This window comes from Dermacentor silvarum, chromosome 7 (assembly GCF_013339745.2).
Source record: "Dermacentor silvarum isolate Dsil-2018 chromosome 7, BIME_Dsil_1.4, whole genome shotgun sequence".
NCBI lineage: Eukaryota > Metazoa > Arthropoda > Arachnida > Ixodida > Ixodidae > Dermacentor > Dermacentor silvarum.
In genome coordinates, this window is record NC_051160.1 from 10,957,390 (window position 1) to 11,099,738 (window position 142,349).

At 44.2% G+C, this 142,349-nt stretch overlaps 8 protein-coding genes across 48 annotated transcripts in view; 4 read left to right on the top strand and 4 right to left on the bottom strand.

Moving 5' to 3' along the window:
* Positions 1 to 5,979: 5,979 nt before the first annotated feature.
* LOC119457543 (microtubule-associated proteins 1A/1B light chain 3A-like) lies at positions 5,980 to 48,456 on the top strand. Its single transcript, XM_037719150.2, has 6 exons — positions 5,980 to 6,251; positions 9,205 to 9,470; positions 14,329 to 14,445; positions 43,916 to 43,971; positions 45,321 to 45,427; positions 47,950 to 48,456. The coding sequence occupies exons 2-6, from the start codon at positions 9,347 to 9,349 to the stop codon at positions 48,110 to 48,112; spliced, it is 567 nt and encodes a 188-aa protein (XP_037575078.1). The 5' UTR covers positions 5,980 to 6,251; positions 9,205 to 9,346; the 3' UTR covers positions 48,113 to 48,456.
* Positions 48,457 to 50,660: 2,204 nt separating this feature from the next.
* Positions 50,661 to 55,111, bottom strand: LOC119457548 (mediator of RNA polymerase II transcription subunit 29). The gene is made up of 4 exons (XM_037719155.2): positions 54,873 to 55,111; positions 54,182 to 54,240; positions 53,990 to 54,083; positions 50,661 to 51,008 (listed from the first exon to the last, which is right to left on the bottom strand). Exons 1-4 carry the CDS (start codon positions 55,065 to 55,067, stop codon positions 50,796 to 50,798), a joined length of 561 nt encoding a protein of 186 aa, XP_037575083.1. The 5' UTR covers positions 55,068 to 55,111; the 3' UTR covers positions 50,661 to 50,795.
* A 202-nt stretch (positions 55,112 to 55,313) lies between these two features.
* LOC119457546 (proteoglycan 4) lies at positions 55,314 to 77,854 on the top strand. Of its 40 annotated transcripts, none has more exons than XM_049670203.1 (15): positions 55,314 to 55,561; positions 55,922 to 56,002; positions 58,623 to 58,725; positions 61,696 to 61,836; positions 61,955 to 62,046; positions 64,555 to 64,670; positions 64,917 to 64,989; positions 65,205 to 65,558; positions 65,664 to 65,693; positions 65,739 to 66,767; positions 68,095 to 68,411; positions 72,428 to 72,512; positions 74,744 to 74,792; positions 74,872 to 74,969; positions 76,824 to 77,854. In XM_049670203.1, exons 1-15 carry the CDS (start codon positions 55,535 to 55,537, stop codon positions 76,959 to 76,961), a joined length of 2,733 nt encoding a protein of 910 aa, XP_049526160.1. In that variant the 5' UTR covers positions 55,314 to 55,534; the 3' UTR covers positions 76,962 to 77,854. The 40 variants fall into 40 exon arrangements, with proteins under 40 accessions (XP_049526160.1, XP_049526161.1, XP_049526144.1 ...); XM_049670204.1 differs by having other exon boundaries at positions 65,205 to 65,543; positions 65,724 to 66,767; XM_049670187.1 differs by having other exon boundaries at positions 65,205 to 65,487; positions 65,548 to 65,618; positions 65,664 to 66,767.
* Positions 77,855 to 78,461: 607 nt separating this feature from the next.
* LOC119457547 (spermatogenesis-defective protein 39 homolog) lies at positions 78,462 to 93,920 on the bottom strand. 2 transcript variants are annotated; one of them, XR_007467717.1, is made up of 19 exons: positions 93,434 to 93,920; positions 92,738 to 92,853; positions 92,595 to 92,667; positions 92,399 to 92,510; positions 90,612 to 90,706; positions 90,465 to 90,533; positions 89,323 to 89,415; positions 87,527 to 87,663; positions 85,509 to 85,536; positions 85,354 to 85,427; positions 85,176 to 85,266; positions 84,946 to 85,080; positions 84,782 to 84,823; positions 83,571 to 83,660; positions 83,339 to 83,425; positions 82,073 to 82,162; positions 81,930 to 81,962; positions 80,073 to 80,177; positions 78,462 to 78,497 (listed from the first exon to the last, which is right to left on the bottom strand). XR_007467717.1 is itself a non-coding variant. In XM_037719152.2 (18 exons), exons 1-18 carry the CDS (start codon positions 93,491 to 93,493, stop codon positions 78,477 to 78,479), a joined length of 1,518 nt encoding a protein of 505 aa, XP_037575080.1. In that variant the 5' UTR covers positions 93,494 to 93,919; the 3' UTR covers positions 78,462 to 78,476. The 2 variants fall into 2 exon arrangements, 1 of the variants encoding a protein (XP_037575080.1); XM_037719152.2 differs by lacking the exon at positions 81,930 to 81,962 and having other exon boundaries at positions 93,434 to 93,919.
* A 2,509-nt stretch (positions 93,921 to 96,429) lies between these two features.
* Positions 96,430 to 103,117, bottom strand: LOC119457549 (barrier-to-autointegration factor). The gene is made up of 3 exons (XM_037719156.2): positions 102,915 to 103,117; positions 99,319 to 99,452; positions 96,430 to 96,728 (listed from the first exon to the last, which is right to left on the bottom strand). The coding sequence occupies exons 2-3, from the start codon at positions 99,442 to 99,444 to the stop codon at positions 96,582 to 96,584; spliced, it is 273 nt and encodes a 90-aa protein (XP_037575084.1). The 5' UTR covers positions 99,445 to 99,452; positions 102,915 to 103,117; the 3' UTR covers positions 96,430 to 96,581.
* A 166-nt stretch (positions 103,118 to 103,283) lies between these two features.
* On the top strand, positions 103,284 to 112,516 carry LOC119457553 (probable RNA-binding protein EIF1AD). Its single transcript, XM_037719162.2, has 4 exons — positions 103,284 to 103,745; positions 104,818 to 104,926; positions 109,673 to 109,781; positions 112,328 to 112,516. The coding sequence occupies exons 1-4, from the start codon at positions 103,659 to 103,661 to the stop codon at positions 112,488 to 112,490; spliced, it is 468 nt and encodes a 155-aa protein (XP_037575090.1). The 5' UTR covers positions 103,284 to 103,658; the 3' UTR covers positions 112,491 to 112,516.
* A 4,260-nt stretch (positions 112,517 to 116,776) lies between these two features.
* On the bottom strand, positions 116,777 to 123,635 carry LOC119457551 (uncharacterized). The gene is made up of 2 exons (XM_037719159.2): positions 123,319 to 123,635; positions 116,777 to 122,656 (listed from the first exon to the last, which is right to left on the bottom strand). Exons 1-2 carry the CDS (start codon positions 123,505 to 123,507, stop codon positions 121,757 to 121,759), a joined length of 1,089 nt encoding a protein of 362 aa, XP_037575087.1. The 5' UTR covers positions 123,508 to 123,635; the 3' UTR covers positions 116,777 to 121,756.
* Positions 123,636 to 123,836: 201 nt separating this feature from the next.
* The window catches only part of LOC119457550 (probable methyltransferase TARBP1), a 50,262-nt gene continuing 31,749 nt past the window's right edge, over positions 123,837 to 142,349 (top strand). The window contains exons 1-10 of the mRNA XM_037719157.2: positions 123,837 to 125,230; positions 127,598 to 127,804; positions 127,886 to 127,938; positions 128,374 to 128,474; positions 129,732 to 129,867; positions 129,942 to 130,038; positions 131,227 to 131,434; positions 139,299 to 139,532; positions 141,124 to 141,218; positions 142,163 to 142,300. Of these exons, the coding sequence (XP_037575085.1) occupies positions 124,157 to 125,230; positions 127,598 to 127,804; positions 127,886 to 127,938; positions 128,374 to 128,474; positions 129,732 to 129,867; positions 129,942 to 130,038; positions 131,227 to 131,434; positions 139,299 to 139,532; positions 141,124 to 141,218; positions 142,163 to 142,300 (2,343 nt within the window). The 5' untranslated portion in view covers positions 123,837 to 124,156. The remainder of the gene's footprint in view (positions 125,231 to 127,597; positions 127,805 to 127,885; positions 127,939 to 128,373; positions 128,475 to 129,731; positions 129,868 to 129,941; positions 130,039 to 131,226; positions 131,435 to 139,298; positions 139,533 to 141,123; positions 141,219 to 142,162; positions 142,301 to 142,349) is intronic.

The window sequence follows — 142,349 nt, forward strand, 5'->3', positions numbered from 1 at the left end:
TCACCAAAACTAGAATCGTCTCCTTGCTGATCTTCACCTGTATAATAGTTAACGCCTCCATAAGCTTTGAGCCCCAGCACATCTAAAAGGCGCACAGGTCATCTTGGCAGCGCCGTCTCTCGATTGGAGCGGTTACTACGCTTTAATGACACCCTCCATAGCGATTCCAGGGCAAATATTTTGTAACCAAATGCTCTCGGTGTCCAATCGAATGCACTGGAGTGAAGGCGTTTTTCTTAAGCAGCTTCTCATCGCACGAATTACCGAGAAACATTACTGAAGTGTAATGTCTTCCTCAGCCGACGTGCGGAGCTGTGCTCGACTCGACCCTAAAGCCTCTGTTTTACTCTACCCGTAAGGAACGTCCATCTTCAATAATGAGCGCTGGGATTCAAAGCGGGTGGAAGCATTAACTAGTCAGCAGCGGAGGTGAGCAAGAAACGTTTAGAGTATTGGTGGGGGGGGGGGGGGGGGGGGGAAGCAGGGAAGAGAATGATAGAACCGGAGTCGTTACAGGCACAGGTATAAATATCGAGGTTTTAATGAAGGCATAAAAGATCAAGGAGAGATAGGCAAAATGCTATACTGCTATGCATGCATTTACTGATTAGCCCAAGCAGGTCGGATGACTATTTGTCGCCGCCCCGTTTCGAAAGGGAATGCTAACAGCAATCATCATCATCATCATCATCATCATGAAACCAAGGAAGAGCTTCAAGTTGATGGCCGTTTGGTTAACACGGGGATAAAAGGCAATGTCATGTCTGCTTTGCGAACGAGTTTTGTATGAATAAAGAACATTAAAAAAATCACCAGCCCTTCCCCTGTCGCGAAAAATGGGGGTATGCGAAGCGTCTCGTGTGTATCTGACCTTCGTGGTGATCTTTCTTTCTCTCTCTCTCTCTCTCTCTATTTATCTTTCTCTCTCTCTTTCTTTCTCTCTCTTTCTCCCTTTCTCTCTCTATCTTCCTTTTTTGTCCATGGTATGTACCATTGAGCTTGGACCCTTTCTGCACTATCGCCAGGATCGGCCCACTTTTCAGCGTTGAAAAAAAAAAAAAATCAGCTGCGCTGATTTTTTTCTTTCCTTTTTTTTCTCACTCCTTGAAAGACACTCAGCTTCCTTTCATCAAAATTCGCCAATCACACGCACGCAGCAATTATAACAGCACCACTTCAATTCAACTACCCAACCAGCTTTGTTGACGACAGCGCAAGTAGCTGATTGCAGCCATTTATCGTGCGTCAGCGCTTGCAGTGCGCATGTGCAAGGATGAAATGTGCACTGCGAGCGTTCTCCTATGCTATGACGTCACAAAACATGTTTTCGCGTCAGCTTATTCCTTATCCCGCTTAGGATACCTGTTTCTCTCTCTGTCTCCCTCTGTGCAAAATAACCCTCACTTCAAAAAGAACCCGCCAATCAAACGCGGTAGCTAGGAGAACGCTATCCCATCAAAAAAGAGATAAAGAGAGAGAGAGAGAGAGAGAGAGAACTCACACAGAAAACGAAAGAGAAAAGACATTTACGCAACTTATGACCGCCAATTTCGTACGATAATAAACTTCATGGCAGGGTGACACTCTATTGTGTGTCTACACAAAGTGCCAGCGATTTCAGCAATAGCCTGAAATCGATGTACCAGCGAGGAAACAATGAGCCTCTCATCTCTAGAGATCCACTCTTATCGCCGTGAATAAAACAAAACATTCCACGCGCGCCGTGCCTGATGAGGACGTTGAAGAAAACGCGGGAAGTCCCACGCAGGAGGAAATGTCTCGTTGAAAATAAATATTCCCGCAGTAGCTGCGATTCTGTGCAGCCGGCCACACATCACGCCGAAAGTGCTGTGCATGACACTGAAAAGATGGTACAGGCATTCTTCCAAGACCTTTGAGTTGGCTCGCTCGCATAGCTGGAGGCCCAAAATTTTGTGGCGAGGCGCATCATTAAAACGTTATCCACGTGTTAAATTCACGTTTTTATTGCACGCGAGGCAGTTTCAGTGCGTTCCACATGAATATTTTATTAATAAAGTCGCAATAACAGCAAACACGCATGCCTAAAGTCGCAATAGCAGCAAACACGTATGCCGGATAGACAATGTTGAGCGGTAAATGTTTTGAGGACGAGGTATTATAGAAATATTCCCTTGCAGTTTATGAAACGGGCCTATTGTCTCAGCTCCAATTCCAAACTGAGAACAAAATAAGTATTGCAGTGGCGAAGACTTGCTACGTAAGTCTCTGGCGAAGACTCTGGCGAAGACTTGCTACGTAAGTCTCTGGCGAAGACTCTGGCGAAGACTTGCTATACGTAAGAAACACTGCCGTTGGTTATGCACTGCTTATTGCACTATTGCTGCGCTCCCACTATACTCTCGCGCTCTGAAGTGGAAACTACTGCAAGCAAATTATCCCGTTGTCTTGTAAGAACAGGAACTGCCACTGCGAAGCTGAAGGTCAATGAACTGTGCCTGCCTCACAATCGTGAGGGGCCGAGGTTTTTCATGGCTGAAGCAGCGTTGGTTTATTTTTATACGTGAGTATGCAGTTACTGCTGTCTTTATAAGTCTCTGGTTTAGCGGAAGTCCACTAATACTTCCAATGTGCGGATTAACACCCATAAAACAAAGAGAGCCCTGTAAGCGGCCTTTTCTTCACCAGGAAACTCATTGCAGAAAAGCCAACTTTAACGAGTGTTCCTCTCTGTTTATATGCGCCAAAGTTCGCACATACACAGGCTAAACCCTCAAATGAGGACCTTGTGCATGCGTATTTCAAAGCGTCACCGTATAAAGGCAGCTGTAATATGCGCATGTACAGTGTGCAGTCACCGCCATATTTAACCCGCACATTTTATAAGCACCTTCTTGCGTCTCCTGCGGAAAGTGCTGGATATTTCTGGCAGGGGCGCCTTCAATCGCGTAAGCTCGCTATTTGGGCCTGTTGGTGTTCCATTGCTACAGATTACGTAACGCGTTACGAACGAGGACACCAGAAATAAACAAATGATATACACACGACACTACTAGTAGCCCCGCACGTGTATCATTTGTTTCTTTCTGAAGTCCTCGTCCGTAACGCACTACGTAATCTGTATCAATAGCTTAATGCGGGCTTCTTCCATAGAATTCTACGTTTTCTGCCTTACAGCACGTGTTTGTTACGCGTTTTCATCTTTCGGCTTAAGTTTGACGGTATCTGTACATAGCAATATATACAGTGCGCTTCAGAAAATGTGCCTGATATTTCTTTAAAACTAGATTGCGGCGTCAAACCTGAAGTAGCAGGACTGCTCTTCAATCATGACCCGGCACGATCCAGCTTGATTGAGCGAAGTTTACTCATGTTTTCACGATAACTTCGTGGTAGAAGCTTCCCAAAGGCCACAACGTTTATTGAGTCGTCATTTCACCCATTCAGTTAACCCCACCGCTGCCACCAAGATTGTTACGGTGACAACCTTTATGTCGTCGCCACGGTATAGCTAGCTTCTCTTCATCCTCTTATCTTCCTCGGTTCTCTGTTCTACTTGAATATATGTATGCATAGATGGCCGCTTGTATACAAATGGCCACGAAAGCTTACGCGGGAGCCGAGTTTCACGGTAAATGTGAATCTCCACTATGTTAAGCGTGGCGCTTCTAACTTGATGAATCAATGACGACGTCGCAAGAACTGCTACAGATTGAAGCTGTGAATTCGAGCCTATTAGCCAAGACTTCGCGGGTATTCAGACTTTTCTCAAATTCCGTATGCCCCCAAACTTTTGTGGCATGCCGTACACCATCATCTTCGGTTGACTTAATAACCCGCAATAATACGTATATACGTAGCTGACTCTCTCCAAAAAAGCGGGTATCTACGATGCGGACCATAAATACACCGATGGCAGTCCGGTGGGCATAAATAAATGCATTAAAAGATCATGCACCATTCCACAGCTGTGAAGGTGTATTAGCGGCGAAGCAATTTAGCACACGACATAGAGGTGACACATAATTTAGATCAAAGGTATGAGCAAATTTTATCTGTTGAGCGGCGACGGCGGTCACTGCGAGGAAAGGCACACGCATACGCACTTTTATTTTGATGGGCAGTCTTGATCGGCGGCATACATTCGCGTGGAAGACTACCGCCACCTCGGGGAGCCGGAGGAAAGTACATACGCGCGACGGGACCGCCACGGCGGGAGAGCGGAAGGAAACTAGGCACGCAAGCGCTTGGAACGACGACAAAGAGAGGGCGATGCGAGCGTACACATGGCCGACGCGGGTCGCACAGCGGCAAATCTTTGAGAAACCCTTATTTTCTACCTGAGAGTCTACTGATCTTGAAAAATGGTGCCTATTGATAACTAATCTACTGAAAATGCATATCCAAGTGATGAGACGTATAAGCTTTTGCAGAGATTGAAGCGATTTTGCATCAAATTCGGGAGCTGAGTTCTTGCACATGCAGATTTGTTGACGGACACGAAAAATACATAGAACCTAGACAGCTTCGCTGTAAAAAATTTAAGCCAGTTCCACGCTTGTGAAATCTGATGAAACAGCGGAGCTCTGCAAGTGTGGGTGTATAGCGTAGTGGGTATGACGCTCGCCTTCGGACCATGAGTACCCGGATTGAAATCCCGCCTCTCTCTATTTCTTTCTCTCTCGCTCTTTCTCTCTGTGTTTCTCTTTATTTCTCTCTCTCTCTCTCTCTCTATATATATATATATATATATATATATATATCTTTCTCTCTTTCTTTCTGTCTTTTTTTTCTCTCTCTGTGTGTCTCTCTCGCTCTCATTTTCTCTCTCTCGCCCATAGCAAATTGTGTTACAATCGTCGGTACAACGCAATCATATGGTTCCCATAAATGCATGTTCTGCAAGCGTGGACGTGTATCTATACATTGAATGGCCAGGCCACGATGTACTAAAGCGAGTTCGTAAAATGCATATATCCGCATGCTGCAAAACATTATTTTATAAACTTCATAGTGAAACCTTACCGGTAAAAATATGGCTACAGAAAAAGGGTATCTTTGTGTCTTCTTTTAATTGTCGTCTTTGTGATGTGCCAGAGACAATTGAACACTGTTTTATTGGATGCAAAGACGCCATTCTATTTTGGGATATCCTCCAACGGACTCTAAAGAAGGAATTTTAAATCAACCCCCATACAGTGCGATACCTGCTGCCGACCTCCGATGACAATGTACCTTTCGACATGTTTTTTTCCCATGGGAATGCTCAGTTTGTGGAAGGCGCGAATGATGTACCGCAACGTCGAACCGGTTGTACCTACAAGGGCAAATTTCATCCAGATGACCGCGCACGTAAAACATGTTTATGATATACTTGATGTTCAACCGGACTGGTACCCCCCTTTCGGTGAGGTGCTTAGCCTTACCACCCTTTTAAAGCGGAACAGTGCCTCTTCTGTTTTTCTGTGTGTGACTCATAGTGCGCGCCATTCTATATGACTATGCACAATTGGTGTTTTATTGGACTACATGTTAATGTAATAAATAGCACCACGAAATTGAAAAACAAAAAACAAAGTGGGTGTATAGCCTATAGTGGTTATGAAGCTCGCCTTCAGACCGTGGGCACCCGGGCTCGAATCCCGCCTCGCCAAGAAAGTTTATTTTATTTATTTCTCTCGTCGTCCTCTCCACTCACCTCTCCCCTCGCCACACTCTCTTCCCTCTCCCGACATAGCTATGCTGCCAATATCGCTGCGCACGGACCAAGGTCGACTTTAACAGCTCCGCTGTAAAAATATCCCATTTTCCTTGGTTTGGCTTACGCGCTGAACGAACTGCTCGTGGCGGCCCGCGGTTCGGTTCGCGCAGGGGTCGACGCGGCCGCGCACACAACCGTGGCGGGGACGGGCCAGTCCCGCTTGTATCTGTGCAGGAAGTTTACCGCTACAATCCATTGAGAACGAGCTCGACGCGACGAGCGCGTGCCGGCGGTGATTAGACGTAAACCGCAGCAGCAACGAGCGTGTTGCGGCCCTGTTTCCTGCCTCGGCGCACACTCGGAAAGAACGAAACGCAGCGGTAAAACAGGGCACAATCACCGTGCGAGCGAGAGGGCCTCTCAGGACCGTTTATCGACTTCCACGCTCTCTGCAAAAGACACACACCGACCGATTCCGGGAGCACAGCTTACAGAGACGTCGTCGAGACGCCACTAGTGTCGAAGGAAGAATAACCGGAGCAACCCACTCACAGGTGGCCCATTGTTACAGGTAACCATTTGACTTAGTACAGGTGCATAGGCTTCAGCTGTTCATTTGTGTGCACGCGTGAAACTGATTAATTCTATACCGTAGCGCGTACCGTATAATTGCATTATAGAAGACAGATGTCTCGTCTAACATTCTTCCATAAAACCTAACACCCCCTCCCCACCCCAACTATTCGGCAGCTCTAATTTCACATGCCATTGGTTTATTTGGCCGTTTTGATCGTATACATACAAGGTATAGAATCAGTATATGCACGCACAGACTCCCTCCAATCCCTCCTTCCAGTATTTAGCCATTAAGGAGTGGAACAAAATTCCTAAACATTATGCTGAAATTACTGACCACACAACGTTTACTTCACTTCAAACCATAGATATCTGAATTAGATCTTGATGAGATTGAGTCGGGGTGAGCCCGGATGAGTCGTATTTTTGGCAAGTTTGAGTCTGACCGAGTGAGCCCACAGGAAAGGGGTGCAGCTTGTGTGCCTGGATGAGTTCTGTCAGTTCTGCCGACATATGTATATCAGCTAACGCAGCAACATATTTGCCGTGTCTTCTAGCTACCTTCCAATTTCTTGTCTTCTTAACTGATGTATCATCCTTGTATCTCGTTTCCTCCGAGCAGGTGGGCGCATCCTTAGAGATAATAACTTGGTCCATATACTGTATACAGGTACCGTATACCGTGTGTCCCAGCTAACGATAACCAAGCTGTTGAATGAAAAAGAAAATGAAAGAACACGGTGCAAGATTCAGTTATCAACACGGTGTTCAGTCGTTACATGTGGCCGCGGCGGCTGCATTTCGATGGAGGCGAAATGCGAAAACGCCCGTGTGCTTGCGTTGTAGTGCACGTTAAAGAACCCCAGGTGGTCAAAATTAATCAGGAGCCCTCCACTACGGCGTGCCTCATAATCAGAATTGGTTTTGGCACGTAAAACCCCAGAAAGAAGTCGTTACAGGTCTGACGACCGAACACTGTAAATTTTTAAATCGTATCTTGCAAAATGTCATTTAAATGATTTTTTTCCGTTGGACAAGTTGGCTAAAGCTAGCTGGGACACTCTATACAATGCCAGGTTTCTTATAGACCTATATTTACTAAATAGTCTACAGACAATCTATAAAATTAAGATGTTAACAAGTGAACTTTTGTGGTTTAACCCCGCAAAGCTCAAAGTATAATGTTTGATAGGCTGAGTTCAATACCTTGAAATGCTGATAATTTACGGACGGGAAACTGAACACGAAGTAGCGTTTTCGACACGCTGCAGCGAAGTTTCAATGGTGGATAACTCAGCATTCAGTTGTGGATAGTTCACTAATTATTTTACTATACTAATTATCTTTAACTACAGTAACGTTTTATTGTTGTTAGTACGAATGTGCTCTCCGTGGCCAGAAAAAGGTGGTTTCTTCGTTGTAGAATGGTATTTGGACCTCCTCGCCCGTTAATTGAATCGTATGACCTTCCAGGCAGCTTGTTCGCAAAAAGTGTACCAGAGCGCACTCATTAAACGGGCAACTCCATAAGCCCGCAGCCTATACAGAAACAAATCCGCGGCCATTCATCCGTTATTGTAGCCGTTACATTATGTTCCGTGAAGGATAGTAACCCTGTCCCACGTCAGCTGGCTCCATCTATAGGCCTGCAAACTTGCTAACCTGGGTACACCACCCAGTTCTCGATCTGCCGTACTCGAGGGCGTCTCTCTACCCTTGGCTCCCATTTTATATACTCTGATAGACTACCGTTTGTCTGCTCTACGCCTTACATGAGCTGACCAACTCCAGTTCTCCCTCTTAACCTTTAAATTTAAAGGAACATTAAACAAAAAACATATTTCAGCTGTATTAGTAAATGACCCTCCTACAGCACCAAAAAAAGCTACTCTGCCATCATACTCTGCCAGCTACTCTGCCATCATACAATACGCTCTACCTTCAGAGAGGTTACCATCATGGAGCCAGAAAAGCCAATCTATATGGTCAAACTAGGCCTGATAAGCAAGAAAATACGCTCTACCTTCAGGGAGGTTACCATCGGGGAGCCAGAAAAGCCACTCTATCATCAAACTATAGGCCTGATAAGCAAGAAAATACGCTAAAACAAAAGGTGAGTGGCAACGCTAGGGCAATTCGATTCGCCCCGCACTTCGGGAACTAGTTCCCGCCAGTTCAATGCAATTTCTTCTTGCTCGTGCGAAACCGGCACCGCACCTCCTGCACAAACGCTGCACTACCTCTCTGACGAGTGCAGGGGAGTGCATGTGAACCAGTCCTGCACGAATCCTGCACTGAGTGAAACGAATGGCGACGTGCAGAAGCTGCCATGTTGAAATGGTGAAACGAATAGCGAAGCGAAGTGGAGGCGAATTAAATGGACCGGCTATCGCGAAGTTCGCCGTGACCTCACGGGTTTTTACACCGTCTGCTCGGGCCTATAGATCTTGTTGTAAATACGGACAACGTTGTATTCTCAAGGAGTCAAATACTGAACGTGGCAAGTTTCGTGAACTTTAGGGCGCCACAAGTGCCCAAGTACGAAAAAACAAAACACACACACACACGCGCACAAGAAACTTCGAAATCCGTGACGTCATACTGACGTGCAGGGCTTTTCGTTTCCATATATGTATACCTATATGGATCGGTATCCAACACAGCACAATTTCACATTCCTTATATTTGGACATTCTGCTGAGATGTGTTGCACAACACTATATTTATTCTTATAGAGCATATAATACTTGCAGTGCTCTCAGGTAATCAGTAAATCTTATGGATCGAGTAATTTTATGACGTTTTATGAATTTCACTGTCGATAGTACGGCGTGAACCTCAAAACCGGTCCAATCTTTCGCTCCTGCTTTTTCCATTTCACAACAATACCACGGATAATACTGCAAGTGAGCAATCTGCATATAACGGCGTAAATGGCTGGTGCGCAGGTCTCACCGCTGTCTTGCGCGCGCCTACACACGCCGGTCCCAGCCGGACCGAAGGCCGAGTCCAAGAGGGCCACAGTCGACCGGAGGAGAGGGTGGCTGGCGGTGGCGCGCTCGGCCGAAGTCGACGATAAGCCCGAGTACGATGGCCGGCCACTATCAACGCCTCGAGGCGGCTATCGCAGACGCGCTCCTGGCACCCAGCTGCCGGCCATTCAAGACGGCTCCCTCAAGCGTCAGGCGCGAACGGAACGTCAAGTTCTACACAGGTGAGCGCAACCTTGCGCAGGTGCGTGGGCGCGGTACGCGCCTGACGTCGGTTTGCGCGCTGAGGGCACCAGTGTTCGAAATGTGTTGAAACCGGCGCACTCGTTTAATTGCTTGTTTGGCCGGAGGAACATCTATAGCCAGGTCTTGCAGTACACGTCGAGGTCACTTGACGTATACGCGCGCAGCTGTAGTGCTCTTTCATTCCGTTCTTTCTTTCTTTTTTCTTTGAAATTTTAGGTTTCATCTTTCTCGGTCGAGGGCACTCCGTGGTGAAGAATAAGCATACCTGAAGTGTATAGCACACCTGATTAAATCAAGCAGGCTTGGTGACTTATTTGTCACCGCCCTGTTTCAAAGGGGATGTCATTAAATCATCATCATAAGCTGGTTGCCTAAGGACAAAAACATGCCGGAGCAAATATTCGCTACAAGACGAGGCATGCGTATGCTGCAGCAAAATCAGGAGACCACTCAGCACATCCTTATGGAATGCGAAGGCATTCACCCAGTGAGACCCCCGTAGGTAACGTACACCTTCCCGAAGCGCTTGGACTTAAAGTGGACGGAAGCATCAGCCGGTCAGCAGTCGAAATAAGCAAGAGACGTTTAGAGTATTGGCGGGAAAAAAGCAGGGAAGAGATTGATACGATCGGATCTGTTAGAGGCATAGGTAACCGTACAAGGTAAATAGAGAGGCAGAAAAAAAAAAGATGATCAAGGAGACGTACAAAAATGCTAGAATGAAAAACATGCATAGCATACGCGTGATTGAATCCAGCAGATTATTTCTAACCGCCCCGTTTCAAAGGGGATGCAATAAATCATCATCATCATAACAAGCCGGGCGTGCGTCTAATTAACTTTCCTGCCTTCTCTTATCTATCTCTGAGGCTGTTGTTGTTTATGATGATGACAATGAATTTAAAATGTTTAATTAAATTCTGGGGTTTTACGTGTCAGAGCCACGATATGATTAGAGGTACACCGTAGTGGGGGACTCCAGATTAATTTTGACCATCTGGAGTTCTTAACGTGCACCCAATGCACGGTACATGGGCGTTTTTGCATTCCACCCACCCGTCGAAATGCGACCGGCGCGGTCGGGATTTGACCCCGCGCCCGGGCTTAGCATCGCAACGCAAAAGCCACTACGCCATCACGGCGGGTGTTGTTGACGATGATGACGATGACGATGATGCTGTCGTTGCATGTTGTTATTGCTAGCTGTAACGATTTCGGAAATGTGGCTATCGAACCGCCTGCTATCCCAAAATCCCAACTCTAGAAGATGAGATCTAAACGCGAAGTGAAAGAAAGCATTAAACCAAACGCTCCACCGTGGCTGATAAAAAAACATACACAGCGTGATCCAAAAGCAACAGAAAAAACACGAATTGAATAATTCGAACAGTATGCGCAGTAGTAAACGCGGTTTTAACAGAAACACTCAGAAATGCGTTGAATTTGTTTTACTCGTGAGAAAGATTTTACTGCCTGATGAGGCACAATTTTCTTGAACAGGTAACTTAGTAACGCTTTTTGCTACTGTGCTACAACTGTACAAACTACTCACAATTACTAAAGTGGCACTTGTTTGTGGCAAATGGAGCTGTTTTTGCAAAATATTTTTTATTCATAAAGTACCACGCCATTCTGTGCCTTTCTGTTACAACTGCATCGTGGTATTGTGTATGCTTTTCGAATGATCTAATATTTCATTTTTCTGTAACTTTTGGATAGCCCTGTATATGCATGATCACCCTATAGCTAGCTGTAACGTGTAAGAAGCGAGCTCGGGATCAGCCAAACGAGTTCTTCGGAAATGTACAGTGCAAGGGGTTTTCAGAAACGCGAGGCTCCTCCACATGGCTTTAGTAGAACGCTACAAAAATGAAAGTCGATTCGGGTTCCTCTGAAACCGAACTTCGTATTATCATCGTGCGATTCGTTATATATTATAATGCACATTTGCTGCGATCCTTTTCAAAGTTTATTCGCAAGCGAATTCCTCAAATATTAATCCAGGATATAAAGTCAGACGCATGCAGAACTGTATGGAAGAGGTTTAAGCATATATTCTTCCCGCCAGCTTTCGTGAAAATTTCCGTAATTTCGAGAGTTGTTATTTGATTTCGACCGCTGTGCTGTCACAGATGACCAAAAGCAGCCGTGAAGCGCGCTTCAAACATAAATATTCAGGATTTAGCATGGCAATGTCTACTTACCGTATACGCTAGCTGTTACACATTCATTGCTGTGTTTAGGCAAAGAAAAACGGCTTTTGCGACAGCAAAATATGAGGATACGGTTACCATTTTCACGTACATGCAGATACTTTCAGCATCTAATACCTGTGTCACACGGGCACATTTGGAAGGCCTTCGAGTCGACGGCCTTCGAAATGCCACAACTCTATCGACTCAAAGGAGTTATCGCGCTGCTACGCGGCACTTTTGAAATGCCGTTGAGTGGTTCAGGAGTTTCTCGCAAAATTGTGTGGCGCTCCGGATCTTTATTTTCGTTTTCGTGTCACCAAAAGTTAAACAACATTAAAACCACTTAAAAGCACTATAATTTCTTTTATATTCGTTTATACGGCGAAATGGCGGCGATATGACGGCAGCCGGCAGCACATGGAGTAGAGGGAGAGTGCACGAACACAAGCACGTCGCTGTTGTCGAGAGTATGTGCAGTTCGCACATATCAAGTGGCAAAAATACTTGATTGAATAATTAATAACACTCACATATAGTATTTTAAAGCATTTTGGTTTGATGTGTTCTTTCTAACCGTGAGTACGAGTACACTGTGAACGAGAGGGCATGTTCGCGCTGTTTCCGCTTCCGTTGCTCAAAGGCCATCGAGATTTCGATAGAGTTGTAGGGTGCTCCCTTGACTCAATAGACTGACTCGGTGGCCTTCGAAACCGCCCGTGTAGCAGCTCTAACTTGACCTTTGAGTCAACTGACTATCGGTTGGAAGGCCTTCCAAACGCCCGTGTGACACGGGTATAACCCTCGTAATGTTTACGAGGATAACATTTCTCTCTCTCTCTCTCTCTCTCTCTTTTTTTTTTTTTTTCTGGTTCGTATCATACCAGCCGGTAATGAGAACCAACTTGAAAAGCGATTACGTCTCTGAGCAGCATTCCGGTCTGAGGACGTTATACCTGACTAAATTTAGGTAACCGAACCCCAGACCATCTCCAGTACAGTCGCTCTACAAAATGGGTTAATCGGAAGGCTACGAAAAACAGCAGTGCGACCCTGTGGTGCCTTCTCATTTGGTTAATGCAACTTCATTAACATTCATGGTTCCGCTTCCTGATCCCCTCGTGTTGTCATTTATTCTCGCCTGCGAAGGGAAACTTGTAGGCATTTCATTTCAAAGTATTCCGCTATGCGCAACTGGATAGCACTTTTAGCTTTGAATGAATGAATTAGTGAATCGCAACAATGCAATCCAGTCGTAGATCATTAGCAGACATCGTCTCCCTCTGCAGCACAGAAACGCCACCACAAATGAATGAATGAATGAATGAATGAATGAATGAATGAATGAAATAAGCGAGAAAACAATGAGTCAGGCCGTCCGGCTACATGCTAAAGAACGCTAAAATGCAACGTTTCACCAGTTTGCACTGATAAAGTCATCTTTAGAAACTCTACTTCCATGCTTTAGGCTATAAAAATATGATTACTAATGGTGAAAATGAAGGCCAACCTTCCCTTCTGAATTAAACCTGAGTGCGCCGTAACGTCAGCGTTACGTCACAAATTTCAAAGTACTACGTCACAAATTTCGAAGTGTTACGTCACAAAATGCAATGTACTGTCTCGTATTTGAGTAATTTTGGCACAGGAAATGTGCTCTAAACTTGCAAGGTTGATCGTTGGTTCTTTAGAAATGCAATGTTACTAATAAATAATTTAACTATAAGACCCGAGAAGACGCTGTCAAAGTCCATGACGTCACAGCGATGCGGGAAGTTGGGGGCAGTGTCGCTACCCATTATTCATTTTTTTCGTTCTTTTCTTTCTTTTTTTTTCTCTTTTTTGTGGCTCTTGCTAAGCCTCATCTCAGAAGTGACCGTTCTGGTATTGCCGTAGTGCAATCTACTAACGCAGCTTAACTTAATATTCCTTTTTAGTGTCCCCTTACGAACTGTATGCCTTAATTCAGGCCTAAAATCACGTTTGCAATCTTTGCCAAAAGTTTTGAAACCATTGCGCGAGTGCGAAGTCAAAATCGCTTCACTTTCTTGTCTGCGCTGTGGCGTATATACATGCAGAATTTTATTTCGAATGTTTCGCTGATGCTACACAATGATTGTTTTGAAAATTGTAATCCCCCACCGATGTATGTATGTATGTACGTATGTATGTGTATATGTGTGTGTATGTATGTCTGTATATATGTATGTATGTATGTATGTATGTATGTATGTATGTATGTATGTATGTATGTATGTATGTATGATGCATGCATGATGCATGCATGCATGTATGTATGTATGTATGTATGTATGTATGTATGTATGTATGTATGTATGTATGTATGTATGCATGTATGTATGTATGTATGTATGTATGTATGTATGTATGTATGTATGTATGTATGTATGTATGTATGTATGTATGTATGTATGTATGTATGAAGGTCACGGTACAATTCAGCTTAGTTTCATTCTATTCAAACATATTTACATACATGATGCTCGGGACACAGATACAATTAGAAAATAATTAATGGCTTGCAAAAGTCTGCACCCGCAGTTCAACCTTGCTGTTCCTCTTACGTTTTCTGTTGTTGTTTTTTCCTCCCTGTGATGCGAAAAACAAATAACAAATCGAACAGGCTGGAGCCCATGGGTGTACTCCAACTTCCTGTCACCGAACGAATTAGACGACTCCGGATACCACAGCCTGTCTCGCAAGCCCTTCGGGGAGACACCAGCCAAGGCTCCACAAGCGGGTAAGTGCATCACACTATACGGGTAAATGGGGGCGAGCCGCCCAGTTCTCATTATGGGTACACTAAATACGGTAAGTATTTACTGGACTGATAGATAAGAATATATTTCTAGAGTTGAGAATACGTCGCTCGCCGTCCGCACAAGCTTGGCTAGCCAGAAAGAACGCGAGAACGAAAGACGCATGACGACGTTGTTTTGAATTTACTGCACTATAATAGCTCCACGTGACGTCGGACAATTTTGTCAGCGCCTTGTCGGAGCTAGATAAACGTTTGTCAGTAAAAATGTTTCCCCTGATGCATTCGGAGGGGGGTAATCAAAGAGTCAACCTGCGAACTATTAATTAGTAGCGTAACTGATTGGGCTATAGTTGGAGTGGATACATATTGTGCGTAAAGCGCTCCGCTATACACACAATGTGCTGCCGAATGTTCTTGTATAAAAAAGGCCTAGATAAAAGGAGACCCGCATAAAAGACGAACATGGCGCAACATGGGTGACGTCATAAACCCCCGCCCCGCAAACGACTTCCTGAAATTGATGTCTCGGTTTTCTTTATGAACCACGCGAACGGCTCGAAACACTCAAGCGAAGTCAGCAATTTGTGGCTTTCTTTTTTTTTTTATGCGAAAGCGTCAAATGGCCCTTTGAGCGAACAAGCCGTCGGCGTCTGTAGCAGCGAAACTTCCCATTGGCTCCAACGCCACGTCACGAGCGCGTTCGTGACGCTGTCACGGTGGCTCGAGCCTCGACTGAGTAGAGCGGGCGAAAGGGGACACCTGCTGCCGCGATATTGCGTGAGGGAGGAGGGCATCGCCGCGACGCCACGTCACCTTCGCTCTCGGAAGCCTGCGTTATCCGCGCGTTCCTTGTGATCGCCTGCGTTCCAACTGCGCCTCGGTCCAAATCAAAACGCGCCAAGCGTCTCAACGCGCTCGCTTGCCCGCGAGAGTTCATATAACTCGAAGGACCGCTCAACGACGTTCAAGTGAACATTAATACTTTCGCATTCACGACTCATAAGAAGTGCTTAGGTGTCCTCAGATTTTATATTTCTAAAGATGTGTTGTAGCTGTTGTTGTGTTCAGAGTTGGGCTCAGACTGGTGCATACCACTGACGGACCATAGTTGCTTCGCGACAAAAGCACTATCGCTGGACTGTATAGAACGCTGAGAGATTACCGTAACAGCTACGCAGGAAGTAGGACGATCAGAAATAAGCACTCTTTTCTGGCGCACCGTCCTCATCCCCTTTGGCATAAAACATAGGAGAGCCGATGAGACCAGACCAGCCGGAGGCAGTTCTTGTATCGCCAGTAACGCGAGAACTCTGACAGCCCGCCGGTCAGAAAGAAAGGACGAGAGAAAAGAAAAAAAAAAGGAAAGAAGCAAAAAAAGGGGGAGGGGGCGAGCATCTCCAGAGTGAATGAAGACATGCAAGCTGACCAGCAGCGGCGAGATAGCTGATAAGTACGCCACCAAACACGACCGAGCGTTACGAGGGCGCTGCTCAAACAATGAGCCGGAAATGCAGGACCAAAGTCCGGTGATCTGCGAGGGCAGAGGTTTCGAATGGACAACGAACCCGCAGTGACCGGTCGCGGAGCTGGTTCAAACAATCGACTTCGGGATGCGCATACGTTTGCGTGTGTTTAGTACTACGCGAGAAAGTAGGAGAGGAAAGGGGAAGCAGACGACACGGACGGCTGTGTGTCGCCTGCTCCGACTGTTCATGTCGTGTTGCATAAGTAGTGCGTGCGCAAGTCATGTTGCTTGACGCTAATGAATGAGTGAAGTAAGAGGACCGAGCGATAAGAACTTTGTCACAGTCAGAGACGCAAACAAGGGAAAACACTAACAAGGACTCCGGTTAAACAAACTTCCGGTGATGATAAAAACGCAGCACACTCGCCAAATCTCTAACCATTGCTACATGATGACGCGAAAGTTCCCATTTGTTGTATGTAACTACCAAGATATACTCCTCTCTCCATGTGTACCCCCCCCCCCCCTTTATTTTAGGGAGCGTGTAGATAATTTATAAACTGTCAAAGTTTTTTTTTTTCAGTAGAGATGAATTTTGACATTTCATATATACATTATTTCTACACAGTGCTCAGTCACTATGAGGGTAACGCACGTGCATACATCCTTATATCAGGCGGGTGCTACATTGCCAAGCCTATCGTGCGGGTCCGGAGGTCTTAGCTGGAAATTAAGTAATACATCCACAGCCTTGAACGAGGATGAAATAAGTGTAAGCTGAATTATGGCAATGTTTGAGCAAACTAGCTGGGCTGATAATCATCGCAGACTCTCTTATAGCCCCTGTGTTGCGTTGTGACGTCAAACCGAATCAACTAATCATGACAGGTGGCGCAAATAGACAAGACTACAAAACTTGGCAGTTTCACCCGAAGGGCGAAGCATTGACAGCGATACCAAGGTATAGCGTCGCGCTCAAACTCCTCGGAATGTGTTCTGTAAGTATATACGCTGGTGCGACTTGTTGACGCGACGCAGCACGCAAGGAAACCGCTGCTGGGCAGAAGGAACATCGCCCTGGCAACTACCAGGCGCCCCACAACGCTGGGAGATAAGGAGCGCCGACAGATGGCGTTGGACGCATGGCACCTATAAAGCTCAATGATAATTCGAAAGTAGCGACACTCTCCTCCCCGCGGAGTTTTCCTCCTCGATTCTCCTCACGCGCCGGCTGCGCGCGCTGCGCACGGCACGCTTTTTCTCCTTGGCTCCCGCGGATGGGCCGCAGCATTCGACGGAGGCGCATGATGTTGGGGCAGTTGCGCGCCCCAGTGGTGTAGAAAATTTTGAAAAATGGTGATAACTGCATCGAGAATGCTGAATGTATAACGCTGATGAGGAGGTTGGCTTCTGAGGAGGCGAATCGAATGCACCTTACGCGTTAATTACCATACTGTAATCTAGCATTCTGCCTATCTCTGTTTTGTCTCGTAAAGAGCCAACATAGGCGCCCGTGCCAAGCGTCGCCCAGAGAGGGAGACAAAAGAGGGATTGGCTAAAATCAATGCGCGCATGCCTTGTTATTCAGCACGCGTTGGCACACTCTGATGTGTGCTTAGAGAAAAGACCTCCTACCGTATCCCTTTCGTATCTACTGCGTACACAACCGACATGTTTACCGCTGATACGTTTGTGAGCGCCTTCGGTAACCTTTCGCCCGGCTGCATCGCATCCGCCTTTTCCTCCTCCGCACAAGCCGCTCCACTGCGCATCGAAGCACGAAATGGAACATGGGCGAACGATAAGCGGCTACAAATGTAAAGTAGGGAAAGGACAGCTTGGCCTATAGCTGGCGGTCACGGGCCCATCGTGTCCCCGTTCCAATATGCATGCTGGGGACGGATCTCGGACGCACAGAGCGGTAGCACACATCACCCCTATTTAGCTACAGCGCTGTCACCGAGATTGTCAGTTTAACGACGGAGCCCGAAGGCAGTAGCGGAAGCCCCTATGCCCTATATATTTACTACTTAAAGCAGCCCTCGCCAGCTAGGCTCAATTGTAAATGTTGGTTACACAGGGGAACTTGTAAAGTGTTTGACCACAAAAATTCGTCAAACTGCTTCATTATTAGAGAAGATAGGGTAAGTTGAAATGTCGCGTCGCCCTGCTGCCAGCAAGCGACGTTCCTTCCCTGCCTTCTGCCACACCGGAGCCAAGAGACCGCGTCACATGATACAAGTCACGAGCCCCGCCTCCTTTCCATTTCTCAATCTTCCTTTCTTGTGGCGCGGCTCATTCCAATGAGTGGCGGTTGCGAGCGTTCCGCATTGGGTGATTTACCGAAGTCACGTGCCGTAAGGGGTGACGTAGCAGACAGCAAGTCTGGCGTAGAGGCGTTTGTGCGTGTGACCTTGAATCTTCGGCAGGAAATGGGGCTTCCTCGAGAGGAAGGGCGGAGGGGCTTTCATTTGAAATTTGCGATGTTCTCGCATCGTGCATGATACTTTGTAGACAGGATCACCAGCGCGTGATCTACGAATTGCGTTTTGTCTGCTTGCAATACCAAAAGGTGGTAATTGCTCTACACATCAAACCAATTCAATATGCCTGACCAAGAATCCCACACCGCCACCATGGTGAGTCACCAATCTATTGTGTCAGGCTATACATAGCGATACGTTCTGCAATAATGACAATAGTCATAAACAATCACCCGATTGCGGTATCACTGGGCAGGTATTGGCTATATCATTAAATAATATTGCATTCAACTTAATTACATATTTTCAAATATAAAGGGAACAGCTATTCGCGCTATTGAATGATGGTAACCGCCGTGTAGATTTTGATGATTAGGTTATCTTACACTAGGTCGAAATAAAGCATAAGGAAACCATTTATTGCTTATTGCGATGTCATACGTCATGTAACGGCTAAAAGATGCACCAAGCTGTAACAGGCTGTAATTTGAAAACGAGCGCTGCTTTTCTTTTCTTTTCTTTTTTTTTGTATGCATGCATGAATATATTAATGATATGAGCATCCCTTTTGACATGGGCGGTTAGTGCCCGTAAGTTCGTTCTTTTTTTTTTCCGAGCAGCGACGCCATCTGTCACTGATAACGTGAAATACACACGAGGCGAAGCGCGTAAGATAACGAACGTTCCGCTTTTAGCTCGACAGATGGCAAACCAATCGCTGTCGGCTCAAAATGCGCCGTGAAATGAAGAGCTGTTCCAGTTAATATTTTTCGGTAGTGCATTTTCCCGCAGTGTCGGACGTGTTAACTGGAATAACTAACGCCTGTGTATTTCACGGCGTATTTCGAGTCCGTGTTTCTCTAAACTAAAGTGCACAGGTTTTCTGCCAAATTAAAATGCTTTCAATACTCACTGACCAATCCTGCAATTACATGTATCCTAAAGTCTTTATTTTAAATGTAATTAGTCAGAAATTGGTGATTACTTAATTTTTGCACTGGCGATTACGGTGCAAAATTCTGATGTCAGCCATTGTATATGAAACTCGGTTGGTAAGAATCTGCGTTTTATCTCGACCCACACGTATTATTCTCAATAATCAGAGACAGTCGTCGGGGAAACATACGATACGCGTGGGTGCATCCTTATCGGACAACCGCGCCGAATTCTATCGCACGATAAGACACGCCAGACAGGAGAAGCTATTGTGGACACTATCACCAATAATTCTGCGAAAATAAATAAATAAAGTGGCCTGAAGTCGGCGCAAGAGTTGCTATATATACATACAGACTCTCCTAAATTCCAAATACACGCTGACTTTCAGACAGGGTACAGCACTCCCATATATGACCGTTAGCAGTGTGACAAACATTTCCCGAGTGCTTCCAATAGGTGGCGTCCAAAACCCAACATCTATTACGTGTTACTGGTACCCCGAAATTGCTTCCGCCGCATTCAACCAGCAAAAGCATAGCCTTTAAGATCCGCGTTTTAACGGCCTGGATTTGGACACCACCTATACATTGTGCTTTCCTATGACTTAAATGGACACCAAAAAGAAATGTTATTTGAGTTGTTATTTGAGCTTAACTGGACACCCAAAAAGCCACGCTTACCATTTGAAGCGGATTGGTAAGACAGAAAATACGCAAGTACGAAAGACGAGTGGCGACACCGCTTTCGAATTCCCGCACCATCTCGCCGTGACGTCATGGATTTCGATGCCGTCTGCTCGGGTCTAGTTAATTTTTTTTTTCTTTTTTTTTATCGGTGAACATGCACCGTATACATTACGTTCTAAAGGAGCCAAACGCGGAACTTTGCAAGTTTCAGGAACTCTTACCGAGTCACAACGTCTGTCAAATATCTAGGACTAACTATCACAAGCAACTTAAAATGGGACAAGCATTTGAAGAACGTTTGTACAACAGCCTTCAATAAACTATGCTTTTTGCGCAGGAAATTAAAAGACTCACCGTCAAGTGTTAAACTCGAGGCGTACCGCACTTTGGTTCGACCAGTCCTTGAGTACGCTTCCGCAGTATGGGACCCATACTACGTTAAATATATTGCACAAGTAGAACGAATTCAGCGCCTCGCGGCTAGATTTATTGTATCTGACTATCGGTCTTCTTCATCTGTTTCTGACATTTTGCAGCGACTGAATTTGGAACCCCTCCGTGCCCGACGATAGATTGCGCGACTAAAAATGCTTTATTTGATCAATCAGAACAGAATCGGTCTGCCGCGCGAAACTTATCTTTCCCGCGCACAACACAGGTCTTCTAGAATTAATCACTTGAATGTTATCCGGCCGTACTTTGCGAGAACGAAGATGTTTCAGAAATCTTTTTTCCACTCACAATTGAAGAGTGGAATTGTCTGCCAGCGTCTGCTGTGGATTAATTGTACAAATGTAAATTCCTTTGTGAAATCTTTGTCATTGCACTTGATGTAAACCTCTCCTGCTTGGGCAGCATTGCTGCCTGCAGTATTTTGAAATAAATAATAAATAAATAAATAAATAAATAAATATAAATAAATAAATAACAACAACCCAATCACGCAAGTATAATTGAAATCCATGACGCCACACTGACGTATCGGCGCTGGCTTTCCGGCGCGAAATTTAAAAAAAAACTGAAATTTTATGTTTATTCTTTCTTTTAATAGTCAACCTATTACTGTGAGATTAACGAAAATACTGTTTTTTAAGAAATAGTTTATCAGTCTAAACTGTTAAATTGTTTCTCTTTAGTGTCCCTTAACCACCACCCAGCGCGAGCACTTTCCGAGCAAGATGTAGCAGCGTAGCAGACGGCCGAGCGAGCCGGAGCGAGTGTCGAAACATCAGGATATTCCATATACCACGTGACCACAATCTGCGTCACGTCACCTAAACTCGTTCGTAGAAAAACTACCAGCATCCCATACAGTAAATTATTTAGGGCTCTCCGAAGCTTGCCAGTCGCAAAAGTCATGTCAATTCTCCTCTAATGACCCAGCCCTCAAAAAATCGCATTGCGACGCGTGCGATCGCACCGATTTCTTTTCGCTCCAGCCGCAGCATGTGAAACGGCCTTCACGCGGGCAGGTTATTATTCCGTTTGAGCATGTGAAAGGGAATCTGCCGAAATAACAATGAGACGGGCGATATATAGGAAAGTCAAACAAGGCACCAGCGCAGTAACTTTAGTCACTGTTGTATGGTGCAGTGCGCAGCTCCCCGTGAGTAATTTTGAAGAAAGGTGCAGAACGTTTGCGACCATACACCGTCAATAACCAGCGCAGTAACTTAGTCACTGTTGTATGGTGCAGTGCGCAGCTCCCCGTGAGGAATTTTGAAGAAAGGTGCAGAACGTTTGCGACCATACACCGTCAATTTATTCGTTAGTCTGAAGTGGGCTGGAAAGATAAAAGTTCACCGCGTATATATATGAACTAACCTTGTCCGCGACTTAAACCCGTTAGGCAACTTTTCAATGCGTGCTAACACACTGTCGACGCATGCGCATATAGTCGAGGCCATCTCGAAGGAAAGCCATGAGAGCATGGCCTTCGAGATCAGAAGGCGCCCAATTGCGGAGGCCTATGATTAGCATATCGCCTCCCAAAGCACTGATATGGTATATAACAGTGATTCAGCCTAAATTGCCGTTTCCTTGAACAAGACGTCACTTACGGTTAGCCGCACTTGACAGACTATGAACAAAAGTTCATTTCCTCGCCGCGCTAACTTCAAAGCTCGCTACGAGCGTCACCTGGGTGTAAAGGCTGTTTCACATGGTGCGATTTTGCACTGCGATTTTCGCAGCTGCGATTTTCGCAGATGCGAAATTCGCAACGGCCATTTCACATGGTGCGATGTCAACAATGCGATTATGCGACGCCCAGGGTTGCTTGCTGCCAAATTTTGTCGCACACGTCGCATAAATTCGTTTAATGTAATGAAAAAGACGTGCGCGTTATAATATAATTGACCTCTCTTTATTAGGATCAAATAATACGTGCGTTTTGTAATTTAGAAACGCTTCAAAGTTTAGTTTGTTTTGGAGTGCGCAACAGCGGTTTGTGAAGTTCAATACGAGGAGAAATGGCGGACGTAAACAGCTGTTCGCAGGTCGTCGTTCAGCGTTGTGTGCTGTCTCGTGTGTGTTTTATGCCTGTGTCGTTCTACCTGCGGTTAAACAAATTACAAGAGGACCTATCAACAAGCCCCTGTAGCTGTTGTCATCGCATATGCAGTATTCGGGATTCGGCGGAGTCGTCATGTCAACGCAGAGACCCTCGCGCTACCCGTGATTAACGTCAGCTTCTGAAAAACGGATGTGTGTGTGTGTGTATTGCTCGTGATTGCGCATTAGTGGTTCCTGCTCCTAGCAATATTCTTGCACAAAACTTAGCAGCAAGCACCAACCCAAAAGCTCACGTCTGCCCCTAAACAAAGCCGCAAATGATCTGTGTGTAATTACTGAACGTGCAATGGAATTTGTGTTGTGAACGTTTATCTTAGCGCCAGCCTGGCTCGTCCGTCTCGGCGCCTGTGCTGTAATTATTCATACAAGTGCTCTCTGAATATTTCGAAAGGAGTAAAAGCCGACACCACATTTTTTTTAGGAGCTGCAGTCACTTGTGTACGTAGAATCGTATCATGCTGGCACACATGGGCGTCGTCTATTTTCTCGTCCTGTTTCTTGCGCTGTTAGTGTGCTGTGAATCTGTATCAAGAAGCTTAAGTTAATATGCTGCAGTACGTAGCGCAGCCGCGTAGCCACACGGCTAACATTAAAATACCTTGTTAGGACTACGTTTGTTTGTTTAATAACAAAATCGAACGCTAAAATTTTGTATTCATGGTGGCAAGTGTAAGGTAAGAAGCTATCGAAACTATCCGCTAATGGCATGCGTGTGCTTCTACCTGCTTCAGCACGTTATCCTTGATAACCCTGATACCCCTGATAATGATAACCCTGATACCCTGATATCCCTGAATACCCCTGATAACCAAAAACATATGCAACTGGAGCAGGTGCTATGATTCCTTTCCTGGAAATGAAAGCCAGCATCCCAGTCTGTTAAGCTGGTCATGTTCTTAACCTATATTAGACCAATGTTAGAGCATGCTAACTGGAGCCATTTCAAACTGGGTTATTTGACCAAAATAAGAAAGTGCAAGGAAAGTGTCAAGGTACAGTCTAATCTGGTATTCCCGAACCTATTGTATTAGCAAAACTTTATGCCTCCCTGAAGTGCCTGCATTAACCCAATGCTGAAAACAGGGGAAGCTGATTCCCTTTCTTGCTATTGAAAAGCTGCTAGTATCTCAATAACAGACCACTTATGTTCTGAGAGAAAGTGAGGGGCACTGACAATATCTCTAATCTTTTGTATGAGCCTTCACCTTGAACGAAAATGGAATAAAAATATTTACCTTTGCAAGCCTCAGAATCCAAACATTCTCAAAATTTTGAGGAGCCACATTAAATTTTTGAGATACAGACAATAAAAAGTGTGCCTAAGTACAAGTGCACACTGAACACACTTGAGTGGTTGAGTGGCCAGCTGCGAATGCAAAAGCGTCCATAGCTACTACCTCGAGGTAACTGCTAGGTTGCACGTGTGTTTCTCCTATAGCCCATGTACCTGGCAAGGGGAATGGTTATACGTAGTCCTGTGCTTTTTTTTTTTTCAATAGGTGGTGGCTAACTGATTTCATCTGTTTATGTATTTATTGTTTGTGTGTATCTTATGTGCATGTGTTTGTGTCATGTTCTGATTGTTATACGTGCAGTGATGCAAGAATCTTTTTTTTAATATATTGCACTACAGTCATTTATTAAACTTTGTGTTGAAATGTACAAAATGTGGCCACCCAGTAATGGTTAGGACAGACAGCAGGATTGGCAAAAAATATGATGCAGATCCAATGCACTTGCTTGAATCGACATAAGGCGAAGCTTTCACGCAACGGTCAGTTGAACTCTAGAAAACTAACTGCAGTGTTTACAGTTGTCCTTATTTCACCCGATGCAACACATACTCATAGACAATGTTTGCTTATTCACCGCACAGGTCACATAATGTAATGTATACATAGCACGGTGAAGTCACTCAAACGTCGGCTCACTAAGACTTCGAACTAACCGTGAGTCTGAGTTCGTTTCAGCCTGACTGAGTCGAATTTTGGTGAATACGAGTAAGAGCAAGCTCAGTTGAGTAAACTTTCAGTGAATATTGTCATGTGGTAGTCGGGGAAAGCTGATCCAAGTATAATTTTAGTGAATATGAGTCAAAGCAAGCTCGGCAAGTAGATTTTGGTGAATATGACTCAGTGCAAGCTCACCTGAGTAGAATTTTGATGAATATAAGTCGGAGCAAGCTTGGCTAAGTAGATATTTGGTGAATATGACTCGGTGCAAGCTTGCCCGAGTAGCATCTTTGTGAATATTAGTCAGATCAAGCTCGGCCAAGTACAATTTTGGTGAATATGAGTCGGAGCAAGCTCGGATAAGTAGAATTTTGGTGAATATGACTGAGCAAGCTCGATTGAGTAATGATGGGATATGGTTATACGAGTTTATGCAGTAATACATGTAAGTGCAGACTCATTAGCAACATTGCCTCCATCTTGATGGGCTATACCTACGCCTCACTTTATGAGCTGTGGACATGCAAGACCCACCCACACTTGAAAAGATACTATCATTCATACGAAGGAATGCAACCGGCTGACTTCACTGCACAATTTTGATCTGCTTTTGTTTAATGAGTTATCTACTGCTTATAAAAACAAGGTGTTCGCCTGCTTTTCGCATTATTGCATGTGTTTTACAGGAAGTAGAGACAGAGAAGCAAGAAAAGGCAAGGATGTTTATGGCTAAGTAGTTTCTTAGAGTACTGCGATATGTTACAACCAGCATAAACAAAAGTAATTCAATGCACTGAAGTAAGCGAAATGTGCAATTACCTTTTAATGTGAGGGTTAATACAGATGCAGTAAGGATACAAAGTCTGCAACACACTGAATGTTTATTGGTTTTTTTATTCAGGAGAAAAATGATGCATCAGAAAAATTAGAAAAAAACTGTTTAAATATTGCTTCGAAAATAAATTGGCAATACTGCTTATTCCCAGTCAAAGCGTGAAATATGCTATTGTAGAACATTCATTACGATATCCAGTTTGCACGTTCGCTTTGCGTCTCGCAGCGGAAGTAACAGAACCTTGAAATGAGATAATTCATTGGGGAAAATGCGCATGAAAGCCCTAACCAACCAACTGCAACTAAATGGTCGCGCGTATAGCGTGACCAAGCATTTGGTCACGCTATACGCGCGACCACAGCATTTGTCCGTAGTTGCATATTCTTTAAATTGTTCCGCCCGTAAAAGCATACGGCGATAAAACTGTGGCGTTTTCGTACATCGCGAGTTGTCTCCAGAACCAGAAAATTGGGACGACATCCGAAGGCCATGCCTTCCCGTGAGGGACACCTCGTAGTATTTACGAACTCGCAGCGCATGTGAATAACGGAAAATCACGCAAAAGTACGTACTATCAGCACCCGAAGCCAACCTAAAAAACAGCGTCGCCAGATTAGCAACGTAGCGTGTCAACAAACTCGTAGAAATCACAGAACCGAATCTGACCTACGAGTTTTTATCTGCACTATTCGCGTGTCGGTGCTGATGTTACGTACCGATTGCGTAATCCAAGGCTCCACTCAATTAGTTGCACTGTTCGAGGCTCGTTGATCCAATATTTATAGACAAAAAAGTATCTATAAACGTTGCGTTGAGCGACCGCCGCCATTTTCCAAAACAGACCGCGAAATACCTCTCGGTGCAATTTCGACGGAAAAATCGCAGCGATTGCTGCGACGTTGCGACGCTGCGACCAACCGGTTGGTCGCAGCCGAAAATCGCAGAAACGGCCCTGCGACTGCGATTTTCGTCGCATGCGACGGAAATCGCACTTCCGGTGCGATAATCGCAGTGCAAAATCGCACCATGTGAAACGGCCTTAATTAGAACTCATGCAATGACCAACCGCCGCTGAACCGCGGCTAATGACTGCGGCTTTATCAGTCTGGTGTATTAACACCTAAATTAAGAGATTAGCAAGCCCGATACTTCCAGGTCACGAACGGCACGCGCGTAATCAGAGTGACGTAGCATTCTCGACAGGAAATTAGCGAGCGCAGATTTCTCAAGGAAGTAAACGCAAGCAAAGCAGATGACGATTATCGTTGTGGGACAAGATAAGCCCAAATGGGTGCAAACTTTTTGAAAAGTGTATACCCCGCCATTTGTTCCTAAGCAGATGCCTGCCACGACTAACTCCACTCGAGAAAGCTGGCAACGAACATTCCAGCGCCAAGCAACACTCTGAACAATGAACGCGGCACAGTAACAGTTCGTCGAGGGCGTCACGCGGATGTGATTAGAGCCGGATCGGCGGCGCGTAGATTAGATACAAAAACTGCAGCAGCAGACGGGCGTGCCTCGGCCTCCATAGATTCCAGCCAATCGAGGCACAAAGCAAGAGTGGGTGCGACGTGGGCCTTGCGGTGTTATACACCTAGCGACAAAGAAAAGCGCTCACGCATCTGTTGCGAGCAGACGAGACGGCGCGGTCTTCCCGTGGCAAAATACAGCATTCGCACGTGTAGTAATATGCACGTGCGCTTTCGGCGTGTGCCCTCGTCTTGTGCGACCAAGAGGAGACAACGCGAGTGATTGACCTGCACGTGTGACCTATACCACCGGTGGTGCACATCACGGCCACATGTCGACTGCGGAAGCTGCGCGGAGCTTCAAGGAGCAAAGAAGCCTGGGTAATTTGGTTGAACTACTATACAATATAGCCGTTTCGAGCGGAAGATATTCTGGAACAGTGCAGACGACAGAAAAAAAAAAAAAAAAGCGTACGACGCTGGCGCTATATATATATGACACGCTTCCTGTGTCGTCTGCAGTCTGTCGGTTGTCCCGCCGTCTGCACTGTTCCAGAACGTCGGCGTCGAACCAAACAGCTTGATTTCGTACTCTTTAGGTGCAAGATTTGCCTTTACCCCGTCATATATCCACCATCCGTCTCGAAAAGGTGCACAGGTGCTATTTTTACCCAGAAAGGTTTCACTTGTGTGCCAAGATCAGGCGTCTATAGACCAGCGTGCAACAGCCGGCAGCATTCCAATGATTACGAGCTGTGTAGTTTCGCCTGTACGACACGGCAAGGTGGTGGCACGCATGAAGCGAAGTAAACTTCGATGCGCTGCCGGTATAATTTCTCAAACGAATTTCTCCCGACACTCACCTCCAATTGGCACTCGGAAGTCACGTGACAAATTGCCGGGAAAAACTGCCTGTAGGTGTGCCCTAACCTAACCTTCCGAGAGCCTATAGGAGGAGAGTGCCGGCAGAAATTCGTTTCAGAAATTCTCCCGGCTGCCGAGAGAATAGACACATGCCTATACCATATATAATGTCTCGCAGTAATGTATAAGATGCCCATGTAATAGGCTTAGCACACGACGCTCTGATGAGGAGGATCACGCGGTGCAGCGATCAATGCATTCGCATTGTTGCGCTCTTGGTTGGAGGAGGCCTACCCTCCGGCTAGGCTGCTGGCTCGTCCGCGCGCAAATTTAGTACAAATGATGCACTGCGCGGTGTATGTTGCTTAGCACCACGACTGAGTGCAATATTTGACTGTTTATTCCAAAATATATCAGTAGTATATGCGCCATCTGCTGCGACACCGGACGAAAATTGTACCATTCCGCAAGAACCATAGCAGAAACGGAGCTGTGGCGATAAATCGGCGCGCGTCGCGTTTTTATCACGTCTCTCTATCTCTTCGGTTCCTCCGAGTCACAAGAAACGTCACATGGTCACATCTGCTGAGTAGCCATATCCAAACGCCTTGCTACATACACAAGGCGATAAATTTGTCCACCATATAGAAAGGTGAACGCTGGCAGCGTAAGCACCCAGTCTTCAGTAGCGCTATAGTGTCTAGAATAGTAGCGCGGCTATGTTGGCAGCGTGGCCAAGAATAGTATAGCGTGGCGACTCACGTCAATGACAGACATGCACGTCAATTGCTGCGTGATGAGTGACGAAATGCCCCACGTTTTGTTACGAAAACAGCCGGCATATAGCTGTGCCTTAGAGTGGTTATTCAAAATTAAGAGTTCCGTGGCAGGTAATACTGCATTCCTTCATACAGTGGACTCGTACAGCCAGCCCTAAATGTTTACGGGACACGGCCGGGTTCCAGAATGAAAATTCGAGACTATGTACAGACTTCACTGGAATTTAGCTTCTGCACGAATGATGTGTCCCGTAAACTTTTGTGACCAACTGCGCATATCTGTCGGAGTCGAGCGTTTACGAAGTCGCGGTTAAGTTCCTCAGCAGCATGTGCCCGCAGCAGGTATAAAGGAGTGAAGCCGTACCACGTTGGTCGCATATACTATTTGAGGTTGCAAACCTTCGTTACCGTGTCGTGTACTTTAACAGCGGAGCTGTTTCAGCCGGGCGTAATGTGTCTGCTGAATCCAAAAATGTGGGCCGATCCTGGCGGTAGTGCAGAAAGGTTCCAAGCGCAATGGCACATACTTCTGTGAACTAGCGAAGCTGACCCTGGCCAAGTCTAGCTAAGCATGGTTGGGAATACTTAGTAATGTGTATTTTAACAGCGGAGCTGTTTCAGCCGGGCGTAATGTCACTATGTGTCTGCTGAATGCAAAAATGTGGGCCGATCCTGGCGGTAGTGCAGAAAGGTTCCAAGCGCAATGGCACATACTTCTGTGAACTAGCGAAGCTGACCCTGGCCAAGTCTAGCTAAGCATGGTTGGGAATACTTAGTAATGTGTATTTTAACAGCGGAGCTGTTTCAGCCGGGCGTAATGTGTCTGCTGAATGCAAAAATGTGGGCCGATCCTGGCGGTAGTGCAGAAAGGTTCCAAGCGCAATGGCACATACTTCTGTGAACTAGCGAAGCTGACCCTGGCCAAGTCTAGATAAGCATGGTTGGAACTACTTATCATCGATAACCTATCAATAGCCAATCAATTCCGGAAAATGATGGGGATGACTTGGTATTGCTTAGCCTAGCCCAAATACGTGGAATACCTGCGATAGCCAATCAATGGCTAATCGATAATCGATCAATATTAAATAAATTCCGGAAAATGCTGGGGATGACTTGGTAGTGCTTGGTAGTTTGCCAATACCATCTAAACAGCACTAATTTCAATTTCTTCACGGGAAATTGTCAAAAAATGCGCTTTTTGCGAGTGCGCAGACGATTGCGCGTCTTACATCTTAGTTGCAGTACTCAAATGCGCAAGGAAAGAAAAGTGGGTAAACAAAATGGGGGGGGGGGGGGTTAAGTCGGCCTCAGGGGGGGGGGGGGGAGGTTACAACCCCCGAATCCCCCCGTCGGTGCGCCACTGGCGCGTCGTGTAATGAGTAAAATTAAGTCTCGTCCTTCTACGCCGTGAAGCATGACGTATTTATTACATGGAAGGCGTCGGCGATCTAAAGCTATTTACCACCATGCGAGCGGAGTAACACGTTTCTGCGTCCAGCAGCCACAGCGCATTACTTCCGCCGCGAGCAAAACATAGTACGTCGCCTCCTAGAAGCAGAAATATGCACAAGTATTGTGTGGTTTGACGTAAACCTCCGTCCACAAGTAGTAGTTGGAATATATATGTGACGTAGTTATTTCGTAGGAAACGTTGCAGATCAAGAACAAATGCGCTTCAAAGCGCGCGGAATGAGACCTCTATGCCTGCACTGCTTGCGTAGCTTCCGCAGCGTTGCAGCTGATGCATGTATGAAACGAAGTATAGTACTATATAGTGCCTAGAATATACTAGGCACTATATTCTAGGCACTATAATAGTACCATCACAGGCATTACTGCTCGACCGTTCGAGCTGTCGCATCGTACGTGTGATGGGAATGCGACAGATAGCGACGACTCTGGTCCCGAGGCTGTGTGAAGTGCAGTTGGGTTGCGTCGGCGAGTGCACAAGCAGCAGACAAGGTTTTCCTCCGGCGTATCTCCGCTGAGCGGCGGCCTTCCTATATAAGCATGAGGCACGTGCTGTTTGTCTAGAATAGTTTGAACGGTGATAACTCCCCCAAAGAAAACAATACCTTCTGGAATGCAGCATTGGTTACTGCATTCCACCCGATACCCGCTTGTCAGCTGTGCGTCTGCGCTTTTTTTTCTTTTGGGGGGAGGGAGTTCAATACGACCGTAACAATTATTGTTTATGCGTCTCATGGAGTAGCGGATGAACCCAGCGGGCCTATAGCTATTTTTCTATCGTCATTTTGTCACTACACAAAACTCGATTCAACGAAACCTAATTTTACACAACTTTCGGTTTAACGAAGTGCTTCTGATTCCTCGACACATATTCAAAAAGCGTAATGTGTCGAAAACCTCGAAGCAGTGAAGTTCCGGCACTGACCTGTTAAAATGGTTTGCCACTCCAATGAAAGAACACAGGGCTGGAGGTTCGCTCAAAAATAAATATGTTATATTTGCTCTTCAATAAATATGTTATTCGCATGAGCCATTTCGGTGTTTTCGATTTAACGAAATAATTTTCGGGTCCATGCGCGGATCCAGTGGGGACATCTGGGTGTCCTGACCTCCCACTTAACATTTAAACGCGCAGTGCCAGCGTATATACGGCATATTACAAACTCATGAAGTTCTTCCCAGCTGGCACTGTTTATTTGCTCTGGGTGGGCAACAAAGGTTTAACTATTATTGATGACAACCCGCCAGCACGTAAACAAACTCATCATCAATCACCATCTCAAAGTTGTCAATTACCATCTTATGATGCACGCCGTAGTGAGAGACTCCGGGTTAATTTTGACCCCGTGGGGTTCTTTAACGTGCACCCAACGCACAGTACACGGGCAATCTTGCATTTCTCCCCCATCGAAATGCGACCGCCGCGGCTGGAATTTTATCCCGCGACCTCGTGCTCAGCAGCACACTGCCACAGCCAATGAACCACCACGGCGGGTTTATTCTCAGTTTATCATTGTAAGTAGAGGGGCCAGTATGGTTATTACACAGAAAAACATTAGGCTCTCAGCGCACACGTTAACCCGAAAATTTAATTTGAAATCGCTGCCTCTAAGCCCCTCGCAGCGATGGCGGCCACCAATATGGCGGGGCTTGCGTGACGAGGCTACCGCTGTGTCGTCTGCTCCGAAACATTCCGAAACCACGTGTGCGCCATGCTGGACTCTTTCCTCTGGCACCCAATGACGCATCAAGGACGTCGCCGTTGCATTGTGACCATAATTTCATTCGCGCGATAAAAATAGCACAAGCCAGAGAACGCCTGCAGTAACTATCTCGGCGTGACCGCCGAGGCGCACGTTCGAAAGCGAAACCATGCGTATATATACCTCGCACATTGACCACGCAGAGCGCACTTCTTTTAGTCACCCGTTTGTGTTTACATACATACTGCTGCACGGTTCAACTGCAACATTTAAAAAATACATCATTTTTTCTACCGTACCTAATGCGCTCAAATTTTGTCAGCTTGCTGAGATGAGTACAATTTTTTAACACGCAATGCGTAATACGAGCTAGATCTAGTCGGTGAGGACGGAAAACCTCCGGCTGTATAATCGGATATGCTTTCGAGCACCCGAACCGAAGAAGCCGATAAAGAAAACCTGCGAAACGAATGCCACCGCTTGTCGCCTGAATTGTTCCCGCCATCAAAAACAAGTTTCGTTGTAATGTATATAGATAGCCTCGTCTACTGGACACACGTTATCGCACCGTTCATAAACATGTCCTCGTGTTGCTCCTATCTACGAGCTCTTCACAGGTAAACCAGACAGCGGGCGTGTGCGCGAAGGCATTTCGGTGCACCTGTAACAAGATTGCGTACCTTGGAAGGGTGCAGTACGCAAAATTGTTAACTGTAACGGCAATGCATTTGAAAGCACATTTTGAGGGTAGCCTCCCGCGGTTTAATAAACGATAGCAATTATATGGACACTCCAGGCGCGTTTCTGCCGTCGGCGTCGCCTACATGTAGGCGATAACATCGTCGCCGCGCGCCGTATGCTGTATGTGCGAATGAAATCGTGCGAGGGTGGGCCGACGACGGCGGCTCAATCTCGCGCACGCAAGGGAGGAAAGCGGGGTGGAAGCGCGCCGTCTTCCGTCGCGTGCAAGGCACCGGGGGGGAGGGGGGGGGGGGCGTTCTACTCCGGCGGTTGCTGAGTATGTCGCGGCCCCTTTCTTGAAAGTAGAGTGTACAAGACTTGAAAGCCATCTGCGATGGGGACAGAGTGCGCCGAGTGCTGATAGCTTCGCGTGCGCTGTGTTTTCGCCGCTTAGTTCGCGTTGAAGCGAGAGGCAGCACGAAGGTCAGTTCGCTCGCTGTTGCTGCCGCGCTTCCTCATTCCACCGTTTTGACAGCGAGTTTCCGCGGTCACCGAGTGAGATGTGTTCATGTTTGCTTGTGCGAGCGTGACAACATGCTTGTTAATTTAGTTACTAAGCGAATGTTTAAAAGTTTACATGGCCATAGAACTATCTTTAAATCGTCTACTAATTTGCTATCCGTGATCGATGCTTCGCCTTTCGGGCGAAACTGCGACCTTTTAACAGCGGAGCGGTTTAAGCCGGCCGTAAGTCCGTGGCGCGTAAACAGAAAATGTGGGCCGATCCTGGCGGTAGTGCAGAAAGGGTCCAAACGCAATGGCACATATCCCTGTGAACTAACGAAGCTGAGCCTGGATAAGTATAGCTAAGCATGGTTGGGACTACTTAAGCTTAGTCAGTCATCAATAGCCAATCAATAGCTAATGTATAATCGATCAATAATCAATAAATTCCGGAAAATTTTCTTCAGGACAACGCATTCCTTACCGAAGCAGAAGTTTCTTGACGTCACTATCTATGACGACGCTCGCACTGGAAAGCATAGTGTCGGAACAGAACGAAACAAAACAATATTTTTGACCGGAACGAAAACGTAGCCGAAACGTCATTTATTACTTTGTTTCGGAGTGAAACCGAAATATTCTTATCGATGTTCGGTTCAAGGTAGAGTGTACTAGACAATGGTCGAGTGGGCCGAACGGCGCTCTGGCGCTGAGGCGCCGCGTGTGGAAAAATAGTGCGAGGGCGCTGCGAGCGAACTGGATTGGGGCGGAGACGCGCTCCGCGGCATATTCAACGTACTTTCATTGCGAGCGGCGAGGTCGATTGCGCATAGTGCGCTCATAAAATAGTGCTTTATTTCAACTGTAAATGTATGTTTACACCATTTTGCCAAACATATATACTTGAGGCATGGATTATACAACGCGACGTCTTCAATTTTGCTGTCGTTGCCAAGCGCGTCGTCTGCTAGCGAGCGCGCGTTCGCTACGCGGACGCTGGCGGACGCCCAGTTTTTTTCGCAGAACCTCTGCGCAGTACATTTTTTTTATGTCTTAGTTGCTTCGGTGCGCCCATGACCCCTTACGGCATGTACCATGTGTAGTTTTAGCCAGGTGAACTGCTGTTTTTACCACTGTCTTCCAAAAGTAACTGGTATCTGTGCAACATGAAGCTACGTAAGAAAATTTTATTATTGATATCGTGTCATTTTACATGCGCTTCTTGTTGGTGGATATTGATCTGGGACAATAATCGAAGACAACAATATTGGAGTGAAATAAACCAGGTTTATTAACTACGTGGCGCGAAGAATGATCAATGTATTTCTAGGTAATTAAATCAAAGGGTACAGAGACATATATATTTACGATATATATATATATGTAGGGGAAAAATAACAAATATTATAAATGCAATAATTGAAAAAGTGAGAACTCCCGGCCGGAATAAGCGAACGTGTTTGCAGTAACAAACACACTTATTAGTGAATACTAGAAAGAAAACTCTCATTCGTAGAAACAATATTCATAGCAGGCAAAACCATCTTGGGTGCGTGCGTGCGTGCGTGCGTGCGTGTTTGTTCGAGCATAATTTTACGCTCGAAATTAGAGTGGAAGCGTCAATAAGGGCTCGCAAAAGTAGACATTATTACATACAGACTGAAACAAAGAAAAAAGGAAAATCCTGCAAAAGCTATCACATGATAAATGCGTCGATATTAATGCGATCAAGTATTGAATAAACGTATCGACGCGCCGTATTGCAACGGCTCAAACGCGTCAGGTACGAGTACGAAGCGTAAATTCCCCCCGGCTATACGCTCCAGCGCTTCCCTTCGAGATTTACAAGTTCACCACGCGGTGGTGGCGCATTTGTAAATGTCAGTTCAGACAAGAGTGCCGAGTTTATATGACGGGTGTTCGACAACGCCCACCAACAGAGAAATTAAAATGATTTAGTCATTGAAGAGCAGTAGATGCCCAGTTAGACATAGCTAGTATCCCAAGTTAGTGTTAAAGAGGTTCATTGCCGAACGGCACATTACCAAGTTGCACCTACCCAGTGAACCAAACTGGCATCAAAGAGGTTCATTAAAGTGTGGCCCTCAGAGCGGCCAATAAAAAAAATTATGGGGTTTTACGTGCCAAAACCACGATCTGATTATGAGGTACGCCGTGGTGGGGGACTCCGGAAATTTGGCCCACCTGGGGTTCTTTAGCGACGTGCACCTAAATCTAAGTACACGGGTGTTTTCGCATTTCGAACCCATAGAAATGCGGCCGCCGTGGCCGGGATTCGATCCCGCGACCTCGTGCTCAGCAGCCCAACACCATAGCCACAGAGCAACCACGGCGGGTAGCCGTGTGTGTGTGTGTGTGTGTGTGTGTGTGTGTGTGTGTGTGTGTGTGTGTGTGTGTGTGTGTGTGTGTGTGTGTGTGTGTGTGTGTGTGTGTGTGTGTGTGTGTGTGTGTGTGTGTGTGTGTGTGTGTGTGTGTGTGTGTGTGTGTGTGTGTGTGTGTGTGTGTGTGTGTGTGTGTGTGTGTGTGTGTGTGTGTGTGTGTGTGTGTGTGTGTGTGTGCGTGTGCGTGCGTGTGTGTATGTGTGTGTGTTATTGATACACTGTACGACGCCGAATAGTCATTTCCGTTCGAATGTAACGCATGCCAGCACTATTGAAATCTCAAAGGTGAGTGACTGCATGCAAGTGAGGACTGTTATTCCGAATGATTTTGCTGCCGGAGAGTTTGCTGCCGTGGCTGTTGCGCAGATGCGCAGTTCCTGAGAAAATTAACGGACAGGAGGTCCAGTCTCACAATGTTTGCAGCCCATTAAAACTGAGTGCCCCATGTGGTACCACACTTATCTTCTTCAACGAACGCAACAGATCTGCACATATCTCTACGTATATGTGAGACATGCCGTTCCTTTGTTTCATTATGGTCGTTATGATAGTGCACGGGATAACTGAACGCAGCCGTTTATAATATACAAGCTGCAGAGTTGAGCGGTCATACATTTGGGAATGGCATTACATTTACGCATGAAATATAGGGTGAGCGTAACATGTTTTTCTGTGAAATCAGGCTCGAGAATAATTTATGTTGCTTACACCCCCAGAAATAAGCCGAAGAACGCAGCCACCTGCTTCTTTCTTTTTCTTTAATATAAGCAAATTCTTGGGTTTTGAGCTCCCGAATTAGCAGCGCAACGCCGTATCCACGATATAGGCACTAATTAGGCTACCGCGCAGGCTTTCTTTCTTTTTTATTTTTTGAATTATCGACTGGAAAAAAAATTCCACGTATGGCTTACGGCCAAAGATTAGCATATAGAATGGCTAACTAAAACCGTTTTCGGCGCACGAGGTCCGACTGCAATAAATTTATGATCCCGTACCAATTACTCCGCATTCTGTTACGCGAGAAAGGCGGAAACTTGATTGGAATGTTGCACTGCAGTTTACTTTTTTTTTTTTAAATCTATACCAATGAGTCCCGTGAATCTAAGTACAAGGCGCGGGATGGGGCAGATATGCTTTACTTGTTTGAAGCGGCAAGCAGGAAGGCTACATATGTTACAATTGCTTTGTCTGCTTTTCGCAAGACCTACTGATAGAAAACTATATGCGCAACAATACACACGAGAGATACATGCTGCTTGAAGAACGAGAAAAGTATTTTTTCTCCAAAGGGAGAAAAAATACAATACTATACAATAATATAGTAGAATGAAAGCCGACACTGCGGCCGCAATGCACGCGCAATCACCGAGCGGCATTAGAAAATAATAAAAAATAAATAAAGAAGAGAAAGGAAAGGAATTTATTCTTAAGGCATAAATACATGTCATATGCATTTATGAACCCCATTTGATCGGTCTGAACGCAAATACCAGCGCGCGAAGTAGTACGAATGACCCTGCCGAGCAGTATCGCCAGCAGTTTCCAACGGCGCGACCTTGATGCGGCCCAATCCACTTCGACCGCAGCGCCGCCCCAATATTTTTCCACGTCGGGCGCCTCACTGCAAAGCATGCGCCGCCCCAGCCGCTCGTCCCACTCGACCATATTCTAGTACACTCTAGTTCAAGGGGAAAGTCCGCAATCCGAAACAAGCGACGTCAGGCAACGTCAGAATCTATGGCAGGCATAGTGTCGAGCGCTCCACTAATCTAAGCCTGCCGCTCGGTGCACTAGCAGATCGGCATCGTAGCAAAACCCAGGGTTTGCGCGCTAAGAGCTTATCGTTTCGTTTTCTACGGGTACAACACTTTGTTACCGAAGTTTTATCCTTCGTTCGTGCTGGTTTAAGTTCGTTTTATAGCGAAAGCTCTACTACGCCATGCCTCGCTAGGTCATTCGTCGCGTCGCAATGACCTTGAGCCGCCGGAGCGCAAGTGTGGCAGGTGTGACGTGTGGCAGCGCATCACGTGACGTCACGCCACGTGATCCGCTGCGGAGAGGCGTCGCAGCTGCGCTCGCTAGGAGTATTCTAGTACACTGTAGCTAGGAGCCTCGCTGCTGTGGTACATGTCTAGGCGAGGGATAACGGCCGGCGCTTGGTCGCTCAATCTCGCCATCTGTGCGTGCGCTTCACCGCAAGCGATAGGCTGAATCCAATCTATAGACCTTTTCACAAACCGACGTTTGAGTAGCGCCGATGATGATGATGATGATTTATTGGCATCCCCTTTGAAACGGGGCGGCGACAAATAGTCACCTAGCCTGCTTGATTTAATCAGGTATACTATACATGTTCTTTATCTTGCATTTTTGTATACCTATCATTATTTTTCTTTTTCAAAAATTTACCTTGTACCGCTGCCTATGATTTTAAGAGATCAGGTCGCATCCATCTTTTCCCTACTTTTTTTCCACCAGTACTCTAATCGTCTCTTGCTGATCTCTACGGTTGATCTGTTTATGTTTCCTTCCACTTTAAACCCAAGCGCTTCTGGGAGTTGCACGTTACCTACGGTTCTCGCTGGGTGGATCCCGTCGCATTCCATTAGGATGTGCTGAGTGGTCTCTGGATCTTTACTGCAGCATACACATGTCTCATCTAATTCCGAATATTTGTTCCGATATGTTTTCGTCCTTAGGCAACCGGCTCGAGCCTCAAATAGCAAGGCACTGCCCTTTGTGTTATCGTACAGAGTTTCCCTTCTAATTTCTTTCTTCTCATTCTTGTAAATCTCCATTGTCCTTTTCGTTTCCATTCTTTGCATCCAATTCACGGTCTCTATTTCTCTCACTTTCTTTCTGATGACCCCTGGTTGTCTATTTACAGTTTCGATTATCCTGTACTTGGTTGCCAACTTCCTTGACCTCTTCCTCCATTCTGTGTCCACGCTTTTCATGTAGAGATACTTGTGCACTTTAGCTGCCCATTTATTTTCATCCATGTTCCTGAGCCTTTCTTCAAAACTAATTTTGCTTTGTGCTTCTCTGACTTCAAAAGAGGCCCAACCAATGTCTCCATGCACTGCCTCATTTGTCGTATTACCGTGTGCTCCCAAAGCCAACCGGCCTACTGATCTTTGGTTAACTTCCAAACCCGCCAATATATCCGATTTTAAGCATATAATGGCATTTGCGAATGTTAGCGCTGGCACCATAACTCCTTTCCAGATTCCACGCACCACCTCATACTTATTGTGGCCCCACAGTGCTCTGTGTTTCATTAATGCTGCATTCCGCTTCCCCTTTATTTTCAGATTATTTCAGACACGAGCGACGTCTAGCGTCACAACATGTTATGCCGCCATTTTGCACTGTGAGCATTGCGAGAGCAGGCTGGCCGCACTTCGGTTGTGTGATCTTCGCCTAGCATTATTTCGATTGTTTTCTTCCGCTTCGCTTGTCTTGTGCCGCTTGACTTGTTACATGTCTCACGTGCTCGCGTGAGCGCTCAGTGTGAAGTGCAATGGAAATAGAAAGCCCAGGCAGTGGATCATGGCTGTGGCGTTTCGTCGTCGGTAGCGGCGGCAGCCGCGTCTGCTTTGTCGAGACTTGGCGTGCTAATCAGCGGTATTTTAAGTGCGAAGCATTTTAGGGGCCCGAGCTGTCGGCGCCCGTCGCGCTTGATCACGCCCGGGCTGTAGCGCTATTCCAGCACCGGCGCATCACTGCTTCGCACTTCCCCAGGTTTTACGTTAGTGGAGCTGCATTTCTTACCCCGTTCTTTGCTGCCTCTCGAATGTAATAATTTTTTTTTCATTGCTATTGCTGGGAACATGCGATTGTAGTCGTCGATCGAATCTGATCACCATTACGTTTGCAGTTGAGGGTTACCTCATTTAGCGAAAGCAGGCGCGTACGTAGCTGTCGGGCAATGCTTAGAACCAGGCGCCGGCGGCCCGCCGACGCGTGTCAGCGGTTGGTAGATATGCGGTAGCTACTCCATGCGCTTCTCAACAGCTCAGTCATGCAAAATTTATTGAATCTGGTGCAGCGCATGGTGCTTATAACCAAATGTCAAAACAGAAGCGTGGCGCTCGAGCATCGCAGTACCTGCGGTGAACTGATACAGCCCAGGTGCTAGATTTCGAAATTACCTTTATGTTCAGGGCCGCGCAGGGCGCGTGTGAACGCAGAGACAATGTTTTGGCGGGCACGGGGGCTGCGTACATCTTCCATAGGACACGATTTTTCCAGATCGTCGCGAAGTGTATTTACCGACTAGTTCTCTTGCAGAATGCTTCAATTTGTCCCATACCGGTGTCACACGGCCACTTTTGATCGCGATCGAGCCCGACCAGGATCGGAATGTTCGATCACGATTGGCTCCCTTTCGCAGATTGAGCAAAGACGCCAATCGCGACCGAGAAATTTGATCCAGATTGGGCTCGAACACGATCAAAAGTGCGCCGTGTGACCCCCGTATTAAGCACTGGAATGAAGTCGTGTTTGAAAGAATAACAAATGTAGCCTCTACCACTACATATAGGGGAAAATATTGCATCGAAAAGTTGACAATTCTCGCAATCTATTGGAAATGTGCCGAAAAGGGTTTACCAAAATGCGTTATTTAACTGGTTATTTAACTGGCAATGGTTCATATTAGACTGAAATATATTAGTCCTCAGGTGATGCAGGAAACCGATGAAGCGTGAACATACCACATCGGCAGTGGTCTCTCGGAGTGCTGTGTTGTGGGCACACTATATATAGTCCCCAAAATCTTTATTTTCCTCTGGTTGTTTGCGCACCCATAAACTGCACAGTACTGGTGTGTAGCTTTTGATATATATATATATATATATATATATATATATATATATATATATATATATATATATATATATATATATATATACCATTATTCACGAGCGTAAGTCAGTCGTGACAAAAATAAACGGAAACATAAAACGAAAGCTACCACTCCGCAACGCACAGTCCAGACCTAACAGGCAACACTGACATACTCTCCACACCAGACCGCCGGAAGCGCCCTCGTCAAAACGTCTAACGGCAGGCTGCCAAATCTCAAGCAAAGACAAAGTTGGCTGCTGGAACACTGGAGCAAAGGGAGACCAGATTAGCACGTTATAAAGAAGCTTACGAAGCGCTGTGCGTAGTCTTTGCAAAGCCAAGCCAAACGGACCTTTCGCCCGTGATAACTAGGTTTACAAGAGTTAAATCTCAGCCAATTTTATCGGAACAGCGGTCTCGAATTACGGCGAGTGCATCGATGACGTGCTGCTTCCGAGATCATGCTCAGTGCCTTGACTCAAGGCACTGAGCGTGATCTCAGAGTTCAGAATAGACATATTGAGAACATTTAGTACTACGTTTTTATCGTTACTCTGGTTCGAAAATTTTTGCATGCGAACCAAAACCGTTATGAACCGTTACCGAACTTTTTTCAGTGGAACGAAACTAAAAGAACGAAAAACGTGTCGTTCCGACACCCTGCTGGAGAGTGCTTCGTACGCCTACGCGTACTACTGCCAGTCTCGCAGATCATCACCGTCGTAAGGCGCTGACCCGCTGATGTAGCGTGTGGTCTAAAGCCCCTTGATAATTTGAAAGTAGCGATACACTCTCCTCCCCGCGGCGCTTTCCTCCTCGATTCTACTCGCGCGTGCTGCGCACGGCACGCTTTTTCTCCTTGGCTCCCGCGGACATCCCGCAGCTACCACAGCATTCGATGAAGGCGCATGATTTAGGGTTAGTTGCGCGCCCCAGTGGGGTAGAAAATTTTGAAAAATGGTAACAGCATCGAGTATGCTGAAGGTAACGTTTATGAGGAGGTTTGTTTCTTCTTAAATCCGTATGAATGGGGCATACTGATGTAAAAGGAGCTTTGAGGCGAGTTCTATACTCCAGACATGTTTTCTGCCACGTAAGATGCTTTCTTTTGTGCATCTGATCTAATGTTGCTTGTGGCACATCCCTCTGCTTTTTTTTTTCCTTTCCTTTACGCGCAATTGCACCACAGGTATTCAGCGAGCCTCCTTATAATGAATTAGTCGCGAGTGCATCGTCCGTCCATGTGTTTGTCTTCTCACTGTGAAAGTAGTTTATGCGCTGTGGTCTATGAAGCTGAATAGGACGGTAGCGCAATTTCAGTGCGAGAAAGCGTGCGCGATCATGTGAACAACCCCTCCACATTGCCTGTATCCGTGAGAAAACCAAATAGACAGTTTTAGCAGAGCGCCGCTTACGCTCCGCTCAGATTTGACGCTGAGATACTGCAGGGAACTGCGTAGATTTCGCATTTGATAAGCCCGTCTTGCCGAGACACGAGCGACGCGCTATCAACTCGGCTGCAAAACGACGAAGAGGCCAAGTATACACGCTGTCACGGTTCGCTCAGTCGGCTTTGTAGCGGAGCGAGGGATGCGGTCTTTGTTCCGCCGCCGGTATGAGCGTTGTGCACAAGGCAATAGCCAAATTCAAAGCAAATCCAAGAACTGAAAAATACGCAATGTGGACTAGCTAGCGCTCATCACCCGCGGGCAATCACCGGTATACATGCCATTAATTTTTTCAGGACCTGCATTCATTGTATCTTAGTGACTGACGCACACATCGAAGTAAGCTTGAAAGAATACTCCTCTACGAGCCGCTATTTTGATTTTCAGTAAAAGAGGCAACGGATACTAACAATCGGGAAAAGTGCGATCGAGAGGCTCTGTCTTCGCACATAATTGTTCACAGCAGAACCTGTAGTGCTGCATTTCCTACTGAACAGTTGACAACGTGCGAGGTGATGGAGTTCCAGCAGAATATTCAGCATACTGAGGGCAACCCCACTTTTATGCAACGTGCAAATCGTCGCAGCAAAAAAAGCTGATGAGCAGGCCGGAAGAATTCACAAAATGCAGCATTAGAGGATGCTTTGATACGAGCAATAAGTAAGACGCCTTACCTCGCAAACACCACTGTTTTTTGTAGGAACAAAGTTCCTTCGGCCAACGTTGTACAGCCACTGCTTCTTGCGCAAGCCGTCACGCTTTTCTTGTGGTATCATAAAAACTGCAGGACCATCTTCAGGCTTCTTGCTGCAGTTACATGCGCTACAGCACGACATAGCGCTAGCCCAACACCGCAGGAAACACAGCGCGCAACGTTCGCTGCGCCGAGCCAGCGTAGAAAAAAAGGCGCCAACGCAAAAGAAAAACACAAGCAAAACGCAAGATCCGTGCGTTTCCAAGGGCAACGGCAGGGAGACCAATCGTCGTGCAGAAAAACGGGCGCGAAACCCCGGTTCCCGCGGAGGGGACGCAAGGGCGAGGAGGAAGCGCGGCGGCGGCAGAGTTCGAAGAGTGGCGGTACTTTCAAATCATTAATGTGGTCGACGCTCGTGCGACATAGTTAAAAATGCGGGAGGCTATACCTCTCGAAACTACAGCAAGATGCAGGGTTTCTATAGCAAAAGGTATTGGCTTTGAGTATTGACTGACTGCAATTCAGCAAAATGACATGTCCCGTAAATGTATTACAAAAGTTAATAAAATTGTGCAAATTTCATTGGCAACTATTGCATTAAATTTTTTCTACCACTCCTGTGTAGCTTGGTCAGAGAAATTTCATTTTACCTTGAATCCTGCAATTTTTTTATATAATCAGAGATTGACTTCGATAAAACACACACTAGACTTTGTTGTAGAGTTACCAGAATTTTAAAAAATTGCCTGTGGCATGCAGTGCAAATCTCATTTACCTTGCGATAACTCTAGAGACAGACATTGTTCGCATGAAAAATTGAAATGCATGACTAACAAGTTACCAAATTTTCACTAATTCACTTTTAAGGTATTTGCTTTGCAACACAAGTTGCAATTTACGAATTGTTTTGTAGCCAGTAAAATTTCAAGGCATATCCACTTGAAACTAATTCTGAAGATCACACCAGTTTTGAGATACTGCATTCTCAAGTATGCCAGAAAATGCATTACAATGTTCCAGTTATGCGTTTTGTTAAAGAAAGCAAGTGGAACAGCAGTGCATTCTACCTATAATTTTGATGGCGGTTATATCAAGACAGGTCCTAGTTCCAAAATCTGTTCCAAATGAATTTACCTGGACTCATTGCATAGGCTGCTCCAAGAGCAAGAAAAGACTCCTTCCCTAACACAATACTAACACGCGCAGCTGGGCTTAGTTGGTTTGTTTTGGCAAAAAACAAAGAAGTGCTAACTTAAAGTAAATTAGAAGGATACGAGACCAACACTAACTAGTGTGTTATCAACCAAATGACTTATTTGCTTCAACTGCATCGTATTCGAGCATGCCTTAACTCTTCATTGAAACACCTTGTTGCGAATCACGCTCGCATGATGCATCTAGTTGCTGATGTTAGGCTGAGAACATTGTGTTTGCCATGTTTGCACAGCTTAGCACTCTATGCCCATAACCCTTGTAGAAGGCACTTTTCCCACACACCTCGTGCGTGTTTTGAAAGCGAAAGCTGTAGCTATCGTATGAAGACGAGACATTCTGAAATGACAATACATGTTACCAAGCCTTGAAATAGAATGACGAACAGCTTATTTCTGGCAAAAAAAGTTTTATTTATTTTTGCGTTCACAGGTTCAAGAAAAGAGGAAGTCAGAGGCATCAGGCAACGGTTCCCATCTAAGATACCGGTAAGTTGCAAACTACGGTTTATTATTAGTGGTATATTTATCAGATTTTTGAACATGACGACAATGCTAAATAACTTACTTGCCTCGAGTGCATACATAGAAAAAGTTACGCGACGACCCACGCGGGCGTATCATTAAAAAAAAAATTAAAAGAATTTTTTTGCAGGACTAACACCTACAAGCATTCTTTCTTTCCGCGAACTATACGTGAGTGGAACGGTCTCCCGAGCGATGTTGTGGATGCAGCAACGGTGCCTTCTTTTTTAGCGCAGCTGAAACAATTGCAACAATTTTTTGTCAACTTATCTGTTCTAATCCTTTTTGTTGTTCTGACGTTAGCACATCTTTCAGTATACGTTATGCATTGTGTAATTTATTCGTATTCTCTAAGTATGTTCCCAATTGTGTGTTCACAGTGTTTTTTTTCTGTTCAACACTTTTGTGTAGCATTATAGTGTGCTATACTGTATTTTGTTCAACCAGAGAGACATTGTCTCACTGCCCACTCCTGCTTACAGCCTTATTCTAAGGCCAGCAGAAACCTTGTAAATAAATAAATAAATAAATAAATAAATAAATAAATAAATAAATAAATAAATAAATAAATAAATAAATAACAAATACCCTAATGAACAAAATGTTATCCATCCCTCTGGTGCAGCCAAAGGGAGAGAGATGGAGAACATTTTTAATGCAATCTCTCGTCTTTTGATTTCTTGTTATATATTAAACCTGCAGTAATATATATGCAAAAGCTTTTGCTCAGCTAACCTCCCCACTTATTAAAGTTTCCTTCACCAGCACGCGTGTATTTTCACTACTGGTTGATATTATATTTCTTTATAGTACATCCTTGGCATAAGCAAATTCTGTGCACGGTGGGTGGGCTGAGGGGTGAATAAAGATGGCAGTGCATGTTCAAGAGATTATTTCCCTAGGCTAGCGATGTGGCCTAACGTAGCACCAACATTCTGAGCAGTTTAGCTCACAGGACCCAAATGCAAAACAATATATCTTTTTGTTCACTTTCACTACTGTAATGAAGAAAATATAAAATGCTTCTCACCAATATCTGTGTGTAACAAACATGCACTTTTAACCGAGTGTCGGTTATAATGAAGGCTTTCTTATGTTGCATGCTGCGTAACAATGTTTGGCTTTAACTACTAGTGTCAAAACATAACCAATGTAACCTTGATGCAGCTTAACATCAAGAAACCAAGCACAAGAATAGTCTTGTGAAAATTAGTGAGACTGCACAGTGCACTGCTGTGCCCATTGCAGTTGCGAAATCCATTCGAGTCATCTGAAGAGATTTTACTTGAACTGTGGCGTGGTAATCGTTGCAGGTGATTGTGGAACGCTATGCCAAAGAAAAAAACCTTCCACTTCTAGACAAGACAAAGTTCCTGGTTCCTCAGGAGCTTACCATGTCCCAGTTCGTGTCCATTGTGAGGTAAGCTCCGCTGCAAAATGTCACCACTGCACAAATGTTCAGTTGCAGTTCAGTTAACTCCAGTTGCAGATATACCGCATTGGTCAAGAGTTCTCAAATTTCTGTGTGTGTACCTGCCATGGTGGCTCAGAACATATGTTGATGTGCTTCTGAGAGCTAGGTCAAGGGTTTTGAATTCAACTACAGAAGCTGCATTCCAATAGGGGATTAAATGGAAGAACACCTGTGTACCAAAAGTTTTGGAGCATGGTCCATGAACTGGTGGTGTTAAAATAAAAAAAAATAAAAATTCAGGAGTTTCAAGTGCCAAACCACGATCTGATCATGAGGCATGCCATAATGAGAGACTGAATTAATTTTGACCACCTGGGTTACTTTAATGCATGGTACACAAGTGTTCTTGGATTTCGTCCCCATTAAAATGCGGCCACTATGACTGGGAACGAAACGCGTGACCTCTTGCTTGGCAGCGCAATGCCATTGCCACTAAGCCATCACGGGGGGTTGGACTGCAGGTAATAAATATGTTCCAAGGCTGTCTTTCATAAACCAGGTGTATCACTAGGAACTTAAAACACCCAAATGAAACCAGTGCACACAAAACAGTGGGTGTGGGGCTCGAGAACTTTCATGCACTACCTAGGTATAAAATGTAAAACTCGCAGACAGCTCTCATCACACACATAAACACACACATACAGACAGACAGAGAGAGCAACCTGGGAATGTGGACAATACATAATGTGTTCAGCAATGCTATAAACATGTCTAGTTGGTGCGCATTCGTAGTTGTACCACTTCTTGCACGAAAGAAAGGAAGGCACAACACTAATGAAGTACGAAAGCACAAACTACCAACTGTTTTATGCATGGCCATGAACATGTCCTATATGTGGTGATAATTTAGTGTGACAGAAGCATTGTGAGCATTAGATCTGGCAAGTGCTTATGATAACAAGTACATGTAAGCTTTCTGTTATACTGCTCACACATGTCATAGTACAGCTTGCAAAAAATGTGTTCTTACGAGCTACCCAAGACACACTTTTTGTTGGTCAAGTGATGTCTCCCACCTTTATTTTGCAAGGTATTTTGTTGGTTTTCTTTTTCCCACCACCACAAATTCTTCACGAAGCCCCCACTGATTTGTAACGTTTACGAAGCTACTGACATCACCCACTTACGATCATGCAGTATAAAAGATGCTCTTCGCCATGAATAATACTTTTGGTAATTTGTGCTGTCATACCTTTGTTTGTGTCGTTCCTACAATTTTTTCGTGTAACATTGAGCACACAACAATTATGATGTGTTCCTGCTGTTAGCATCAACATGCAGGTAACCCTGCTAATGTTTTAGACACTGAATTGGTGACGTCACATGTGCTGTAAGCTGATTCTGTTAGCTGGCTACTGCAAGTATAGCTAGAAGTGACTCAAGCATGAGTCTGAGATAGAAGGGTAATACTGCCGAAACTAAAAACTCTCACGTCCACATAGTATTTCAGCCAAGTTTTAGTGGCCTGCTCTGCTGAGACACTAAGCATGAATGCAAACATGCATGTGGTGTGGAATGTTTAGCAATGATGTAAAAAAAAAATGTGTAAGTTGGTAATCCTTCTTGAAGTGACTACAGCGCAGAAATGGACAAATAAAAGGCACAGACACAAGTGCTTGTCTGTCTGTCCTTCGTCTGTTTCTGCACTGTACCAGTTGTTCCCTTAGCAGCAAGTGGCCCAGCAGTGCAAGAGCCATGCTAGTCTGCTCAGAGGACACAGCAACACCAGTCAAAGACTAGTTCACTTCGCTATAGAATTGCTACTGATCCTGAACTGTGGTGATAGATCGGAACAATAGAAAACTAAATTCTGCAGTGTGCAGGCATTTGTTTTCTCTAACCTTACCTCTGCAACTAAGTTTATGTGCAAAAATGAATACATAGCAACACTGAACATGCTAAATCTAGTTGCAAGTGTAAGTGACAATGCACCGCTGTGGACAAGTGACTTCAAAGCAAACGCAGCCTTCAAATACAGCTGAACTAAATGAGTATTATTTAGTATGTTGTATCTTCTACTTAAAATCTTTTACATCTGGAAATGCAAAGGTGATAAAGAGCATGATACTAGTATATAAAGTAATGAAAACACTTATTCACTAGTTCCACACTTCACTGCTATTCAATACAGCCAGTGGTGCAGGTCAGCTCACTGAACACATTCTGCTCTGCTACTGCTGAGGACAGATTAGTGTAGCGAGTTTAACAAACTCAGTTAAACTTTTTTTAATCACCACTTTAATATAGGCCTGACATTGTAGTTGTTTTTTATCAATGTAAGAGAAAATGCCTAGTACAGCACAATGTTCAGTTCATACTGCACATTTTCTAAAGCTGTTAAATATTGAGCAACCCATTCATAAGCTACTGCATTTTTTTTTTTTTTAATCTTGGGCCCTGTACTATTTCACAAGGAAGCGTGTGTCACTAAGAATGAAATTGTTTTTTTGTTTTTTCCCCCCAAGAAACAGACTTCAAATCAGCGCCTGCCAATCATTCTACCTGCTTGTCAACAACAGAAGTATGGCCAACCTGTCCAAGACCCTGTCTGACGTTTACGCAGAGTTCCATGACGAAGATGGCTTCCTCTACATCACATATGCCTCCCAAGAAATGTTCGGCCTTTAGAAGTAGGACCACGAATAATTACGTGCATTTTTCCCCCATACTCATTGTTCAAGGCACTTCAGTTTATTTACAAACCTCACCAACATTATCAACCTGCTCCATGCTACTTTGCGAAACCTAGCAACAGGTACGCTTTGCATAGTACGACTATCTGCACCTGTTTGAACCTTTGCCAGTGCAGCCCAGCGAGGAGACACTTCACATTTCCTGCTTGCAGAATCTCACATTCAGATAACAAGTACAACAGCCACTCTGCCTTCTGAATGTTTCACCACATCTCTTCATCACCCTGTGTTTTACTTGCTGCGTGCGTACAACAAATAAAGAGATATTATAATGTTTGCTTTACTGACTTCATTTTTAAATTTCTGCTGCCACTTAGTTGGTTCGAAAAATGCCAACATTGACCACACACAGTCAGTTCTTGCACAAGAGCATAACGAGTCCACAACAAAATGTACTGGGTTCTCTCTTTTCATCATCTCACACTTTGGCACATGAATTAGTGTGCACAATCTCTGCAGTTTAATGGGGAACTCAAAAAGCACATGCACCTTTTGAACAAATCTTTTCTTCAAAGCAAGTGTTCTTTTCAAAGCAAGTGTCCTGTAGGCAAACTGGGAGAGCCAACTACATGTTCAATGGCAGATTAAAGGGGTACTAAAATGATATTTTTGACTAGTCATTTTTTCGCATTACGTGAATGACCTCTTAGCCCTAGAAAAAAAAAGTGACAAGCCTCAGAGCACCGTAATTAATTTAATACAATAGCTTTTCTACAGCCAGTTTCATTTTCGTTTTCCAGGAGGATACTGTATCGCGACATCACAATGTTTTGACTCTCAATCCGGCTCGCTCAGTCGCCTCGTGTACTGCTACTCGTGAGGGCTGATGTAGCAGTATAGCGAACGACCATGACAGTCAAAGCATCGCAATGTCTTGCTCCTACATACCGTGTTGCGACGCCGTGACACAGTATCCTCCTGGAAACGAAACCTTAACTGGCTGCAAAACTGCCATCATATCAAGTTATTGACGGTGTCCTGAAGACTGTCACTAATTTTTCAAAGATTTAGAGGTCTAGGACATGCATTTAACGCAAGAAATGAATAGTAAAAAATAGCACGTCAGTACCTGTCCAGTCAAGATTGCCTTGTGGAGCGTACGGGATTGTTCTACCAAAACTGGCATAGTGCACTGGAAATTTGAGATCCTTAGCAACTCAAGACCGGTCTAGCACACGTTCTCTCGCCTCCTTGCTTTGGTGACAGCGCTTGCGTTCTGGCCGAAAACTTTGAGGCATGGCTCAGCACTGAAATCAGGTGCCAAAATAGTGAAGTTGCCCACTCTGAATCTGCCACTGGAATTTGACCTAACTGCACAATTAGCTTTTACAGACAAACTCCAGATCATTGAAGCACGTTACTTAAGCTGCTCATACAAGCTGCACTTGTTGCACCATGCTATTCAGATGCAGCAGTATCTTAGATCGAAAATCTGGAAAGGCTACCGTAAAAAACGGAATATAGGTCGAACTTTTTTTGAAAAAACCATTGCAAAAAAGTCGACCCTCGTCTTATATACCGAACATTGGCGGAAAAAAGACGGAAGTCTTGCAACAATGGGCAGATGAAGTAAACAGCTGCCATCGCATTCAGGCTGCTTTTTCACATTTTGTTTCAAAATGAGCGGAAGCCGACGGCAATTCACCGTCGCCTTCAAGAAAAAGGCGACTGAGTACACGGAAGCCCATGGCAACCCGCCAGTTTTCCGTGGGCTTCGTATCGTGCGACCATCCACCCGCGTGTTTGTCAGCACCTTATCATCACGGCACGGAGCAGCATTTAAATAAATACTGTCACCATTGTGCAATCGGCTCAGTCGCATTTGTTTAAAGGTAAGGGTGTCTTTCGGTACTTTTGCCATTGAAAAGGATTTTTTTCATTTTTAGAATTGGTTAGTTGGGGGGTCGACCTATACTAGGGTTCGACCTACAGTCCGGTTTTTATGGTACCTGTTTTCAAGGGTACCACGGCAGCCTACTCCCGGCACATTGTAAAGAAATGTGCATGGCCAACAGCACCACATTACTTTATCAAACTGCAGCGAATCCTGGAATATCGGGATGCAGGAAATGTGCTACAGCTTTACTGATACTTTCGCTGACACCTGTTGGAATGACTACAAGCCACATGTTAGCTAGGACAGCCGCTGCAGTAGCTCAATGGTAGAGCACAGCACGCGTAATGCCGGAGATGTAGATTTGGCTCCCCCCAACTGCAGCAAGCTGTCTTTTCATGCACTTTCATTTCCCATATTACTTTGACATTTCAACTGAACATAACAATTTTCCCTATGCTACGGCTTCATCTTCTGTTTGTTTCATGTGGTCTTAAATTACAAAACATTGAGCCCCTAGCTTCATTTTATTCTACTCGCTCAAGCTAAAGCTGAAGTAACTTTTGTTTCCTGTTTAGGTAATAAATCTTCAAAGCAATTGATATTGCAATTATCAGACAGGCTAAAGAAATGAAGCGTATAAAAGAAATTTGATGTATGAAAATGACCGGGTTTTATTAAGGATCGGGTTATAGGGTAGGAGTACTGAGGACACTTTATACACATACATGTTGTGCAATGAGTTCCACTTTGAATGCCTTACATGCAATCACCTCGAGGCGGCCTATTCTGGCTGGTTGATTCTTCGGGCACCTTCGTTGAGCACGTCCTGAACAGCCTTGGCAAAGCTGACCTGTGCGCGGATGGTGTTGATGTACTGACTGTAAGAGAGCGTGCCATCCTGTGGATTGCTGGGGTCAGGCTTTGTTGCCACAACGGGTACAGGCAGGTACTGGTGACTGTCTCGCAGCTGCAGTGCACATTCCTGGATGGTACGCTGGAACAGAGAACGGGAAGTCGTGCATAAATTAAATTGTGGGGTTGAACATGTTGAAACCACACAGCAGTTCATGAGGATTGCCATGGTGGAAGGCTCCTCCAGATTGGTTTTTACCACCTGGGGTTCCTTTTAATGTGCGCCCAATGCACAATGCAAGGGCGTTTTTACCATCCAGCCCGTTGGAATGCAGCCGATGAGGCCGGGAATTGAACCCATGACCTTGTGCTCAGCAGCAGAATGCCACAGCCACCACAACAGGTGAAAAGTCGTACATATTTACAACAATTATTCAATGGCCTCTAGCACAGATATCACAAATTTACTTTTGAATCTTGGCAGAAACTTGGCACAAGGAAGCAGATGAGCACTAATTTTGCAAATTAGGAATCCAACGAACTACGAGATGAACTGGCTCATGAAGTTAGATCTCCCAAAGTAACACAGCGGCTATTAGAAACACTTCATAGACAAGGTCCAGAATTATTTAGATTACCTGGGCCACTATATTGTACGCGTTCGAAAAGCCGACGTTCAATTTCGTCTCGCGCAATTGGCCTAGGCCGCAATATCGGCGCGGCCTCGGCAATTGCGTGAGACGAAATTGGACGTCAGCTTTTCGAACGCGCACAAGATAGCGGCCCTAGAGTTTATATATACCAAAAGGAGAGCAGATGAGCATTTTTGCATTTTGCCTCCATCAAAATGTGGCTGGTGATCAAAACCGCAACCTTGTTCATGGCAAATAAACATTGTGGCTTCTGAGCCACCATGATAGGTAAAATATGACATTTGCGATACAACATGTTACAAGCTATACCACAATTTTCAATGCTCCCTTTTTTTTATGTTTGCAAGCGTTGCCCAAAACATTGAATGCAAATTCATCTCACATCTTTTCAGAGGTTTTAAACCATTCTGAGCTTTAAAATTTCTTTGCGAGGCAGCTGTGTACCAGTCCGCAAGAACTTTTAGAAGTGATGCCGAATAGCAAAGTGTTAGGCGTATGATGAACGCCCACTTGTCTGCCTCAGTTTCTCACTCGATTTCGCAGCCCTCAAACGGGTGTGCTCTCTCGTAGTTGCATTCCGTCACCAACTCCATGCAGTGCAACAAAAGCTACAATTTACGTCAGCCAGCCAAAAGGGCTCTTCCATTATCTGCCGCTGATCACCCTTTCTGCGATGCCGAATGAACAGAAGCTTCAAGGAAGAATCTGAGGCACACAATAGGCAAGCCCCCACCCTTTCTCTGAAATTGGCGCTCACCACATTGGTGCTATCGTACCTCATCGACCGACCAATAGACAGTTTTTACCCAGGTGAGGTCAAGCACATAACCCTGCTGGCAGCACGGCAAGCAAAAAACAGACCGGGGAAGCTCAGAGAGGAGCACAAGATTTCTTTTTTGAATTTGTGGCTTCTCTGCAGCACGTACAACTGCCATGGCTACCAACCTAAGATGATTGTGACAGCAATGTCTACAAAATGCACATGTTCGTTTAAAATGTGTTAAAAATATTAAATTTAGTTTAGTTGCTTTTAAACAATATTGCATCAGCATCGATTATTACAAATGGTGCCTCAAGAAGTGAAGGCTGATAAAAGAATGTCTGCTGCCTTCTAAACCTGATGATCTTTATATCAATTGCAGAAATTCTTATTGCTCATCACCCAATGAGCGTGGCATTCAGGTACACCTGGCTTCAGTCCAGCCTTTCTTAAGATCTTAATTTTGATTGACTGCATTAAAAGACACAGCCAGAGCAGGTGTAGAGCATCTGACATTGCCACAGCAGCCAAGCACCAGGGGCATGTTCCTTGGTTGACTTTTTCAATCCCCAAGCCCAGGTAGGATGTCATAAGGGCCACTCCAGCATGAAGCCCCCGAAGAGATACCTCCTGCACCCGGGTAAGGTTACGAGGAAGGGAACAGATGCATGGGGGAATTTAGGAGCCTGTGTCCTGTTGGAGTTAGCATGGCAAAACTGGGCATGTCGGTTTAGTATATTCTGAGGTGAAAGGCACGTAGACGACACACATAAGAGAGATATAAACAAAAGGCGCCTTGTGTGTGAATCTCTCTTATGTGTGTGTATGCACCTTTCACCTCAGAATATCCTGTCGGAGGTTAGATTTCAGTGCTTGGTGGAATAGCAAAGTTACAGGCGATTGATGAACAACTATGTGGCCACTGCAGCTTGTTGCTCGCCTTCGCTACCCTCCCAATAAGCGCTCTCTCCCCCCCGCCTTGCCGCATACTCTCAACAACCAAAATTTTCTTTCAGTACTACTATATTCTACCGTGTTAGAAAGGATGGCTGCTGCAATAGCTTCATTAGTAAAGCAACACAAGCTTTATGTGAAAGATGTGGGTTTGGCTCCCATCTGCAGCAAGTTATCTTTTTGTCCACTTTCATCCGTTACCTTATTATTTATATATTTCAATGAAACGTAATAAGCTCTTGAATTGAATTCTGGGGTTTTACATGGAAAAACCACGATTTGATTATGAGGCACACCATAGTGGGGGACTCCGGATTATTTTTGACCACCAGGGCATCTTTCACATGCTTCCAATACATGGGACACAGACGTTTTTGCATTTCGCCCCAATCGAAATGCGGCCACCGCGACTGGGATTTGATCCTGCGACCTCGTGCTTAGCAGCGCAATACCATAACTGCTAAGCCATCGCAGCGGGTTTATAATTAGCTTGCCCTATGCTTTCTCTGGCTACAGTGTCTGCTTTTTTGTATGGTTGTCATTCTAATTTCAGCCCCCAATGAGGTAAAGTCACCAGAGAATTACAATTGGCCAAGGTTTTGGCTGTATGAATAACTTAAAGGCAATCGATAGCTCAATGAACATAACCAGAACCATTAGTGAATGCCTCCTTCTAGCGAAGAGAAGTCTTTTGTTGCCCTTAGATATCAAAAGCAATGTGACAGCTGTCTGTTAAATATTGAGCACAGTACATACAAGATTCAGCTCGATCTGGTTGCAAATCGAGAAGAAGTCTTCGACAGCCTTGTCCAGTCTAGGAGGCGTCGACTCGTCTGATGTGTTCGCTCGCCTGCCGGGCAAATAAAATACAAAAAATAAAGCACACGATTAGGCTTAGATCAGCTGTCAATGCCTTCCAAACACCACTTGTTGGAGATGCATACTTACACTCCGTTGTCCACAGCAGCTGTATGATATATGTTTGTAGCTGCTACCCTCACTAGATTCTGAAATAAGACAATGAACAATTCAATCAGTCAATCAATTATTTTTTTATTTCCCTTTCAATTGGAGAAGACATGATTAAAAGCCGTGAGAATGGCTTGACAAAGGACCCTAACCCTTCGTTTCAGCAAACAAAGCAGATGGCATAACACATAACACACGTTCTCGGTGTTTACTGCAATCCACATGACACAAATAACGGCGCTTCACAGGAATAGGTATCTAGTAACAGCACATTGCAGGGAAAACAAACGAAATATCAGTTAAACAGACGCTATAAAAACAACTTGGTTTCATTGCTACAAAACGGGTCAAAAGACTCTAGATGCAACTTATTTAGTAATATCATAAGTGCGTTGTACAAAGAGTGCTTGAAATAGCTCGCGGGGTTAGTAATTACCATGATTTTTTATGTTATGTCGCTGCAAATTAAGAGTATGTACTTTCTTAAATGGACCCGCCACTAGCCGCGATGGCTGTCCAACAATATTTTCTGTAAGTGTAGTGAATTTTTTGGCGAAAAAGAAAAATGCAGTTTGGCGAGTTGCGATAAGAGAGTCATTCTGCTTGACAGACTTCCTAAAACTCACTATACAGATCTTGTTAGCAGTGGCAGTTAACTGTGATAGCTTACCGACAGCGCGTCTTTCAGGGACCAAACTAGAGCTTTCACTTTGGCCACATTGTCAAACTTGACCTCGGTTGTCTGGCTTTGCGAAGAGTGTCCTGCCTGTTGCTGGTTTGGATGTTGAGGCGGCATAGATGGATTGGGAGGTCCGCCAGGAGGGACGGAGGCCCCGGCAGGCAAACCCTGCATGGGAGCAGCCATCTTGACAACAAGCGCTCCAAACGAGAACGTGAAAATATTCCCGACCCAAAATTCCCGTCAGAGGACTTCAGCCGCTATGTGCTAGACATGTATAATGAACTCCGCGTATCTTCATAAAATGAAAATGAAACGAAAATAGTTACATAATAATATTTTATGTTTTTATAAAGTACTACAATATGTGAACTGTGTGAACGCTGCCGCGCAAAGATAAAAAATAATTCACATTCGCGCCTTCTGCTAGGGGACTTCCCTGGGACTTCCTGCGCCTTCTTCGTTTTACATTTGCCGCCGTTTTCCCCTTCTACGAGTTCGCATGAGGCCGCAGGTAACAGCTGTATGGCTTTGTGCAGGCTCCTACCCTACGATGTGTTGTTTGTTTATTTGTTTGTTTGTTAATGAACACTAAAACGGACGTATAGTTAGCTCTTCGTGGTGTCGGTAAACCGAGGCTGGCGCCCTGCGTCATGGAACACCTGGCAAAGTTCATCCAGGTAAAGTCCTCTGTCAGTTTTTTAATCTCGCCTGGATCTTGGTACTTTTCGATAGATTTTATTTCGGACAGCTCAAACGACGCTCTTTCGTTTTCCTCGTTCTCGTGAATTTGCCAGGCGCTTGAGAAATCGTCTGCCCTGCGATGACAGGCACGTTCGACATGCCTTAATTATGCATGGGCATTTGTCACCTTTATTGTCATTTTTATAGCTCCTGACTGAAAGGTTGCATTTCGCGCCTTCTTGCATGGAGGAAGCATTGTAATCAATCAACTGCTTCGGAGGCTGGGGCCGGGCCAATAACCTAATGTCGTTTCTGCGTGCTTTACCTCGTTTGACAGCGCGTCTTTCCTTCTGCAGGTCGGGCCCTCGAACGCACTGTTCTCACAGATTCGGTTCATACAGCCTAACGACGACTGGCTGTCCATCCAACGCTTCAAGGTCCGTTGCAGGTTATGGACGTCTCTTAAACACGCACCCGATATTGTACAGCTCTTTTTGAGCCTGTCATCTTACTGAACTCTGTAAACCATAACATTATACTCACCTGCTCGTAGCAGGTACACATCCTAGCTGTAGCTGCCACTACATTTTTGCTCAACTTAAGAAGTTGTCATTGCTGCTAGTAGTGCTCGTTTCAGTCACTTGTGTAGGAGTTATTGTTAGCCTAGTTGATAGATTCATCTTTGTAGAAATGGCACAAAACAAGACAACAAATAATAGCAGATGATGGGAGGCACCTGACCTGTCGCCTTTATTTGGCGTCTTGTTATATGGCATTTCTATCACTCACTTGTGCTCAGCCAGGCTTCGTTTTCTGTCATGAGTTTCTGGAGTGTTCTGCATTACAGCGGCATTCCTTGCAGTAGACTGTCTTGCCTATCTGCCTTTAATGTAGTTATTGTTGCCACATGAGCTGTCGCACTTTTCTGCTTGCCATCTGTCAGCTACAAAGGTGCCGTGGTATGAATAACCGCTGGGTCACTTGATACAACTTGAGGCAGCGCAAACTGTATTATGCGAAAAAATAGACACACAAGACCGGGTTTGTCTACGCCTAGTGCTGACGCACCTACATTGTAAAATGTTTGCTTAGATTATGCAAAGAAAGAGACATATTAGACTGGGCTATCCAATCTGTGTATGTTTCTGACGTACAGTGCTCGGCGACTGAAATGCGATAATTGGACCGCATGGCTGTCGGTGTTTTTTGTGCCACCGGGGAGCGCTTGGTGATCGCTGGGGAATCAAACGAAGTCGCAATGCTTCACAAATGCTTCACAAATGCTTCACAAAGCCCCCCTCTCATTGTGCACCACAGTGCATCAGCTCGGTGTGCCCTGCACCCATTGGTAGAGCAAGAAATGCCGGCAGCCATGCACTCTTGAGTTTCGCATTTCAATAGCCGAGCGCTGTACCTGGAATATAAAGGTTTACGTAAATGTCCTGTTACCCTCTGTGCCTTGGTTGTTGTAGGTTAGCTGTGTTCTGCAACTGTAATGACAACTAGATCATTTGGTATGAGTTTTAGTACATAAAAAGTATATATGGATAGCCAGTTCCTGTAGCCCTCTCACTGTTTGCGATTAGATTAACATCTGGTCTAGTTGGATTTGAAACAGCACAAATGGATAATGTGAAACAGGGAAAGACTAAATGCTGCTGCCTCATCTGTCTCGTGTGTTGTCACCTAAATGCAGGATATTAAAATGCATGGGATGTTCAATGTCCCCTGTAGCGGGGCATAATTAAGTTCACGTAACGATGCAACCAAGACATGAGTTTGCCAATCTGTATCTATATGCTAGTGTAATACACCAACTTCAATCAGTATCTGGGTTAATTGGCTCTAGTTTGCCAAATTTCTAGGACAGCGTAATGCAGCAACTTGAATTGGCATCTTGGGTAATTTGCATGAGTTGTCAGCTCCATAGGTTAATGTGATGCAGCAGCTTCAGTTGACAGCAGGCTGGGCTAACATGAGTTTGCCAACCTGTAGGCTAGTGTAATGCTATGGCTTCAATTGACAACTTGAGTAATTTGCATGAGTTGGCCACTCTGTAAGCTGATGTAATGCAGCAGCTGACAGCAGGCTGGGCTAACATGAGTTTGCCAACCTGTAGGCTAGTGTAATGCTATGGCTTCAATTGACAACTTCGGTAATTTGCATGAGTTGGACACTCTGTAAGCTGGTGTAATGCTGCAGCTTCAGTTGACAGCTGGGCTAGTTTGCATGAGTTTGCCAACCTGTAAGCTAGTGTAACAGTGGAACTTCAGTTAAGCGTTTCTGGTGCTACGATTCCTGTAAGAATAGAATGTTTTGCAAGAAATATCTTACATCGAGAAAAATAATGAGCAAAATTATTTTCAGTAATGTGAGTGTTGGCAGTGCTAATTACATGATTTATCGACTTTGCACAGCCGACAAATGTGGCTCTCCCTGAAATTTTGCGCATGCCCATGCGTCTCATGAAGCTGAGGTTAGGCTTCTATTCTGTATCTGTGGTTCCAGCTGCCTAATGCATATAACCTGTCTGTGGTGGCAGAAAAAATGGTCTTTAAATATTCTGTGACCATATTTCATGCCCCTATGAGTGTGAATTAAGAAGCCTAAAGAGTCGTAGGGCTGCTTACAACACATTGAGCGTTTTGCAGTTCATGAGAAAAACCTTCAGTTCATTGCTAAAAACTTCCATGGTGATTTTTGTCCCTCCTCCAACTTTTGTTATTCAAATGCAATTAATACACATCTCACTTCGTTAAAAAAATTTGGACCAGAAAGGATTATAACGGCTGGGTTGAATGGCGTCAGTTTCGAGAAAGAGGAATAAGGGGAAGGAAGGGGGAGGTTAACCAGATGGGATTATCCGGTTTGCTAACCTGCAATGGGGAAGGGGGGGAAAGAATAAAAAGTAAAGGTATTTTGTGTGAAATTGCACACTAATGACTAGGGACGAGGCATATGGAGCGATGCTCTATAACTTGTTTCATCACTACCATTATTCATTAACATGATCCCTGTGAGTGGTGCTGGTTTTCAACATAATTACATTGTCTCTAGGCCATTGAAGTGAAACTGTGCAATGTCCTGGAGACGAAACTGCCTGATGTCATTTCTCTGAAACCTGGAGCACTGGAAAGCGTGAACGGTGACTTGACACTCGGTGAGTTGTGTCCTGCTGTGGCAGATTGGCCTATTTGACCATTTCTTATCTATAGGCGTGACTGAATGGGAAATGCTGGCTAGGGGTAGAGGTTTAGATGGATTGATGGGGATTGTAAAACCACCAATGGCACAATGTGCTTTTATTGATGTGTGGTAAAGGTAGTTGATCTGTGGGAGAGGTACTTGTGCTGCAGTGGGCTTGAAATAAATTGGTAGTAATATGAGTATTGTTACTTTAGGTGAAGTTTTGTTGAGTATTCCAATACAGCCTGACAGGGATTCCTAGACTGTTGCACATATTCAGCTGTTTTGTGGGCATTGTGACACTTAAACATTGCTTGCTTAAAGGGACACTAAAGTTAAAAGTAAGTTTAGTTGTATTAGCAAATTACACTGTTACAATACAAAAAAGAGAAAATAAAATGCTCTTAATATCAGAGGAGGCTTGATAGTCCCCATCAGAGGAGGCTTCAAGAAGGCGCAAAATCAAGACAGGTGGCGACATGGCACCTTGAAGTTCCTCCACCAGCTCGCTGTCAAGTCATGGACTCCGACAGTGTCTGCTGTTGCGTCTCGAATAGGCCGGGCGCATTCTTTGATTGTTTCCCATCGAGGCAGGCCCTTTCATGAGCGTCGCCCAGACGGCGACAGTGCCAGACACCGACGAGACGGGCAAACAGGCGCCCCAACTCGGCAGTGCCCATTCTTTGGGTGCTTCCCCAGATGCCACCCCTTGTTAGACACGGGGATTAGTGCGAACGCCATTCTCCCAACCCTGGCAAGATGATCGTCGGAGGGCAAGAAACAAGTCACCGACTTTCGTGGAAGGAGTGTCAATCCCCTGTTTCCGGATTGCCTCATCCTTGCTTCGAAGGTGCAACATTAGAGGCGGAGTTCAGTGAGCAAGACGGCCCGTCTGATTGGCCGCATCAAGGTCATCTGATTCCCTAGTCGGGTCAAGAAGACCGATGTTTTATAAGGAGACACCTTGAGTGCAGTGGTGTGTCCTGACGTGTTCTGATGTGCTCAGACATGTAGTGAGCTGGGACTTTCAAAGTGCTCCCCCATGGAGTGGGCTTCCATATTTGGAGCCACTGTAAATATGTAGAATAAACCCTCTTTTTCCCTCGCTATTACTCCCGGACGTACTCATCCCTCTGGCTGAAGGATCACTGGTCTAAACGCTAACCTCGAGCCTCAACGCAGCTCAAGCCTAATTTTTATATCGGTAAAGGTGGACTTGTTCATTGTTTTCTAAAGAAGACAAAGACCGAAAATAGTAAGTTTCGAAAGGGCCTTTACTGTACCACAATGGTCAAAATTTTTGACGTGGCACTGACACACTGGCACCGAGGTTTCGGCTGGAAAATTTCAAAAAGTAGAAATCTGGCCTTTATTTTTTCTTCTAGTAATGAATCAGTTACTGCGTAGTAAATTAAATACTGGAAGAACATTGTACCGGTTTAAACTGATTTAGCATTTATCTTTAGTGTCCCTTTAACATTATTTTCTGCAAGGAGAGTTAGTTGCGTAACCAATTAGGTATTCGGGCATCTGGAACCAACCATACTTGCAATGTCTGAAAGTCCATTGGTGATCATCTTAAGAATTCAGTAAAAGCTCCGCGCACAAAACTGCACTGCACTTGCCGTCTTTGCACGGCAAGTGCACTTGCGACGTCTTTTTGACCACCTTCATTTTCCTTTACCTTGATAATTCTACATTTCGATTAAACATAATTAACTTCCCCCATGGTTTCTCTGGCTTGGCCTGTTGCGTAGTATGGTTGTGACCAACCACAAAAAAAGAAAAAAAAAATCCAACACACCCCATTTCACGCTGAATGTTAATGAGATCAGTATTGAAGCTATGTGTTGGCACACCGTATTCCAACCACGGAAACACGCCATCCATGTGTGTAGCCGGGTGCTTGCCTCTGAACGCACTGTGCCATCAAGCGTTGTGGTGTGTGTGTGAATGTCTATTCGGGCAAGATTGTCTGAATCTATATGACGCATGTTCAACTCCACCCACCACTGGATAAACTTAAGTGATCTTTTTGTCATTGAAAAGCGACACACGCCCAGTGACCTAAGTTGGTGTGAAATGGGTTTATTGAAGAGCGGCACATACCTAGGGTTCTTCGTTTTCGGGTAAAACACGACAGCTCCCAGTTTTTGCTCCCCGAACAAAATGTTCGAAAATCTGGTTATAAACCGGAGTTCCCCCTAAAGTTCGTCCTTTCATAAAGAATAACAAATGCAGTGATTACAAAACTTATGAATGCGGCCAACCTTTTGTGAGCAACTGGTCAAGATATGTGATATTAATAATATGAATAATATATGAATATGGTATATGCCTCGTTTTTTCACTTAACACTCAAGTGAAAGCTGGCATATATGTATAAAAATGTTATATATTCAGTGCCTTCCGGCCTTGAGTTCATGAATGAAGCCATGTAGCTTTTTTAGTACTGGCGTTTTCAGGAATGTGACAATAGCGAATTGCATTGCATTTGCTACACATCGCATGTACATGTAAAACATTGTTAATGCGCTGGAAAACAAGTTTGTCCAGTGCTGACGCTGCTCTGCATTGGTGAACAGCGGTGACGGAAAGTGCTCGAAGTACCCTAAGAATGCTAATCTCATTAAAATCGAGCCTCTCTGATTCCTTTATCTCGATCATTGTGTTACAAGAAGTAGTTCCCAAGAGACTCCAATATTGAAAGGACATCACCTCCACCATGATGTCACGGAAATGATCTGCCATACTTGACTGCACATATACTACACAAGTTCTCTTCGAGTTGAGCAGTGGTGTATTGTAGCGTTTCTTACACTACAGACTTCGTAGCCGGGGTTTTACTATGTGGCCTTCCTGAAGTGACATCTGTATGTTTTTTGGTAATATATTTCCTGTCTTTTTTTTTGCAATTGCTTGCCTACATTTCATCGATCAACAGATGACGTCAAGGTGACCTACAACATGAAGAAACGAGCCAACCTCCCAAAGTTTGTCATGGTGGCGCGCAAAGACGACGCCAAGTGGGAAGCAAGGAAAGCCAAACACGTTGACGAATCCATCTGCAAATTTAAAGATTACGGTGAGGTTGGCTATGCAAGTGTCGCCTATTTCTCGAGCTAACAGTTCTGGCTGTTTACAGCTCAGCCTATGCGGTCAGCGGCATTTGTGTTTTGATGAATCTCTTTTCACTGCTTCAGGTGGGATGTTTGAAAGGAAAGCTGTGCTCAAGTCGGAATTGACTGTGAGCATACGGCGCTTGACGACCAGCGAATTAGCACAACAGGCCAAGGTATGTGCGTGTTTTTCTGCATTTTGACAAGCTTGTGCTCAGACCATGGTGTAAGAATAGTTTAGGTGCTGACACTCGGCAGCCGCCACAGTGGAGAGCATGGACCAGGTGGTGGTTGGCTGTAATTCAGACACAGCTGTGCATCCCCCCATCTCCTCCTTCTCCCATGCTGCCACAATCGGTGTGATGCCACAGTGCATCTTAATGAGTGAACATTAGAACCTCGCCTTCTACATTGTGGTGGGCAGTATGCACATAGCTTCTTCTTCTCCTCTCTCTCTTTTCCCGGCCACGGCGGCCGCATTTCGATGGAGGCGGAATGCGAGAACACTCATGTACTTAGATTTAGGTGCACGTTAAAGAACCCCAGGTGGTCGAAATTTTCGGAGTCCCCCACTACAGCGTGCCTCATAATCAGAACTGGTTTTGGCATGTAAAACCCTATAATATTATTATATATATCCTTTCCCTCTTTCTCTTTTTGGTACTACAATTCTGACTACGTGATCTTCAATGATGGCGCGGGTTAAACCTATTGACATTGTCACAGCATACGTGTCTGGTAGCCAAACTTGCTAAGGCCAGTCAGACCGGAAGCTGACTCAAGAAGTATTCTGCTTCAAACTGCAATTGGATACCGGACTTGCACTGATTTTATTCATAGCTTTATCTTTTGCAAGCGGTGAGCAACCATCCAAGCGTGCAAAAAGAAAAAAAAAGTTTGGAATAAGTTGCACTTCTATAAGAAGCTCTTTTGGCGAGAAAGCAGCGTCCTCGTTGTTGTTCCGTCCATTCATGCAGTTCTGCAGTCTCAGCAATTAGAATGCAAACTAAAGCGAGACGAATTGGTGTCGATTGCAGCTGGAATACTTGTGTCACTTGCTGCGCTTATAAATTCACACATGCAAGCCCCGCACTAAACGATTGCTACAGGTGTTGTGGCAGAGCTGCCACTGCTTGGTGGAACACCTTGTCATGGTGCCACGTGTAGTTGTTTGACGCAATTTTCAAGGAGTGGCACACAAAGGAGTTTTAGCATTCCTGTATACCTAACTGTTCACAGAACGCTGGGTTACCGGAGCCATAAACATGAGCAGCTGAGTTGGTGGCACACGGTTTAACTAGAAAGGACACAATGTTATTGCTGTAACCAACTGTATGGTACTTACCTGCTGATGTAAAGCATTGGCAGCTACGCATTCGCCAGCATGCAGTCCTTTTCATTTTATATTGCTTCCACAAGAACATCCCAGTAACACAAAACTCTTTCACACATTGTTGTTGGACAGAGCGTTGGAAGATGTCACTACGTACCAGCATCGTTACTGCCATCCATGTTTGCCGTAACCCAGTATTTGATAAAAAGTAACACTTATGGTCGCATCTTCGAGTAGCTTGTCAAGACCTAAATTATTTTATTTATTTATTTTGCACTAAGGGTGCCCCGCGTTACGCAATGGCGACGATGTCACGTCGTCCAAATGGGAGGCTGCCCTGAGCAGCCCCGATCTTGAAGCACAGCTATGGGCTGTCCATCAGGCCCGCGACGCAGCAGAGAGGCTCGGCCTTTCTGTACCGACGTGGGAGCGGCCCGCTACGTGCTGACACGCGTTCCGAGGGACCGTAATAAAGTTTTATCATACCATCATACTTAGTCATTGCACCATGGCGCGATACCCAAGAGGTTTAGATATGTAAAGAAAAGCTTTAGTGAAGCTTTACAGGAAATGTCTGCATGACCTGTGACCAAGCAAATGTCCTCAAATCAAAAGGAGCACCGTTCACTCTTCCCAACCAAGATTTCATAGTTGCTCTCTACAGAATCAGTTTTGTAGTGTCCTCATTACATTCTGGTGGACAATTGCAAAGTTTGCTTAGTCCTCATTTAGGCACCTGTTAAGAAACTGATGCATGCAGTGGTGCACTTTCATTCTATATCCTGATGCTTTAACCAGGGGCCGTTTTTCACAGTGGTTCATTTTATTTTCCATCGTATCGTTCAGTCGATTACGAGTGAAAAGAACAGAAAATTAATTGTTATAAAGTATGGCCTCTACACAGCTACTTTGCATATGCAGAAGGCCCCAGCCACGCCAATCAGAAATTTAGCAGCAGACAAAATGGACATTTCCACTAGGTGGACACTTACAAAATAAGTGTAAATTTATGGGACTGAGAATAGGAACTTGATCAGTACCATAAATTTCCAACTAAAGGTGTACACAAAACGCATAAAAATGAGCGCACATCTCTCCATTTTTAGTGTAATATAATTTTTGTTTATATATATAGATAGTACCTTGGAACGCCACTAGGGCATCAAAACAAAAGGGCAGCGTCATTGAGAACGTTGGTTGAAGCTTGAGCAGCGATCCTCTTTCTGCATTTCAAGGGACACAATGCCTAGCTGGTGGCGGTGGATCAATAAAAAAAAATTTATCAGAGCACCTTGTACTGCTTTTGTGTTGCGATGTCTCAATGTGGTGTTCACGCCCCCTTGATCGATAGGTTCAAAACAGCCAGACGTCCCAGAACAACAGTCCACGGGGAATCAGCAGCTATTTCAAACCTGCCGCAGTACCACGGCCGAAGACTCCCGATGAAAAGGCAGCTTTGAAGAGGCTGTGAGTACCTTTACTTGTGTAGATGTAGCTGTGTATACTTTATAATATGTACTTCGAATACTTTATAATGGTCAGTGCTCAATCAAACATAAAACTGAAGTGAAAGTACCACTGCTTGTTTTTGATTGCCTCCGTCTGTTACCGTAGTTACTGGAAGCGAAAATAGAAACTTCTACAGGTGTGGCACTCTTGATTTTTGCAGTGAAAATGTGAGGCTGAAATGTGGCCTATCTTTTGTGTTTTTAGACTGGATCGTAGGGAAGCGAAAAAGCGGCATCTCAGCAGCTCCGACTCCGAAAGCAACAGTGCGAGTGAAAATGTAAGCCTTCTACATTCCTTTACCCGATACACCAGATGTGTTCTTTTTCCTGGGCGTTGCAAGAGGCGTGCAACACCCAAAGTTCGAAACTGGTACTTCACTGAAGTGCTCAGCCTTCCTTATAAATGTAGCCAAGATTTGGCTTGCACTGTGTTGCCATATGTTGGGACACATTACTTCATATCAACCCCCTTTCTTTTCTTTTTTACTTCTAGTTTGAAGCGCACAAGTCAAAACGTCGCGACAGAAAGCTCGCCCCACCCACTCGCGGCGAGATGCGGAAGGACTCCAACAAGGCAGAAGGCGATGGCAAAAAATTTGTTTCGCTATCACAGCCAGTTCCGGAGAAATGCATACTCCTTCAAGATGCAACCCATCGGGAAGAGGACAGAGTCTCGGCCACCCAGGTTTCCAAGTCGTCGGTGGCAGCCTCTCGAGGTGGCAGCCCATCTGTCCGGTCAGGCTGGAGTCGCCACCACGACCACCGCGCCGATGTGACTACGAGAGAAGTGGCTCCGAGAGAAGTGGCTCCGAGAGAAGTGGCTCCGAGAGAAGTGGCTCCGAGGGAAGTGGCTCCGAGGGAAGTGGCTCCGAGGGAAGTGGCTCCGAGGGAAGTGGCTCCGAGGGAAGTGGCTCCGAGGGAAGTGGCTCCGAGGGAAGTGGCTCCGAGAGAGGTGGCTCCGAGAGAGGTGGCTCCGAGAGAGGTGGCTCCGAGAGAGGTGGCTCCGAGGGAGGTGGCTCCAAGGGAGGTGGCTCCAAGAGACCATGACAAACCGAAGACATCCTCACATCGAGGAGAAAAAGAGAAGATGAAGAGCCATGATGCATCAACAGCGGCTGCGTCTTCGCGTGGCAGCAGCTCTTCCCGCGAGAAAGAGCACAAGACCCGATCCGAGCACAAGGAGACGCGCGAGCGGAGTGCAACGTCTCACTCTCAGAAGGCCGAGAAGGAGTCATCAAAGTCGAGTAGGAGCGGAAAGGAGAAAGAGCCAGCGCAAGAGAAGAGCAGACACCACCGGGACAAGCGTAACTCTCCACCAAAGAAGTCATCGTCACACAGGGAGGAGAAGTCGTCATCAAAGAGGTCTCATGAGCAGAAGGGTCGCGAGCAAAAGTCTAAACAAAGCAAGATGAAGCAGGCAAACATAAAACAGCTGCTGACAGACTGTGGTATCGACGACTCCGACGACTCTGACGCAGGGGCGGCGCAGAAGAAGGAACGCGACGAAACCTCCAGGCGTTCGCCGGACTCCACGCAGCAAGTCGACGTAAGGGTCGTTCCGCACACGTCCAAGAGCAACACTTCCAAAAGGGAGAGCCTGGATGACTTCCGAAGCAAAAAAGAGTCATCTCAAGCTGTACCTTCAGGTGCAAAGAGGCAAAAACAAACTGAAAACGTGCTTTCCAAGAGCTTGTTCCTCGAAGACGACGAGAACAGCGACGAGAGCGATGATGACAAGCCGAGGCAAGAGACATCCTGCAAGTCGCCCACAACTGAAGACGATGCACCAGCTATTGACGTGGCGAAACAAGCAGCGCGAAGTTCACCAGAGATGGATTCGTACGAGCCAACTCCCGTGGCAAGGCTGGCAACAGAGGCTGAAGAAGATGAAGAAAGCGTACCTTCAAAACCAGCTGGCGCGAGTGCCACGTCGGACGAGGAAGTTTCCAAGCTGACGAGGACACCGCCCCATCGAGAGTCTTACGTGCCTTCCTACCGGCGGACACCGACAAGGCCTGAGGCGTTGTCATACAATCCATCATCACCAAGAAGACAGGTTGGTCGTGCTCTTGATGTCGAAAACCTTGCAAGCATGCAGCAGTAATTAAGCGACTTCGAATAACATTCAAATGACAGAAATCAAATTAGTGAGACTTCGTTGGTGCATACTTCCTGGCAAGAACATGGCATTATTGCACACTAAACTGCAGCGACAAATTTGTGTCTGCTTATGTGTGCCTGTACATTGGCCTGTCGAATTCTGTCATGTTCTTGCATTTTGAGCCATCCACAGAGGGCTCAGTCGTTCTGTGAACCAGTTAGAGTTGACAAGATGGCAAACTTCACAATACGGCAGAATTTGGCAATGTCTAAAACTCTGTATACACTACGATATTCCTAGAAACTGTACATGCAAATGTAAATTAGTCTTGGGAGCATCAGTGGCATTAGCTGAGGCAGTGTTATGTATAACAGCTGCTACCATAGCTCAATCTTAGAGCACCTCATTCATTATGCAGAGGTTGTGGGTTCAGATCTCATTAGTAACATTACATTCTAATTTCTGTGATAACAAATACGAACACAAACATTGATCCCTTACAAATGAAATACTAAAATTCTTGCATGCTTTCCATGGTCCTTGTGGTAATTATGTGGCTAAATCAAGAACCTCCCCTTCTCCAGTTTTTTGGGGACTCACTCAAAGGTGTGATCTGATTCCTGTCACCAGCAGTTACTTTAAAGGCCAACTGCACCGAAAGCTTGGACCGCGTAAGAAATAAAAAAAAAGCCTAGTTTCAGATCTTATAGATGTAGAGCAGCGTCACTGCAAAATTTTACGTTTGATATATGAGCAGATGCATCATGGAAAGCTATAGCTAAGTTGTTTTTGATACCGAAGCTAAATGAGTTGACTCCATTATCACTTGCTGGACATCATGTAGAACCCAGAATGTTGAAAACCAGCGCGGCCACTGGACAAGACTTAGGTGATTGGGCGATGCCCGTAGCATGCTGAAAATCTCTAAGCTTATCTCTAAACCCAGCAAGCTGAGCCATGGCATGCTGAAAATCTCTAACCCAGCAAGCCTGCGAGGCAGCGAAGAGGCAAGACCTCGACGTCCCCACATGGGAGGTCTAGGCTCAGCCAACTAAACTGCTAGTTTCAATAAAAGTTTGTTCCTCCTCCTCAGCCATTCAACTTTGCCAATTTTGCTTGGATAGAGTGTGCTACTAATTTCTACCCAATTTATCCAAAGCGAAATTTTGTTGCGATTCGGTGTGTGTGTGTCTGTTGATGCTTTTGCTGTTTGTAAGGCATAGAAAGCAGTATGAGACCTCGGAGTAAATGCTTCTCTTCTGGTTGTCGCTATTGAACACAGGAGGAGAAGCGCAAGAAAAAAGATCCTGCATTCGAGTACATACCTTCAAGCATTGGGCCTTCGAGTGCTGCAAAGCCTTCACGCGGTCGTTACGAGGAGTACGTTCCGGAGGCCGTCAACCGCTCTGCGCGGCATCAGCAGTCGACCATGGAGTACATCCCTACGTACATCCCGACACCTAAACGGGAGATAAACTCTGACGTTTCCACGACGACGTACTCTTCTTCGCCGCTGTCAGAGGTGCCTGAAACCAAGAACCAGCCCGGAAACACATTTGTGCCGTCTTCCAGGGTGGAGCGGGAAATTCGGAATGCAAGGTACCCGGGACGACCAACGTAGTTCTGGTTCTTCCCATGCAGTCTTGGTAGACACACCTGCCCTTATTTATGTGGTGTGGGGTTGGCATCTGTACTAGAACACTTAACAACCTTTATTCACAGAATTATCGGGTACTCCCATCAAACAGACATACGTGGTGTCACTTTGAGTGAATGCGCTAATGTTCAGAAATGCCCAATTGGCAGTCAGATGGTTTCGTACCAGATCACTCGAGTTAAATCTGGTGCTAGCATCTGCACCCACCGGCAGTGTGTCGATTCAACCAACACTGGAATGTTGGGTAGTGTCTTGGTTAGTCCAAAATTTTCTCTCAACATCGGGTGTCGTCATGACTCTAAAGTTAATTTATTGTAACATTATTCATTATATCATCATTCGTCTCATTTTGACTCTCATTGCTATTCGTCTCATTGCTGTACAGTGTAGACCACTTATAACGTAACTGCTTATAGTGCAGGACCGGATATAGTACGGTCTTTTCAGACTCCCGTTAATTTTTCTATAGCACTCCATGTATATACGTATCGCTTATAGTGCAGTTGCAGGAGATGAAATACCGGTTACAGTGCGGCTGCCTGGATGTTTGGCAGTCAACTGAGACAGCGAACGCTCCCCTTAAGCCGCAGATATACTCCAGTGTAACGTGAGTGCATACGTTGAACTCCGCGACGTCCGGTGGCGAACAGCCAGCGTGTCTCGCGCCATCGGGTGTGTTCCAACGTTGGTGGCACGTGAATAGCTCCGTTGATATTTTTCGGCCGGCGCACCAAGCCGCGCCGGCCACGCATCCCAGCATTTCTCGCGAGGTGCGAGCAGAATGACGTAATGGCGGCAGCGCTCGAAAGCATGTCCGTCACCGCGGCTCTCTGCGCATTAACAAGCATGATGTCACGCACGCACAAGCAAACATGAACACATCTCACTCGATGACTGCAGAAACTTGCTGTCAGAACCCTATAGTGAGGAAGCATGGCAACAGCAGTGAGCGAATTGACCTTCGGGCTGCCGCTCGCATCAAAGTGAACTAAGCTGTGAAAACACAGTGCACGGCGGACTGTGCCCCCGTCGCAGATGGCTTTCAAGATACAGCGGCCCCTGTGGATAGGCGTGCGCGCTCAGAATACACGCACCCCCCCCCCTCCCCCCCCCCCCCTCGAGCCATGCATGCGATGGAAGACAGTGCGCTTCCTGCTTTTCCTCCCTTGCGTGCGCGAGATGAGACGCCATCACCAGCTCACCCTCGCATGCATTCACTCGCACATACAGCATATGGCGTGCGGCGACGATTTTATCGCCCTTGGACTTGATACCGAACCTCGCGGCAACAGCTACGGCAGCTAGAAATGCGCCTGGAGTGTCCATATAATTGCTATCGCAATAAAATCGTTGTTTCGGTTATAGTGCGGATATTCGCGACTCCGGCGACTTACGTTATAAGCAGTCTACACTGTACTTTAGTCAGATGAGTACTGAGAGAAAGGTATTTATAGTATTGAAAAGAATTCACCTGTAATCAATGTTGTTATTCCAATATGGTTAGATTTAGCTATACACAAATGCCCACCTTTTGCTATTTACGTGAAAAATATGTGGTTCAAATGGACTATTTGCGATTTTTACACTTCTATCTAGAGAAGAAACATTTTAAGGCAGGCCTGCAATAATCAAGAAGTTGCAGTGTCTTTCTCGGCAAAGTCGGGCAAAATTGAAAAAAAAAAAAAAAATCGCACGTACTCCATAATTCTTATAGTGGTTGAACACCTCATCATGGCAAATTTTTTTTCAACTGATATTTCTTTTAAATTTTATGATGGTGACTTGGCGATGTTCACTAGAAGTCTCCCCAGAAAATTCATTTGACAAGACCGCTTCTTTTAAAGTGGGTAGCCAAGCAGTACTTGAGAGCTAAAGAAAATGCTTTGAAAGTCCGACTTTTATTTGAATTTGGTTCTTATACATTTTATCAATTCTTGTCCGACAAGAATTGTAAATCATCCATGTCAAGTCCACAGTGCACTTTGACATTTTGCCTTTTGGATTTTATACATTGTTCTTGCATGTGTCAACTTCCAGTGGCTAGCCACAGCAGCCAAGTTACTATCTGCCTGTTTTTTTGGGAGGTTTTCTACGAGGCATACTTATTGATCGAAATGAAATTGATGGCTTGCGGGTTATTTTTGAAAGAGGGTTCAACATTTCAAGTGGCCGTTTTCTTATCAAACCGCACTACCATCAGTTTTAAGTGACACTTTTGTTTTGCTTTGGGGTGCTGGCAACGCAGCACTATATAATGCACATCACACCTGCTGAAAGTGACATTACGTTTTGTTTGTCTGACAGGTGTGTTAGGTTCTGGTCAGACTTCCTTACTATTTTATAGGAAGCTGGTATTCTGAGAGGGATGGTGTGAGAGTAGATAGGCTTGTCAGACATAGAACTTCTTTTTAGCATTCAAAGGAAGTGTTACAAAAGAAGACATGTGCAAAACACTTCACTCAAAAGTCTGGGGCTTTTGAGTACCTCAGTAGTATGCCTTGGAAACGTTTTTATAGGACATTTTAATATTTACACTGGAACTTTTAATGTTTACACGGAAACTGTGTTTACACGCAGTTTCCGTGTCTACACATGATGCGAGTTTCTTATTCAAACACATCGAGACGCAGATGGTACTCGTAGCTGGCTGCAGGAAACAATGTTGTTTCTTTCTTGGCAAACTTGGGTACTAAACTTATACAACTGGATGTTTCTTAGTGTTATGAACACATTGCTGTCAGAGTGCGAAGAAAAGACTCTACACATTTGCTTTCTAGCAAAGTGAATAGTATTTACTGCACAAAAAAAAAAAAGTCCGCAGTTGTGGCAAAACCTACGCACTTACTTGCCCGATTGTACGTTCTGTGTCTGTTTGCGCTGTCACAGTTTTCATATACGTGACGCTCTACTTTAACCTTGCCATTTTTGCAGCATGTTTATTCTGCAGTGCAACATGGTATAATTGAACTTCGTTTTAACGAAGTCATGTCTGACGTGAAAATACTTTTGTTATATTCAATGTTCATTGCGAGTGTGTATTAGTTGCACTCAAATATCGGTGAGAAACACTTTATGTTTATATTCAATAATTCACTATATTGTAGTTAGATTTTAAGTGGGAGCTATGAAAATGCCAGCATAGCATTTCCCCCTCCCCCCATTCCTTCAATTTAAGAAACGGGAAGGAGGAGGCAAACTTCATACTAGATTGATGAACTTCTAATGTATGTCAGCTCCGTTGAATGTGCTATTATGGACAGTTCAATTGAAACCCTCTTGGCGAGTTGAACTAAGCAAACCAGTCATGCCACGAGTGCACAAGGTGACCTTGTGTGCAAGGCTAAGCTTACGGCATCCGCTGTGGTGACTTTGTGGCTATGGTGTTGTGCCACTAAGCACGAGGTCGCTGGAACAAATCCAAGGCTGCTGCGGCAGCAGTTCAGTGGAGGTTAAGTGCAAAATCGCCTGTATACTGTGCATTGGGTGCACGTTGAAGAACCTCAGATGGTCAAAATTAATCCGGATTCTCCCACTATGACGTGCTTCATAAGATGGTGGTTTTGGCACGGAACGTTCCAGGAATCCTATTTTTCTTTAAGCTATGGCAATGCATCAGCAGACATGTCGGCAGTCTGAAAAGGGGTTGATCTTGTTGGTATTTTTTATTATTGATATTTTGCATAAGGAGTATTGCTGTGTTTGACATAGCTTCCTAATGATTCATAGGTTCTGGTTGTCAGGCTGGAAAACTGAAGGACTTGGAGATGTTCTGCAGCTTCATTTTTGCTTAGCATGTTCTTTATGGAGTGATAGCCTGAACTTTTGTCTTTGGTTCTTTACGTGTAAAATAAAAGTGTTGTTTGATGCACAAGACTCCTGCTTTCTTTTTTGGGAGAGTGTGGGTTTCTGTACAGGTTTTCTAACCAGCCTTCGTCTCTTTGTTCTCCACCACGGACAGAGACGTGAAAGACCTGGAGGAGAGGCACATTCGTTACCTATTCGAGAAGAGTATGCCTGAAATGGAAGGAATTATCGCGGGGAAGGTACGGTCATTGCTTCGCGGATTTGCCTAAGTCTTTCAAAATCAGATTTACATGAAGAGATGGCTCCTTTTAGTTTGCCAGTGCAAAGTTTAAAGCTTTTGCTGTCTATTTCGTCTTTGCAATGTTATGTTGCAGAGACTGTTGCAAAGTGAAACAGCCTGTATGTTGAACACATAGGAAGGTAAAAGAAGTTAAATTCGAATGTTGAAACCAAATCTGAGATGTGTTTTTTATTTAATATTCATTGTCATTATAAAAGGTTAAACATTACAGGAAACAGACAACATAAGTGCTGCATGGCGAGCGCTTGTATAGTCTGTCCATCTTTTGACTAAAGAGTGTTCCAGTGCCATTTACTAAACAAAAAAGTTATTGTGCCTTTGTCACCATGGTAGGCATGCTCCAATGGCCATGCCAGCTGCCCGATTACTGCTGCTGCCATTGCCACATCGTCCCAGAAAACTTTTCTCGATTGCTGCTGTAGTTTTAATAACTGTACCTAACCACTGGCAATTCTTTCGTCCCAAACTTTTCATCGTGTGTCGTGGTCACCAAACGGTGATATATGGTGATGTTCTCTCAAGTGGCGCAGATTACCTCACTATTGTCAAAGTCAGCTATTGTTGGGATAGAGGGAATGACTGAGAATTTGAGCAACTCTCTGGTCCATACATCACTGTAGATGGATAAATTAAACAAGCAGGAGCAGTGATACTGGGCTTTGCGAGAAAGACGTCCAAATCTCTGGGCATTCTTTAGATGTGCACCTGAGAGACGTGTGCGTGTAACCACGGTGTTGTAATAGAGTACAGTTTTGCTGGAGAGCCTTTATGCCACCAGTATCAAATACTGTTTCAGTGCCCATGTGTTGCCTGGAAATGGGAATCTGCATCCACAGTCTATCCATACCACGAAATGTTTGGCGACATGTGAAGGACACGCAACATACATTATTGATAAGACGTTAGTGCGGCAAGGATGGTTATGGTTCCTACTTGAAAGGTATTAAGAATGTCATTGCTTGGCCAAGTTTGTAACCAAAGGAAACTTGGTGTAAAGCACTTGATAGGCAAAATGCAAGGTTCCTTTCCTGTAGATTTCACGCAGGTAAAGGACACAATAACTTCATTTGAATATTTGCACATGATTTGCTTAGTCAGGAGTGGGTACCCTAGAGGCTAAACGTAAGTTGGCCAATCTGTGGGCAACACATTCTGAACTAGATGCAAGACTGCTATTTAATTAGTGCCCTTGGGTCCAGGTCTAAGCACCAATTCGTCGGCTTCCCAACTGTGCTGTGCAACATTAGCCATGGAGTCCAATCTCTGCATACCTACTGGGCATTGCGATAACTGCATCATGTCATAAAGTTGTTTGTAGTTACAGAGATGATGTAAATAAGCCTACTTTTTCAACTTGAGAGTGCTAGTCAGCTAAAAGCAAAACAGTCTGCTGTCGATTTGCCAGCATGTTGGCATCGCATTAATGGTGAAGATGGAAAACATTAGCTAGGATTTGCATGCACATAAGCTTCTATTACTGTGGAGTGAATTACGACCACTATGCACTGTGCTACTATTTTGCTATTGCTTTGTGCATGAGAGATTACCATGTATTGCATAGTGTACGAAAAAGCAAACAAAATGTGCTCAAATGCACAAAGCTTTGTTTCTACTTTCTCATCACGGGGCTGAGTGCGCCTCCTTTATGCCACATTAACCAAGGTCACTTCAGCTGCAGAGAGCAAACCAGAGTTTTTAGCAAACGATTTTAGCAATGCATTTGTAATTGTTGCAGCTTTTAAAGAGAAGGGGGGGGGGGGCTTCCTTTTGTTCTTCCTGCCACTCCGCATGAACGGCTGTCTGGTTCCTGTAAACTGAGCCAATTCTCGAGATGGTGTAATCTGAGGCGACGAGTTGGTGGGCCCGATGCCGGTGCATGATCTGCCCTTTCAAGGGTGTTCGGTATGTAACACTGGACGATCCTGGAGGCAGTGAAACATAACAGCAATCCCACCCCTCACAGCATTACTATTAAGTGTCCCCAGCAGTGTACCTGAGCAAGTCTACTGGGAAGCTTTAGCTCGACTTCGACAACCATCCTCCGATGGTTTCCACTCAGTTTTCCGCAAATTCAAAAGGTAGATGCATCCAGCAAGGAAATGCACTCACATGAATTAAACTACTCCCGAACGTACTAATTCTACGTTCACTGTTTTTCTCTCACTACAGATTGAAAGCTGGAGGCGCAGAGATTACTACAAGGGTGGAAAGGCTAAAAGTAAGTCTTCTTTCATTTGTGCTTTTGTTTTGTTACAGCAATGTGAGCTACGCTAATGGGCGGCTCCTTTTTTTTGCAGGGATGCTCACCTACCAGGTGTTCTTCTCGCCGTTTTCTGACAAACAGATGAGCGTCATCACGAACCTCTTCATGGAGGAGTACATTCAGAAGGGAGTGGTGAGTTGGTGGTTGGAGTGACTTGGGAACTGTTGATGGGAAAACTTACCTTGTGGTCGTCAATATGTAGATAAAGTTTTCTGTAAACGATGTAGAACGGGGAGGCTAAGGGGGAAGGGGGGTCCAGCGAGGACTTGGCATATATAGAACCTCATCCACGACAATTTATCTGCCTTTCACATGCCTTTCACAAGAGGCATCGTAGACTGTGCTACAAGTTGTGGAGCAAAGTCCAGTAGCTCACTTGCAAATACTCCGGTGGTGGCTGCGTATAGTGTTGCTGAACGTGGCCGCACAGGCCCTATCTTGCAAGCAATCTGCAGTGGGTGCATAGTCTAGGCTCACTGTGCGCTGATGGCTTTGGGTGTGCTGTTCTCACCGCTTAGTTCATGCAAAAGCGAGGCAGCACGAAGGGCAATTTGCCCGCTGCTGCTGCTGCTACGCCAGCGTTTTGCCAGCGAGTTTGTGCGGTCATCGAGTGAGATGTGTTCATGTCTGCCTGTGCGCATGTGACACCATGCTTGTTAATTTAGTTAGTAAGCGAATGTTTACAAGTTTAAAAAAAACTACTATTGAACTACTATTTTTACTTCCGTATAGCTGACTAATAAATTGTGATCACAATGGACTGCGACATTTTTAAGGACAGGGAGTGAGGAACAATAGTTAGAGGACTATACACTTCTGTACAGTTCATTACCACGTACTTAGCAGCAGCCGTGTATTTAGTCGCAAACCGTATACAGTAAACTCTCGTTAACCGAGATATCGGAGATTTTCAAGATATTGGAGCTCGAGTCGTCAAATTTTTTTTATTTTTTTTCTGGTTGTGGTGTCAGCCCATGTGTTTTTCACCACTTATCTCGGAAAAATTAGTGCTGGACTGCGGATATCTCATAATCTCAGCATCGAAAATACCAGGCAAAGGCAACGAGGCAGCATCAGTAGCGTCGCTTGCACTCGCTTTTCGCCCAGCGGCAACTTGCTAGCCGAGCCAGACGTCATGCCAGGCCTGGCGCGCTCTGCTTATCTTGCCCTCTTTCTTTCTGTCTATCACTACTCGCGCACACTTGTTTGGCTGCTTGCTGCCACTTTGTTGTGGCCTCACACATGCATGCAGCGGTTAATTGTGACCTTGAGCAAAATGATCGGCACATTTGAGCAGGCCAAATTAGCACGTGTGCTGCACCCAAAAGAAGCTTGCATGCGAGCCCACAGCATTTCTTCAAGATCGCAGCTTGATAAAGGACGCTCCCTTTATGCTCGCGCGACAATGAGGCGTAAAATGCCGCGCCATTTGTGGGCGTCTGCTAAAGACATGACAGTTGCACTCATCCACCATTCAGTTTCGGTTTTCGCAATGAAATTGTCCGCAGTTCAGGATGCAGGAAATAGCGGCGCCAGCTTTTTGGATGTCTGGAACCAAACAGTGCTTGGATGCTGGCACGGTGCCAGTAACGCCGCTGGCCGTGGGCGCTGAGGTGTCCGGTGCCGACGCATGCAAAAGTGACCGAGAATATTGCTGGGGGCACTTTGGAAAGGCTCCATGTGGTGTATGCATGGCCAGCAGGGTTCTATTTCCTTGATTTCACTTATCTCGAAACTCTGCTTATCTCGGAATTTCTTTACAGCTTCAGAGTTTACTGTAAGTTCCTGTCTCCGACCTATGTTCTATCCTAGCCTCAATTCCGTCTTTTACTTCTATTCTGTCATTCAGGCATCAGCTGTAATGCTAGACAGTGCAGTCAGCAGGAAATTCCTCGTCTTTTTCCTTTCCACTATTAGTAAGTAGAACAGCCAATCACTGCTATTATGGGAAGGCACCGAGGCACTTGACCTTGCTTTCATTTGCAGAATGGAGACTACTTGAACCAGGTCCTCATGCCCGAATTCCTGATACGGGTGTTCATGGCAAACAAGGGAACCAGTGCCGAGGAGAGCGACCGGCTTATGGCAGAGACACCCTTCAACCAAAAGATTCCACGGCGTTGAGCCGGCACACTGGGAGCTTAATGTACAAAATTTCTGGAAGTGGCTCACCGAGAGAAGTGTCAAGAACAAACAACTCTGTGTGTGTTGAATGTTCATGACTGTGCATGTGCTTTTATTAGTCGGAGGAAGGACTCGTCCTGTTGTGAATGCAGTAGTCTGACTTAGTTGCCAGAAGCCAACTGGCAACATCAGTGCTTTCATTCATTGCAAGGTCAACTGCCAAAAGAAATTCTTGAAAGCCAAGTTTGAGAAGGTGTCAAAAGCTGTGCATTTCAATGTTCATGACTATGTTACACTGGTACACAAAACTTACGAGGCATGTCAGCCCAGCAGTGCATCGAAGCAAACTTGTGCAATGACACCTTGAGGCGTGCCTTCGCGTCGTTTGCTATGTCGTTCAGGTCCACCGAATCTGCGTTACGGTGCGGCGAAACAGACTCTGCTTTCAGTGGCATATCGCCGTTATGGCAAGCCATCTTTAGATGTGTGCACCGCGCGTGAAATGACGGCGGATTCACCAACTCTAGCCCAGCACGCTATTCTAGACACCAGTAAACATTTTCATCAGCATGCTTAAACATGTAAGCATTGCACCTGCGCAGGTTTGTTTCGGTGCGCAGTTGCAGCAGCGGCATTTGCTCAGCAAAGCGTGTCCGTGCATCCCAGAATGTTTCGTGAGTGTGTCTACATGCTTCTATAGTTGGAGGAAGGACCCGTCCTTGCGAGAGTCAGTACCTTAGTCATTGACTTGATTGCTAAAAGTCAAGTGGTGGGTTTGGTGACATCGTCGCTTACATTTACTGTAAGGTTGACTGCCAAAAAAAAAAAATGGAAGCCAAGTTTAAACTTATCTGAAGAAGCTTCTGAAAACTGCTTTTCCTCGTCTAATTTAACACACTTGGCGACTGGAAGAGCCAATAGCAAGGCTGAATTTAAATGTGAAAGCCGTGGCTATGTAGGAAAATATTTGCACTCATGGCTGGTGGTGTCACAATCTGTGTTGCGGCCTACATACTTCAGTCTTTTTATTTTAATCCAACTACAAGCATCTTCATGCGTCCTTTTAAACCACACTCTGTAGGGTTTGTTTTTAGTGGCTATGTGGGACTGCATAGTTTACATCTGTGATACACTGCAAATTGCAGTACAGCCTCTACTTTACGAGTAGGATAGCACTTAGTTGATCTGAAACCAAAGAGCGTGTGTGTTTTTGTATATGTCGTAGAAAACGATGCAGCTGTCTGTCCTGGCCGACCTCTTTGTTAATGTGTTTCACAGTTTACGACTTGTACAATGTTAACACTTTGTATGTGTAATTGTTACGGCAAAATTTCACATGCAATAAATATTTCAAGACACTATAAAGTTGTATTTTTGTTATGTAACAATCGGCCATAAATGACAACACACACTTTTCATACGTAAACTTTGTTTCTCGCTGCTGCTTTCTTTTGTGTGTGTGTGACACAAAATACCCACAGATATTTTTTATTTACAAAGAGAAGAAAGGTGGCTTCAGTTCTTCCACTTAACAACCTGGAGAGAAAAGGAACAAATGACATCAAGCACACTGTCTGCCTTTCACAAAGTGCTGTAATCACTGCTGCACCCTAACGTACTATTACCACACTCGTGGACAACTTTTTCTGGCAAAGCTAGGAAACCAAAGCATGTATGTGGTGCTTCTAACTAGAAATAGTTGCATAATTACATTGACCTTTTTTTTATGCCAGAAATCAAAACATAACTGTTTAATTTACTGTAGTCAGTATTAACATTTTAATTCGCTCTTGATCTTAGCCGCCTGTGATATAAGGTTTTAGGTATCTTTGTGGTGATCATTTGTAATTTTCTGGCCAACCACTCAACTTGCCTCGGATACTCGGCAACAAATGGCTATCAAGATGGATGACCCATTATTTACACCTATTTAATTGTGGTTGTCTTCATAAAAGCAAGGTTGGAGCAACTTGTTCAGATTGCTTTGCACATTGCATCAGCTCCGTCCTTGTAGCTTCATTTTCGTACCTAGAAAATGTCTGCGAGTATAGGTTGGGTGGTTCTGCTTGACAACATCTTCATATTTCAAGTTTCTCCAATACAAGCCAACAAGTTAACACATGTGCACAATTGTACATGCTTACCAGAACATACAACACTGTGGTGCAGGATAAATACCTGACGTCAGGGTGGAGTGGCAAACTAAGCTGTTGCACAATGATGTGTTTAACATAAATTGTATGTAATACCGCTTTCTTGTACAACACAAAACAATGTGCAAGTACCAGCTACATGAAATGCAGTATCATCCTGAAAATACATCAATTAGTGTTACAATTCTGCAATGAAAAATAGTGCTGGTGGCAACATCGTGCAACGCTGCTTAGCCAAACCGTGTAGACTTCTTATTGCAACGTAGATGTGTGTTGCTCTCGTCTGCTGGTGTAGGGACTTTTGCAGCATTGCAAACTTCATAATATTGTGAAGCTGCTGCTCAACTGGCGCTTTTCATTCTAGAGTGGCGCCCAGCGAGAAGAGATGATTAAGAAGTGCATATAAGTGCTCACACTATTTTTTGTTTCCCCCCCCCCCCCCCCCCCACCAAGCATGCTAGTGCATCTTGGTTTGACCACAAGAAATGTCAAACAATATTGCCAACAGCTTAGCTGTTCGCACCCATTATTCCAGTACAACAGTACCACTATGTATGCTAGAGCACTTAAATGAAAGACAGCTTTGGAGGGTGCAAGGACAGCCCTATCACAACCCCAAGTACAAAGGCCTCTTAGAGAACTTGGTTTTGCAGACATCTGCTGAGCATTCATAACTCCATGTCAAATAAGAATCTCAAAAAGAACAACTAGCATATGTCACCTTTTCAAAAATCCAGAAACTGACTAGTTTGCATTTGCGAACGACCATTGCTGTACATGTGTGCGGAAACAGAGAAATTCACTTGTGTCGCCTCCAGTACAGACAACATGAAAGACAAGAAAATAAACAGAGGGCATGAGTGTTTGTATCGCCTGCTTCTATCCTGACCTGCGTGTTGTCTGCACTCAATGAAGCCTACCAAAAACAAAGGACACACAGTCATTGAAGCTTGCTCACCGTGCCATTGAGAAGCCTTTCAATCTCGAAGAATGCAACGGATTGTGGTGGAACTTCGTTCTTGTACCTAAGCAGCCGCTGTCGATCTCTTAGGTAAACTAGTGTCTGCAAATGAAATTGTGTGACATGCACACTATTGTACACAGTGTCGCAAGAGGTTGCAACTAGTAACGCTGTTTCTTGATACAGCCAGTTTCCGAATCGTACGGTAATGTACGGTAATCCTACGGTAACGGTAAAACACTTGCATTGGACTAAAACTTTCCCACACCAGTACACAGGCAATCACCGTCAATCTGTGAAAAGTATGGTGATTGTTTGCAGTACTACTGCAATCATCTTGCACTGCTCTACTGTTGGTGACAACCTAACAATACAGTGGCACATGTACCGCAATTCAACGAAAAAAAAAAAATGTATATCCCCTTCAGGCACTTCGTGTACATTTGTACATGCCTAGGTAACATCTCAAAGTCAGAATTGCTAATAACTATATTGACACTGAAAATGTGACATTTTAGAACACTTCTGATTGGACTCTAGGTGGAACACGGACAGCTTGTCGTTTGTTCACAGTGCCAATACATGGCAGTGTCGTGGGTTCCCTTCTTTCTTTCTTTTTGGCAGTAATAATTTACACCATAATGGAAAACTTGCGATGGCGTCTGAAATTCAAGTACACTTCTTGTGAAATAGTCCAATGCGTTTTCGTGAACGAAATATTCTTGAGGGTCAAGGCTTAAAGTCTACACTCTGGATGGGTCAAAACTCACTGAAAGAAAGTTCTTGATCTGATCTGCTTCTGTTCGTTTTAACGTGTTCACTGCGACGCGGGTCAGGACAGCTATTCCCCCTGTGCAGCTGTACAGGGTTCTCTTGCAGTGCGCAAGCGACATCTTTCCTGGAAAAATCAACAGAGACAAAAAATTCTTACTGTTTCTAGTCCGACGCGTCGTGGTGCCATCCCTCTGCACCTTGAGGAAGTTTCAAACATGAACAACTCCCTCGTGACTTACCGGTGGGTCACGCCACACAGAAATCTAGACCACAAAAAATGCTGCCGCAGCGAACGTGTTAATGATGCTGAAGTTGCAAGTAACGTCTCAAATCTAAATTTTCAACAACAATTAATCAGTGCCTGAAGGGGATATATGCACCAGGCAATTATGTTAGCTCATTTCCATGACGTCATAAAGAAGGCGAACTTCTTTCAATCGTGGAGTTCGCTACAAAGAAATTACTCCAGGGAACTCTAGTGCTGCCATTATTCAGCTGCCATGAGAATGATTATTTATATGGATTTGCCTAATCTTCATGCTTTTGTCTTGAAACGTTCCTGTTACGTTATTTATTACGCTTTATCTTTCTGAATTTCGAAGTGCTCATAGGTTTTCTAAACAAAGCGAGACACTTGCGTCTCCATGTGCCTGCATAATCATTGTGAATGGTTGCATTTATAGCAGAATATTTTTGAAGAAAATGATCAATTTTTCAAAGCCACAATGCCATATAAAGCCAGAAGGCTGAAGTTTAGCCAGGTCCGTCTACTGCAAGTGGTGGCTGAACAGCCACCACTTGCAGCTACCGTTTGGGCACTAGTGCCAGACTTCCCCCTAGTGAATTTTTGCAGGACACACTGTGCTTTCAATGTCAGTGCCTCTTGGGAACAATGTTCCAGAGCGTGGAAGCACAGAGGGCAGGGTGGCTGCAGTACTGTGAGCAAAATTTGCGCCAGATTCTTAGGTTGCCATCAAGTATAGCTTCTTCGCTAGTCACTCAGTTAAACAATGCATTGCAGCAAAAACGTTTGACAGGGCACACATGCTGAAAGCACACTTTCACAGCTTTTTTGCTTACTTCGCTCTGCTAGCCATCGCTGGTCTCTTGTTGCTGAAAGTAATGCGTCAGAGCATCGTCAACGTTAGATGGACTCGACCGTCTCAATGAAGCTAAGCCTTCTCAAAAACAAGAGCATTCGTAATTTAGGGGCTCAAACTCACCTCAATGACAACGTTGTGACACTTGTGTGCCTTGGCCAATGTTAGTCTCTTTTCTGAATCGTCAACCATCTGGAGGTACCTCTCGAACACCTAAGACGAATGGTCCCAAAGAGGAGTGTTAAAGCCCAATTTGGCAATGATGGTCTTAGTTACCATGGCACATAAGTACTGTGGCAATTGGTGCAAGCTGGCTGATTTGATTACTGGAATTGTGCAGTACTAAAAGGACTGGAAGAAGCACGACAATCGTGCTTTCTGCTGCTTATCTCGTCCATCTGGTGTGCATGTTCTACATCAGCACTAACTCACATAAAAATTAAAAATGTAGATGCAATTCCTACGGACATGGTGAATTTTTTGCTTTGCTTCGTGATTTCTTCTTTAGAGAAACTGCCTGCTATGTTTGCACAAATATGTGCAAACACAGCAGGAAGCTGCAGGCTTAAGCTATATACCGTTTTAGCACAGTAGGCTAACAGACTGATTTGGTGCCACTGCCTTTGTTACCCTTGATGGAGCTCTTTAATTGCTTCGTCACCAAGTCGCGTGCCCTCCTGTAAATGCGTGTCTGTATTCATCCCAAGACATTGTGAGGTTGACTTTCAAGCAAAGCTATGTTCCTTCTAAAAAGTGGTTATGCTTACCACATTTTGAAGTACAAGATTGGAAGAAAAAAAAAATTTTTTTAAGCACAGCTCTAAATTGCAGTGCGAGATAGTACTTTATCAAGCTGGTAACTACGCAAACGAAACTTGCGTTGCATCGATGTGGATACAGCATTTCTGAGAGGCATAAAGCATGCTCTTGCTTTTCCTCCACATTGCAACGACTTTGCTTGCTACTCAACTTGACTTGCCATTAACTTTGGAAGCAAATCCCGAAATATTGTGGGCAGTTTTGCACTTCCGAGAAACTTTGTGGGATCTGGCCCAGCATCACAAGCAAGCAGCCTGCAAAATTGGCACTACTGAAAGTTGTCAATGGATCAAAAATAAATAAATAGATAACTGCGCCTGTATTTGCAGCCTCCACTTCGAAATTACAGTGAGGTTTGTGAGAGCTACATCATCTCTGTCCACTGTGCAAGTTATTGTTTCTTCTTATGGTGATGTTGCTGGCCCCTTACATTTAAGGTCAGTAAACGAAGTTGTGAGAATATGAAGAGCGACACATCTAAGTTGCGAGAATCAAAAGTACGAGCCATCACAATTGTTCAACGGACGAACACGACAGATTCTGGAAGGTCAGAAGTTGGTGGTAGCTCACTTCAGGTGGGGCGTGCGCCTTGGCCAGGATTTCAACGGCCTTGTCGAAGCCGATGCAGCATCGCATTTTCGACTTGCCAAGCCACGACTGCAGAAAATTTGAGACAGTGTTTTAAGTCCTTCACATTATCCTATACACTTTATCATACAAGGGAGGTCAACTCCAAGTGTGAATCTTGCGTTGTCACAAAGCTTTGTCCAAGTCATATTCAGAGTTGTCAGAATATTCCTACCTTGCCTTGAAACAGGTTGTCAATTTCTTTCCAATGCTTTATCTGTGCTAACGCTGCCAAAGCAGTCCAGACAAATTGTTTCTCGGTCAGCTGCAGAGAACACAAAAGTAGAAGGAGGTGCTTTCGTTCAGAATATATGAGAAAAAGATGTGAAAAAAAATAAAAATTAGGCAAGAAAGAAGGCATGACAGGGAATGTGTTGAATTGCAAAGTGTAATTTTTAGCTTGGAACACACGAGGCCCGAGTACACATACAGGAATATCCAGTCAAACATGATCATAATGAACAGGCTTATGTGCCGAAAATAGTTTGACATATAAGTACATAAATGGTTGGCATGCAATTATTTGCAGTATTCTAATGCAGGCCAACACTTACTTTGGAAAAAAACATTTAGGATAGTCAAGGGTGCGCTTAGAATCAAGGATGCTGTTTAGCTGCAATTGTCAGGCACTTAACGTCACCCTCCAGCCATAACATGGCGGGAACAATGGAACAATCCCTTTAACTGTGCCACAAAGCAGACGGCTTTCAATGTACTGAAAAAAAGGTGAATACCTTGAAATGGGAAAAATATGTTGCCAACTTTGTCAGCACACAATAAGTGGGAATGATCCTAACGGCAGAGATCATGCCGGTGAAAAAAGTGAGGGAGGTTGCAAAGATTCGAGGCGTCGCTCGGAACATGTTCAGACGCCTGTCTCCTTCGACAGGCCAACAAACCGTCATAAAATCCATGTTCTTTATGCAGTCGAACGCTTTTTTTTTTTTCTGACCTTACCCATTTCAGAGGCTAGCCTAGATTTGAGTAATATGATATATTGATATGATAAGTCTCAATGTTTTCCAGTTAAGTGTGTGTATCACTACTGCAAGAAAATATTTAATCTTATCAAAAAGTAGGGTTTGTGTGCACTTAGAGGAACAGCACATAGTGCAGCTACACTGATGCACCCAGCTTTTCTTACTTAGCAGTGTAGTACAGTCGTAAGCAAATGTCTAGAGACCACGGCATCATCAAGAAAATTTGATTTCTCATAGGCTTGGTTCCACTTGATTTCAGCCTTTAAGCCTATACTGAGCAGAAAAAAATAATATATTTTAGCAGTACCTCTGGTCCCCAAACTTTTGCTCTCGGCTGTACACAGGCTGATGGAGCCTGCACATTATTCTGAAAGTAGTCGGGTGTGCATGAGAGTCAGGTACTCACATTGAAGAGAGCCTTCATCTGGCTTGGACTGGCAATATGGCTCTGCAAAACAGTAGTCAAATTCGGCAAAGCATTGTCAAGGCCACACAAAGCATTCAAAGCTGTGATCTGGAGCACAGGTGAATTCTGAGCGAGCGATGCGGTCAAGAAATTGTAATGCTTACGTTCGAGACATTGTAATGGTAGAGACAGCAGTAGTAAAGTGTTGTGACCAGGGACGTCCCAACTACGGGAGCCTTGCGTGGAAACTCTTGCATAAGTATGTTCTGACCTTCTTTTTCCGCTTTTGAGTCTTGTTCCTGCAGATCACACACCAGTGTTCTTCAGTAGCAAGCAAGCGAGCAAGCAAACAACAAACAGTAAACAACCAAGAAACCAGAGCAGTCACAGTTACCTCTATGATGAGTTGCATTTCGAGAAGTTTCAATTCTTCTCTGACCAGTTCAGCCTGCATCTCGAGCGAGGGGTCGGACTGGAAGTGGGATCTGCAGAGAAGTCATACAGTTAGCTACGTAAAGTAAGTTTATTCATTCGTTCATTCATCCATTCATTATGCAGAGGGCCGCACTCACTTGTAACAGGACTGCAGGTTTCGAAGCCTTGTTGCAGCCTCTGGTGTTTCCACAGCAAGCTTGTACTTGACCATCTAAGAACCAAGGTCTGTGTTAAGTGCTTACATTCGAGCAACATCCTACAAAAAAATTTCGCAGCTAAGCTTGACACTTACGGCGGCGTCCTCGGCTCTGCCAAGCATACTGCCATGAAAAAGAAAGCATAGCCAGCAGTGAGGTACTCTTCTGGATTGGTAGGTTAAAAACAGGTTTGACAGGTCTTGCATAAATAAATTACTGTGATACTGTTTAATACTGTGTCTGCTGCTTATGGCTGCAGTACCAAATAACGACGAAAAAAAACATCAAGTTTGACCTATGTGCTAAGTTTTCTTGGTTACCAATACAGTCAAACCCAGATATATTGAATCTGAAGGGGATCACAAAAGAAGTTCGATATATGGGTAATTCGATATATAAAATAAAAATTTTATACAAAAATTTTCTAGGGGATTTTACAGCTGTTTGAAGTACACGATAATTTGTTATAGTATGTGGGTTCGATATATCCAAGTTAGACTTCTCCATGACCGTGACACCCAGAATTGCAAGGATAACTTTTCTTTTAGTATTGGGTCACAGTTATTTGAGAAGGAAAAGGCACATGGCGTATTGATACTCTGAGTACCAAACACAACACCTGGGATTTTCTTCAGGCAAAATGCAGTAATTGAAGAGTCAAAAGCAACAGCATGGCAGGCTTCCTCTTTGGCCACCAGCAAAGGAGAAGAGACTTACCAAGAACTAACCTAGAAATGCACCCCCACATACAGTAATGCCATGCCAAGTGTTTGATTGCTCTAACAAAGTAGTCAAGGCCACTTATAACAAACATCACAGTCACACAGGATGCAAACGTCATAGACGAGCATTCACAATAAGTGGACGCACAAATATAAACCAATAAAATGGCAAAATAATTTATTTGTTATCCAAAGTAATCAGTAAGCTTACTTTGTTTCTTCCATGCCAAACCGGTAATTGCAGCTTCCAGACTGTTCAAAACAAAGAAGTGCTCATCACCAAGAGCTTTCCTGCAGACGAGCTGTTTCAGCGACGCGATGTACTAGACCGTGGTGGATGAGCTTACAGGTGGTAGTAGTATCAGTTCTGTGGTCTTCTCACTTTCTTCATTCGATTTATTGCTGACAAAGCCTTGCACCTCGCAGACGATGCCCTCATCCGCGCACGTCATCTGCTTCGTCGTCCGTATAGACAAAGTCATTCCAAACCGACGTCAGCAGCAGTCAACTGCGCTTCAACAACCCGCTGCCATAAATCCACAGGCGAGCTCTGGAGTTCTAGACTCTCCTGCCTCCCACAGGAATGCAGCCTTGAAAAAACAGTTTCTAATGCAATTTGCAGTAACCTCCATCCAAGCCGCCTTTATTAATTCCACAGCCATGAAAACCACGCGTGGCGGGATGTTAGTGGCTGTGTGATGACGTTAGCGGGATGTTAGCGGCCGTCTCGCACAGTGCAACAGCAGGCATGCAAGAAAAGTGGCACCTTCACAGGACACAGAGAGTTACTTCAGCATTCGCTTTAAATTAATGCTCAGAGCCACGACACGTTCTTCCGAGATGCACTGCCGTAAACCACATGAAAATTATGGCTGTCATGCTATCTTCGTTTGTAATAACCAAGTATTTGTTATAACTAGGATCCTTATAAAAGGGCTCCGACTGTAACAAAAAAAAAAAAAAAAAAGCTCTACAAATTTTAGCTGTTGTTTGCCTTTTTTCTGCTTTCAAGAAAGCAACAGACTAACTTAACAAAGTCTAACTATTGTTCAAACAGCTCACGAGTCTGAGGGTGCTTGAAGAAAACATCAAGTGAATGAATTTCCATCTGGTGAAGTCATGGCTGCAACCTGCATGATCAGCCACTGAACTTTGGTCACAAGTATAAAAACATCCAACAAAGCATAAAGCTTAAAGGTAGTCCAAACAGCACATCAGCTCCCGAGTCTGGGCTCTAGTTTCATCACAGTGAGAAGAAATTGTTCTAGCTTCAGTGCAGTGAAAGACCCGTTAGAAAACACATTGCCAGCTCATGAAGTTGAAACAAATCCCACCCAGCCACTGCCCCTTAGGGTACAAGTCCAAAAAAACATCAGCCCAAACGTCCTCACCCCAGAACATCCATCAACTGGCTGTTGTCCTGCACAGCACGAAGGTGACTGACGTAGTGGGACACGGCCCTCGGTCTCTGCATCAGCTCTTGGTTGAAGAGCGACTGCTTCAGGGTTTGCTTCAGAAATAGCAAGACCTGCACAGGGCCCCACCCCCCCAGCAGCATACATTTCCCTGACAATTTGCTCTTTTCTTTCTATGCGATATGAAGACACTACGATGCAATGCCCTTTGATTGGTTGGTTGATTGATTTAACATTCCAAAGCAACACACGGGCCCACTCACTCATAAGCATTTCCAAGGTGTGAGTGTGAGCAGGTGGTTAAGGGTGTGAGTAGACGTGATTATGATCTTGAGTGAACACCTGAATACCTGATCAAATGAGTATTTATTTAAAGATACCTTAGAGGCCCCTAGAGTCATTGTGTAAGGGGGCAGAGTACAGTAAAAAATTATGACTTATACAATAGTTAGAATACATATGTGAATACATGTACAGAAAACATAGGGTAAGAAATGCGCTAATATAGTAATATAGTTTTAAAATATGTCCAAGGAAACAAACCCAACGCTTTGGATGTGACAGCTCATTCAACAATAAAATTTCACACAGTAAAACATAATCAAGAGAATTACAGAGCAAGCGAGGCATAATTAAGCTATAACAAAACAGTATTTAAGGTGTAGTTGCACATTAATAACGGGAAAGGCAATGACAAAAATAATATGTCAGGTTATGTATAGTTGTTTGAAAAATGCGTTGTTAGAAGAAGCCGGAAATTTTCCTGGTCCCTCTCAAAAACTATGGCATTAGGATGGTCGTTCCAAAGACGAATGGCTCTTGGAAGAGCGGAGTAGTTAAATGAATTAGTTTTTCCGTAGATGCGCATGAAACTGAACCAATTGTACAACCGTTGTGACCTGTAATGAGGAGTTTCAAGAGGCAGAGCTGATGGTGCTGAGTTATGGACGTATTTTTGAAATAAGGATAGCAGGGCTATATCACGACGATCATGCAAGGGCTGTAGCGAGAGGTCGCGTTTAATTTGTGTCATGCTTTTCTTACAGTCATAACAACGTGCAATAAAACGCGCTGCCCTATTCTGAATAGATTCAAATTTTTCTGTAAAATAATTTTGGTGGGGAAATCAGACGGATGCAGCGTATTCAAGCTGAGGTCGAACAAATGTTAGGTAAGCTAGTTTATGAATATCTTTAGTAGAATTATGTAAATTGTGGCGTATTAATGCTAGTCTAGTAGTATAGTCTAGTAGTAGTAGCGTACTAGTGATGCTAGTCTAAATGCGAGTGGGTGCCTATAAGTGCAAGAAGACGCAAGTAGGAATGCGAGTGAGTACCTATGAATGAGAGACACGGTAGCAGACCTCTCCGGTTTTATTTCGACCACCTGGGGTTTTTAAAGTGCTCCCAAATTGACCACATGGGTGGTTTCGTATTTTTTCCCTCAGCGAGTCTTCCCTCCCATGTCTTAACGCTCGGCAGCAAGTCACTCTATCCACTGAGTGACCTTGGTGGGTAATGCCCTCTGATTGAGACTCAAGACTAAACTAGTCATCAACAAAATATGTACTAAAATTTGTACAATCGGTATGTTTCATCTCAAAACCACGAGCAGTGCAGTCGGCTTACAATGACACGCACAAAACTCTACGTCTAATTGCTGCAACTGGTTATCATTGTATCTAGACTGATCTTAATCTACAATATGAAATTATTTAAAGACTATGACTACTTACAAAGAGCGATAACAATGAAGTTGATCAACTGACTTACAGCAATTATGGCGTTTCCATCTTGGACACGCACCGCCTCATTCAGCAGAGCAATCTTGTCTTCTTTTGAACGATGCTGACCAAGGAAGTATGGCTGAACGTAGAAAGGAAAAGAAAAGTATTAAGCACACCTACAGTGGTGCAGTGGTGCTACAATGTGCTAGATGGCATGTGGGGGTGCCTATTTGGTTCCAATGGCAACAAGATAAATCCTTTCATGACTTGTAGCAAGATATAACTGCAAGATAGTTAGTACTTCATTACAAAAAAAAATTACACACGGTTTGACGGCGCTAACCACGGAATATTGTGCGAAAGAACATTTTCTTGGACCAAATTACCATTTTCTTGTGCCAAGTTAGGCATTGCTAGGCCGTTGTTTTACTGGTTCCTAATTATGCTTTGCCGTCGCGATGTCCTTGTTAAACTTTTGTAGCACATGTGAAATGCATAGTCATGCACATGGGTTACAGAAGAAGAGGCTTCACACAGACAGAGGCGAAATCCAGGTTGGTGAGCTAGTAGTGCTTTCGCACCAAATAAAAAACAAAAATAGCAATGGTGCTTGTGACTGACAAGAAAAGCCATGCAAAGACTGTGATGTCTTTAACTCATATGTGAACACATATACGATTTCACGTGTGTATTCAATTACATGCCATGGAAACTCGTATCAAATGCAATACTGAGAGGACCCCATCCAATAGTGGAAGACCACTTAATAGCAACTTAATAGCAAACAACATCTACAGAGGCCAAACGACACAATATGCATTACCATTACCACTGAATTTAAATAACAATAAATTTACGACAAGCGTTACATCTTTTATTTTCTGTTTTCTCCCACAACTCTAACGTACAACCAAGTGTTCAGTTCTGTGCATTCCATGACCAGCCCAACTCAATGTCTTACTTTTACCCTACAATTTCCCAGTATATACTTCAGGAAACTGTGTGACCTGGAAATACTATACTGACGACAGTCATATGGTAATTGCCGCCGCCCCTTGTTGTACTTCATTACAGACACATATATTTGCTCTTGCAGACCTTTCCATGCATCACAGTGCCAACAAACACAGCACTGCGAAGTGCCCTAATTTAATATGCATCATTACGACTGAAAACAGAGTGCCCTACCTGGCCTATCACAATGTTTCTCACTGTCTCCTCTGGGGTGTTTGTACTTTTCAGACCTTTTGAAGGAACCTGCAAACAGAGTAAGCAGGCTGATGTAATGAGCACACAAATTAGGTCTTCTCAGTTCAGTCACTGTCGAACACTCACATCGTGTCCGATTCTCAACCTTTCGGCGTGCTTCTGTAGTACGTCTTCCAGGCCTGCACGCCTCAAGTTTGAGCCAAGGGAGGGTAGAGTGATGCCTAATGATTACAAGAAATGAAAAAATAATATATATTGTATATTTGTACTTGGGTTGCCACTCACACATAAAGCATATCCAAGGCCTAATGTTTGCAGGCTTTGTATTATTCTTGATTTGGCAAGGAGGAAAGGCAGGTGAAATATAAAGTGCTACATTTGAGTCGGTGGTCCAATGTACCAACTTTGAATTTCTTCTTTATTAAACAAAGACATTTTAATACCTCATATACTAACCTCTGATCTATCAGTTTCTGCCTTTATTTACCTGCCTAAAAAGAGTACTAATGATGCACTTAGGCCCTAGTACAACTTGTGTGATATGATTGTTCTGGGTTACTTATTTTTTTAGTTTATACATTGGTAATTGATGTAACATTTGAAATTATTTCTATGAGAAGCTGTACTTGCACACTTTTTTTTTTTTCTTTTCAACTGCATTGTACCTCGCTGTTGCCCACTGTATCCCGCACAGTGTAAATTTGTCTAAGGGTGTTGTGGACCAGTTAGGCAAACTATTGACTTTAGCCACATTTGCAGAGACTGCCGTATATATCTATACTGTATGTCTCAAAATGCTAAATAAGTAAATAAAAACAAATAAATACCTATCGTGGGAAAATTAGATTACACTTTAATCAAATATTTGAAAATTGTGTGCAAATATTCAAAAATTTCGAAGTCAGTATTCGTAAATACAAATAAATTTCATTAAACCTTCTCGAATATTTTAAAACGTCATCTGTGCGCCATCAAACATACAGCAATCATTTGCACTCTCTGAAGAGCTTTGTGTACGAAAACAAAGCTGCTGAACAGTTCCTAATGTTCTATTTGTGCTTTTTAATAAACGCTTCATAATGTGCAATGTATGGACAGAAACTTGCTAACATTATGAATACTACTAGGATGTCACATCAATTGTGAAAATGTCTGCTCATTATTCGAAAACTGTTTGAACGGTATTCAATGTTCGATTCGCTTTTTGCACTACTTGGTTTGTAGTCAATTCTGTCTCAAAATTTACTATTCGCACACCACTACACCTTAATGTCTGCTTGGAATTCAAGTTTCTTCTAGTCTTTTTTCTCAATTCAAGTTAATTTAACCAAATACATAATTAATGCATTGCACGCCATATGGACCGAAGTGACATAAACACAGCATTGTGAAAGTCTGCTCCAAGAGGGCTGTGTGCTTTTCTTTTTCCCTCATTACTGCTATTTTTTCTTATGTTTCTACCTAACATTCTTATTTTCTACCTAAAGAAGTATTTCTTTCTCTTCTCTTTACCCCGTCGTAGAGAAACAGGTCTTAGAGGAGTTAACATAATGTTGTCAACCTCTTTGCCATTTCTTTCATAAATTCCCTCTCTTTCTCTTTAATGCGTACTATGCCTTGCGGACACGCAATAAGGAAAAATGAAAACGCCCGAGTGTAAGGATGCTCTATTTTGACAATCTCTACATGTGTATGGTTCCAACAAATGGTTCATTAGCAGAAAAAAATGGAAGGTCAATCTTTCCCTTATGATCGGGCTGTGCCCAATTTATAGCACCAATGATGTAGGCAATATAAAGTTATCAACTGGGTAAATTTTAATAAAGCCTGTTCAGGGTGCGATGACCAAGAAAAATTGTGCCCGTCTAGAAAACGAAACGCCCTAGGCACATTGTATGACTGTATCTATTTACCACAGGCTTCCGCAGTGACCCGGTTTGATTCGTCGAAGCTAAATTTCTTCGCATTGTTGCCGGAAGACTGTGTTCTCTTGTTGGACTGCACATTCCTTCTCCCGTCGTCATCCTACAGGCAATCACAGGAAAGCATAAACAAGTTTCAGGGCACATCACGTGGAACTCGTGCTGAGCTAGGACAACTTTGGATTACCAAGTCATCGTCAAAGTTGAATGCAGCATGAGCAGATTTGTGCCAGTAGTCATCGTCGGCATTCACCTCCTTTCTGTGCAGAAGAAAAAGAAACAATTCTCGAGCTGCCCTCTAGTGGTGGCTTCTGAAAAAAATGGGCTCACTTATTTTTCGACTGCACTGTTTGCTCAATGGAGTCGTCGATGGTGGATGGCTTGAAAGGATCAGGTCCAAAGTCTGCATCTTGCTTGACTTGGGCTGATAGCCGGGCTGCTTCTTGCTGCAGTTTAATGAAAATTTGTTGTTTTATAGGAAACAAATAGACCTATAGGATGCACAAACCTTCAACAACCCCGTTTCACTGGCACGCGTCTATCACTCTTAGAACTAGCGTACATCTGCTATTGTTACCGCTTTTTATATTTTTGAAAATACTGCTTTAAAGAAAACCACTTCTTAGTATCTAAGTACGAACTAATTTATTCATACTTTCATCAAGCAATGAAGGATTGTAAAATTAAAAGCTACGGTGACGATAAAATATAATTTTAATTAAAGGTGTTAATTTTCAACCATGACAGCTAGCTGTCATGAAATTTCCGGACGCACAATCAATATGAACATGCCCACTGTAGTGGCAAACTCTTTTTTATAAATTTTTTTTCTGGCGTTCTTTTCCGATCACTGGCGTTCCTCAGTGGTTCGTTGGCTAGTGTGCACACACGACGTTATATTCACAGCAAGTCTGACAGCTCACGATGCAAGATCATGTAAATGTTCGGTTGTACGATCGAGTTCACAGAAAATGCATCGCAACAACATTAGGGCCTTCTGAGACATGAATTGAGCGAATACATCACCAGTGACGACGTGTCTTCAAGCCAGAAGGCAGAGGCGTTTCCACTGCGACTGCTGTTCATAGTGGTCTGTGAGGTAAACGGGGCAACGGGCGCTTGCAGCCAGAGTTCCGCGGACGCTGGTTGGTTCCGCCTTGTACTTTCGTGGCGTCACAATTTTTTGTACGCGAGTGTCGCGCTTCAATCAGCGCACGCCCTTCCTCTAGACTACGTCAAGTACGCAGTCGAGGTGGTCGCAGTTCGAGGTCACGATCGGCGGCGATTTGTTGGTTTCGATCGTACACATATTCACTTCCCTTTTCGTACGAAGCGCACCGAGAAGCTTGCGATGCGAAACTGCTGTCTACGTCATTAGGCCTTCAACGTGACAAACGAAAACAGAGCAACGATTAAACAGCCCGACAACCACAATGGTATAAAAACACTGCGAAATCCTTCCGCACTCCGGCAACGGAAACATGCCAACCTCTGTGCTCGCGACAGCGTTGTCGATACACTTTAGACGGCGTTGCTTCTGATTGGCCGAGCCCGAAAGGGCGCGGTATTTTGAACAGTTTCAACAATGCGGAAACATTCCTGTCAAAAGGATCCTTCATGAAACGATTACTTTTTTCTGCAATTCAACACTTATGGAGCGATATTTAGTACTGGCGATCTGTAACATTGTGCTACCGCGGTACCACGTGGTTTATTTCTACCCGCTTTAGTCCCCACTGAGAAACTAGCGAACCAAGCCACAATAATATTACATATAATCCTAGCGAAAGTAGACCATAAGTTGTTGTTGACCTGAGTGGTTGTGGCGCATACCCACAGAGGGGGACTAGCCATGAATCGGGTGGTTATATTCGATGTATAAAAACAAGGGAATTAACGATTTTAACTCTGGAGCCATAAGCTTGGTTTAGTTTGTTTTCGTTTTATGATGGCGCATACTCACTGGGTGGATTGGCCAAGATTTGGATGGTATGAGGAAATTGCAGTTACTACTAAAATTGTCAGGAAGAAATTAATAAAAAATAACGTATGAAGAACTTAGGAAACCTCCCTAAAACAACTATAAACTCCTCCACGGCTAAGCAAACATCCCTGCAGTTATTAGATTAGTTAGCTTTTCTTGATAGGAAAGACAGAGAGGTCATCCCTGTGGTAGTTTCCAAGAGAGGAGGCTCCTAGAGAAATATTGGGAATATAAAAATTTTAACCTAGTTGTTTAAACCTTGCGGCAGAATAAAGAAAAGTTACAGAGGCACTTCAGTCTCCTTACGTGCATTCAATGCGTGACGTCATCACTTGATCACCGGTGGTTTGGTACCATTGGATGTTAACGCTGGACTTTCCACTTCATGGGGCATATAATGCTTTTGCATTAAATTGATTTATAGTCTCATCTTCTCCACAGGTTGGGCACAGATGGGAGAGCACCAGACCAGCCCAGTGACAATAAAAGTTTCGAAAACGTACTTCGGTAAAATTTACTTCAGTTTTTCTGGCGTGAAAGTATTTGTGGTGCCAAGGGAATAGGAGGTGTCAATATCCTAAAAGATTGCTAGAGCCTTATTGACAAACGTCTGCTTCCTTGCATAGCTGCAGAACCGACCAAAACCTTATGGCTGTGCATATCATTAGAGTGATACTTCAGATACAAAAGTGAGCGCTCATGTCTGAAAACGGACATTTCCGTGTTACGGTGCACTACATGGACTTGGGTGCAAGAACACTCAAGCAACAAAAACGATGTCACACAGTCATACTTTTAGAAATGAAATATAAAAAAAAAAAGGTTTAATGTGTACTTTTAACGTCTACTGTCACTGCCTCCTTTGTACACGTTACAGCAGTAGGCTGTCTCTGCTACACGTGAACGTAGTACCCTGCCTGTACAGATGTTATGCATGTTACCTTCGAAGAACACTTCAGAAAAAGAACTTGTGCCCTTTGTTATCTTTATACAAAATACATGGCGCACTTGCTCATACGACTGAAATTAGATTTATCAGATCATCAGTACTAACCTTAACGTTAAAAAAAAAAAAAAAAAAAAAAAAAAAAAAAAAAAACATGGTTGCCCATAATGTTGGCAAACAAGGTGCACGTGTTGTGCAGAGGGTTCTTGGGTCCGATGTGAACATGGCATTTCCTTTAGTCTGTACATTCCCAGTCATTCCACATTTACACAGTCTATAACTAGGGTTTCGCGTTTTCAGTATATACCAATAAACGCCAGAAATTAATCCCCGAGGCAGTTTTCTCTGAATCTGCGAAAATCAAAAACCCCCAAATTTCCTTGCCCCATTCATTCCTTCCTCTTATCCTTACCGGCATGACTGTTTCCAAGTAATTAGAGCAGGTATTCAGGTTTCCTGGAACAAGGAATAAAATAGGACACGGGAGTACTCAGGATAAGCTACCCCCTCCTCTCCCTTCAACATTTTCCCAAGCCCCGATATTCCTCCAGCATTGAAATTATACTGAAAAACACCAACTCATAGGGAAATGAACAGATAAATAACACTCAAATTTTAAGAATACCAAGAACATGATAGACTACCTATAACTACCTTTGTCGTAGGCATATTGTGCGAGAATGTTGTAGCCGTTTTAAGTAGCTTGGGGAAAGTGCCTATTAGCCTAGACTGCCCACCCATGCCCAAGCCATAGAGAGACTTATGCAAGCTGGATATCAGAATGTACACAGTCAAACCTCATTATACAGTTTATTTATTTACAGTACCCTCAGGGCCCAGAAGTTCGATACAGTGGGGGTAGGTACAATAAACAATAAAAAAATTCTCAGGCACTCGAAATGAGAATACCTCCATTATATCCTACATTCGTAACACGTTATTGGCAAGGCACATTTCAGATTTACTTTGTTACAAGCTTTTGCTGTACATGTGTTTTCCTGTGAATAAACCTATTCCTATTTTACAGAACTCCAAACTAGAAGTGCCAGGATGAACACGCATGCACAGACACATGCAGACACTACACTTGGATTAAAAGCAGGAAATAAAATATTTTATTAGCGAAATAAAACACAGGAAAGTTTAAAAAAAAATTCTTGTAGACACTGGGAGATAGGTGTCCTAGAACAACCAAGAAAGGTCCCCTTGGTATTTACAGTCTGTCAGTTGGCATTGTCCAACGTTCACAAGAACTCATCACACCAGTCGTATAAACATTGGTAGCAGTCGGTCGCTTGCTTGTTGTTGGCACCACAGATGTCTTTCATCCAATCCACAAAGATGTCCTTGTTTTTCTTGAGCACTAGGAATTGCCCAAGGACAACGTAGGCCTGAAACAATAAGAGGCCAGAAATGGCGAGTGTGTAAGTTGCAATCTGCATACAACTAGCAAAACTGGCACCATTGTTGCTTAGTGCAAAATTTGCACAATGCTTTTATTACATGCCAAACAGACAGCACGACAACTTACTAGACACCTAGTGCATCCTGCTATTTCAAGAACACGGGTGGAGACAGAAAGCCAATGTATTCCACGCATGAATGTTTCTATATGTATCTACAGTCGGTCAAAAATATTTACAGGACACGAGTTTTGCGACAACTGTGTTTCGGCTCCATTAAGGCACGGTGCTTCCAATTCAATGAATCACCATGTAGGTTCCAATAACTAATACAGAATGAAACACTGAATTCAAGGCTACATTCCCAAACTTCACGGGAATAAAGCTTTCTTGCAAATCCGTCAGCTGTACATAGCACAATATCACCATCATCATCAGCCTATATTTATGTCCACTGCAAGACGAAGGCCTCTCCCAGCGATATCCAATTACCCCTGTCTTGCGCTAGCTCATTCCAACTTGCACCTGCAAATTTCCTAACTTCATCACTCCACCTACTTTTCTGCCGACCTCGACTGCGCTTCCCTTCTCTTGGTATCCATTCTGTAACCCTAATGGTCCACCGGTTACCCATCCTACGCATTACATGGCCTGCTCCATTTTTTCCTCTTAATGTGAACTAGAATATCGGCTATCCCCATTTGGTCTCTGATCCACACCGTTCTCTTCCCGTCTCTTAACGTTAGGCCTAGTATTTTTCGTCCCATCGCTCTTTGTGTGGTCCTTAACTTGATCTCGAGATTCTTTGTTAACCTCCAAGTTTCTGCCCCATATGTTAGCACTGGTAGAATGCAATGATTGCATGCTTTTCTTTTCAATGACAGTGGTAAGCTCCCAGTCAGGATTTGGTAATGCCTGCTAAATGCACTGCAACCCAATTACTTCTTTCTCATGATCAGGGTCCCCGTGAGTACAATATACACTGATATAAAAGGGAACACTGCATTTCCAATTAAAGCTACTAGTTATCCTTGCTACAGAGCTGAAATAATAACCGAATAAATAACCGAATATTTCGCCACAACCAAACGGTAAAGTCTAGTTACTGTTCTCAGTCTGCTAATCTGCTAAACAAAGTATTGCAAGTTATCAGAATTGAAAGAATGACAAAAGTTTTTGAAATTATGAAGAAACAAAATAGGTTATGCACGCTTTGTTTTTTGTTTCGCAGCCGAAGCCTACATGATAACCTGCGATTTCTGCTTATGGTCTATCACGTAGTGTTTTTGGCAGCCTAATTATGCAGTAATCTTCTGCGCTAAAACCAGTGCTGTTTTCCATGCAACAGTCCATTTACATGTGCCTTCAACACACAAGTGCTTCCCCCAGTAGCCTTTCTTTCCTTTTCGCAGAACTCATTTATGTTCAGCAAGCATTTATTCAGCATTTGTGGAAAGCTATGGTCTGCGGGGACACTTTACTTTCACGTGTCCGCTGATATTGTTTTTCCCATATGGCTCTAATCAGGCTTCGCCGTGTGGCTTTGCGCCAGTGGGGTGGTTGCAGACTAGTACTAGAGATGGCGTGAGTGCTGCGCTGCTAACGCCACCTAACGGCGGGGTTACACAGGCACAAAAGGAAGAAGGCTGTTCCTCTTTGGCTTGGGATCGGCAAGTGGCACGGACATGCTCTTTGCGAGACCGTCTCGCGAGGCTTCTGAGCAGGACACAGGAATGGATGAACATGATCGTTCGAACGCACCACCATTTGCATGACCATACACGCGAATGACTAGGCGTTGGTGTCCAGCATGGGAGCAAACATTCGCTTGCTTTCGGGTCGTGGTGAGTCGGACTTCCTCGATTTGTCGCGTGCCCATCGGAATGTTCCATGGGTAGTAATATGGTGCAATAAATGCCCTTTTGATTGTGTGAACTACTGTGTTCTCGTTCCTTTGTCCGAAGAGCACATACGAGAGAGACCCCACAGGTCATGCAGACGCCACTGATTTTTGGAAAGCTTGTTCGCAGCCAGCCTCTAAACTTGTCGAGAGGCTATTTGTGCCGTTTTTATGACAATTCATGATCTTGTGTTGAAAACTGATCCTTGGTCCCAGACAGTTAGCTGTCTCAGTACTGGCGTGTTATATAATTATGCCAAAACAAATATCGCTGCTGTAAATATATGCTTTTGCTTTAGACTATTCATATTTGAAAAAGTTTATGTTCACCCACGTTTACTTTATGCTACAAAACAATTAAATTTAAATCAGTTAGCTATTGCACAACACCAATACATCAGAATTTTACAAGAGGGAACAACATAAAAGCTCCCCTTTGAATGATGGCTGGTGCTGACCAACAGTTAAGCAAAGCAAGCAGACTGACTCAATAACAAGGAAAAATGCTTGCTGGAGGAACACTAATACAGGTGACACACAGGGCACTTTCAATCACAATTGGCTCTCTTCCACAGCTTACACAAACAAGCCAATCGCAATTGAGAAATTCAATCTCGTTTGAGCTCAATTGCGAGCAGAAGTGCCTGTGTGATACCAGTATGAGAATGGCAGACTCACTTTGTCAAAGCCTTTCTGTTCTAGGCGCTTGCCAAGGACCTCGCCGATGCCAGCAAGGTCTGTAACCGCCTTCTCTCCCATCGGCTCGGAGACAAAGTTGCGGTGTTTTTGTGATGTCGACGACATGGCTGGCTCTGCGCATGAGAAAACAAGGGAGAGAATATGTTTTTATTCGTTCAAGAACTCACTCTGTCGGCTGTGCAACCATAGACTGCTCTCAAGGGACAACAACTTAGTTCCGACGATGATGATGTCAATGTGGCTGTTTCCTTTGGAGCGGCATCAGAAGTGCTACCTTTACCGAGAACAGTGCCGTTCGTAAATAAGAAACCGACATAAATGTCGGGCAGAAATGGCACCGCCAATGTGAAAATGTGGTACCAGCTCCCATGACATAAGACATCTTGTTTATAGCTGGTATACTGCAGTCAACCTCCGATAATAAAGCAACCTTCATTGAATTCAAGCATTAAGAGAAATCCAGTCTTGCCAATTTGATTTTTTTCCCCGCAGAATGCCACTACTACCGATATTTCTTCACACAACTTTGTTGGCGCTTTTTTCGGTCGAGTTGGGAGACTTGGAATCAACACGGGCAATATTGCTTAGCAGAGCATGACATACACTTCCGGCATAACTAGACGAGAGGGCCCGCTAGATTGTGGGCAGTTTGAAATTGCCAAAGAAATGCCTGGCTAGCCCAGTTGCAATTTCCTGTGCAACAGAGTGACCTCTTGACACGAAAAAAGTTTCCTAGATGTGTAATCTATCATTTGAGATTAATTAAGCATTAAAACCCCTACAACGACCTAATCGCATTAATGTGTCACAAAAATTTCAAGCCAGAGTGCTCGCAGCGAAATTGTATGTGTTGTGCTTTCTGGTGACTTGCCATTTTTGCATGTGGAGGATCGTAGATCCACTGATACATGATTTGGTGCAGGCAGCACTTGAGAAGAAATCCAAGTCAAGAGGAGACAGAGTAACACATATAGTGCCAACGTTAAACTACAGTCTTATCGACATGACGTTGCCAAGTTCACATCAACAGAAAGAGGAGTTGAAAGTTACTGCCACGTGTGCCTGCCCTTTCTTTTGTCGTTCGATTAACATGCGCTACCTACACCGAATATTGTACCTGAACTGCTAAACTGCTACGCTTATTCCCCCTGTGATGTCCGATCAACAGACCACATATATGAGGCAGCATGTCCTTACTGCCAAAAAGCAATTTCTCCTGGGAATATGTGAGACAACGCCATCACAAGTGACGAGTTTATCTACATGGAACAGCAGAGCAGGAGGCATGGCTGCGACTTCAGCAGTTGCCTTTTCCATGTGAACTTACACATTTTATTTTAGTTGTGCATATATGCTATTTTAAGACTTTGTGCCTCTCTCTGCTTAACTCTAACTGACGATGACAAGATAACTTGCCATCACAACGAGCGTACTCTGGTGCTGTTGATGAGTTAACTCGTCATAAATATCTGGCAATTTTTGCACATGTGTATGTGTTCAGTTTCTTGTAATTTTGACAAGAAAACAATACACAATTACTTTTGCCAATTTTTTTTTTTGCATTTTGCCACAACTTGCCAAGGCAGTTAAGGGGCTAATAAGTAATTATCAACACAGCAGTAGCAGCTGCAAAAATTCACTCCACATGGCAACTTGTCTTGCGTACACACGCTAAGCGTTAAATGCTTTTTTGACGACACACAATGAGAAAATGAGAGGGGTAAAACGGGCCGCAACTTTAAGCCTTGCTGCCCCTAGCATGGAGTTTACTTGGCCCAGCGTGCTGAACAACTTATAGATATTCAAGAAGCATAGATTCAGAAACTATATGAGCCCGAGTCCCGTCATTTAGCCTAAACCCAAAGAAAATATGCAGCCTGTACAGCACATAAAGCTCCAGACGCTTCCTAAAGAAAAGCGCGTCCATGAGTGAACGCAGGCATCACCCATTAAAACTGCGTTTGTCGGAGCAATGTGCAAAGTGAACTGATACCACGTCCACAACTTTCTTTTTTCCCCTCACACGATTCAGTGCTCGAATGCTTTGCCCGGAAATGAACACGAATGCCCTTCAGATAAATTCCTTACTGCTATTTCACAGTTGCAATGTATATGTAAAATTCAGTTTTTCACCTACTCCTGCTATAGGCAAATGTTTGGCTGCAGTATGTACAAATAAATAAATAAAATGGATGTGAACTCTACTGTCAATCCAACGAGGAGAAACAAATGCGCAACTTTGGGAGGGGTACCACCGGTACGCAGCCTAGAGTCTCCTACAATAATTACTAGAGGAACTCTGGCACTGCGATTGTTCGAACACCATGGGAGTGATGGGTAGTACATGAATTTGACCGATTTTCATGCTTCTGGATTCAGACATTCTTGTGGCTTCGTTTATTATGCTGTCTAGTGTCCTAAATTTCAGTGCAGAAGACTCTGCAAACACACAATCGCTACTAACTGCAGCGGTTCAGCCTGTCAAGGTGGCCAAATCGAAACGCTCTGTCATGCCAGGGAGAAATTCATAAGGGCGTTCTATGCCGCTTGTCAATGCATGCAGCCGTGGCATAGGCTTGAGACGCCACGAATGCATGCATTTATACGGGGCACAGAATGCCCTTATAAGGCAATGTTGATCCCATTATATGTCCATAGTGCGATTGTTTTGTCTGTATGTGCGTCTACACTTATTGCCAAATTCTACAACTACATAAGTTCCACATGTTTAAAATACTTTATATGCAATAAAGAAAAAGAAAATGCCCCCGTGGCGTAATGGTTTTAATATCAGGCTTCTGTGCTTGAGATCCTGTGTTCGAATCCTGCCGTCGGTCAATTTAAATAATGGTTAATTATTCATTACACAGTTCTTTGTTGAAAATGGCCAATTTAAAAGGTCACAAAGCTGTTATGAAGCCAGAAGCACGAAGTTTAGGGAAATCCATGTACTAACCATCAGACACTAGCGCCCATCCTTCCCTCTAGTAACTAATTCACAAAACTATGGCGCGCAGGATGTAAACGCGTGTGCACCAAACTAGCATGACCCACAACGTGACGACACTTCAATCGACAATTACGTATTATCTGGGTAACACCCCGAAGTGCACGCTACGGAGTCCTGTCACATCAGCCGGCACTAGCCAAATCTAAAGGGACACGCGACAGAAATGCACGTTGCGTATGAAAAAGACATTCCAACGAACTGTTGCGGACAGAGGCGTGGATGAAAAGAAGGGCGCCAGCGAACACTAGAATCGAAAACGTCAAACTTTCTCTTAACTTTTTGACAACTGTTGGCCATTCGCTGTTTGAATTGAGCTCGTGAGCCGCTTGTCGTTCTACGAGCGTATTTTTTTACCCCGACTGCTTCGGCAGCCAAAGTCTGCTACCTTACCGCCAAGTGCTCCGAATACGTAGACCAAGTCGCCTAACTACTGGTAGGAAAAAATTGGGGCATATAACGCTGGACTGAAGTAACTCCTCGCGACAGTTCAGAAAGCCGTTACCACCGGATCTGCCATGCTGCTTTGCGGCAGTAACTAACAAAGCAATGTAACCGCCGAACAGACCTTTGTTGGTTTGGCTCGGGACAGCAAAGCCTTGCCGAGTTGTCTCAGAAGAGGTCACCGGGGGCCACTTGCAACTGCCTTTAGAAACTACCACAGACCTCACACGACGAGCCGCCGGTTGCCTCAAGAACGGTGTCGGCAGCACTTTTGAATATCAGACGGATGAAATCACCAAAATTGTAACCAAAGTTGCGAATCTTAAACCCTCGACAGCAAGGTGTACTAAAGTTCAGTCACCTTTTCACAGTAACGCAGCAACACATTCGTCTAAATTTTGTTATTTAATATTGAAACAATATTGTGCGAATGGCACAGTGAGAACGCGAAATGTTTATTACATGAAAAAAAAGTTTTCATTGATACTCTCGTAACAGGATCGCTGGATAAACAGTCAAGATGGCGGACTCCAGGTGTGCGGTTGCGAAAACCGTAAACTCCTCAAAACACACACATTTTGCCTTTGAGCTACGCTCGTAGGAAGTCCCGTCAACTCTTTTCCCGTGCGATTTTGTGCGCGCTGTTGATCGTTCTGTTTGAGTGCGAGCGGTCTGCATACTCCCGTTGTGCTACGCGCGTTTCGACGTTTACTTGGAAGTGGCCGCAACCACAGCAGCGTGGTCCACGTCGAAAAAAAAGTCTACAAGCGACCTAATCCTACACGGTTGTCACCTTGCCGTGTTCAGCGAAGGAGACCCACTTATTGCATTCCCCTGGACTTGGAGGTAGTTGTCAACCGCCGGCGACATGTCGCAGACAACGAAAATCAAACACGTCACCAAGGAGGTTCTGGAGGACTATGTTCTCCCCAAGGAAAACCAGCAGATCGTCCGGGTCAGTATTTTACAGTCCAGCCAGCGGACCTGTTTTTCTTTTTGTTCTTGCCTTGTTTTGGACTGGAATAAAATGCGCCAAAGGCGCGCACAGCGCGTAAGCAAGGCGCGAACAGTCTGACCGTAAACAACTGAAGTTTACTCAGCTTAAATTGCATCAGAATTTCACCGCCCGCGCCATGCGGTGAAATACCGCGTGCATTGACCGACCTTTTGTTCATTTACTTCACTGTACGGTTAGGTAACAAATGTAGCACGCACAGTAAGCTGCACAAAGGAAAAGAAAGAAAATTCAAATAAATGTCTCGGTGCATCGTACAAACACGGTTATTATTTTTTTTTCCCACGATAGTAAAGTTGTATGCGAAGTCTCAGTAGTCAATGCACTTCGTTCAAACAAGTGCAGCTGAAAGTGAAGAGGTTAGCAGTAGTAGCAAGAGCATGGGGAAATAATTTTGATAACACGTGTTTGTTTGCTCAGATTCTGGGTTTGTCAAGGCACCTGAGGGTGTGCTCATGCATGCATCTTTGAACAGACTTTATGAATACAAAATACAAAGGGCCAGCACACTAATATACGGGAAAGTCTTTCATGTTGCAACGTACCAGTACCATTGAGGACAAATGGGCCAGTCATGTCAGCGAAGGCAATGACCGATTTTGGACTAGTACCGAGCTGCTGCCTTTTGGCCGGTGCTGCATATCCACTAGTAAATATGGTTGTACATAGCCTGTCTGCGTCATTCCAGTGCAACACTGTCAGAACAAAAGAAAATAGAAAGAAGCACTTTATCAATCGCAGTGACTAATTCTGAGTCTGAACCCACTACTGAAATGACAATGACTTCCACGCAGTCCTGTCTTGGCACAGACATACACACTGTATATTGTTCCATTTCCTATTTTTCACCATAAAGTCATTTGTTTGTTTGCAATCATTGCGTGTTTCCACCTACCTAATCCAACTAGCAGTTCACTGACATGACAGTCCTTCTGTGTCTGTGTGCTTGGGCCAGTAATTATAGACCATGTGTACTAAGTGCGTCCCCCCCCCCCCCCCCCCCTTTTTTTAGGTGCTTTGTGGCAGGGGAAACAACCTGCACGAAGTTGAAGAACCATCCGGCAACACTTACCTGGTGAGCATGCCGGTGAAGTTTAGAAAGAACATATGGATCAAGCGAGGTGAGCCCCTATTGTCCCACTTTGTCAAGCTACTCCTACTGCCGCACACACAAATTAGTACCGGTATTTATGCATTTATGTACTGGTGACTTAGTACAAGTATTTATGTACCAAGGAAGCTTACCAGCCCAAACCTCATGAGAGCGGTATAGTGCGTGATGGCAACGAGCGATGGCTCTGAGCGATGAAACCTGCCGTCGTGCGAACAGATAGCTCATGTTGTCGTTCGATCGCTCGGTTCTGAAAATCTAGAATTCATCGCCCGGAAGTGCTACAAGCGACTAGCCACTAGCGCGAAGCCGGAACTGGATGTACACCCGTGAGCAAAAGTATACGGACCACGGGTTGGGCGATAATGCCAATTTTTTCCTCTGCCTGTGAACACCACTTGAAATTGAGGACTGCAGTACAAACTTGATATTGCGAACTTTTCAGTGTACACGTCAATTCCAGTGTATGCTTTTTAATTACGAAGAAATTAAATTTTTTCAGCGACCCTGTGGTCCGTATAGTTTTGCTCACGGGTGTATATTAATGAAGTACTACTGAATATCGCACGGCACGAGCAAACGACTAAATTTTGATACCTGCAAGTATAAGGACCTACTGCAGGACCTTCAGAAATATTTTATGCTGCTCTTTACAGTGAAACACATCAATTTAAATTAATAAAACGCGTGTCACACCAGTTTCTGTGTGTATTTGCTGCCCTCATACCGGCAACACCGGGAAGATTTTGCTCAAAGTCTCATCTTGTGCCGTCACGCGCAATATTTGTGAAATATTTTAGAAATTGCACCACCAGACATGTCACTTCACATTACGATTGTAGCTACAGTATAAGCGACATTAAATCATCCCTGGAACTCCAGCCTAGCTCTCAGATGACAAATCTCAACATCACAATCTCTATCATAATTTTTCTCACCTGCATGGCTCAGTATTGAATCCACCTGCACACTCATCTTGTTGCGTTTTCAGCTCAGTGAGCCTTCAACGTCTTTATGGTAAAAGCAGTGCCTTATTCCCCTTTAACGTTATCATCATCAGCCTATATTTATGTCCACTGCAGGACGAAGGCCTCTCCATGCGATCTCCAATTACCCCTGTCTTGTGCTAGCTGATTCCATCTTGCGCCTCCGAATTTCCTAACTTCATCACTCCACCTGCCGTCTGCTGTCCTCAACTGCGCTTCCCTTCTCTTGGTATCCATTCTGTAACTCTAATGGTCCACCGGTTATCCATCCTACGCATTACATGGCCTGCCCAGCTCCACTTTTTCCGCCCAATGTCAACTTGAATATCGGCTATCCCCGTTTGTTCTCTGATCGACACCGCTCTCTTCCTGTCTCTTAACATTAGTCCTAAGATTTTTCGTTCCATCGCTCTTTGTGCGGTCCTTAACTTGTTCTCGAGCTTTTTTGTTAACCTCCAAGTTTCTGCCCCATATGTTAGCACCGGTAGAATGCAATGATTGTACACTTTTCTTTTCAAAGACAGTGGTAAGCACCCAGTCAGTATTTGGCAATGCCTGCCGAATGCACTCCAACCCAATTTTATTCTTCTGTAAATTTCTTTCTCGTGATCAGGGTCCCCTGTGATTAATTGACCTAAATAAACATACTCCTTTACAGACGCTAGAGGCTGCCTGGCGATCCTGAATTCTTGTTCCCTTGCCAGGCTATTGAACATTACCTTTGTCTTCTGCATATTCATCTTCAACCCAATTCTTACACTTTCTCGGTTAAGGTCCTCAATCATTTGCTGTAATTTGTCTGCATTGTTGCTGAATAGGACAATGTCATCTGCAAACCGAAGTTTGCCGAGATATTCGCCGTTGATTCTCACTCCTAAGCCTTCGCAGTCTAAGAGCTTGAATACTTCTAAGCATGCAATGAATAGCATTGGAGAAATTGTGTCTCCTTGCCTGGGACCCCTTTCTTGATAGGTAACTTTCTACTTTTCTTGTGGAAAACCAAGGTTGCTGTGCAATCCTTGTAGATATTTGCCAATATATTCACGTATGCATCCTGTACTCCTTGGTTACGTAATGCCTTTATGACTACTGGTATCTCGACTGAATCAAATGCTTTTTCATAATCTGTGAAAGCTATATAGAGAGGTTGATTGTACTCTGCAGATTTCTCTATTACTTGGTTGATGACATGGATATGATCTATCGTATCCATTCTTTTAAAGCGTAAAAAATTGAGGGAGCTGCTAATTGCATAATTTTATTACTAGCTGTACCTAATATTCTTTGTGTGAGTTTACTTTTAGACACTTCCTGTATTTTTCCACTACACTTCCAGTACTTTGAAAAACTAACTCTCGAAACATTAGTTTTCAGTGCTTGCTTGTTTATTGCCCTAGATTTGTCATGGTACTTCTTGTTTTTAAAAACAGGAAAGTGCTTGCATTGTCTTTTTTTTTTTTTTTTTCTCTCTTTTTCTCACTGCTCCCCCTTTATGTACTACCCAGGGTTCTCCCTTCAAATTTTGACCACTCCACCATTTTGAATTGTAAATTCATCAATTTTGCATTTTGGACGTATTAACGAAATTAACGCGAGCCAGCGATGCATCCTACCGCAATCGCCAAACTTCACCGGTACAAAGAAATGCTCAGCTCGTCGCTGTCAAAAACACATACGAAACACACGCCGGCGATGCAAATCAGCATCAGCCAACATGGAGCGCTTCCTGTGTCCACGTGAAAGCAGTTACGAATCGTAACATTATTATTTTTTTTATTTTTTCAATTTTGTTCGCTTCTATTGCTTTTATTTCTGCACGGCAAAATACGCCACTGTGGTTACCTGAGGCTTAGATATCTCCTCTTTACAATGGTTTCAAAGTGACGGCATTGTGTCAATGGAAAGTCGTCACGTGACAATCTTGAAGCATAGTTATAAAAAATGTAAAGGAGAAGTAATGGTTGCGCTCTCCACGGTGCGATGAAACCTCCCGGTGCCCGATTTGGTACCCGATTTTTATCGACAATGCACTAGAAAAGTGCAATTTTCGAACTTCTACATCACTTTTCTTCCTAATACTTGCCCACGATAAGGGAACATCTGAGGATCGTGAAAAAAAAAAAATTAAATTTTGACCACCCAATCAGAGCAGTGGGCAGTAAACCAGAGGTCTGGGGAGATCTCTGGTGATACCCCACTTGGGGCCCTGAAAGGTCGCTTCACCAGGTTTGCACATTGCAAACAGACAAGTACAGTGCGTAGATCACACACTGACAATCGCTTCTCCAAAGTATCAAGCCACTGTATGGTGTGAAAACAGGTGAAATTTTGAAGGAAAGATATGGGGGGCTGAGCTTCTGCACCAAGTATTACAGCAGCCATAGAGTTTCTCACAATACTACCTAGAGGAAAAATTAGATGCCACAGTCGATGCGAGTTTCCTAACGGGTGTTGTGCCGCCTTGAGAATGCCGGGATATGGGTGTCTGAGCCTTTGTTTCGAACGTGGCTTGGCCTAAGTCATGGTCATGGCTGCAGAGATAAAGTGTTCTTAAAATTAAATATTCATAGAAAGTTTTCGTTCACTCATGTTACTTTTTTCAACAATGTTTGCTGACCTCCAGTGCACAAGCAAGCACTGGCAAACAAGAACAGACGACAAACTGTCGCAAAGCGAGCGCGAACGATGTCGTCTGTTACCAACTTTAATGACCCGCCGGTACTTTTTAAGTTTCATATAATTGTATACCCAAGAACAAGTTCTCACGATTACATAAAAGATGCTTTTGTTTAGTAGTGAATGAACCATTGTGATGGAACAGTGTAGCCAAATGCGCCTTCAGTGTGTTCTGGCTCTGCAAGAACAATGCCAATCCAAAGCCACCATATCTCAGCATTACCATGCATACAACAGCGGCGCAGAGCCAGTTTTCTCTCAAGGTAACATAGTGAGAAACCCTATGGCGGCAGCACTTGACACGGCTTTTGGTTTCTTGGAACAGACATAGCTTCCGCGTGAGACGATTTCAAATTTGCCAGACGTGAAAGAGAAAAGCAGAAGAATAACTCAAGTTTAACACTTTTGCGTCTTTTGTCTTACCCGCCGCGGTGGCTTAGTCAGCTAAGGCGTTGCGCTGCTGAGCACGAGATCGCGGGATCGAATCCCGGCCGCGGCGGCCGCATTTCGATGGAGGCGAAATGCAAAAACGCCCGTGTGCTTGCGTTGTAGTGCACGTTAAAGAACCCCAGGTGGTCAAAATTAATCCGGAGCCCTCCACTACAGCGTGCCTCATAATCAGAACTGGTTTTGGCACGTAAAACCCCAGAAAGAAGAAGAAGAAGTCTTTTGTCTTATTTTGCAGTTGTAATAATGTGGTTATGTTTGCTCTTCCTAAGCCTAAACTAACGCGGATGAAAATGTGGCAGTTCTTCCAGAAGCGCACTCACTTGTGCGCACTTTGCCTTCATTGCCACAGAAATGTGTCTGCGAGTATAGGGAGCCCCACTTTCTGCCAGAGAATCAAGGTCACGTGTATAAACACGTCCACACCAAACGCGCTGCCTGCAATGTCACTGATTATGGCACGTGATGCCTACGAATCATCTGATACAGAATACGCAATACCACTACTGGCAATGTGCTATGTGGCAAAAAAGGGGGGGGGGGGGAAGAAAAAAAGAGGCGGTTCTTATGGCGTAAACGTGTCATAGGCCGGTATTTTGTAGCGATGCCTTGCAGCTAACGGGGGCTAATAAACTCTTGCTTTGCAGGTGACTTTGTCATTGTCGAACCCATCGAGGAAGGAGACAAGGTCAAGGCTGAGATCGAGCATATCTTGTACCGTGACCAGATAAAGTACATCAAGGAGGAGGGCCTGTGGTAAGTCGTACGTGATTCAGTTGCAGATGTACTTGCTTCTTAGTGATCATCATTACAATATTATTCTGAGGGAAACCTGGGCTGGCGTAATGTAACGCAATCCCTTTAGCTCAATTATGTTTACTTATCGACATTCACTTCTCACGACTGGCTGATGATAACATAGGCACAGTGCTGTTCATACCGTTCATTGAGCATGAAAAGGGCAAGCAATACTTTCAATAATATTTTAATTAGTAATTTCGAGGCACATGTGTTTAATTAATTGAAGCTGGTGAGTTCGTAAGGACAGCATCCACTCGGAGCGTATTTCAAAACTAGCACCAGCTTTGAGATGAGCACCATCAAATTTTCAGCAAAATTTCTATCACTTCTCTGTTGGGCTTAAAATTCTGTTGAACTATTTGTCTCACAGTTAATTTAGTCATTGTACAATCACATCTCACACATTTTACTATAATTACTCCATGCTTTATGACAGGTTGTGGCTTCCTTAAAAAGTGTTGCTTACTAACTTGGCGCACAGCTAAGCGCATGAGACAGCCCTGGAATAAGGTGCTTCTAGTTAAGCACTCCAGCTGTGTTTTAACTGTATAGTTACTGTGCCAAAAGCACGGTCTGCACCTTCCACTTTTCTTCCTGTGATACAGCAAATTATGTACTATACATACTGCAGGGGTGCTCGCTATTGAGGTTCTAAATATATGTTCTGTGAACAATAAGTTATAAAATGTTAAATACTTCGTTATATTGAACTTTGTTATATCAGTTTAACTGTAATTGCACGAAACTTTCGTCAGTACCCTACTTGTTTCACTCAGAATTTCGTAAAGGCAGCTTTCACCGCTTTAGCAGAATGAAAAATACTACCACGTTTGCTTTTCTAAAGTCCACACCCTCTATATTGAAGCTCAGAAAACGTGGGCGAAAAAATGTTTCATCAATTAGCTCGCAAAAAGCCATCTTAGGAGACCGTGAAAATGTGGAAGGTTGAGAAACAGCTTTCCCATTGGTTAATTAGTGATTGCATTTTCTGCATAACTAGCTGTACAGTTTTTGGTGTCGTTTAGTAGCCATAAGAACAGTTGGTTCAAGACTATACTCCATTTCATTTTCAGCGAGATGCGGAAACTACGCAAGTAGTGCTGTCATAGAAATCCCACTCTACGCATTTCGTAGTACAGTTGGTTTTTGATCTGCACCGCCTTATGTGGAGCAACTACTTTAAGTACTACAGTTACAACTTGTGGCTACAGGGTGTTCATATTGTTACGGATGAGGCGTGTTTATTTACAGGTGATGGATGAGAGTCTAGGAAAGCAGTCCAGCCGCGGTTTCTTTCTGCGCTCCGCACACCAAAGGATTCGTCGTACTCCTCTTCTTTCTTTCGCCTCAACCAAGGCGTTACATTCCCCGTTTCGCAGACGAAGCTCACAATATTTAAGTTTTACGTAACTTTTAGAAATCTCCTGTGGCAGGTAGCATAATTCTTATCATTGAGCTGTGTTATTTGATGAGGCAGACATTAGTAGCACGAGAAATTGAAACAAAAATGCACTAATTAACTCCTCAGTTACCTTACGACACATATTGCAATTTACTAATTGTAGCTGGTGAGCCTGTCAGGTGTGTCCACTTGGAATGAATTTCCAGAATGACACCAGTTTGGAGATATGCGCCATCAAACTTGCCGTAAAAATGCACTGTTGTTGCATTTACGTTTTTGCCAAAATGGCTTTTTTATGCATTGAAGCACAAAAGTAAATGGAGTGCCCATGTATTTCGTCCCACACTTTGAGAAATAATATCTCGAAACTGGTGTCATCCTGGAAATTCATTTGAAGCGGATGCGTCTTGCAAACTCACCATGTACTAATAATTAGTAAATTGCAACATGAGTTGTAAAGTAATTAACTAAGAAGTTCATTAGTTCTTTTTGGTAATTAGTTGAATATGTGTTTCAATTTCTCATGTTACTAATGTCCACCTCTGCGAATAACCCGCTCAACGATACGAATTATGCTACCTGCCGCAGGCGATTTTTAAAAATTCCATAAAACTTAAAAATGAACACCCGGTATAGTTGCGCCAAATGACATATTATTTGTGAACCTTCATGCTTCCAGTATGCGATATATACTGTGTTCTGGTCAAGAGTGAAGCAGTGTCCACGGGTGGCTGATACGTGTCTCTCCGCTAGTTCAATGGTAAACAGGTTCATGTCTTTGGCACCTTCCAGGTAATGTATTATGTCATATTTTGTGATATAAGAGTATGAAACCTAACGCTACATTGAATTACTAGACGAATACTTATATCTTTCTTTCAAATGTGACGCTCTTATTTTTTTCTTCGAAATGGGAGCAATCAGAGAAGTCTGTCTAGCTTTTGTAGTGTTATCTGCTATGTATGAAACTGACTACAGCTCCCTGTGAAATTTTAAAGAAAAAGTTGGAGTCTTAAGCAAGTAGATATGGTATATGGGAAGGTTTTTGGCTGTGGTAAGTCATGTGATCGCGCTTCTATTTTTGTTCGGTGACTTACAGGCCAAAGGCGTTCGACAGTGACAATGGCAAAGGTGATGGCAACAACACCAGCCCCAAAGACAGTGACGATGAAGATAACGACCTCTTTGTCAACACAAACCGTCCCAACGTTGTCTACGAAGAAAGTGATTCCTCATCCACAGAAAGTGAAGATGAAGAGTAAAGCTAAATAAAACATATTTTGTTGTATGCCTGTTTTTGTTTGTTTGGTATGCGACAGGCTGTGTATTACAGCCCCCTTGATGCAAGAACTGAATTTTCTCTATCTCTGTGTGCGTGTGTAAGAGTGTTGCTGTGGCAACATTTAGCTGTAAACATGAATAGATGCATGTCAGCTTTGTTTATAGCCGTATGACAGGCCAAAAAGCAAACTTGCAAAGAGCTTCAACATTTTCATCCACGTAGTCTACCTCCTGTGCTTGCCGAAGTGTAAATCTAAATCTATCTAAATCTACTAGCTCTCTATTTAAATACATGGCAATGAAGAAATCATTTTCTTCAGAATTCACTGTAACAATTTTGATGAGGTTTGTTGCATGTAAACGTTAAACACTATCGAGACTGCAGGGACCAAATTTTTAATTTACGGCTTTTACAAAAGTTCTTGAAAGTTAGAAAATGAGTATGAAGTTTACAACTCCGTAACTCGACAATAAAAAAAGATCTCGCAACTTTGTAAACGGAACTTATTGAGACATGCAAAGTGGATAAAATTGGTGTATTATATACTTAGTTCTGCAATGTACCACTAATTTGTGAGTAGGACTTTCGTGAAACCCTCGTAAGCACCGTAACAATTTCATGTAAGTTGTAAATTTATATAGTAGTGTATATCCAAGTAATGACATTTGTCCAGTTTACATGGTCTAGCAGATACAGTTTACAGAACTGCAATATCAGTGTTTGGTGCAGAGTTATGAATTTGTAAACTTTGTCATTCAATTTATTTTAAACTTGCCTAGTTTTTATCAATTATTGTGAAAAAAAATTGAGGCCCTAAATCAACATTGAGCTGCCAACATTCAGTAGAATTCATCTTTCTCACTTTTTTAAGTGAGAAAGAAATTTCATCCAGATTGTTTCATCAGTTGCATATGGTAGCACTTCTGCATTTTATGTGTATTTGAACGGAAAGTTGGATTTGGCTTCAAGGCAAGACTGCCATTCCAAAAAAATATATTTTTTTCTTTTTCTGCAGCATTTTTGGAAGAAACAATATTGGGATTAAGATAAAATAGCTTGGAAAAAATGTGGTTGATCCCTCTTATATAGGAATCGGTATAGAACACGAAAGTGAAACGTGTCTTCACAGAAGTAGTGTAATGTTTATTGCACATTGATATATAATGTCTATTGGTGTTTTGTGGCTAAAGCGCCCTTAGGCGTTGATGCACCCACGCTGACGCCTGGTGGCACGTCTCCTCCATCACGACTACCAACGTCGATGACCATGAGCAACCGTCGTGCATATGGAAGCTGCACTACGCTGCACACGCTAGCACAACGCGAAAGACGAAGCACGTAACTGACACACTAATACAACGTGCAAGACAAAGCACGTAACTGAATCGTCACCGAGTCAAATCAGCGCGTCGTAATTGCAGCCTCCGCGATCAACTTCAGAAACATTTTCAGAGCTAATTGCGGAGGCCACGCTCCGCTGTGCTGAGTACGGTGAACGCCACCTAGGTGGCGTTGGTAGTGCTTCTTGATGCCAGCGTCCCTTCGAATGCTGGCATCGAGGCGTCGTAGTGCTGAGACCACCGAAGCGTTCACTGTCGGTGCGCGTTAGTGTCATAATGCAGTACTTCTCTTTTCTGCTCGTAGGCGGCGGCACCGCCCCGAGCAAGAGCGCGGGTACACGGAGGAGTGTTAGATATATAAGGCGCGTCTGTGTAGCTCTCTGCAAATGCGTTTGTGGCGCAATGGGTTAAACGCTCGGCGATCTATCGTCGCGGACCGAGAGGTCGTGGGTTCGATTTCCAAATTTTGCATGCTTGTGGAACTTTTTCTTCTGGTTTCTTTCTTTGTATTATGTTCGTGTACATTGTAAGCTGACGTATTTCCGTGACGGAAATACGTCAGTGAAGTCTTGGTGGACCCCGGCATAAAACACTTTCGTGTTAAAATGGTTTATTGTACTGTTAGGCAAAACGCTTCTTGTGTATGCTTCATTCTATACACACTGCAGCTAAAACTGTAAGCTTGAATGAATTAGGCTTGTCCAAAACGTGGAAGAGATTTAAGTTTCTCTGCATGTTTACTTGGATATAATCTTCACTGGTCAGTGCTTTTCTTTTTCTTCAAACACTGTGCTCTAGTATAAATAAGAAAAGAACAGACCCAGCAGCACAGAAAACAGTGAATGTTGGCCCAACACAGAATTGTGTTGGGCTTTCATTTGGCCATGCTTACTATTCGGTCAGCATTGAACTGCATTTGCTGCTGCTTGGGAGTGAATTGGTTTATATTGGCAGTGTGTTGTTTCAAAACCCTGTTTGCTTTGCTTTGGTGGTAGGGGGTTGCGTATTTATTATATTGAAAATGAAATCTCGCCATCCCTTTGTGAATTGCAAGTTCTAACCATGCTGTTGACCATCCCGTAATGACGCAGATTTTCAGGTCGTTTTGCCTATTTCTGTGTTTTACGTAATAGGAGTACACACATGTTGGTAGGTCGTACCCCGCGTCTGGCCGCTGCTGTACCCATATAAGTTCATACAATAATAATTATTGTATGAAACTCTATGGCTGCACCATACTGCACTGCATGCGAGAGGGCTCGACCGCATCACGCGCCTTGCCCATCTGGACGCCCCGAATAGCAGCCCATCATCTTTTTTTCGGGAATTAATGGGATTAGAAATAAAGTGTTTTTTAAATGATGCATTTTTGTCATCGTCGGCGGTTGTTTTTTAAGTGCCTTATGCTTCAAAGTGCTTTGCTTCAAAGCTGGTTAGGCCTAACGGCACCCTGGCACTGATCCGACAGCGGTGAGCGACATGGCCAACACGAAAACTCCCCACCGGCGGTGCGTTGCGCGGTACCCCGTTGCGAAAAGCTTGCTGTATTTCTTTAAGAAAAAGTGCATTTTCTCAAAATCCGCAAGCGGGCGAAAATAGTTCCGTGCAGTGCACTGCCACGCACACTGACACCATCTGGACAGTATTTTTCCAAAAATGTGTTCATTGTAGCCGATAGTACGTTCTAGCCAGGTCCGTTAAAAGCGGAATTTGTCGCATTGATATTATGCCAGACGAAACCAAGTGAAAGAATGGTATGTTAATTGCATCCAAAAATATGTTGCATGCGGATTCATTGTAATAGGCATGCATTCGTAAAGATATCACAGGCACAAAATCCTTCATTGGGGAAGGGGGAACCTATTGATAAAGCTTCAAATGGCCCACTGAGCGAAAACGCCGGCGGCGTCTGTAGCAGTGAAATGGCACCTAAATTCCCACTGGCTGCGACGCCACGTCACGAGTGCCCTCCTGCTGCTGGCTCGGGCCTCGACGGAACAAAGCGGGCGAAAGGTCACCCCCTGCACCGTAGTAGCGCACCAGGCGTTGCGTGAGGGGAGAGGGCATTGCCGCGACGCCAAATCACCCTCGTTCTTGGAAGCCTGCCTCGGTGAGGCCAAATCAAAACGCACCAAGCATCTCAACGCACTAGCTAGCCCACGAGTTCATAACTCGAACGACCGCTCAGCAGTGTTCAATTGGACTTTAATGCTTTTGCATTCACAACTCAAAAGAAGTGCTTAGATGTCCTTGGATATTTTAAATTTTGGCCTCAGCTCATACATTGTTAGATACGTGCACACTTCATTAACGATTAGCGAGTACCTTTAGACACAGCCAACTTGGAACAGCAGACACTGATATTGTTTTTAGATCACAGCGATTTTTCAGCGACATGGCTGCTGTAAATTTTAGCTGCTTCGGGAACTTACAAGAATAAACTCGCTTGAAGCAAGTACCTGTCCAGTATATGGCATTTTGCACTGTTGTGCAAGTACCGTCAGTATACATTTTACACACATTTTTGCAATCTCGCACATTTCAACAGCTTTAAAACGTTTTCGTAAACAAAATTAAGTTTTTCACAGAACTTCATGCAACACTTGTAAAATCATAGAATGAGCCAAATTGGTGAACCTTACAAAAAAATTTGGAAGAGTTGGCAGATATAACCCTTGGTCATCTTGAATAAAAGCTGTCCCACACTACATTACTTTTAAGCCACTCCATTCCAGATTTTGCAACTTTTTTTCAAGCCTTCGAGCAAGTTTAAAGCTAGTTGCAGCAAAAGGGCTATCATCTTGAACACTCGTGAAGTGGCACCATAGCGGCATATCATTCGACACTCTTGACACTGCATTTCATTAATGCTTTCATGAGCACCACACACTTGTTCCTAGGACGGTACAAAGGACAAGGAAAAAGCTTGAGACAATCGCTTGGCTCCCTTTATTGTTGCAATGTAAATATACAACAAAAACATAACTGGGCAGGAAAGAGTGGAGAAGATAGAAATTATAAAAAAATGACACAGCTTTCCTTTGGCAAAATGCTCCACGCTAAAATCTTGTATACATATGTGTATATATATATATGTGTATATATATTTTTATATATTGTATAGATATATAGGGCTCTGAATAGGTTTTTTTCGATAGTGTACAGAAAGATTTATGGCAAAAAGTTGTAAACAAACTGCTAGCAGCTGTACCGGCTGGCAAGTATGGTGCTGGGAAAGGAGTGAGAAATATTTAATCGGAGAAACTGGCTTCATCAGTGTGACTGCAAGGTGTCACACGCTGCAGGTGTGTCTGCACCTGTATCATGCTAGGGTCACCAGGTGGTTGAGAACTTTACAGTATCCTGGTTGCTACGCAAATGAAGCTTCATGCAGGAAGCTTGAATTTCATGCCACCAGATGTTGCTTTAAGGATTTTCTCTTCCAGAGCCTTCAGTATAGTGAGAGTACTGCCAGTGGGAGGGGGCAAAAGGCATACAGTGCTGAACATGACATTGCAAGTATGAGAACGGTTACAGTTATTTAATAAGTCGTTCCAGTCATAGAGTATGCGCAAATGCACCACCGAACCCTTGCACCTGTCGCAATCTGTGCACAAGTTAAGAGCTGTGATACATTGATTATTATTATTATTGGCTGAAAGGCAGTGCAACGGTGCAAATTGCAGGCTGGAATTTGTTTGCCTTGGCTGAGAACAGACCTAAACAGCGCTCTTTGCAGCAGTGTCTCCAATGATCTACTGGTTCCTTGCTTCTTTGTCAAAGTTTTTGTTGGCTTCTACAGCCAAGCCGAAATTCCTAACACGGCCATCTCACTGTTGCTAAGAAGCTCGATAGATGCAGTTTTTTTTTCCAGCTTTTTGATTTAACTGTGCAGTCGAACCTCAATATAACAAACACGGATATAGCAGAGCGAGTCAAATTTTTCTCAACAATCTTGGCACTAGACGAACATGTGCTTACAATGAATATAGAATATAAAGAAGGTTGTGTCCGATGAGACTTCGTTAGAACGAGGTTCGACTGTGTTGAAAAGATTGAGGCTGCTCCTCATAGTGGAGCATATACCAATGGCTGCGTACTATCCACATACAGAAGGCTCTGTTCTTGTGTGCCTTTTTCTCTTCTAGGAACATTTCCTGGCCTCCTGCTTATAGTGGAGCATATACCAATGGTTGCGTACTATCCACATACAGAAGGCTCTGTTCTTGTGTGCCTTTTTCTCTTCTAGCAACATTTGCTGGCTTCCTGCTTACAGTTGTGCTAGTCGGCGAGTCTCCAAATAGATATTTTGCTCTTTGTGACGCACAGACAGTGCTGCTGTGTGGGGGAGTTGCATAAAAAAATGTACAGCCACGCGAGAAAGATGACACGACTGCTGCATAATAATTACAGTGGAAATACGTCCACAAATGGCACACCTTTGTACACAATGTCACATGAGGCAGGAACCTACTGCAAATGAAGTGCTAGCGAGGGAGGTAACAGAGTACTGCAGACAGGCTTGGAAAACCCAGGATATGCTTATATGTGGTCAGAGCCCTTAGAACAACCAAACTTGAAAAGTTGGTAGGTGCATCAGAACTGAAAGCTGACCAAGGGATTCTGGTTTGCCCTTTAATGAGCACAAGGGACCAAAAAAAAAAAAAAAGTTTGGAGAGAGGAGCGGAGACAAGAAACAATAGGAAATAATTTAGCAATACTTTCTACCAGTTTATAGACACTGTTAGAACACTGATAGTGACTTCAATATTATTGATTGGTTGACATTCCCAAGTACTCTGACCTGTTTGCAGCGCTCTTGTGCCCTCAAACAGCTGAAGCTGTTCAAAGCTACTCTGTTGCCACTTTTGTAACAGCAGAAGCATATGTATATATATGTTCATGTTGTAAGCAATGAACATGTTAAAAAACAAGTAGGTAAACAAAGGTCGGCACAACATCGAAAAGCACACATTGTAAAGCTTCGACTAAAAAGAGGCGAAGGTTGGATTCTGAAAAAAGATTTTAAAAAATGCACACTTCGAGAAATGGTCAAGACATGGTCAAACATTAGAGCTCGCACTTGGTACCGTACAACACATGGCAGGCTGAAGAACACACACACAAAGTGAGTCAAGAAATCGTTCCAATGTGTACAAACCTCAAGAGGCTGTAAGCACCATTTCAACCTTTTTTTTCTCACAGGCTGAACGCGGGCTTACTAGTACGTACAGTGTGGTACACTGTTAAGTGGAACATGCAAGCAGATGTGTCGCACTCTGGAGGCACTGCGGCTGCCAGCAGAATCAGTGTCAGCACACTAAGCAGGCGATGCCCCCAGAAAACCAGGTAAACCAGCCAGAATTTGTTTGCTGTACAGATAAGACATTTCCAAACTATTGTCAGTGACAAGTCAAGAATGCAGGAGAGTTTGTCCCAGGAAACCGTGATGCACCTGTTGTCTATCTCTCTGCACTTTAAGAAATAGTTCCCTGACACGAAGGGGAGGAGCCCTAGCTGTTGAGCAACAATGAGTACATCATGGTCACGCAGCACATGCCCAAACAGCCAAAATGTACAAGTACAGGAACGGAGAAGACAGTCCACCGCACACATGGGTTGTTTGAAAAAGGGGATTAGGAGAAACACTGGCCTTGTAGACAAAGTACCTCCTCTCCAACACCCCTTACCCTTGTTTGTGCACTACTGGCATGTATCTGGACAGGCCGCAAACGGTGCCAGAGTACTTGAGGGAAAAGCAAGAAGACCGAGACGATTCTTTGCTTGCCTCTCGTGTTCTCGGCACCGTTTGCTGCCATAATGAACCAACTATCCCAGCAATATGTTTTGATGTAACAGAAAAGGCTAAATGGACTGATTGATTGCTTCACAGAGCAGTCACTTATGCCTGATGGATGTAAAGGATCTCCCAGCAGGGTGAGGAGCTTCTTGGTAAAGAAGCGTCTGAGGAAAGTGAAGCAGAGGACAAGGATACAAAGGAGAAGGCATCTATAGACGATGTGATTCGCTGGTGCATGTGTACATGTTCCCTTTGAGGGACACCTGCCGCTGTTTTTTTGACCCATCACCGACTATATTTGTAGCGGTGAATTTGCTCACACAATGCTCTTACACGTTTGCCTTAACAGTGGACCAAACTGTAGACGTCAATGGTTCAGCTGTATGCTAGTTTGCTCACCACAAGGCTCAGGCAATACTGAGAAGAGTCCTGCCATCACGCCAACAATACCCTACAGTGTGCGTTTTTTTCCCACATACGAGTAAACAGTACAAATACAGTCAGTAAATATGATAATTATGACATTAAAGCTGTTGCAAAGTGCAGTGTATTACACAGACTTGACACCGTCTTAGGGATCGGTACGTGTCAGGTGTAACTTTGGGCTGTAACGCAAGTAGCTGCAAAAAAGGTGAATTAGAAGGTTGTCCCAAGTCGACGAACCATCTGCATAGAGGAGTGCTTAGTACAGATCAGCAAGTCGTGCATGCACACATTGCATATGAGAGGTTGGACTTGAATATTAGTGGCTGCAGTTGCATACCATGAAAAAGTATTGAAGAAAGGACACAGGGACGTGCATATAATACATAAACAGTTGGCTACAGTTAATTGTACGCACTGACTTGGTGGTTGGACAACTTGGCATTGCCTGCAACACGGCAGTTCCCGAGCACCACTATCAAAGCGAATGCAGGTACGTTGCCGAGCCAAACACAATGTTGCTAAAGAGAGGATGTCCTGGACATCACTGCACACTGCACAAGTGGTAATGCGACGGTACATTCAGTGCTAAAGGAACTTTGGGACAAGGCTCATACACACAAGCATGACTGCATAGAAGACATGTTAGCTGCAATCGATGGAAAGCTGTTTATAGCTTCAGTGCGATGTTTGCTTTTATTGCATGCGAAGCAAATCACCACACATGGAAAAACAAAGAAAACAAGGCTATTGCTGACATCATTATAGGAGATCAACAAAACAAATGGTTTCAATGACGTTGGTCCTGGGAAAAAAAAAAAAAATGAACAGATGCAAGATGAATGTAACAACAATGTGCTTAGTGGCAATCATATGAAGTCCTTGAAACTGATGACAAAACTGTCCTTACTAGGCATGTCCTTGTCAAGGTTGTTGAGTCCTTAACATCAATGGTGTGGATAACTTTGATATTGGAAAAAGAGAAGATCTTGAGACGTTGCTTCAGCTGCGCAAGATGACAGGATGCACAACATCTTCACTCATAAATTGACTGCTGTGCCATACTTCATGACATCACAGGAAACATTTTGGAAACAGTAAGGATAACTATTCACCTCAAGCCATGTGAACAGCAAAATCAGATTCTGATGCTTGAGAATTCATCATAATAGAAGCTCACTTCACATGTCATTTATATACACCAATGTGTATTAACTGAAAGCTCTCAATGCTGACCAATGCCATTACATGAAGAGTGCTGCATGGAATGAATAATTAATGATTGCAAATTGAAAATAACGAGATTATGCAAAACCATTCATATGGCACTCAACATTAGCATGGCTCTTGTGACACACCCCTGGAAACAAAAACAACAAGAAGTGAATGGATTGACAACATGTGCATCATGCACACGGCTACAGTTTTCAGAACAGTTTTCAACAATCCATACCATTAAATTACTGCTATCATTACAAAAAAAGAGAGAGAGAGAGAGCAAAGAGAAAGTCCGGGATGTGTATGACTTGATGCTGCTATAGCCAGCTCGAAAACAGCGTGGAACAAAGCAAACATTCTAAAACATGGTCATAAAGAAGGAAACAAACAACCAAAGTAAAAAAAAAACAAAAAAACAAAACAAAAGAAAACAAAAAGAACAACAAACTGTGTGCTTTGGTGGCTTCAGTAAAACCGTGTTCCCGACTGACTAGTGTATTGGTGACGCTGAACACTCTGCCCTGCAAATGTACCATTCACTTGGCGAGACACCGACACAACCGGCTGCCCCGTCACGAGTGACCCGGAATGTGAAGCCCGAGGGATCACATTCGTCTGGACGTAAAACTTGTCGTCACTGTAGCTGCTACTCGATGACGATGCGGCTCCCTTGCTGCTTCCGTGTTCCAGATGCTTTTGGAAAGCCTGCTGTGAGATGTGCGTGTAACCTTGCCCCTGTGATGACGAGGACGAGGTGGGCGTTACAACTCCGTGCTGTTTCAACGTGAGTTCTGTTGCTGTTGAGGAGTGGGTAGTGAACTGCGGTGCATATGTGGCTGTATTGTAGATAGGTGACGCGGCCGTGTCGCTGCCCGCAAGGATGTGGTGAGCCGCATAGTAGACTGGAGTTTGCTGCGCTCCAGAGGTCACGACTGTCTGATATGGGACAAGCTTGGAACCATATGCAGTGACCTGCGCCTTGTATGTAAACTGGGGAGCCTGGTAACCGGCCTGGGAGTGTGATGAAAGGGGTGGCGAAGGTGAGTGAGGCCGCTTCAGCGAGCTTGGATGGGTCCTGATGGTACTGCCAGATTGTGGGCTTGTCATCTTGTACAGGACGGGCGTGCGGCCTAGGCTCTGGATGTAGAGGGGCTGGGCTTGGCCTGCTCCTCCCACGATGCCAAGAGCCTGGTGGTTAGCGTAGGCCTGACTGGCCGCAGCAGCCTGGGCTGCGGCCATTTCGCTGGCCTCTTTGTCTAGCGCTCGACGCCGAGTGTCGTCTTCGTGGAGTACTTTCTTGAGTTGCATGAAAAGCTGATGCTTCTCGTCCTTCAGCTCTTTGAGCTTCTTCTCTGACTGCGTGACCTGTAGCACCCACGCGAAAAATGAAAATCAGAATGTTCCTTCGTTTTCAATTTTGCACTAGCTTAGCTTAGTGCTTAGCTTACCTAGAGCTATAACCTTAACGCAGTCACTGATTCGACAACTGTAATTTATAGTGTGCAATTAAGATTTGCCAGAAATTGGTCACGGAGCAGAGCTCGTGAACTTGCTTGCAGTAGGAGTACGCAAGCACAGATATAACAAAAACGTAACAAACTCGCAACACATCCAGGGGAATTCATTACGTCACTTGCGGTTATTCCCAAATATTCCATACACTTGCAACAACTCAAATGAAACATTTGGGCAAACAGAAAACTCGGGGACATGTGCAGAAAAGCGGAAACACAATACGATGATATGCGCACTACCCATATACTTGAAAAGGGTCCTCATTTAACCACATGCGATGTCCATAAAGCATCGCACGATTCCTGAGCGCTATATCTTGCGAACACGAACCGAAGCGCGACAGTACAGGGTATCGCCGTTACAGTATCGCGATGTTATTGGTACGGAATACGCAAGATGCGAAAGGATAGAGAAGAGGGGAGGTATATAACGGACCTGATAACGTGTGGCACAGCATTATTTTCTAAGCTAACACTGGGGACTGTACACTAGTCTGTTTTTTGAAAGCTTACCTGGTCTTTTATTTCCTCCAAAGTCATGGCATCTTGTTTGCGCTTCAGTTCTTGTTCTCGACGCAGCCGCTCGATTGCTTCGTCAGCTTCTTGCTCTTGTTTTTTCCTTTCCCGTTCGCGCATGATGTGGCTCTTCAAGGCCGCCCACATCTGCAGGCTCATCTTTGGTCGTTCGATTAGCGCCGGCATCTTTACGCGGTTGTTTTGCTGTTCCCTTAGTGCATATAACTTAATCTAAACGCTAAAAACGGAGCGTCTACAAGCAGAACGGAGAGAACTCCCGTTCTGCATCACCATTACAGGGCAGCCATGTTGTAAACAAGATGTAAACGTAAACAACTTTTTCTTTGCCGTTCTTCAAAGAGCGTTGTTCAGCCTTTCACTGCGACAAAAGCTATAAGAGCTAACTTACTATTAATAGTTACAGAGCAAATTTATTGTAATGTAATAGAGAATACTTTTGGCGACATAATGCATAAATTTTCTATTTTGCATAGATAGTGATGATGATAATGAACATTATTTATGATTGTTTCGGTTGGCTTGGTGCACGTGCTTTCGGGTTGGCACTTCAACGAAGGGTTGACGTACGCGTTATTTAAAAGCTTTTCGGCGTTCGGCAGGCAAATTTTTTTTTGTAAATGGCCGTTTGCAGCGCTGACGTCTCTGTGGCGCGCACTGCCGGTCGCCTTGTTTTAGTGTAAACACAAGCATGCGTCCGGATAGACGTGGTGCGTGGTAAGGAGTGCAACCTGTGATCCCGTCCTTGTTTACGGACAGAGCCGTCGGAGAGACCCCGTATACGGCTTTCAACTGCTCCCGGTCGCGTCCTTCCGGGATGGAGCTCGAAGATTTCGCACTCATCTCCATCGGCTGTTGCGGTGACAACGCCGACGGGGCGATCAGTCTTTTAGAAAAGCTCGCAAGCTGTTGGCGAAGCTCGATCTATGCCCCTGTCAGCGGCGGCGATTCGGCCAATTCAGCGACCTGCAGCTGGCCTCACGATTCCGTGACTCGCACGACCAGGCTGGTTCTCCAAGACGCCTGCCTTCGCCACGAAGACAGATTGTTGGACGCCCAACAACCTTACGCTTCTAGCCTGCGCCTGCTCGTACGGGCCGTAACACCTGCCATCTCCGCTCTCCTCTGTGACCCCCAGTCTAACTTAAGCCCTCAGCGTCAGGCGTTTTCGACGAGCCTCTCTGACATCGTGCCGCACCTTCTAGAATGCGCTAGCAGGCTTGGAGAGGACGAACTGAAGGCGGCGTGCGACGGTGTCGCCAGCTCAGCCGAAACCTTCCTTTCTGCTTCTCTGAGCGACAGTCTCGACCCGTCGTTGCCGCTTGTAAACCTATGCTTCGAATGCTGTCAAGCGTTGGTTCGAATCGGCAACAAATGCGGACGTCTCGAAAACTTGTCGCAGCTAATGCTGGACGCTCTAAAAGTGGGCAAACCTGCAATAATGTCTCGCGTAATTGCGAGGTACGTGCCCGAACTCGCAACTTTCCAAAAAGCCGAGTTGCGGTCGTTTGTCAGGAGGGCCCTGGAAATTGTGCGCTCGTTTTTCGGTGCGGACGACAACGGATATCTATTGGAGAAGAACCACGGCGGATTCTCGATATTGTGCGGGCTTGCCCAGTACCTGCGACACACTGTTTTTCTGAAGCCAAGTGAGAGCGCCACAGTCTGTGACGACTTGTTCTGGCAGATTGTGCAGCACGGCTTGGTACACTCCGACTCACTGGCACGAAAGAGGTCTATGTACGTCATGAAGCACGTTTTAGACGCATGCTGCGATGAGAAATTGGTCCTCTCTTGTCTTGTATTCACCTGGAATCCAGACGAAGCAGCTGAGCTAAAGGGTGTTTGGCAAGAACTCTTTCTGGTTTTGGAAGTGCTTGAAGAAAAACAGGTTTGTATGGCTTCACTTCAAGTGAGGCACAGCAAGAGTCTGTGTCTCAAGTCTCGGGTTTCGTATACCTTTTACTAAGGTAAATCTGTGTGCTTCAGCTATTGTGTATTGCAGCAGTGGCTTTGACAAGACTTGCAAAATCTTGCTAAATACAGTTTAAATCTGTGGTGTTTCTACGCACCTGTATCGACTATATACACTCGCTGAGAAGGAGCTAGTTGAAAGCAGTGTAGCTGCTCATTAGCCCCACAGAAATGCCATATACAATATTTGCGGCATGAATAATCAGTGTTGCAGAGCGTGTTTTGGGAAACTGCAATGCATCTTGACGTCGCATTCTATGCTCAACTGTTCCAGCTCGGGGGAAATGTGAATGTGAGAGAAAGTTTATTGTCGAGAAGAGCAGAGAAGTCAAAAACTATCATGCTCAAGACATAAGCACACACGTTGCAGGCATGCAGTGCACTTACATGGGGATTATAAACAAGGATAGAAACATTTGAATGACAGCTTTGGATCTAGGTGGGGGATGTTATGAAGACTGTGGGAGTATGCACTTAGGTGGAATATTAGTTTAAGCTGTATGAATAAATCGCATCCCTGAAACAGAAAAAAAAAAAAAAAAATTACTGGGAAAGGAGATTTGGTAAGCTAGAAAAGACGCCAAAACTTGGTGTCAACACCCATCAAACTCGCCATGATGTCGTCGTGGATTTCAACAGCATCTGCTCTAGTTCAGTATTGTGAAAGAACCAAAGGACTTGGCCTAGCTAGCTTCAAGAACTATTGCTATGCCAAGATGGCCCGAATATGAGAAAAGATGTTACATCACACTTTATCAGGTACACCGACATGCCAGCGCTGAGGTTTTGGTGCGAAATTCAAGAAATGCAAGCTTCCTGTGAATTTTTTTCCACTAATGATAATTATTTTCCACCGCATGAATGGAGGTTACGTTTTGGTAGAATACCACTATAAATGAATTTAATGGTTCTCTTTAGTGTCGCCTTAAAGGGACACTAAAGTAAAATACTAAATCATTTAGGCTAATCAAGCATTCTTTCGGAACTTCTGTATTTTTTCATATATTGTGGGAATAGGTTGTTTACTAAAAGACGAAATGAGGGCCAAACGTGCATTTTATGCATGTATGCCAACTTGACATCATTGATTTAAATGTATTTTCTCCTATTTGGGCCGTTGTGGTACTGTGAAATTAACTTCTCGAAACTTGCCAAGTTCAGTCTTTGGATACAACGTTAATCATTAAATACTGTTAAATGTTAATTTGTTAAATACAAATGCACCTGGTAAATACAGTGTTTATCGATTAAAAAAAATAACTTGGCCCGAGCATGGGGCGTCACAATTCATGACGTCATGGCAGGTTGGTGCGGGAACTTCAAGGCATCGTTTCCACTTGTCTTCCGTTATTGCAGCTTTTCTGATATTTTAGAAAAGTAATTTATTAAAACAGCTCTTGTTACGTTTCTCTTAGTGTACTTATACGGCACTAACTGAACACTTGTACTTCCTTGGTTGTCCCCTGTTTGAAGTTCAAGCTTTGCCCTTGCATCTTCATACACTTGTGATGGTTTTAGTGTTATGAACTACCAGCAAGCCCATATTGTAACTCTGGTTGTTAGGTCGGGTTATTGCTGCAGATTCCATATATGCTCATCTTGCTTCTGGTAAACATGCAAAGTAATTATAGTGAAACTTTTACAGCTTTAATGCATTGTATTGTCAACATTCTGAACCTACGATATTAAAACATTCATCACAATGGTGAAAAGACAGAAAAAAAAAATCAAGATTTTAAATTTCCTACTTATAAGTCATGACGAGTGTGAGCAATGCTTTTTTTCTTGAGTGCTGCTAGCACATGCTAATTTTTTTAGATTCCGTATCGAGACAGTAATTATATGGAATTATTTAAATTTTAAATGGTCATTCTGTCATTAGTTTCCAAGAAAAGGCACATTGAAATCTGAAACTACATCTAAAATTTGATACAATGTTACAGAATATAATAGAGATGTAGGAGCGAAAAACTACTGCAAATTTAGTGAAAGGGCATCCCCATTCAGCACACAAATTTTCTGATTAGCATATGCAGTAGTAGCCTTTAATACAAAACGCAGAAAACCAAGGTGACCAAATTACCTGACCATTCCCTCCCTTAATGGGTATGGATCTACTTTATCTGGAGTGCCAAGTGGGGGCGAGGGGGGGGGTGATGACAAACTTGTGTGCATTGGTGGATGACTAGTCATGCGTTCTCACATGCAACATGCCAGTGAGCGCAATGTAGGAAGTGCTGTAAATGGGATTGGTGAAGAATAGGAGTGTTGCCCCATGTTTCAGCCCCATGTTGTGAAGCCAATGCTGGCAAAGTTTGCGTCTTTCTTGGAGCGCATGGAGGGCTCCCCGAAAGTCCATGCCTCCTGGTTACTCCTGGTGTTCCACCGGATGCTGACGCACGAAAGCCGGACTGTGGCCAAGTGGGCAATCTCGAAGTTTACAAGCTCGCTGGCTTTGGTGAAGCTCATGTTCGACAACAACATGGAAAAGGTGTGAAGGCTTCCAAATTTTAGCGTACAAAGCACAATGCAAGTACTTTGCGTCGCCATCCTCACTCTTTGTTTTTTGCAGTTTGTCCTGGGTCCTCTCGTACGCTCTTTGAATGACTGTGCCATCTTTGCTAGGTGCGTATATCATGAAGTGCTTATACTTGATCATCCACAACTTTGTCAAATCAATTTTTTCACCTCATAAAGCAGCAGATGTAAATAGGGGATTTCACTGTGGTATCCTGTGCGCAGTAAGAAGCTTACAAGCTTGCACTAATCTAAAGATTGACATTTTTCACTCGAGTGTTCTGCGGACTTGCTGTCAGAATGTAGCAGTATGCAGATTTTTCTCTGAATCTGATTACAAAATGAAAAATCATGTTACTTTTCTTTAGTGCACTTGACCGATCTTTGAATAAATTTGTTCATTTTATGGCAATAATGTTTTGGAGTATTGGTGTAATAGGCAACTGCTGTGTGACAGACATTGGTGAATTATACCTGTGCAAATTTATTTGTCAAAGATTTACTGTCTCATTTTCTTTTCTCTCTCTTTTTTTTTTCTTCAAGGGAAGATACCGATCCTCTCGGTTCTCCGGCTCGTCTGTCAGAAAGCCTCAAAGCTTTCTTTAAACACTGCCACGACGTGTTGTCAACCACTGACAAATTCGGTACGTAGTCTGACAGCATGAACTGCTTATAAACCTTTTAAAGTGACTCTTCGGGCTTTTCATGTTGACTCTCCATTTACCTCTAAATACAGCGTAATCTTCCTTTAACTGATGTTAACTGATTGATGATTTCAATGATTAACTTATCCAAGCAGACACTTTAAAATGTGGTTGCCACCAATCTTTAGCTTTTGTGACCTTGCTGGCTTACGAAGCCACAAATTACCGTAAAAAGGTAACCTAAAAGCTCATATTGCATAATTTGATGGGTGCTGTTTCGTGCGCATTTTTGTTTTCACTTTTACCATTCCACACTGACACATGAGCCAGTACTTATGCAATAAACTTGAGTGCTTTGTTGCACCTTGTCTTGGCCGTTTCACTGTTCTGTCCTGCGTGCTAAACTTGTGTGTCTTACTTGCAAAGAACTGACCTGTGCTGTATTCCAGAAGTGTACAGAGAGAGAGAGGGGGGGAAGGAACAGAGGATGGAAACGATTGCCTGAATCACTCTAGTTCTTTCTATAAAATAGCATATAGATCTATAAACAGTCTCTCGCTAAGAATCCAGACGTTCAGGGGTGAACTTACTGTAAAACCAAAAATTGGATACAGTACTGCTTCTCTAAAAAACTACCAGTTTAGTTTACCTTACTTATATCTCTATAGCAGGTCCTTCAAGATCGACGGGAGCCATGAGAAGAAAAAGGGAAATGCAGTTTCGTAAAGACTGAATTGTGTAATAATTTTGGAGGAGCCACTAGATTAAAGTCTTTACTTGTATTACTGATAAAAGATAATGAAATAAAAGTGGAAGGACACGCAGCACACCACTGGCGGGATTCTAACCCACAACGGTGCATACGATTTGTTGACAAAAAATGGCATGATCCACGAGGGACACAAGAGATTCTTCGTCAGTCATGGAGTACCAACTCACCCAGCATTTTATACTTCTGAGACGTGATGCATCCACTGCTCTACTGATTGAGCTGTGGCAGTGGCTATTATACCTTTTACTTCCTTCCTCCCGTTTCTTCTTGGGTAGAATTACTGCACAGCTTAGTTCAAGAAAAAATGAAAAAGTTTATGTCCTTTGCGTTCTTCCTGACTTTGTTGTTTGGTGGTTTTTAAACGGTTGTTACTAGTCAAAAGGATTGCTATGCTTACAGCCCTGCCATTTCTGTAGTGTCTGTTGCCATTGCTGGCATGCAGTTGGCACAGGCTCACGCAGTCATCTTCTTTTAACGCGATGCAGGAGGTTTCCTCGAAAAGCTGTTTGCAGCCCTGTCGAAGCAATCCTGGAATGGGGTTTCACTCATGTACATCAGCTATGCCCTTCTCGGCCTCAAGAAGCAGCCAGTGCTAGGCGACTCCGCACTTGTCAGTGTTGGGTATGTCACTCCTTGTGTTTCAATAACTCACGCACTTAGTTGTCAGGTTCTAGTAACTCATGTTGACTTTCCAGGGCAGTGATTGTTGACATACAGCGGTTTCAAGAGCCGGTGTTACGGGCAGCTGCTCAGTGCTATCTATTGGTTGTCTGCCTTCGGCTGCTTGATCCGGTAAGTGCAGTAAACACCGTACAAGTTTAAACATAAATTTTGGCTACACTTATTGATAGATGCCTTGTCCTGATGCATCCTGCCGATTTTTTTTGATGAAGTCACTTTTGGCAGGACTAGCTGGCCAGTCAGTGTTGTGGGACGGAGCTTGCCCGCAAAATAGGCAAAAGTATCCGCATGCACAGAAAGCTTGCGTCTTAGTGATTTTCTTCGGGTAGGCTGCTGCTACAAACACTAATGCTGCCCCTGCTCACCCTTAACACACCTCAGTCTTTGTTTCTTTCTTCCGATTTTCCAAATTTCTTAGTGTGTCATTTTTGCTTCCTGATGCATGCACGTAGGTTATACATAATGCGTTGGAAATGAAATGTTAACTATGCCCATGCACATTTGCCTTCAGCATAGGACAGTAAAGCAATAAGCATGAGCATTAAATGCAGATAAGAACAATGGGTGTTGCACTAGCACCTGCCAACTCGCCAAAATTTTCTGCAAAGTTTACTAATTTTGGCTGGTTGTACGAAGGTATTACGAAAAACAAATTCAGTTCGCGAGAAAGCTTTAAAGGTGTGGAAAGATGGGGCGGCACAATGAAATATTACAGAAGATGCATATAAAAAGAAGAAATTGTGAATGTACCTGCGTCGCCCTCTTGTACTAGTGCATGATGTCATATATACCAGAGTATTTGTTTCGAGCAAGCGTATTCAAGAAGTTCCTGAAGCAGGTGATATTGGCAGCAGCAAAGTCGCTGAAAAAAATCACTGTGATATGAAACCACTGAGTTGCTTGTCAGTCTGCTCCTCTGTGTTTGCTGCTACTTCTGTGCTGCGTAAAAAAAAAATCATCATCAATACCTCACAAAAGTGTGTTCTCAGGGCAAAGTTTTAAAATGTGAGCTATTTACCCACCCACCCCTTCGTAGAGAAGGGGGAGGGGGGGGGGGGGAGGGGTTTACTAATTTTGCCGTTCATGGGTTGGCAGGTACGTACTGTGTTTGTGATAACAACCTAGCCGACAACACGAGCAAAAGCATGAGTTCTTTTACTCTTGTCTATTATGCAAGCATCCTCAATCATGAGGTGCTGACCATAATTCCGGTCAGCTCTTGTGTGATATTATTAAGCAGTTGGCTCGGTGTACTTGTTCTGTTCACATATAAACCATGTGGTTATTGGTTCGTTTCAGACGAAAGTGGCCTACCGTCAGCTCTCAGCATTCCTGGGTCTCTTTGAGAGAGAAGAGGTCATAATGAGAGGCTCGGCTCAGTGGAAGGTGACTGTGTCGGCGCTGCGAGAGCTCCTGCTGACCGAGGACTCTGCAGAACAGGGTCTCCGGCCAGCGGATGTGACCAGCTTTCTGGCGCACTCAGTTAAGGACCTTATCGAAGCCAGTTGTAAGTGGCACAGCTTGAACGGTGCTCCAGCGAGGAGGCTTGCATGCCAAGTTTTCCTGACTGGCCAGCTCTCGTCACCAGAGCTTTCGTCTTTGGCGGGCTGCACTCTTCGAATGGGTGGTGGACGTGGCTTTGGGGTAAATGTGCTGCATGTTGTCAGAGGGTTTTTCTTTTATTTTCTTTTTGCTATAGGTTCATATCTTTGATGTGAACCTGCTACCTTTGATATCTTTGTAACGGATGCTGTGGATGACTGTAGGTTGCAATGGACATCTCTTATAACTACAGTTAAATCTTTATATAACAAACACAGATATAATGAATATTTGGATATAACAAAGTTTAAGATATGGTTGCTGTGCTTTATTTCATTCAGCATTCTGCTGCTGTAACGGAACCATAAATGCAAGAGCCGAGACAATATTGGTTACAGCAAAGTGGATATTTGCTCACTCGTAGCTAAAAATTTATATTTTAGCTGAAAAAAAAAAGTTGAATACTCAGCACGAGCAGCTTGAAGCTGCGAATCCGTGATGTGCCTGTAATGTTGTGGCCGGCGGCTTGGCTTGGTTAGGCAACAGCCACTGTGTGTTGCTCCCGTGTGACCACACCAATTACACAGTTGTGTGCTAATGACAGTGCATAGTGCATATTTGTAACTTAGCATGAGTTAGATTCAGCGTATCAGAATAGCAAACTGCTGACGGGCCATTGAAATTGAAAGGAGATCCTTTGCTGGCCAGTTGTAGCCGTCGCTCTTGTATTTCTCTTGCATAGACCCAATCGGAATTTTTTTCACTAATGTCAACTTGTATGCTTATAATGAAGATCAAATAGAATGAAAGTATTTTTATGCCGGATGTGATTTTGTTATATCGAAGTTCAACTGTATATATTAGAAAGTATATTAGCCTGTCTGTTTTACAGAATACCGGGACACCGGAGAGATTGAGGGGCTGTGAGCATTGCTAGTGTCGCCATCTTTTGACGCTGGCGTGAACTAGAGCATGTAGAATTATACTTCGATAACTCTGTTCTACCGATTTGGTAGTACAAAGGCAGTGGTGGTATTAATCATTAGGGTGTAATGGATTTCTTTTTGCTTGTCCCCTCTTTTGTTAAAAAAGTAAGGTGAACAATAGTGCACAGGCGCGGATCCAGGGGGGATGTCCGGATGTCCTGACCCCCCCCTCAGATTTCTGCATCGCCCCCTCGCTGACAGGGGAATGGCCCTGTCGCAAAAAAAATATGGCCACCAGCATTCTTCAAAAGTATTTTTCGCGAGTACCAGTGGTATCAGCCATGTAGACGTAAAGCTAGCTCGCTCACAAGCTTAGTTGTATTCCATATGAGTGTGGTGTCGCGAAGTTGCCGTAGTTATTTTTTCTCATGAACACCTTGGACCTCCTGGCGCCTGCCGTGCCTTACTCGTCCCCTCGGTGGCGTCGAATGAACGAGGGGACGTCCCTTTTGCCAAGCGCGCCAATATCCGCTCGAGCGCCTTCGCGCCTGATTACCTTAGTTTCCCCTTGGGGTGCCAATGGTTGCCTCATTGGCTGTCATTGGTTCCGCAACCAACCTGCTTAATGAAAGAGATCTCTCGCTGAAGTGTCCACATATAAATAATAACAACTAACAGCTAAACTAAGAACTATGCACAGGCAACTTTTTTTTAACTGTAGCACTCATTGTGATCACAGTTACACGTTAACAATATTCAGTACGAGCACAGTACCGTTCGTATGCTACAAGTTTTTCATTGTAACTTTGCAGTTTTATTGTCGTACATTAAGCATAGGAAGCTCAAACACGCCGGATCCGTTTATCTGAGTAGGCGTTCTCGCGGAGCGGGGCGAAGCCTCGAGCCGCGGCTGCGAAGTGGGGGAGCGTGACGTCAGCGGCCAACGCCAGCGCGCGGGCCTAGGATGGCGTCGTGTGGTTAGAGAAACGGGAGCAGATGCGCGCCTTGTGTAAAAGGATGACGTCGCGTCAAAGCATTGGGGTTTCAGGTTTCAAAGCATTGGGGTTTAGGGACAGTGAAGGCAAAATAGACTTTAAGCGGGTAGAAATAACCAAACACAGGTTATCTGATTGGTGGATAAAATCAAGGCAGGGGTGAAACTTCACCCACCACAAAGTACAACATATGTTAATAGTCATGGCTAGGTGGCGTATGCCACCGCCCGGTTTAAAGGGTTCAGCCTCATCCATCCATCCATCCACCCATCCATGGAGGGGAGTAAGAGCTTCGAGTCGAGGGCTGTTTGAGAATACGGGAGTTAGTCCTCCAAAGCAAACGAAGGTGTCTCAGACGAACACAAAGAATCTTCTTTTAAGGAAATCAAGGTGTCCCTACAGAACTCCAAAGACGGACCCGTGCCTACGCATTTATAACTAACCTGCAAAAGATCATCCCAAATTTTATTTTAAGAAACAATACAGGCTAGATATACCGGGTGTTCAAAATTAAGCTTTATGGCTTTCTTAAAGTTATGCACTGGGAGGCACATGCAGACCACCTGCGCAAATAAGTTATGTGGCCAGGCGGACACAAAGTGAGATGATAATTATCGCTGTCAGCAGCCCAATTAACCAAAATTGAATAATGAACTTTTTATTGACTGCAGTAAGTGTGTATGCTTGTATTCAAAAGTTAGAGGCAGTCGTGTTTGTACACAGTTTCACTTGGAAGAATTCTTCTAGCGTGTCAGTGCTCCGAGATATCCAACTCCAAATTTTATTTGTCGTTCGCATGATTACGCATGCAAGAGAGTGAGGATCGCCGCAAAGCTCCTCCCTGATGTGACGCGGCTGTTGCGTGCAGCGTTTAGTCTGACAACAGGGCGGAGGCATTGGCAAAGATAATAACTGTCCACCTTCCCCTCACGGCTGGCGAAATGAAAAAAAAAATCTAAGAACCCATAACCGCTGTCGTAACACGCGACCGCGCAGCCTGTAAAGATGGCGGCAGCTGCCATGCCGAGATAATGGCGCGAGCGGCGAAGCCGGAGGGCAGTACGCGTGCGTAATGGTGACTAGACGACCGGGCATGGTCCTTGTCTGGGCTACACAAATAAAGTGACTGCTGATTTCCAAGTATTGTAAGTTTTATTGAAATCAAGAGCAACAACTGCACCATCAACAGCAGAAACCTTTTTAGCTATGCTAACGAATATTTCATACTGCCGCTTTAAGTTTGGTGTTGTCATGCACAAATCTCATGACAACACTTCACCCATCAAGATGTCAATGCCCTAAAGATGTCCAAAAGGCCTCCCTTCCACAGCAACGCAAAGCATAAACCGCTCTCGCGTCGACTCGATTATTCTGCGCAGTACGACAATCGAAATTTGGAGTCGGATATCTCGGATCACGCACACGCTAGAATAATTCTCCCGACTGATACTGTTTAGAAACACGACTGCCTCTAAGTTTTCAATACAAACATACCCACTTACTGCAGTCAACCAAAAATAATTGTTCAATTTTAGTTTATCGGGCTGCTCACAGCGATAATTATCATCTCACTTTGTGCCCCCTTAGTCACATAAGTTATTTGCACAGGTGGCCTTCGCGTGCCTCCCAGTGCCTAATTTTAAGAAAACCATAAAGCTTAGTTTTGAACACCCTGTATTATCAGGCGCAGCCGCCGAGCACATGGCTGTATTGGGTAACGTCCTTTTCCTATAAGCTCGGAGATACCGATACCTGGCTTCGATACAGGTCTTCTTCCTCTTTCTGGGGTTTTACGTGTCAAAACCAGTTCTGATTATGAGGTACGCCGTAGTAGGATTAATTTTGACTATCTGGGGTTCTTTAACCTGCACTACAACGCAAGAACATGGGCGTTTTTGCATTTCGCCTCCATCAAAATGCGGACGCCGCGGCCGGGATTTGATCTCGCGATCGCGTGCTCAACGCCTGAGCTGACTGAGCCACCACGGAGGGCTACAGGTGTTCCTCTAGCCGTATAAAACGCGGGTTTATCGTGAGCAAAAACGGTAAATTTTGGTAAATAAGAAAGGATACTTTCATCATCATCATCACCATTATCATTGACAGAAGCTGACCCCCCCCTCAGAAAAAACCTGGATCCGCCCCTGATAGTGCATTTTAGTGCAAATTTCACTGTGCATACCTCGAAACCCACGGCATCCTTAAAATTTGTTCCAAACTCACTGGCTACAATTCCAAAATTGCAATATGTGCCGTAATGTCCCTTATGCTACAACTAAGATGACTTGAAGGCGAAAGTCAAAGTGCCACTAACTCAGTGACACGACGAGCACTTTTTGCACTTTGTGAAATTTGTTTGACATTTCCTTTATTTTCGTTATTGACATTTTTTTTACACATTTTCCAAAGTCAATTTTGCGAGTCATCCTTATTTCACCAAACTCGGACCGCTACTCAACACTTCTTCTTGCTGAGTCATCGTCACCCTGAACCCATATTTTGCAGTCATTTTTGCAAGTCATCCTTTATTCACCAAACTCGGACTGTGACTCAGCACTTTTTTTTTTTGCTGAGTCATCATCACTCTCAAAACCTCCATTTAGAGTCAGCCTTCCTATGAATCACCAAACTCGAACCATGACTCAGCACATTTTTTTGCTGAGTCACTCTCACTTGGACCCTCAAATCTCACATATATTTTTTTTGCAAGTCACTCCCCCACTCCATAACCCCTTGATTCACTCTTAATTCAGTTGAGCCATAGTCATGGTCATGACTATGACTTCTACCATCATACTTCAGTGTTTCCTTCACTTAGTACCCCTGTCCGACTGAACCCATTTCAGTAGTTTTTGAATGTTAATCTTTTTTCGCTGAGCCATTGTCATTATTGCTGAGTCATGCTCATAACTATGACTTCTACCATCATTCTTTAGTGCTTTCTTCACTTAGTGCCCACATCCGAACTCATTCCAGTGGTTTTTGAGTGTTGTTCTTTTTTCGCTGAGTCAATGTCATTCTTTGCTGAGCCAAGGTCATAATTGAGTCATTGTATTCTACTATCATATCATTAATATAATAGCCATACTTGCACCCATTACCATCATTAATTCTCGATTCTTTGTCACTTTGGGGGTATTTTGATCCATTTTTTTCGCTTTGTCATGCTCATTATCATAATTAATTTAATGACTATCATGATCATTTATCGTTATTTATATTCCTCATGTAATAACCTATTGATTGATATATAATGCTATGGGATTTGTAATGATCTTATTGAGTTATCGATCTTTTGTACATATTTTGTGCGATTTTTGGCTCCACTTCTTCAAGGTCACCTCAAAATAAGACATATAAGGCATTTGCTTTAAGCAAAAAACAAAAACAAAAAAACACCCGATATACCCAGTGGTATCTTTGTACGAGCAAACTGTTTCCAACTGCTCTAAATGTGCACTGGTAAGGGCTCATGGTGGCTTTGGTCCAAGCTTTTGACAAATGTTTCAGAGAAAGTTACAGCTGTTCCTGTTTGCCCAAGAAATTTACATTATTCAATATTCCGTGAAGGCATATTCTACAGTGCAATCAATATGCAACTTAAACAGAAAAATAAGGGTGTTAAATTCTTACAGTGGGCTTCAACTTTTGTTATAGTACAGTTCAACCTCAATATGACAAACACGGATAAAACAATTTCTCGGATATAACATAGTCAATGTTCTCTGTTTCTTGCCAATATCAGCATTCAATGCATATTTGCTTATAAGAAATATTGAATATAATGAAGGTGGTATTTTTTGTGTCTAGCTATTTTCGTAATAATGAGGTTTGACTGGTGCACATTTGCATCCATGTGCCTGCTGCAAGAGCCACTCGTGCAAGCTTAATTGCAGGAACTTCCACATCGACTTTCGCAATGTGTGTCAAATTACAATGAACGCACATTTGCACTTGATGCTGGTTCGCAATACCAGGGGGTCGAACTGTATTTAGCTACTCCTGTCATGACCTGTTAAACATCTATGATTATCCTATCAGTGTGACTATTATGTGCATGTTACAAAATCTTCAATTGAAACGAATAGCCTTACATTGCGGGAGCTTGTACTGTTTCTGTATTCATTTGGAAAACAGAATCTTTTGCTTTGAACTTTCTCGGTAATGATGCTTCAACTTTGGCTAAAGAGTTTGCACATTCTTTCTGTGGGAATTACTTTCCCTTGTGCAAGAGCAGGTTATAATAGTCAAGTGAATGCAACAGAATGAAACATCCTCATATAGCACCACATATCCCTAGTATGAGTAGGCTAGGTAATTGGTGTAGATATTTGTAGTACTGGGTGTGCAAGGTATTTGAGAACACTATTCCTTATGGCCATAGACATCAGCAGGCTCATCATATCTATCTGGGCATGTGGCTTCTTGTCGGTTGACCCCTTATCATTCATACTGCGCAGTTTATTCAAAGATGGAAGCATACAGGTTGACGCAGGAAATGAAATGCCATGCAGTCCTCGTCGCCCTGACCGTACACCACAGCGACTTGGAAATTGCCCCCTTTGTGAACGTAGCGAAGTCTTTTGTTTACAAGGTGCGGACAGCACTGAAGTGTTCTGGCCGTGACATCTGTAGCGAAATGGAAAAAGCACAGTCAGCGGTCAGACGTCCTCAGAACCCACGATTTTCTCCGGCAGCTGCAAGTCATCGTGAGTGACGACCCAGGGAAGTCAATGCGGACCATTGCAAAAGAGCTCCAAGTCGCAGAGTCGACTGTCAGGCTCGCTGTGAATGAGGACTTGAGATACCATTCCTATATCATGAGGAAGGGGCAATTCATGTCCGATAAAACTTGGAAGAATCGTCTGCTCTGGTCCATGCGCTTGCTAAGCAAGCTGAAGAGACCTGAGGAGCCCGGAATGCTTTGGTTTTTTTTTTAGTTGAAAAGAACTTCGACCAAGACCAAAAAGTTAACTGCCGTAATGACAGGTGGCTTTGTGCAAGAACTGTTGAGGTGCCTATAGTGATGCACACAAAATTTCCGTCGTCTGTGATGGCGTTAAACCGTCATCAACAACGAGGGGGACGTCATGCCGCCACACTTTTTTTGCAGAAAGACTCCGCGTTAATGCTGCCGCTTACGTGGAGGTGCTTGCCACCATTGTAAAACCCTGGATAGAGACTGTTTTGAAAGGAAGACCTTATGTCTTTCAGCAAGACTTGGCTCCCGCCCACACCGCCTGCGAAACCCAGGAGTGGCTGGCTGACAACTTCTACGACCACGTCACTCCCAACTTGTGGCCTCCTAGCTCTCCAGATTTAAATCCGCTCGACTACTATGTCTGGGGCATCGTTGGGAAAAAGGCCAACAAACAGCCACATACTAATACAAAAGACTCGCTGAAGGCCGCCATTGCAGACTCAATGGTCAGCATCTTTAAGGGCCATTTGATCCGTGCATGCAGCCGTTTCCGAAGCCGAATTGAATCGGTTATTGCTGCGGATGGCGGATTCATTGAGCAGTTGAGGAAATAAACCGTAAGAGAAGTATTTCCCAAAGTTTGGTGAAAATATGTCTATTTTTGCTGGAGATATTCTTCTCTGCCTGAAGCTAATGTTGCGTTCTCAAATACCTCACGCACCCGGTATATGTGCTTGGAGAAAATGGCGCAAGGACGACAAAGAGTAAAGGAGGGATTTGCATGAGCGCTGATGTATGAATGACATGTTTTAAAGCAACACAGATCTGACGTGTGTTAAAATAAAAAAACACACACACGAACACATCGGTTCTCCGTGCGTGCCCCTTCTTTGTTCATGTCTCGTTGTTCCAGTGCCGTTTATTTGCCTCGGTTTTTCTCAAGCCCGCTGCTCCATATGCCGCCATCTTGTTCCACCCCTCCTCCAGGTCCCAGCTCTATGGCAAACATGACCTGTGTGCGTCGGCTCGCCAGGATGGCAATGCTGTTCCACGACGCAAGGCTGTTGTGCGGAGACATCACGTGGGACAAGCTTCTCGAAGGGAGCATCGAGATTCTGAGCGCCTCTGGCACAAGGCCTTACCTCGCACGACACCATTCGCTTAGGGCTGCGCAGCTGCTCATCGCGATCTACCATGAAGCCAGGCCAGTGAACGGTGACTGTGAGTCGTAATTGTATGCAATTATTGTTTTTTCTCTTCAACTTGATTTTTTTAATGGGATGGTGCTACAAATGCAGACATAAAAAAATCACACAGAAAAGACGAGACGCAGTTTTCCCGAACTACTATTTTATTTCTGCAATAGGTGCAGTCAAAGTGATATTCATTGTGAGCATATATTTGCTGCGTGTTGATGTCGGCAAGAAATTTATTAGGTTTATTTCGTTATATTGAAGCTGGACTGTATACTCATAGGTAAGCGTGGTGACGTGCATAAAAAAAATGAAGCAAATGTGCAGCAGTGGACAGGTACTTATAATTGTGCACTCGAAATGCACATGGTGAAGGGTTTGCAATGTAAATGTGATTGCTTTGTTTGTTAGCGCAGTGATCCTTCTGTTTCATTACAAGATTGGCTTCAATGATTTCCAGAGTTAAGGGAAGACTGTTTTCCGTCACAATGGCACACTTGTTGTATTCCAGTGGCACACCTTACAGTGTGTACCTAAATGGACGTTCACAGCCTTGATCATTTTATGAGAGAGAGAGAAAGAGTAAGCTTTATAGAAGAAAGCACACGAGCGTAGGTAGCTTTTCCACTGTGCAGTGGGTGGTCCCCTCAATCCAAGAATCCAGCGGCCTTAGCTGCCCTTCTCGCTTGGTTGACCAGGTTGAGCTGGTCCGTCGAGACTCAGCTGGACAGCACTGCCGTGTGGTAGGCTGTGTTAGGGGTGTGAGCTGGGGTGTGCTTGCGCAAGCCCATACCATGTGGTAAAGCGTTGCACATTAATTGCAGTGTGGGCATTAATAGGAATACAGTGCAGGGTGTATGGCGTGGTAAAGACTCAAATATGGATATGGGTTTGGTTGGAGCTTTCGCCATAATACGGCTTCCTTTCGCACCAGAGCATTATGAGGCGATGGTAGTGTTCTTTGTGAAAGGCGATAGTGTTGTAGGATGTGCGTGTAGGTTAATAGTATGGGCTCGAGGTGGAGCTGCTTGGCGCGGCCCTCTTGTGGCTCCCGGTGTCCATGTGCTCGGGCGTAGGCATGTGCCTGATGATTGCCGCATTAAGGACTCATGCCCCGGAGTCCACACGATTTGTATGTATGGTGGAAGTTGGTGCAGTCCACTCAGACGGGAGCTCGCGAAGCCTCTCATTTAGACTCAATTAGACGGTGTCCTGTTTAGCCAACGTATACTTCTTCGCACGTCCACAGGCCACATTGCTGATGCCAAGAACAAATCGCAGTAGTGTGCATTGCTGGGCTAGGCGGTTTAGCACAGCCTGTGATGACAAACAGAACAGAAAATGGTTGACAGACAGAAATAACTCACACCTCAGCACCTTGTGTTTGCGTTCTTTCTGCGGGTCTTCGTTTCCTGTGCTGTCTACCGTCGCGTAACAAATTGCAATTTTTTCTTCTTACCGCACGTGTCCCTATGATTAGTCGCTCTTTTGTTTATTTGCTCATTTGCATGCTTGCATCGGTTGCCATAATTTGTACCAGTCGCGAGAGAGTGAGGAATCTCAACATTAGGTAGTTGGTGTGCTGTAATACCTCTTCTTCTTTATTATTACATTTTCAGCTTCCTTGCAAGAAGAACTGCTCTTGTTACTCGTACCACGTTCCGAGGAGATGCACGAGTACATCTACAAGCTTGCCTTTCTTTCAATCAACAGTGTAAGGCTGTACTTTAATACGTTTGACTCATGAGCATGTTGTGCAGCTTTGGAAATAGAACTGCACCACTGTAGTAGAGTTCGTATTGTGCACCCATTCTGTAAAAGCGTAGTCACGAAAAAAAAAAAAAGAGGGTAATGGTTGCACGAATTCTGTGTTGCTACCAAGATGGTATACCCAAAACTATGCTGCACTTGATGGTGACTCGGTAATATGTAACATTTCTTGCCCAAATAATCAAAATTGTGCCATGGTTAGGTACCTGTTTGATAGTAAATTCACTGACTGTGTGAAACTTTCTTCTAGTTTTTCGACTGCATGCCCCTTATAGTATTGTCAAGCTTTCTAATGGTGTAGGTATGCAGTGAGGGCAGAGTTAATTATGCGAAGGCAGAGCCCAGTTATGTGATGAAAAGCTTTATAGCGAATACATAGTCCTCCACATAATTCATATGTGCAGTAAGTATGCTCGCTTGTGTGAAGTAAGGGTCTGTGATGAGAAGACACCGTTTGTGAATTCCAGAAGGCTTTAAAGAAAGAAACATTGCTGTTCTGGTTCAAGCAAATTGTTATCAATGTTAGTAGTGTAATATTACCGCTTTGATATAGAGATGTCTGTCTTTCGTTTTAGTGTATGTTTTGCATGCTATGCACGCAAGTTGTTGTTGCTTGTCAATTCTGTCTGTTTGCTGGTTTACTACAATCCTGCATGTTTCGAATATCTTTTCGAGCTGTCTATTTAAAAATAATATTATTTTCTTAAACAGGCTACTTGGATTGCTGGCACAGGCTATGGAGGGGCTGAGCTCATGTTTGTTTTTAAGAATGGTGCAGATGTTCAAGGACGTGGTCATGATTTTTGTATCTTTGATTTGTCCTCGTCTGTACATTGCAAATATTGAAGCCATTGAAGTTTCATGCTTTCTTCTCAATTTTCTTGGCAGTTGGATGACTTTGAAGAGACTCAGGTGCACTACCAGTTCTTGAACATTCTTGCCGGCGAGCGTGAGTTCAACTCCCTTTTCTACCAGTTCATCAATGAGGGCCTTGAGACTTGCAGAGTGAAGCTCATGCAATCAATTGTGAGTTTACAGCTCTGCTCATTTCTTATGCATTTCTTATGCAGTTAGC

What these genes read in the sequence shown, in the direction of transcription:
- LOC119457546 (XM_049670167.1), top strand. Translation starts at nt 55,535, where the DNA reads ATGGAACACCTGGCAAAGTTCATCCAG. An exon ending in TGTCCATCCAACGCTTCAAG is followed by an intron (nt 56,003 to 58,622) that starts GTCCGTTGCAGG and finishes CATTGTCTCTAG; the next exon opens with GCCATTGAAGTGAAACTGTG. An exon ending in CTGCAAATTTAAAGATTACG is followed by an intron (nt 61,837 to 61,954) that starts GTGAGGTTGGCT and finishes TCACTGCTTCAG; the next exon opens with GTGGGATGTTTGAAAGGAAA.
- LOC119457548 (XM_037719155.2), bottom strand. Translation starts at nt 55,067, where the DNA reads ATGGCTGCTCCCATGCAGGGTTTGCCTGCCGGGGCCTCCGTCCCTCCT. An exon ending in CCCTGAAAGACGCGCTGTCG is followed by an intron (nt 54,241 to 54,872) that starts GTAAGCTATCAC and finishes GTCTTATTTCAG; the next exon opens with AATCTAGTGAGGGTAGCAGC. An exon ending in GCTGCTGTGGACAACGGAGT is followed by an intron (nt 54,084 to 54,181) that starts GTAAGTATGCAT and finishes TTTGCCCGGCAG; the next exon opens with GCGAGCGAACACATCAGACG.
- LOC119457551 (XM_037719159.2), bottom strand. Translation starts at nt 123,507, where the DNA reads ATGCCGGCGCTAATCGAACGACCAAAGATGAGCCTGCAGATGTGGGCG. An exon ending in TGGAGGAAATAAAAGACCAG is followed by an intron (nt 122,657 to 123,318) that starts GTAAGCTTTCAA and finishes TGGGTGCTACAG; the next exon opens with GTCACGCAGTCAGAGAAGAA.
- LOC119457547 (XM_037719152.2), bottom strand. Translation starts at nt 93,493, where the DNA reads ATGAACAGCAGTCGCAGTGGAAACGCCTCTGCCTTCTGGCTTGAAGAC. An exon ending in GCAGAGCCGAGGACGCCGCC is followed by an intron (nt 85,428 to 85,508) that starts GTAAGTGTCAAG and finishes CTTGGTTCTTAG; the next exon opens with ATGGTCAAGTACAAGCTTGC. An exon ending in GTCACAACGTTGTCATTGAG is followed by an intron (nt 80,178 to 82,072) that starts GTGAGTTTGAGC and finishes TTTCATTTGCAG; the next exon opens with ACACTAGTTTACCTAAGAGA.
- LOC119457553 (XM_037719162.2), top strand. Translation starts at nt 103,659, where the DNA reads ATGTCGCAGACAACGAAAATCAAACACGTCACCAAGGAGGTTCTGGAG. An exon ending in AAAACCAGCAGATCGTCCGG is followed by an intron (nt 103,746 to 104,817) that starts GTCAGTATTTTA and finishes CCCTTTTTTTAG; the next exon opens with GTGCTTTGTGGCAGGGGAAA. An exon ending in ATCAAGGAGGAGGGCCTGTG is followed by an intron (nt 109,782 to 112,327) that starts GTAAGTCGTACG and finishes GGTGACTTACAG; the next exon opens with GCCAAAGGCGTTCGACAGTG.
- LOC119457549 (XM_037719156.2), bottom strand. Translation starts at nt 99,444, where the DNA reads ATGTCGTCGACATCACAAAAACACCGCAACTTTGTCTCCGAGCCGATG. An exon ending in AACAGAAAGGCTTTGACAAA is followed by an intron (nt 96,729 to 99,318) that starts GTGAGTCTGCCA and finishes TTATTGTTTCAG; the next exon opens with GCCTACGTTGTCCTTGGGCA.
- LOC119457543 (XM_037719150.2), top strand. Translation starts at nt 9,347, where the DNA reads ATGGCCGGCCACTATCAACGCCTCGAGGCGGCTATCGCAGACGCGCTC. An exon ending in GGTTCCCATCTAAGATACCG is followed by an intron (nt 43,972 to 45,320) that starts GTAAGTTGCAAA and finishes TAATCGTTGCAG; the next exon opens with GTGATTGTGGAACGCTATGC. An exon ending in CAGTTCGTGTCCATTGTGAG is followed by an intron (nt 45,428 to 47,949) that starts GTAAGCTCCGCT and finishes TTTCCCCCCAAG; the next exon opens with AAACAGACTTCAAATCAGCG.